This window comes from Larus michahellis, chromosome 15 (genome assembly GCF_964199755.1).
Source record: "Larus michahellis chromosome 15, bLarMic1.1, whole genome shotgun sequence".
NCBI classification, from domain to species: Eukaryota; Metazoa; Chordata; class Aves; order Charadriiformes; family Laridae; genus Larus; species Larus michahellis.
In genome coordinates, this window is record NC_133910.1 from 2,874,058 (window position 1) to 2,995,953 (window position 121,896).

Here is a 121,896-nt window from a genome sequence, read left to right on the forward strand (position 1 = left end):
AATAAAGGCAGACATACCAGGTCAGACAAAGGTCTGTGTAGCTCAGTATCCTGTTTCTGACAGCGGTCAGAAGGTGATGCCTAGGGGAGAACACAAGAATAGAGCAAGCACACGAGACACTTTCCCAAAATAGTTTTCCAGCCCCTAATAATTATCAATTCAAGGACTTTCCACTACAATAGGGTCAACTCGACTTTACTGTACGTTTTGCAGCTATGGAAGGAGTTGGATCCTCTTTGGGTGGTGGCACACCGCTAGTTCAGCCTGAATGCGGCCACTTTACGCCACCACTGTGGGTTAATTTGCATTGTGAATCAATTAGCAGAGCATAGCCTGATTATTTCATATATTGCTTCACAATGATTATGTTCCCTGTAGTCAGAAAAGCGTTACGCTCCCTCCAAGCTGAAAGCACTTACTTTTACAACATTATTAAAGAGCACGAGGGTCATCTGTCCAGGTGAGATAACGTCTAACCCTGCTGCAGAGTTCAGGCCTGGAAAAATAGGTTCTTCTGAACCACAATACAAAGAGAAGCAAGATTCATGCTGAAACAAATGTAAATGAACAGTATGAAAGGCAAATCAGAGGTTACCCTACAGGTTTCCTTTTCAAAGCACTTTCCAAAGTGAATTAACAAAGTTAGCGTTAATTTAATAGTTGGTTCAGGCAGCTGAAAATAGCTCCTTAACTGGTATACATAATTTGCCCAAATATCTTTCTTAGGTCAGATAGCAAAGTCCACTCAATCAGCGGCATTTTAGGCTGGCAATTTTTTGATAGTCAAAACTACTGAATTAGTTTATGGTAAAAAAGGATCCCAGGAAGATATTTTGAGGACAAGACTGGAAGCCTTTGTTAAAGATGATCTAACCTTAGCAGACCGGAGGCTGGAGGAGAAGTGTGCGAGTGTGATCTACACAGTAGCGCGCTCCTCTGGGAACAGGGCTCCTCGTTGCAGTGCCCGTTTCGTCTTCAGGGAAAGGAAAGAGGGAATGATTCCAGACATTAGAGCTAAGTTTGAGGACAGATGCACTTGAAAATTTAGAAAATACAATTACAAAATAAAAGCTTATTTCCTTTTAAAAAGGACGCTGTCAAGTGTTTAAGATGTATTTGTCTTTTATAACCAAAAAAAAAAAAAAAGGCAAGCAGAGGCGCCATAGACAGTCTCCCAGACAAATTTAAACTAGTAAATGCAAGTACCTACATCACCACCCCACACCAACAGAAGCCACTCCAATTTGGGCCATGCCCCTGCTTTCAGCTTTGTGAACATTCGGTCTCTTCCTGTTTTGTTACAAACACTGATAGCTCACAGAGCACACAATGGTGCCTGAAGCTCTTCCCCGTCCCTCTGACTCACCTTCAGCAGTAACTTGCCCTCAATGGCAGCTGAGGGTGGATCCAGTTAGCACTAATGAGGGGAAGAGGTGTGAAGTGACTCACAGGCCAGCGGGGGTTAGGAACTTCCCTAACCATCTGCAAGCTCAAGCCCTCACAGAGCCTTATGTCTGCATTTAACCTCCCCCAGCAGACACAAAGGTTGGTTTTGGTGCCCAGAGTGAAGGTTTTGCAGATCAGAACACCGTCTTGCACCTGTCCCACCTTCTGGCATGCTTCCTCCCCCCTTTTCAGAAGAGGAAGAGGTGAATCTATTGCAGTAACAGCTGTTGTATTACAGGACTCCTATCCCACCTACCATAATACATCTTCAAAAATGATGGAAACAATATAGGTGTTCCACAACGACTACTCTACGCATGAATAACCTGTACTTGTTATTACTATTCCTTTGGCCACGATGATAGTGAAGTATCATTTTCACAGAAGTAAAGTTAAGCGAGATTCAAACCCATCTGTTCTACCCGTGCGTTCTGCACAGCACAAACGCTACTGGGTAAGCTCTGTGTCTGCTGCAGCTGGACCATACATGTAATATTTTTGTGAAATTCTGAGAAAATGTCGTGGTTTAGCCTCAGATGGCAACAAAGAACCACGTGCCGCTCGCACGTGCCTTCCTAACACAGGAAGGATCGTAAGAAAAGGCAAGACTCTTGGGTTGGGACAAAAGCAGTTTAACAGAACAGCAAAGGGAACAGGCAAACAACAACAACACGGACAGGGGAATATACAAACGCGATTACAGAACCGCCGCTCCCCGCCGCTCGCCGACCGGCCGGACCCGGGACGCCCCAGCCCGCTTTTAAGCAGCAAGTTCCTGCCCCCTCCCCCGGCAGCTCAGGGTGGGCGTGGCTCACATGGCATGGAATACCAGGAAAAGTTAACCCTATCCCCACCGGAACCAGGGCATTATCCACCCCTTATTCCATACCATCTATGCCATGCCCAGCAGGTTCCAATGAATTGCCACCACTTTCCCCTGTTATATATATATATATATATACACACATATAATGCCCTTAGTTTATGGGTCATCCCTCCAAAGTGTCCGTTGAGTTCTTTTAATCCACGGCTTTGGGCTCCATTTGTTAAAACAGTCTCTCAGGGCAGGTGAGATGCTGGGTGGTGCTGGTCTGTTGCATGCTGTATTTTTCGGAGCTTGTGACTGGTGCACCCGGTGTGGCTCATGCACGCAGTCCGTGGGCTAAAGATGTAGATCTTGAGGAAACTGCTGGGCGCCAGCTGCTGAGATCAGTTCTTATCCCATCATCCCTGTGCCTTACTTGTAGTACAACTGATATCAATTATAGCAATGAGGACATACAGTGACAGTGTTACTTATCAATTAACAGCACACGATCTGATTCATTGGCTATTCTCGCCCAAAATCAGATCCCCATGAGGTACACATCGGACTTCCCCATCCTGCCGCATCACCCACCAAGTGCACCCAGGTCCTTGGGCAAAAGCAATCCCACGGATGGGTTTGCCTTTGCCTGAGGCAGGACTAACCCAGACTGTCTTCCCTAGCATATTCTTCATATGCACTACGGGGACTTTATCCCCTTCTACAGTACGTGGAAGTTTTGATTGGGCAGGGCCAGCCCGATTGTTAGATCCCCTGGTGTTAACTAGCCAGGTAGCTTTTGCTAAATGTGTATCCCAGTGTTTGAAAGTCCCACCACCCATTGCTCTCAGTGTAGTTTTTAACAGTCCATTGTATCGTTCTATCTTCCCAGAGGCTGGTGCGTGATAGGGGATGTGATACACCCACTCGATACCATGCTCTTTGGCCCAGGTGTCTATGAGGCTGTTTCGGAAATGAGTCCCGTTGTCCGACTCAATTCTCTCTGGGGTACCATGTCGCCACAGGACTTGCTTCTCAAGGCCCAGGATAGTGTTCCGGGCAGTGGCATGGGGCACAGGGTATGTTTCCAGCCATCCAGTGGTTGCTTCCACCATTGTGAGCACATAGCGCTTGCCTTGACGGGTTTGTGGCAGTGTGATATAATCAATCTGCCAGGCCTCCCCATATTTGTATTTCAGCCATCGCCCTCCATACCAAAGAGGCTTCAAACGCTTGGCTTGTTTGATTGCAGCGCATGTCTCACATTCATGGATGACCTGTGCAATAGTGTCCATGGTCAAGTCCACCCCTCGGTCACGAGCCCATCTATATGTCGCATCTCTCCCTTGATGGCCTGAGGAGTCATGGGCCCACCGAGCTATGAATAGTTCACCCTTACGTTGCCAGTCCAGATCCACTTGAGCCACTTCAATCCTAGCGGCCCGATCCACCTGCTGGTTGTTCTGATGTTCCTCCGTGGCCCGATTCTTCGGTACATGGGCATCTACATGGCGTACTTTCACAACCAGATTCTCTATCCGGGCAGCAATATCTTTCCACAGTTCAGCAGCCCAGATGGGTTTGCCTCTGCGCTGCCAGTTGCCCTGCTTCCACTGCTGTAACCACCCCCACAGAGCATTTGCCACCATCCATGAGTCAGTGTAGAGATAAAGTACTGGCCATTTTTCTCGCTCAGCAATGTCCAAAGCCAGCTGAATAGCCTTCACCTCTGCAAACTGGCTCGATTCACCCTGTCCCTCACTGGCTTCTGCAACCCGTCGTGTAGGACTCCACACAGCAGCCTTCCACTTTCGATGCTTTCCCACAATACGGCAGGACCCATCAGTGAACAGGGCATATTTCTTCTCATTTTCTGGCAGTTTATTATATGGTGGGGCCTCTTCTGCACGCGTCACCTCCTCCTCTGGTGACATTCCGAAATCCTTGCCTTCTGGCCAGTCCATGATCACTTCCAGAATTCCTGGGCGACTGGGGTTTCCCATTCGAGTTCGCTGCGTGATCAGTGCAATCCACTTACTCCATGTAGCATCGGTTGCATGATGTGTGGTGGGGACCCTTTCTCTGAACATCCAACCCAGCACCGGCAGTCGAGGTGCTAAGAGGAGCTGTGCTTCTGTACCAACTACTTCCGAAGCAGCTCGAACCCCCTCATATGCTGCCAATATCTCTTTTTCTGTTGGAGTGTAGCGGGCTTCGGATCCTCTGTATCCACGACTCCAAAACCCTAGGGGTCGACCTCGAGTCTCCCCTGGTGCTTTCTGCCAGAGGCTCCAGGTAGGGCCGTTCTCCCCGGCTGCGGTATAGAGCACATTTTTAACATCTTGTCCTGCCCGGACTGGCCCCAGGGCCACTGCATGGACTATTTCCTGTTTGATTTGTTCAAAAGCTTGTCGTTGCTCAGGACCCCATTTAAAATCATTCTTCTTCCGGGTTACTTGATACAGAGGGCTTACAATTTGACTGTAATCTGGGATATGCATTCTCCAAAAACCCACAATACCTAAGAAAGCCTGTGTTTCCTTTTTACTAGTTGGTGGAGACATAGCTGCTATTTTGTTGATCACATCCATTGGAATCTGACGGCGTCCATCTTGCCATTTTATTCCTAAAAACTGGATCTCCTGCGCAGGTCCCTTGACCTTACTTCGCTTTATAGCAAAACCAGCATTCAGAAGGATTTGGACTATTTTACTCCCTTTCTCAAAAACTTCTTCTGCTGTGTTTCCCCATACAATGATGTCATCAATGTACTGCAGATGTTCTGGAGCTTCACCCTGTTCCAGTGCAGTCTGGATCAGTCCATGGCAAATGGTGGGGCTGTGTTTCCACCCCTGGGGCAGTCGATTCCAGGTGTATTGGATGCCCCTCCAAGTGAAAGCAAACTGTGGCCTGCACTCTGCTGCCAAAGGGATTGAGAAGAATGCATTCGCTATATCAATCGTGGCATACCACTTGGCTGCCTTGGACTCCAGTTCGTACTGCAGTTCTAGCATGTCCGGCACGGCAGCACTCAGCGGTGGCGTGACTTCATTCAGACCACGATAGTCTACAGTTAGCCTCCACTCTCCATTAGATTTTCGCACCGGCCATATGGGACTGTTAAAGGGTGAGCGAGTCTTGCTGATCACTCCTTGAACCTCTAGTTGACGAATCAGCTCATGGATGGGAATCAGAGAGTCTCGGTTAGTGCGATACTGCCGCCGATGCACCGTTGTGGTAGCAATCGGCACCTGTTGTTCTTTGACCCTCAACAACCCCACAACAGAAGAATCCTCCGAGAGACCAGGCAAGGCAGACAACTGTTTAACTTCCTCCGTCTCCAAGGCAGCTATGCCAAAGGCCCAACGGTACCCTTTTGGGTCCTTAAAATACCCTCTCCTGAGGTAATCTATACCAAGGATGCATGGAGCCTCTGGGCCAGTCACAATGGGATGCTTTTGCCACTCATTCCCAGTTAGGCTCACTTCTGCCTCCAGTACAGTCAACTCTTGGGATCCCCCTGTCACCCCAGAAATACAAATGGGTTCTGCCCCTCTATAGCTTGATGGTATTAAAGTACACTGCGCACCCGTGTCCACTAGAGCCTTATACTCCTGTGGGTCTGATGTGCCAGGCCATCGAATCCACACCGTCCAATAAACCCGGTTGTCCCTTTCCTCCACCTGGCCGGAGGCAGGGCCCCCCTAATACTCGTCATAGTATCCATTACTCACTTCTTGCATAAATGACTTGGAAGTTCCTTCAAGAGGATCAGAAGCAAGATCAGGCCTTCTGCTTTGTCTGGGGAACGGCCCACTGGAAACTGGGGCGGCACTTTTCCTGGAGGGATCCCCTTTTGTGGTTGTCCTTCCTTGCAACTCCTGTACCCGTGTCCGCAGGATCGAAGTAGGTCGTCCATCCCACTTCCTCATGTCCTCTCCGTGGTCCCGCAGGTAGAACCACAGGGTGCCTCGTGGTGCGTACCCTCTGTACTCTCTCTCTTGAGTGGGGAAATGCCTGCTTCTAATAGCTGAGATGCTGGCCCGTGCAGGTGGGGAGTAGAACATATTCTCTTCAAGTTGCTGGACCTTCCGCGACAGTTTCTCCACAGCTGAGACAAGGGGGGAAGAGAGACTTTCTTCATATCGCCGGAGCCGGCCAGCTACCTCATCCACCGTTGGTCCCTCTTCACCTTTCCATTCCATTACTGCCAGGGAGTTGGCATATGACGATGGTGCGCTCCGTACAAACTTCCGCCACATGGGCCTTGTGCATCGCACCTCATCAGGGTCTGTGGGTAAGTCGGCATTGTCCAAGTCATAATAAATCATCTCCCGCACGGCTAATTCTCTCAGGTACTGGATACCTCTTTCCATGGTAGTCCACTTGCTTGGCTGACATACAACATCCTCACTGAAGGGGTACCTCTCCCTCACGCCTAACAGGAGTCGTTTCCAGAGGCTGAGGGCTTGGGTCTTTTTCCCAATCGCCTTGTCAATGCCGCCTTCCCTAGACAGGGATCCCAGCTGCCTGGCCTCCCTACCCTCTAATTCCAGGCTACTGGCCCCATTATCCCAGCACCGGAGCAGCCAGGTGACAATGTGCTCGCCTGAAAGTCGGCTGAAGTCTTTTCGCATATCCCGCAGCTCACTCAAGGATAGGGATCGAGTAATTATCTCTGGTTCTGCCTCTTCCTCCTGCTCTCGTGATGGCCCTGGTTCATCATCATCTCTTACTAAGCGAACTGATTTCTTTGTGTACTTCTTCTTCTGTATGGGGGCAACTGATACCGGCACGGGTTGGTTCTCTGGTTCAGTGGCAGTGTCTACCACGGGGGTTGCAGTAGCCGCAGTGTCCGCCGCAGGGGTTGCAGTAGCCGCAGTGTCCGCCGCAGGGGCTGCAGCAGCCGCAGGGGCCGCCGCAGGGGCTGCAGCAGCCGCAGGGGCCGCCGCAGGGGCTGCAGCAGCCGCAGGGGCCGCCGCAGCCGCAGGGGCCGCCGGTCTGGTTTCCATCTCTTCCCCTTGAGGGTGCTGCATAATTCTGAGCAGTGCCTGGTAGATACTGGCCAGGGCCCAGCACAGCGCGGTGAGTTGTGCCTCTCTAGAATAGCCACAACATTTTCCCTTCAAATATTCTACCACTTTATCAGGGTCCTGTAATTGTTCAGGGGTGAAGTCCCAGACCATTGGAGGCGAGTAGTTCTCTAGGTACCTGCCCATGCTCTCCCACGTGCCATGCCACCCCTGACTATCCAGCCTCGGAGCAGATCTCCGGGTGGTAGTCTTAAGTAGTCGCTTAACCCTAAACAAGACCTGGAACGTATTCAGGAGACATAGCACTAGGAACACACTAGTTTGAGTATCCCAAGGATATTCAAGATTCTCAAAAGCTGTCATACCTGACCCGAAGGAGAAAAGGGAGGCAAAAGGGCTGGGGAAACTATTAACAAATTCTGAGAGACGGTGTCCAATGTACGGACAGGACAACAAAACCACATAAACACCCCAAAATAACCGTCTGAACAGTGATGTTATCATATCATAAACAGATATCGCACAGGACAGCAGAATGATAATCCTCATCCCTCTTCCAGACATGGTAAACAGCATCGCAGGGAGTACATAAGCCATATAGGAATTTATGTAACACAGCCATGAGAACAAACCAAGCAACATGATGACCAGTGACTACTTACCTAATAAGATAAATGCATACAAGAAAAAAAAACCAAAACCGTTTTTTCCACGTTCTAGTTGGATTCTGTCGTTATCTCAACCCTTCAAGCCCCACGTTGGGCGCCAAAAAGGACTGTCGTGGTTTAGCCTCAGATGGCAACAAAGAACCACGTGCCGCTCGCACGTGCCTTCCTAACACAGGAAGGATCGTAAGAAAAGGCAAGACTCTTGGGTTGGGACAAAAGCAGTTTAACAGAACAGCAAAGGGAACAGGCAAACAACAACAACACGGACAGGGGAATATACAAACGCGATTACAGAACCGCCGCTCCCCGCCGCTCGCCGACCGGCCGGACCCGGGACGCCCCAGCCCGCTTTTAAGCAGCAAGTTCCTGCCCCCTCCCCCGGCAGCTCAGGGTGGGCGTGGCTCACATGGCATGGAATACCAGGAAAAGTTAACCCTATCCCCACCGGAACCAGGGCAGAAAAACAAGCAAGCTTTCCTCGGAGTGCGCACCCTGACTTCAATTTAAAACTCACAGGTAGGCCTTCAGTGTAATTCTCCTGACATCAGTATCTTCTGAGCTGTCTTGAATCGGAGAATGCAGAAGAGAGGGTGAGGCAGAGGTGGAAGGAGGCCTGTGACACTTGGAACATCGAATCTACCTCCTTGAAGAATGGCTGGGGGAGGTGTTTACTATTGTCAGTGTTGGAAGTTCATCTAAGAAAAGTAAAGCAAATGCAAGATGAGCGCTGAGGATCTGATAATTATGAACTGCAGAGTGTGCTGCCACAATGGCTGCATTTAACAACAGCCAGAATTGCTAGCTGAGAAACAAGAATATATCTTATAGCAACTGCAATTTTACCTATATGCAGACCACATCCTCAGGGCCTAAGTGCCAAAAGTGCCTCTCTGGCACCACAGTGATGCTGAGCCACGCATGGGACCTGCCGAGCCTCAGCCCATCCTCCTCAGGGCACGAAGGCTACTGCAGCTCCAACAGCGGCTCCGCTGCTCGCAGTCACCACGGAAGGGCTCTCCGGCACCTGGTCAGACCCCTGTGTGTCTTGAGAAATGCTAGCAAGGCAAGTATAACCATTCTTTCTTCTTAATTACCTGTCCATAGTGATCCAGTTCCTGTTGACAGACAGCAGGAGACCCTTTAGGGACAGGGCTGCAAGATTTGTCTAACGCTGATGAATCACTTGGTTAAAGGGGAGATCACACCTACAGGCGCACACTGGAAAGAAGTGATCAGTGAGTTTATAAAGGAAGCTCCAGACGGCTCATAAACAAACCTCACTTACGAGGACTAAAGCAAGTTGCTGAGGTTCGCAGGTGGAATAAAATCATTAGTGAGCGAGGTGATATGCACAGACACACACGAGGAAAAAATCACGGTGGAAGCTGAGCACCTGAATTTAACAAGCCATTTCCTACCATAGGAAACACTTTCCTGCCAAGGACAGTAACACATGCTCTCTTTCTCCATGCCAGCCGTCCAAGCTGACTTGCCTTACAGTAGAGAGGTTTTATCTGAACAACCTACTGAGATAAATTCTGGTGAAGTCACCCATTTTACAGATCAGACTGGGCAACCTATTGATCACTTCCAGCCTTAAAAATCTCAGTATCTGTGAACGTTCAACCTGAGGAGGTACCTCATGTGAAAACCAAAAACTGCCTTAACTTCACTAGGACTCCAAGTTAGTTATCTCAAGAGTAAGAGTGCTCTTTTCCCTTCTTTAGTGAAAATCAGAATTTAACTGTAACTATACCTTCCCTTTCCAAAAAGGCTCTAAAAATTCAAAGAAATGGATCCAAGGATGTCCCTCCTCAGTTCTCTTTAGTGCATGCCAGCACCGTGAACGCTGACAAGTGACCACACCACAAATAGCTTCACCCCACTAGTTCACAGCTGCAGTTCTCGTCTTTGCAACCACTCCAGCAGGGAGAGCAGGAAGATGGTATCATCTATCTAAATACTCTGCAAAACAGAAAATTTGTGCAAATTAGCTTAGCAGAAAAACAAAAAAAACAAACAAAAAAAACCCAAGAAACCACCGAGGATGTATACAGCGTGAAATAAAGTTAACAGAAGGAAATTGTGGAAGAACCAGACCATAGGTTGTCCTCAGATATGGGTACATCCTTGGTCACAGCAGGCTGACAGCCTGGCCTTATATTCTGTTGCTCCAGACCTGTTATACTAGAACAGCTTTCTAGTCTCTTTTAGCTGTCACATGTAAAACATGAAACATGTGAAACGTGACTTGCAGTAGTCAGGCTTACTCCTGCAAGTCTGCTTTATTGTGTACTACATTTTACACTGGTACAAAAAAAACTGCTATTTGTAGCCCTGGTATAAACACAGCGAGACAAGAGCAGTGGCTCGGCTAAGCCAGCCTGAGCGGAAAGGCAAAAAGCATGAGACAATAACAATTTTGTACCTCATGAAAACACAAGTTGATACTTTAATAGATGTACTTCAACCCTCCAGATATTGTCACTAAAAACAAATATATGCACACACCATCTTACTTGTTATTTCACTAGCGACCAAAGCATCAGGGAGATGCATATGAGTCGACAGCAAGTGCCTGGTCTTTGCTGGTGAGCGGGGAGCTTTGGGCCATACCCCCGGCTCCGGGCCAGTTCCTGCTCCAGCCTCCCCCCCTCAACAGACAATAACGCGACCCTGCCTCGCTTTGTTCTCCGCTCAGGTACAAAACAACCTCACCCTCTGGCAAAACAGCAAAAAAAAAAAAACCGCTGCAGCAGCTTCTGACAGCTCTCCTGATGGCACCGAACCCACAGCCAACATTAGCACCACCTGTTAGGGTTACAGATGGACAGGTTACAATCAGCCATTCCTTCATTAAAAAGTAACACGACACCCGCTGCAGCATCTCACCTCCAAGAGCCATAAAGAGACCATAGACTTAACAACAGAATACATTAAAAGGAGCTAAAAATGAGGCTCGAGAGACATAATTTGTACACGCAGTGATGATTTTTATTAATCCAGTCGCTATGACTGGAAAAGACATCAAGCCCTCACGCACACACGCCTTCCTTCAGGTCTGACCTTTGTGTACTCAAAATGCTGTATGCTATCCCCAGCATACTATTGTGTCTAATACAATTACCTTTACCTATAAACTTGTCTCACAAATGTCTATAAACTATCCCCATTACAATAATCATAGAATCATAGGCTGGTTTGGAGTGGAAGGGACCTTTGAAGACCATCTACTCCAGCCCCCTGACATAGGCAGGGACATCTTCAACTAGACCAGGTTGCTGAAAGCCCCATCCAACCTGGCCTGGAATGTTTCCAGGGATGGGGCATCTGCCACCTCTCTGGGCAACCTAGGACAGTGTCTCACCACCCTCAGCGTAAAAAAAATGTCTTCCTTTTATCTAGTCTAAATCTCCCCTCTTTCAGTTTACTCTTTGTCCTATGGCTCCCCTCCCTGCTCCAGAGTCCCTCCCCAGCTTTCCTGGAGCCCCTTTAGGGACTGGAAGGGGCTCTAAGGTCTCCCCAGAGCCTTCTCTTCTCCAGGCTGAACCCCCCCAGCTCTCTCAGCCTGTCCCCACAGCAGAGGAGCTCCAGCCCTCGGATCATCCTCGTGGCCTCCTCTGGCCCCGCTCCAACAGCTCCGTGTCCTTCTGCTGTTGGTGCACCAGAGCTGGAGGCAGCACTGCAGAGGGTCTCACAGAGCGGAGCAGAGGGGCAGAATTCCCTCCCTTAATAATACTGCCCTTGCTACCGGAAAATATACACTTTCCATGGAAAACAGCTGCATTGTCAATCACTACTCTCAGTTTCAAATATCACCCTGACACAGTACCAGGTTAATACATTCCCTTCTGGCACTCTGAGCTTACTTTAATCACCTTGTCAGGTTATCAATAGGGATAAAGTCTGGTGAGATTAACAGACGTCTGGGCCAGGCACAGGGCCGGGTCTGCGGGGCAGCCATGACTTGGCTGAAGGCACCCACACTGCGTGCCCTCACGCAGCACCGCGGGGAGAGGCCAGAAAGCATTCATAGAATCATGTGTTGGGTTGGAAGGGACCTCTAAAGGTCATCTAGTCCAAGCACCCTGCAGTGAGCAGGGACACTCGGCGGGGCAAAGCGTCTGCCACCACGGACACCGACCCCCCCGCCCTCGGGGCTCCCACCACCTTCCCCAGCACCTCACCCTCCACCCCCAGCCCGACACCCCTCACCCTCCGCTGGCTCCCCGGTCACCCCGGGCCGCCGCCGACCCTCCCCCCGGCAGCCCGGGCCTCCCCCGCCGAACCCGGCCCCGCTCTCCCGCCCCGCCGCCATCCCGTCACCAGGCAACGGCGGCCGCGGGGGCGGCCGGGAAGGGCCGCGGTGCACGCCGGGAGGGGGCAGGGGTCAGAGGGCAGCGGTGAGCGCGCGCTCCGCGGCGGCCGCGCCGGGTGAGGTACGGACGGGCCGGGCCGCGCCCCCCCGGCTGTCCCCGTGTCCCCCCGCCCCCGGTGACGCCCCGTTTGCCTTGCAGGAGGCCCCAGGATGGCGGAGAGACCGGAGGACCTGAACCTGCCCAATGCCGTCATCACCCGCATCATCAAGGAGGCGGTGGGTGCCGGCCCCGCGGGGTTGGGGGGGAACCGACCGGCAGCCGGCCCCGGGCACCCGCTGCCCGAGTGCACCCCCCGGGCAGCCCCCCTTCGCCCGGCAGTCCCCGGGAGCTTCACGGTCCTGCGGTCCCGAAGGCGGCCGGGCCCCCGGAGGCCCCTCCCCGCGGGGGGCGGCGGTGCCGCCGTGCTGTCCCCGAGGAGCTGGGGCCCTCCCGGGGCCCGGAGGGACGGTCCAGGTTGCGAACCCCCGTGAGTGTTCAAAGGACAGGCCAAAGGCGGGGGAGCTCCCGCAGGGGGGCTTCCTGAGCCCGCTGGCCAAATAAATCAGAGCAGAAGGAACGCCTGGCGTATATAAAAATCTAGAGTAATTCCCAGTCATTAATTTAATGATACGTTTGGTCTTGAGCCATGGGGCACCAATGAATGGATCTGGATAGAATCTTGGAATCGTTCAGGTTGGAAGGGACCTTTAAGACCAAGTCCAACCGCTGTCCTGGCACTGGTACAGCGGGGTGACTGGTCTGTGTCAGGGACTCAGTAGTCACCGGATGAATTGTCCTGGAGGTGGTGGCCTGGACCCACCACTGACGCAGAGATTACTTTGCTTCTGTGTAGCTTACAGCGTTTGAGAGAACACGGTGAAATTGCAGTTAGCTTTCAGCTGGCATGAGAGTTTCTGTGACAGCATCTGAGGTCAACATTTAGCTTCCAGTGGTGCCGAGCCCTCTGAAATGCCCTAACGGAACTGACATGTGAATTATGCAAGTTTAAGTCATTTATAGCAGCCGCTGATAAAAGTTGAATTTGTTTTTCAGCTTCCTGATGGAGTCAATATTTCCAAAGAAGCTCGGAGCGCAATATCTCGAGCGGCAAGTGTGTTTGTTCTTTATGCAACATCATGGTAAGAACTCGTTGCATCAGATCATCTGTGCAGTTGATTTATAATTCACCTCTCTGCTGGCTCTCCTGGAGACTTTTTTCCAGTGTTTGTTTTGGCATTGTCTGCTTATATAAATAAAACCATCTTTAGTGCAGCCCGGACTGCAGCAGTTGGGTTTGGACTGTCCTTAACAACGCGTGGGGAAGGCACCTTGGCTCTGGACGCAGAGATGACCCAACCCCACCAGGGACAAGAGGGGTCCTGGACTTCCGTTAGCCTTAGGATATGACTGCGTGGCTTTTCCCAGCAAAGCAAGAGCCCTTTGCTCGCTCTTCAAGCTACTCACCACATGGCTGCGTTAGGGCAAGCAAGAGCCAACCTCGTCAGCCTTGGATCTGGTGGCAGGGGACACAGTAACGTCTCCAGGTGGCTCAGATTATGCTGTGCAAACAGCCGCTTCTCTGGTGCTCAGCGCTCACACGCCTTTGGAGTTCTCACCTTCCAGCCAATGTTCAGCCTTTCTCCTTCCTCCCGGTTGTAGAAAAGGTCCGTGCGAGCAGAAAACTAACGTTGTGGGAGAGCAATGCCGCTAGATGAAAGCACAAACAGCCAATGTAAAAGAGACGGTTTCTTAAGCTACTATTATTAAATGATTAAAAAAACCCCAATGTTTAGGAGATGGCTTTTTTTTTTTGAAGTTGCTTGCGACTTTAATAAACAAGACTAAGTTAATAACAGTACCAATTAACTCTTATTTTCCTTCTTGTTTTTGACTAGTGCGAATAACTTCGCGATGAAGGGGAAGAGGAAAACGCTGAACGCTGGCGATGTTCTCTCTGCCATGGAGGAAATGGAGTTTCAGCGATTTGTAGCCCCCTTGAAAGAATCACTGGAAGGTATCGTCCTCAGTTCATGTCGAGGGGGTCTAAGCAGCACCACGTCCTGTTTTCCTCGAACACTGGACAAGCAACACTTACTTGCCTGTCTTGTTTCTCTTCTCTTTGCCCAGCATCCTACACTGCAGTTTGCCTGGGGAATAATAATGTGCCACCTTAACAGGACTGGGATAACATTATTTCACAACTGATGAGGATTGAGAAAGTCTCATCTGGTATCACTCCCCTATTATGTTTATCTAAGGAAAGCCTTAAGCGCTGCCCGTAAATGTGAACTCCTGCGTCCTTTTCAGCATTTTTCTGCTGAAACTTAACCTGATTTCCTATGGAGCTGCTCAGCACAGCTCAAATAATAGGGTGAGTCGCTGCTATGGGTTCACTGCTCCCCTTGTAAGCCCGGAGAGCAAGTGGACGTTGGGCTTCAGGTGCTGCACTGTTCATGCCGGGGAAACACTGGCCTGCAATTTTTCAGTGTTCTCTCTTTTCCTTTTGTAGTTTACAGGCGTGAACAGAAAGGAAAGAAAGAAGCAAGGAAAGACAAGGACAAGAAGGCAGACTCAGAGGAGCAAGATAAGAGCCGAGAGGAAGAGAATGATGATGATGACGAAAGGATGGAGGAAGAAGAGCAAAATGATGAGGAAGAGGTGGACAACTGAGCTTGCTCACGAGACGCGTGCAGGGGTCGGGGTTTGTTCAGGGGGATATAAATGCTGTCAATCAACTTTGCTGTGTCCCCTCTTGTTTCCAGTAGAGCTTTGTTCTGTTCCGCTGGGGCCTGCCCCTTTTTGGCTTTAACTTGTACATAAAGGACTTTTGCTAAAGCTTTTCTCGAGGAAGGACCGCTCCTCCCCGTGCACTCTCCCCAGGTTCGGAACGGGACTGGATGGGACTGGGCTTTTTACACTGGGTTGGCTCTGAAATAGAGGAAAAAAAAAGAGATGTTGGATGCTCAGTACAGAAGCTGGCCAGGAGAACTTGAGAGACTGCTGAATAAGCTCGTTAAACCAAGTCAGGGGCTGAATCAAATAGGTCATTGACCCTTTGGGGTTTAGAATCGCCAAGATGATGTCAGGAGGCTTGGAAGCTGAACATTTAAGCTCTTTATCCAAGTGGCTTGGTTTTTTTCCTTCATTTTCTTGCATTCTGGCTGTGCCTTCTCTTCCTGCTGTCCCTGTGACAGTTACCACTCGTACGCAGCAATACAGTGTAACCGTGCAAGGACCGGTGTCCGCTTGTCTGACTTTCTCCCCCAAATCAACTGAAATCAAAAAAACTCCACAGCGCTTAAGATGTAAACTAAATACCGAAAGTGCTTGGTTTGTGTCTTTTTAAAGCCCTGGGAGACCAAGAGGAGTTTTATTAAAAATCCGAAGCAAAATTAATGGCTAAAATGTGTATCAGGATAAAAAAAGGTGGCTGTATCAGGCGGTACCTTTGTTGCAGGTCAGCAGCGGGCACCGGTGGATGGGATGCTCTCGCCTCCGTTCCCTCTGCGGAGCTGCAGGTCCTGCAGACAGGGTGGAGACTGCAGCAGGTTTAAGCGTGGTAGAATAGAGTGCTGGATTTTGGTGGCTTTTCGGTGTGGTTTGGGGTTTTTTCCCCCAACTAGAAGGGACAAATCGCATCAAAGGTCCCTCGTGAGCCTTAGATGCTGCCTCCCGCTGTGACAGGCTCCAGGAGAGCAGCGAGGACAGGACATTCCTGCCCAGGAAGGGCAGCCTCGGGCCTCTGGTTTTTAAAATCTCTAAGAAAAATGGGTTGAAATAAGCTGTTGGGATTCCTAGCACTCATATAGGTTTGTTCTTTTATACTTGAATTGTTAGTTTTGATGCCTTTCCTTTCTCTTCTCTGAGAAAATATCTGTTAGAATAAGCTCTTTTTGGGGGAAAAAAGCTCTATTATTTGCCTGATCTTTTTGAAGACTAATACACCCAGTATTTGAACTTAACCAAGGTCTGGTGAGGGAAACTTGAGGAAAGCTTTAGGTATGTTTAAGTAAAACCCACGAGTTTTGCTGATATGCAGAGCTACCCCCAAGAGCTGCCCTGCCTTTGCTTTTATGGCACAATGGCTTTTCACACACACGGGCCCAGCTCTTGAAACGAACTGAATCAACAAAGATTTTCTGAAAAGACTGAGTTAAGGATGCCTTCCCAAGATCTCCAGTTACAAAAACGGCCTGCCATCTAGCTCTTTTTCCTCTTTTTTTTTTTTTCTTTTTTTCCTCTTCTACTACATATCTGGGGTGCATATTCTGGAAGGGAACAATATCTAAATAAAAGCCAGATTTTTTTACAGAATTGGAGTCTCTTGTTTCTGTCAGTAACGAACCGAGCCAGTTGTGGTTGCATGAAGCGCTGTGTGAGCCGATGCAGGCACAAAACCACGGATGAAAGGCAAAGAACAAGTTTAATCTCGATACCTCATGGAGCGGGGAATCGCCAAAGCAGCACCCGGGCAGAGGCACACAAGCAGGGGACGCGGGCGCCACGGAGTGAGAGTCCTTGTTAGCAAGAGTCCTTGGCAGCGAGGGAGTCCTTGTTAGCAAGAACGCACGCGGACTCTGTTCTTGCTGGTACTTCAAGGGTTCGAACAGGCATCGTTTTCCCACCTTCAACAACAGGCCACGATTCTCAAGCGGGTAGATGAGGTGTCCCTGACTCCATGGCAGACTTAACGTTATCTAAGCGCAAGTGTTTTACGCGCAAGCACCCAAGACTGAACAATTAGTGTGACACATGTTTTTCCCAGCACCTCAGGTGCGAGTCACTTGAGCGTATTTATCCTCGCCGATCTTCCATTGCTTTCCCACAAGCGTGCGGCCACTGCAGAAGCAAACCCGCTGCGAAACTGCTGGTGGAGCAGCCGGCGGCAAAGGGAGGGTGAAGGCTACTGCGACGCGGCCTCGAGCGAGGGGAGCGCAGAGACTGGAAATAAGGAGATTTCCAGTTACGGGAGAAGTGGGGTTGGGGTGCTGGTGTCTGTATCCCTGGTGAAGGAGCCGTCTGCTCGCCCTCGCTCCCGGCGGGAGACACGGGGTCGGGGTTTATGCCCTGCAGCGGGTGAAGGAGACGGTATTGCTGCGTGGGAGCTGCAGAACAGCAGAAGGTTATCTATTCGAATAAGCCTCTTTTTTTGGGAAAGATGCTGTATTTGACTGATCTTTACGAAGACTAATGAGCCTGATCCAAGCATCTCTTGCATATTGCAAGTATTCTTACTCTTACAGTTGGACTCAATGATCTTAAAGGCTTTTTTCCAACGTAAATCATTCTACGATCTCCCTTGCTCTGATGAGATGGAGAAAACAGCATGTCCTGTGTGCACGCTGCCAAGCCTGCAGCATGGCTCCAGCCCCCCCTCACCTGGCAGGACCCCGCAGCACCCCACGGACCTGCTCCAGTCCCCCCCAGCACCCCAAGCCCTGTCCCATGCTCCCCCAGCACACTAAAGCCCTGCTTCATGCCTCCCAGCACCCCAAAACCCAGCTCCAGGTATCCCTGCAGCACCCAAAACCGGGTGGCGTGGTCCCTCAGCACCCCACAGCCCTGCTCTATGTGCCCCCCAGCACCCCAAAGCCCTGCTCCAGCACTCCAAAGCCCTGCTCCATGCCCGCCAGCACTGCAAAACCTGGCTCCAGGCCCCCATCCAGCACCCCAAAACCCGCCTGCATGGCCCCCCAGCACCCCAAAACCCTGCTCCAGACACCCCCAGCACCCCAAAACCCAGCTCCAGCCCCCCACCCAGCACCCCAAACCCCTGCTCCAGACCCCCCAGCACCCCAAAACCTGCCTCAAGGTTCCCCTGCAGCACCCCAAAACCTTTCTGCGTGGCCCCCCAGCACCGCAAAACCTGGCTCCATGCCCCCCGAGCACCCCAAAACCCGCCTTCATGGTCCCCCAGCACCCCAAAGCCCTGCTAAAGACCCCTCCAGCACTCTACCACCACTCTGCGTGGCCCCCCAGCACCCCAAAGCCCTGCTCCAGCACCCCTAGCCCTGCTCCATGCCCCCCAGCACCCCGAAACCTGGCTCCAGCCCCCCACCAGCCCCCCAGAGCCCTGCTCCAGACCCCCTAGCACCCCAAAACCCACCCGCATGGCCCCCCCCAGCGCCCCAAAACCTAGCTCCAGCCCCCCACCCAGCACCCCAAAGCCCTGCTCCAGACCCCCCGGCACCCCCATTCCTTCTCCACACACCCCCCCAGCACCCCAAAACCCCGTTCCAGCCCCCTACACCCCCCCCCAAACCCCCGCTCCCCTCCGCAATTCACACCCCCCCAGCCCCTTCCCCGCCGCCTCCAGCCCTTTTCCCGCGCTCCGCCGCGCGAGACTTCCCGCCGGCGGGGGGGGGGGAGAAGAAGAGTGGGCGTGTTTATGTTAATCGGGTGGGCGGGGTTATGCAAATCACACGAGCTGCCGGGGCAGAGTCCCACGGACGGAGCGGGACGCGGCGGTCGGTGAGTCGCCGGGGCCGGGGTCGGGGACCGGGGAACCGGAGCCGGGGCGACCGCCCCGGCTCCGGTCCCCGGTCCCCGACCCCGGCCTCTTGTAGGGTTGCGCGGAGGCCGGGGATCGGGAGGGTTGCAGGGGCAGGGCCCGGCTCTGCAGGCTCGGGGGCGGACAGCAAGGGCAGCCCTCCGTAACGCAGGGTTTTCGCTCGGTAACCGGCGGTTACCGTGGGGAGAGCACCCAGCAGGCTGACACCCCGCTCCCCCTGGGGTGTACAGACACCACCACCGCCCCCCCGGGAGCATCCCCATTTCCAGATCCCGCCTGGAAGATGAAATCGGCTCTGACGTCTTGACCTTTGTTAGCGACTGTTAATTAACCCGCAGCTCCGTTGTCTTCCCCAGGGAGCTGCGCTTTCCTGCTGCGCACCAATCCATCCCCGTTCCCACCTGGGATTTTTGGGAGCTTGCGTGTCTCCAGGACTTCAGGTAAATAATTGTGGACTGTTTCCGCGTCCTAAAATGCTGGAAAGCGGCTTCCCCGTGTCTCAGCAGTCATCGGGCAGTGCCTGGCTCATGGGGCGGTCACCAGCTTTGCCGCTCACCCTCGGCCTGCGCCGGGTCGGGCTTCGGCCCCTCCGCTAAGTTTGGTTCCTTCATGCTGGTGCAAAGGGGAGGGAGGGCAGCGTGTGCCTGGGGTCTCTCCTTTTGCTGCCGCTTCACTCTCCTCGAAGGCAGCGAGGTGCCCGGGGACACCGTGGGCAAAGGCGCGGGTTGGGGTGCCGCGGGTTTGGTCCTGGAGCGGTCCCGGCGTGGAGGAGCGACAGTGGAACCGCTCTGCTGCGGAGCCCTTCACTCGGGAGGGAGCTGCAGGGCTGTTCTTAAACTCCTCCTCACCGATGCTCTGGTGTGTGTGAAGCAAACTGCTTTAGAAATAGGGATTTGGGCCTTTAATGATGGAGGAAGAGGCACGTGTGCTCTGCTGGGAGCTCTAAGGGGGCCTTTGGGGGGAAACAGCCCCATTTTAGGGTATAAAATATGCGGTGCATCATCCCCTTATCGCGGCACTCACTGTCCTTGCTGTGCATCCCTGCCGTCGGGCAGCCGTGGGGCACACGGTGGCTCTGCGGCCGTAAGACCCCGGTGTCCTTGTCCCACCGGGTGCCCTGCACGGGCCGGGGGAGCCTGTGTCCCTGGGCAGGGGACAGCTTCTGCACGTGGGGCTCATAAGGAGGCCCTGGCTGCCCTGGCCTCGCAGACGGGTGCTGCGCCAGGGCCCACCCGTCCTGGCCGTTATCTCCGCTCTGCAATTCCGCCGGGTGCCAGCTCCTCCTTCCCCGGAGAGGGCAGTTTCTGGAGCGGTGCCCTCTATCTGTCCCATACAGCATCAGGTGCCTCTGGTCCCAGCCCGGCCCCCCTCCCCTTCCTCCTGTGGGATTAACTATTGAACACATTTTTTGGATTCTCGAGATGGGTTTTGTTCACTGAGCCTTTTGTTCTCGATCTCTGCCTGCCCGGAGCCCAGCCCGGAGCCCAGTCTGGAGCCCAGCCCGGAGCCCACTGGAGCCCAGCCCGGAGCCCAGCCGCTGTGCTGGGGCTGCCGACTCCAGTTCTCCCGAGGGCTGTCCCCTTCCCCGCGAGTAAGGACTAGTGCGGCAGCTTTCCAGGGCTAAAAATTACTTGCCAAGTGACGCTGTGACACTGCCAGCGTGCCGGTCAGCTGGTCTGCATACCCTGCAAGCACTGTCTGATTTTTTTTATACAGTGTTTTTAAACATATAAGCCTGTAAGAAATTGAGAGGTGCCTTTTTCCCTATTCCCAAGTAGAGGTAATCGCTGGGGATGCAAGACTGCTGGACTGAACGCGATGCCCTTATATTACAAGTGCCCCATGCACAGGGGCGGCCTGTGCCAAGAATGAGAACTTGGCTCAGCACTGGAATATCTGAAAGGTCTTGAGCATATAAAATAGGTGAACACCTCAAATTAAAAGTTTTGCGGTAGAATGGGGCCATGTCCTGCCCGGCTCCGTGGCTGACTGCTGTCGCAAGTGCTGGTGTAGAACTTTCTCCCCTGGCCTGCATCCTGGGATGCTGTGGGAGCCGCGTCTGCGCTCCGGAGAGAGATGGGGAACGGAGGTTCATTGCTGGGGAGTCCCTCCTGGGATGGGACCGGGGACCATGGGGCTGCTCCACTGAGATGGGCCCCATCCTTGTGTCCTCCCTGTCTCCCGTGGGACGCCCTGCCCGGGGGTGCCAGTGGAGGAATTCCACCTGCTCTTTCAGCAGCCCGTCTCCTCCTGCCCGCCTCCCTCTGGAGGGGGCCAGCAGGACTTTGCTGTTTGTTTCGCGGGACACCCCCGGCTCCTCTGCACGGGGCGTTGGTGGGATGCGGCCCCGCGTGCCGCCAGCAGCAGCCCTCGAAGCCTCTCCGTACAAACAGTTCGTTGTTCAGGCTGCGGCTCCCCGGGCGTCCCGGCCGTAACGGCTGCTCTCTTCTGTGCCGCAGCCAAATGCCTGGTCCCCTGTGAGCCGCCTTCCCCCGGCCCCTTCCATCGCACTCTCACCAACCACACGTTGGTGAGAATTTAGTGCAAGTGGAAACTTAAATGTTAATGGTCTAATCGCTGAATTATTACTAGATATAACTGTTACATAAGCAGAAAATATTGCTACAGGAGAAGTTGCAACAATAACATAGCTAACACTTGATTTATGTATTTTGGGTAATTGCTCTTTGTTACCCCTGAAATCTGTTTTGCCCACCCAGGAAGAAATTCTTCACTCTGAAGGTGGTGAGCCCCTGGCCCAGGTTGCCCAGAGAAGCTGTGGCTGCCCCATCCCTGGAGGGGTTCAAGGCCAGGTTGGACGGGGCTTGGAGCAACCTGGGCTGGTGGGAGGTGTCCCTGCCCAGGGCAGGGGGGTTGGAACTAGATGATCTTTAAGGTCCCTTCCAACCCAAACCATTCTGTGATTCTATGAACTCCCAAGTTTTCTTTATCCAGCAGTAAGTGGCCACCGGAGCTGTGTGACCGCAGGGTTCGTAGCCCTGGTAACTTCAGGATGATCCTGCACCTCTCATCCAGTGCCCATAGTCATCCTCCACGGCACCTTTCCACTGTGGCCACAAAGACTTTGTGCTGTGCAGGGCAGCTTTTGACTACTCTGTATAAAAAAGCTGTATCACGCAATTAGACAGCGTTAAGCACAAGTAAAATGCATTAAGCGATCATTAGAAAACTGCTGGTACACTTACATGAGCTAAAACAGACGGAGCCTGAGGAGGGTGGTAGTGTTGATCCGTGTGAAGGTGGCTCTGCTGCAGGAGGACGCTGGTGGCTGTGAATTGGTGGTTTCACACACAGAATTGGGAGGTTTTGTGGGGAGGAATCGGCATCATCCCCATTGACGGGGAGAGCCTTGCTGTGTCTGCTGCTGCGGGGTCCTGCGACACCCGCCCGGCGCGGGGCAGAGTGGGGCTGAACTGGCTGGGTGCAGCTCATGCTCCCCGCGTGTGCCCGGAGCGGGACAGGGACGGTCCTGCGGTGGCTGCCTGGATCTCAGCCCCCTCCTCGCGTGCACCGATAGCCGTGTCTTACCTGGACACCGCCGCTAACCAGCTGCTGGTTTCTTTTGGTGTTTCAGAGCCTCCTTCCACAGCCTCCTAGCAAACACCCAAGATGCAGGCAGACTCCGTTCTTCACAGCGGCTACTTCCACCCGGTGCTGCGCTCCTGGCAGTGTACGGCAACCACCTTTGATGCCTCCAACCTCATCTACCCCATTTTTGTCACGTGAGTGAGCCCTGGCTCTCTGGGTTAGGGATGGACCAAGCTCAGGTTGAGTGGCCTAAGTGCTCCCTGAGCTCTTAGATAGGTTCGGATTTCCCAGAAGATTCCCTGTGGACAAACCTGGGGTAGGGGCTTCCTTCTCATGCCAAGTCCTCACGTCTCTGTCCCATCCACCTCCTGCAGTGACAGCCCTGATGCAGTGGAGCCGATCCCCAGCCTCCCTGGACAAGCCAGGTAAGAAGCCAGCCCCACCAAGCTGCGTGCCAGTGGCTGCCATGCCCCGTGCCCGAGCAGGGTTGATGTACAGCCTGAGATGAGTGTGGGCCAGGGGCAACACTTCCAACCTTTCTGGTCCCTGCCTTGGGGATCCCCCAGCATCAGGCAGGGCGAGAGCATTCATCCACCATGGAAATGGAGGGAATCATACTGGGGATGCTGGGAAAGCACCAGTACTGGCAGGGATGGTGCCAAGGTCTCCTGATGTCCCAGAGCACTCGCACGTTGTGGGCTGGGCACGCAGGGAAGTTGGAAGTGAACAGGGTTTCCAACAGCAGCTAGAAAACCTGTGCAAGGACACGGGCTCTGGTCCTGCATTAGATCTCGCTGGACTGGCAGCTCCCGTCTTCATCTGCTGCCACGTTAGCACACTTGTGGTCAGAGAGGCCCCAGGGGGATGGTCCTGTGGGGAGGTGGGATGGATCTGCAACGGGGAAGCCGAGATAAGGGATCCAAGGGCAGGGCATGCTCATCCTTTCAGAGCAGAGAGTGTCCATGCTGGGTAGATAACGCTCATGTAGCCCCAGATAAGGTCCTGGATTGTTCCTCCCAGTGTTCAGGCAACACCTCCAGCTGCTGCTTGGCGTGGATGCTGGATCGCTCACAGACCAGCAGCCAGGTCACAGACCAGCTTGCCCCAGGGAGCAGGTCTGGGTGCCTGGCAGCCCCCTTTGCTGTGCTCTTCTCAGGTACGGCGTCAACAAGCTGGAGGGGATGCTGCGTCCCCTCATCGAGGACGGTCTGAAGTGTGTGCTCATCTTTGGGGTGCCCAGCAAGGTCCACAAGGTCAGTGTGCGTGGTGGTGGCAGGGTGCTTGGGGTAGCCACAGGGGTGTGGGAGAGCCACATGGGGCCAGGGGGTCTCCTGATCAAACAGCAGCTGTTCAGCGTCTCTGGATGTGCTTGCACCCTGCTCAGGAGAGCAGGACAGGGATGAGAGGCTGTAGTGACACCCAAAAAGCTCCCAGAGCTCTTGCGGGAGGCCCCAAGACCTGCACTCGCTGCTCAGAGGCACTGCTCCATCGCCCTTTTCCATCGTTGGTGGTCACACCACCCTGCGCTACAGGATCTTACAGCTTAGAAAATGTTACCTGGGCAAGTTACTGGTGGGAGGCCCTTGGCCTTGGCCTTGGCCCTTGGCTGAGGCATTTCTCTTCCCACAGGATGAGAGAGGCTCCGCTGCTGATGCGCAGGACACACCTGCCATCCAGGCAATCAAGAAGATCCGCTCCACCTTCCCAGAGCTGCTCATCGCCTGCGATGTCTGCTTGTGCCCTTACACCTCCCATGGGCACTGCGGTGAGTGCACAGCCTGGGGTCCGGGGCTGCTCCTCGGGAAGGTTCCTGGCACCGGAATCTCCGGCAGTTTGCTGGTTCTGGCTGAGGAGCTCTGGGTGCTGGTGGGGCCTGCCCAGCTCCTGCCCCGTGACTTGGCTCCCAGCACTGGTACAGTTTAGCCTGGGAGAGCTGGTTTTGACAGCAGGGTGGGAGGCACGGGTGCTTAAGGCTCTGAGTCCCGGGCCATCTGAATTTGTCTGAGCACCTGTCTGTGTCCCCCATCGCTGTCTGCCCTTCCCCAGAGCACCCAGGTGTTGTGTCCTGTCCTGGAGGGATGCGTCCTTGGTCTCCTGGTTCTGACCCAGCTCTATTAACACATTCCCCGCTGTTGTTCTGAGCATCTGTGTAGCGAGAACCTCCCTAGGGACCGAGGCAACCAGCCGTCCAGCCCCTCGCCTGACCCCGGGTTTGTCTCCTAGGCATCCTGCGTGAAGATGGCACAATCCAGAACGAGCTCAGCTGCCAGCGGCTGGCAGAAGTGGCACTGGCCTACGCCAAAGCAGGTGGGGAGTCTCCTGGCATTGGTACCCGAGCCCAACTTTCGCAGACTTGCCCATTCTTGCTTTCAGCAGGCCCAAAAGCAAACTGGGCCCGGCTCCAGCTGGGACTGCTTTTCCTCTGAGCTGGCCCCAGCACAGCCACAGGCACCCACGGCCCCTCTGGCCCTGGGGTCACCTCCTCCTGCAGGCAGTCACAGCCTCGGGCACTTCCCGGCGTCTCTGGTCTTTCTCCGCAGGCTGCCACATCGTTGCCCCCTCAGATATGATGGATGGGCGCATCGCGGCCATAAAGGCGGCGCTGATCTCCAACGACTTGGGCAACAAGGTGAGCTCGGGATCTGCGTGTGCCAAAGGCAGGAACGACGTCCACGGGGAGGCTGCACCGCAACAGGACCTGGGCAAGTGGTGGGAGAAGCAAACCCCCACGTTGCCCAGGATGTACCACAGGCATTTCCCTGCCCCTGTGCAGACAGGAAGGGAATGTCCTTGGCTGGACACGGGGACAGCAAGGTGCCAGCCCTCTGGCAGGGGAAGGAGGATGTGGGGCAGAGTATAAAACAGTTGTGGGAGGGAATCACTACTGCCCCGGTGCCACGATGCAGCACCGAGCTTCTGTCCCTCATGGCTCCACTCTCCTCTGCAGGTCTCGGTGATGAGCTACAGCGCCAAGTTTGCTTCGTGCTTCTACGGTCCCTTCAGGTGGGTCTGTCCCTCAGCTGGGAGTATCCCCAGCCAGCTCCAGGAGACGCGTCCACGGAGAGTTATTTTGGAAAGGGGCTCAGCCAGAGCCTGGGCCGCAGCTGTGACCACAGTGGTCACTTTGGAGTGCTCTCCACCTACTTCCTGGTGCAAAAGGGAGACAAATGTACCTTGCCCAGGAGAGGCTGGCTGGTGGGAAGATCATCTGGGTGATCTTCCCTCCCACCCCTTCACATGCTTGTCCTGGGTGCTGGTGGCAAGGCAGGCAGGGAGGGAGCTGCCAGGAGCAGTGGAGAGGGGAGCTGTGGGAGCTGGTGTTGCCCCAGGGGTGGCTTTAGGGACAAGGCTCAGCTCGGTCAGCTATTAGACCTCATCCCAAGAACGGCCTGACCCTGACAGGGCATCCCTGAGGGACCTGTCTTGGAAAAGAGCAAAAGGAAAACATCTGACACAATTTTACCCCAGACTCTGGGCATGGGGAGGGCAGCGGGTGTTGAAACACGGCTCCCAGGGCCAGCCTGGGCCTGTCGGACCTCCCAGCGTGATCCTAGGGCACTGAGGCGGGTCAGGAGAGACCCCCTTTTCCTGTCCCCAATGGCTCAGGCGCTTGTCCTAGTCTGCCCTCAAGTTTCTGAAGCTCTATGAGGTAAGAGGCGCAGGGAGCTGTGCTGGTCCTCATCCCTTGCCTTGCCTGTCCCCAGGGATGCTGCACTATCCAAACCCGCCTTTGGAGACAGGCGATGCTACCAGCTGCCCCCGGGCGCCAGGGGCCTGGCGATGCGTGCTGTGGTGAGTGGGCCGGGGCTGGGCTGTCTCGGGCAGCACCAAGGGTTGTGTGTTTACATCTGTGGGGACTGGAAAACCCTCACGGGGTGCCCAGGTGACAAGCCTGCACACCCTGTGCAGCAGGGTTTGGGGAGTGCAAGCCCAGGGGTGTTGGGAGTCCAAAGCGGGTAGGAAGCACGTCCACAAAACGGTCAAGTGTCTTCCCCCTCTCCAAGCAAGGGAAACATGAGGCCCGTCAGCCTGGCAGAGAGCTGGTCCCCAGCGTGGGACCTGGGAGCTGCAGAGGTGGTGACCCCACACCCCGCTGTGGCTTGGGGTGTCGGGTGCAGGGACACGCAGCCACCAGCTTTTCCCAGGCACTGTGCCTCTGGTGAGGGAAGCGTTGACTCTCCCCCATCACAGCCCAGCGGGGGCTCCTGTGGCATTAGGGGCTCACCAAACCCTTCAGTCATCCCTCCTGGGAAAACCAACGCCAGGTCAGAACTTCTGGGGAAAAACAACTGCGGACTTGCTGGAAAATGTTCTTCTACCTGGGGGGGGGTTGCATGTGTGTTCCCGTCACAGGACCGGGACGTGCGCGAGGGAGCGGACATGCTGATGGTGAAGCCGGGGATGCCCTACCTGGACCTCGTGAGGGACGTGAAGGCCCGAGTAAGCTCTTTCTGCGTGGCCCTGAGGGCACGGGGTGTCCCTGGAGGAGGAGGGTGAGGAGAGGCGTGTGTCTGGGATGGCCAGTTTGGACAGCCAAAGTGGAGGGGCTGCGACTGGTGGTTCTGCACCTTGGGGTGGGCGCTGGAGCACCGGGGTGTGGGGGGAGGGGTGTCTGACCTCCCCACCCGCCGCTCCCCGCAGCACCCCACGCACCCGCTGGCCGTGTACCACGTCTCGGGGGAGTTCGCCATGCTGTGGCACGGGGCCCAGGCCGGGGCCTTCAGCCTGGAGGCTGCCGTCAGGGAGGCGGTGACGGCGTTCAGGCGCGCAGGTGAGGCGGGGCGGTCCCGGGACCCGCTCCCGACCCCGACCCCGGCCCGGTTCGTCCCCCCGGGGCGGCTCCAGCCTCTCGTCTCTCCGCAGGGGCCGACGCCATCATCACCTACTTCGCGCCGCAGCTGCTGCGCTGGATGAGGGAGGAGGCGGCGGCGGCGGGACGGGCCTGAGGGCGGAACTTCCGGGGGGTGTGGGGGGAGGCTTCCGGGGCACGGGGCGGGGCTTCCGGGGAGCGGCGCCGGTGAGTGCGGAGCTGGGGGCGCCCGGGGACCGCGCGTACCCCCGGCCTGGCCGCCTCCCCCCGCCGGGAACCCGCCCCGGAGCCCCGGGGACACCCCGCGCCTGCGTGGCCCCCGTGTACCCACGCCGGGCACAGCCGCGGGCGCCCCCCCCTACATCCACCCCGGGTACAGCCCCGGGCGCTCGTTCTCCTATCCCCGGTACTGCGGGTGCCCCAGCCCCCTGCCCCCCTACACCCACTGGAGGCACCCCGGGCACAGCTCCGGGTGCCCCCCGTACCCCACCGCACACACTGTGGGTACAGCCCCGGGTGCCCCCAGCAGCCCCCGCGCAGGGCCCCGCAGCAGCACCCACGGGGGGGAGGGGGGGGTGAAGGGGGTGCAGCTGCGCCGGCCTGGGAGATTTTACCCCCCGGGAATCGGAGCAGGGCCTTCCCTCCCCTCCACCTCTCCGTGCAGACCCCAGAGGGGGCCTGAGCCCCCCGCGGTGGGCCGCTGTCAGCAGTGTGTGTGACATGGTCAGAGGGCCGGCGCCCACACTCTCTGATCCACACTGGGCACCGGCTCCCGCTCAGCAGAGCCCCCGGCTCCCCCCGTTTGCTCCAGGCTCCTGCTGAAGCCATGCTCCGGCTTCGCTTCCTGACGTGGGACGTGAAGGATACGCTGCTGCGGCTGCGGCGGCCAGTGGGGGAGAGCTACGCGGCCGAGGCCTGGGCACACGGGATCCGGGTGCAGCCAGAGGCTCTCACTAGGTCATTCCGGGAGGCGTACGGAGCCCAGAGCCGGCTATTCCCCAACTACGGCCAGGGCCGGGGGCTCAGCTCCCAGCAGTGGTGGGTCGACGTGGTCAAACAGACCTTCAGGCTCTCAGGTGTGCACAAAGAGGGAGTCATAACGCTGATGGCGGAAAACCTCTACCATGACTTCTGCAGCGCTGGTAACTGGGAGGTGCTGCCAGGAGCCGGCGAGACCCTGAGCCAGTGCTGCCAGCGCGGCTTCCGTATGGGGGTCGTCTCCAACTTTGACAACCGGCTGGAAAAAATCCTCTCCCAGTGCAACCTGCGGCACCACTTTGAATTTGTCCTCACCTCTGAGGAGACAGGCTTCGCCAAGCCAGATGGGAGGATCTTCCAGAAAGCCCTGCACCTCGGTGGGGTCCCCCCAGAGCAGGTGGCTCATGTAGGGGATGACTACACCCGGGATTACAGGGCAGCCCGAGCCGTGGGCATGCATGGATTTCTGCTGCGGGCCGCCGGGCAGAGCGCTGAGCCGGAGGTGCCCCCTGAGCATGTCCTGCCCACGCTCAGCCACCTCCTGACCCTTATCGAGAAGGGGTAGCTGCGTTTCACAGGAGGACCTGAGCACTGAACCAGTCCTGGCATGGATTTCGTGCTGCCGGTTGTGCAGGGAACAGAAGCGAACTCTTCTGAGCACAGGGAGCAGCTGCCCGCGGAGCAGGAGGGGTGTCCATACAATAAAATGTATCTGACACACTCAGTGTTGCTGCTGATGTACTTCATCTCTCTAAAAACACTATGGAAGAGGCTCAGCGGTGGGGTCTTCCCCCAGTAGAGCGGGGACTGGGTCAAGCTGTGCTCCAGAAGGTTCATTCTGGGGGAGGGACGGGCAGCGTCCCCCTCTTCCCGACAGCGGTGGCCTGCAAAACAGGCTGGAGTGGGGGAATTTCACTTAATTTAATGTATTGCCAATCAACATAAACTTTGCATTACTGATTTGAGTATTGAGAAATAAAGAGAAATTTTAAAGAGTTAAGAAAACACCTCTCCTGCCCTTCTCCCTGCTTCAGTTGCAGTCCAACACCCCTCCTTCCCCCCCGCCTGCTCCCCATGTCTCTGCCATGTCACACTCCCTTCGGCAGCGAGGAGCAGCTCAGGTTGGGTTCCTCTCTGCTGCTCCTTGTTTCTTACTCCTCTGCTCCTCCATGGGCCCCACAGCCCCACGTGGGTTCCCCAGGGGTGACAGCCCCCCACCGTGTCCCTGCTGTGGCATGGGGTGGCTCCTCCCAAAAGCGTGTCTCCAGCTGTGTCCCAGTGACGTTCCCTTCCATGTAGCTCCTCCAAACACATCTTTTAGTATTTCTCCTGTTTTCTAAAGCCCACCGTCAGGCTGGAAAGCTGCCCTTGGTCAGAGAGGAATTCAGTGATTGACCCAAAAGTGGCCGGCAGAGCCAGGCGTTACCCTGAGCACTCGCCCCAGCACGGCCAACACAGGGGGAGAGGAAAGCTGCCGTAAAACACGTGAAGAACAGACGTAGTTTGAAGGCAGGTCTTGTCTAAACACCACTGTACACAAGCCAGCAGCCCTGTCTGGGCTCCTTTCCCCCATGTATAGCGTATATACAGTCACTGCATATACAATTGTATGTTCACCCCGCAGCAAGTGCAATGCTTGGCTCACTGGACCAGCGAGATGCTCTGGTGCGCCACAGCAAAGACGGGATAGAGGGGCTCCGCGAAGGTCTCCCGGTGGGAGAAGAGGATGGTGCAGGAATCGGGGTCGTAGAAGAGCACCTCTCCTCCCGCAAAGTCAACCAGCACCCCGATCTCGGCCGGAGAGCGGATCAGCTCCACCGCCTGCGGCTGGCCGGCGTGCAGGAACCTGAACTCCTTGTCGTAGCGCGAGAAGACCCAGGAGGCGGCATTGAAGCCCAGGCGAACTTCGGTGCCAGAGCCCCTCCGCGGCAGGGAGCTGTAGCAAACCCCCAGCTTGTAGGCACAGCTCTTCTCCACGCTGACCTTCCACGCACAGACTCCCGAGTGGAAAGCCTCAGTAGCCAAAGCATTGGGCCAGTGGTCAAACCGCTCGGGGCAGTCCAAGTCCACCTTCGCTTTCTTGGGGCTGAATGTGAGGGTCTTCTTGTCTTCTGACAGGCTGAGGTGGGGGCTGATGGTTTTCTCATCAATGTGAATTTCCTGTGAGCCTGCAAGAGAAGCCACACAGTGAGCAGTGGCCGGTGGCCCCTGTCTGAACCGCTCAACAAGGTCACAGCCATCCGAGACACAGTCTGCTCCCCCGGGGTGGCACAGTGTCTGTGGCTCGAGCTCCCCACAGCCTCCCCTCTCAATCCAGGGCCAGAACAAGGCAGAAATTCCTCAAAGCCCAGATTTCACCTCTCCAGCCTTCCACTAGAAGTCCTGCAGAGTCAGAGAAGATCGTTTTACTCCGACCCTGGCCCAAATCCCCACAAAACACAACTCAGCAGGTTCAGTTCATTCCGCTTTTGGGAGAGACCCAAATCTGAGCCCCGTCCCTTCCCACCCCCACTGCGGGTGACTTCTGCTCCCCAGCAAGGACGGCAGGGCCATTGGCAGAAAACCTGCAAAGCCGGTAATACCGGAATGAGGAAGAACAGGAGAGGGCTGGGCAGGGGAAATCCCTTTCCTCCTGTAAAGCCCAAGTCGCTCATCAACCCACCCTGGGCCCTTTTGGAGCAGGTGGAGCTTTTTGGAGGTGGCACCAGGCACTGGAGATGAGCACGGCCATGACTCTGTTTGGTTTTGCCCTGAATTAAGGGGCTGCCCGGGTGCCACAGCACAAACCCAGCGAGCTGCAGCCCAGGGTGAGAGCTGGGCTGGCCAGAGGATGGTTGTGCTGAGGGTCTGCTCCACTTTGGATGGCTGACAGCACCCAGCACAGCGGGTGACAGACCCTCAGCAGGTCCACAGACCGGGTGTGAGTGCTGAACAACCACACAAGTGTTCCCCTCACTCTGTAAATTCACTAATAAAAGAGAAGCTGATGCCCAGCTGACTCCCCTGCTCACGGGGAGAGTGAGTTTCTACCCGCAGGTGCCCCTCCTTGCCCCTCCTTGCCCTGCCTTCCCCCACCCTCACATTTGAGTTCTTAAACCGCCACAGGAACAAGGCTGGGGCAGGTGAGTCATTTGCTCTCCCAGCCCTGCTGCCAGCAAGAGGCTTCTCACCATGTGGCTTCCACCATATCACGTATTTCCCAACCAGCCTCTGCTCGGCATCCAGCACATGGCAGGATGAGGCCCTTAGAGAATCAAACCATTATGGCTTAAGCCTGAACAGGGTCATCCCAGAGCCCGACCTGCTCCAGACACCTACATGGACCCAGGTCAGCATCCCTCCGACCAGCAGTCGAGGGGATTCCTAGTGCTGCACCCCCCCTGCTGCTCCTGGGCAGGAGACACAAACAGGCTGAATTATCAGTTTGTACAAGGTGGAAGCGCCGCGCACGCTCACACGTTAGGTGGAAGCTATTGCGGGCACGAGCGAGCAGAAAGAGGATCTGAAGACAACATCCCCTTCCATCTGAAGCAGACGACCGCATTCATCTGATGATTTATTTTACCGAGCAGCAGCCAAATGCTCTGCAGCGTGCCTGCCCGCCACGCTGTGCCCTCCGTAGGTCTCCGCGGCTGTATTTGCTCACGCTGCCTATTTGTAGGTTGACTTTCCAGGAAGCCAAACACTGCTATGAATTCATAGAAAACGGAGCAGTACGAGACTTTATCTTCTTCTGACAGAAGAAAGGCACTAAACCTCATGTTGTGCAACACACATCTAACCTAGGTACGGGGCTGCATTCTGCTGTTCATGTACAGGGATCATCTGCACGAGGAAATACCACCCCAATGACACCCGTGTAGCTTCGTTGGGGAATTATGGCTACAGGGGAGCATCTGAGGGAGGGGAAGGGCTGCCAGAGTAACAGCAGAGTAATTCAGATCAGCAAATTTTCCCGCACAGACAAGTGTTTCGTCATGATCAAATCTGCCCTCAGATACTCCCATATATTCTGATGAACAACTCCACCAGGAATTCATCTCACCCCAAAAATGTATTTTCTCTGTGTACAGTACCCATTGGAGTGGCCTTGCCACTTTAGAGAGAAGAGGGATGCTGCGTATGTTAACACAGTTAACATCTCTGTCGAGTACGTATGTGTTAACTGCAGCACATTTTACCACTTTTAAAAATCCAAGTTCCCATTTCCAAACTCGCACACCTGAAATTAAAATCCTTGTATCTAGATTTAGGCACCAAGGTGGAATCCAGGCCCGGCCTGGTCTCTGGGGCAGAAGGTCACCGTGGAGCAGCCCAAGGTCTCAGCCAGCTGGGACAGCTTCAGTCCGTGTCACCCCTGCAGAGGGTCCTCCATCAGGTCTCCCGCCAGCATCACCACTTACCTGCCCCTCAGCGGGACTAACACGAGTGGCCATGAACCAAGATCCCTCCCAGAAAGGTGCCAGGAGATTTACATCATCTCTTGGTTTCAGGAAGAAGCTGCCAACCCCAAACATAAGCGATACAGAAGCCTGGATGCCAAGTGCAGACATCAAAGGAATCCCGTTTATTTTTGAGAGTGAAATACACTCCCAGGCTCTTTTACCTGTTGGTTTCCAAGTTTTTTTTAGAGGCTACAGGGCTAGAATTTACTAGAATCCTTTTTTAGAGGCTAGGAATTTACTCTTCTCAAGCAAATAAACAAGACTGGCTTTGGGAGGAGGGACCACCAAGTGAAACATAACATTCCTGTGTCTTAATGGAAGTTAGGACCACTGCAGTTAATATTAAATCACTAAGGCTAGGTCCTGGGTGGACTATGGACTAGTGAGATAAGCGTGGATATGACAGGCATCCTCAGCATGCAATAACGGCACTCAAATGGAACCACAAAAACACCCCAAACCCACAAACCAGAGTCTAATAATAGCACCAACAGACCCACTACTAGGATCGAATGCCGGAGAGTCATTACATTGGACAAGGATGCTATTGGGAAAGGAATCCATAAGAAAACCACGCCACAACAAAGAGAATGAGGGAAAGGCTTCCCGTGTGACTTGACAGCTCTGAACGTCAGCTGAGAACCTGCTCAACTTTGCCAAGGTACAACTGCCGGAGTCTGCATGGCTGCCAGCATGCAAAGACTCAACACAGAGGGAAACGAATCACAAAGGGAGAGCAACACTAGAATTTGCAGTAGAAGAAGCAAATGACGGTGTTGTCCAGTGCGCACAGATTCTCAAGCTAATGCTGGAAAACACAAGAGGAATAAAATCCAGAAGCGCATCCCTTGGGGAGGGACCTGGAAACAGGGAAAAACTGAACTCGCTCATTAGCATCAAGAGTGAGATGAGCAAAAATCAAAGGTTAACCCAAGAGCTTTGGGACGGTGACCCCAGGTATTGTTCACGAGGTGGCACACAGGACAAACGTTTTCAAATTGTGAAGGATGTTGCCACCTTTGAGGAATAAAAAAATGCATTTGAAACGCTCTAATGATGGCCTGGAAGCAAGAGTAAAAGCAAACATTTCACAATCAGCTATTCAAGCGGATCACAGCCGGAAGAACAACATCTCTCCCTGCTCAACAGAGCTGGCACCAACCTGGCAAAACCATACCCACAGCACGTCACTGGCCTGACAAACGCCTCCGATGGAACCTCGCCGTACAGCAAGAGCTGAACCAGATCACAAACGTCTCCACAAACCACCAGCTCGTGCACAGCCACAATTTCAGCTTATGATCAGAAAGCTCCTGCGTTTACTCACTTCTCATTCCACACATCAGAGCATCTCACAGACGCCACGTGGGTGAGTTCACCAAAAAATCACCAGCAGGCCAAAGGTAAACGCAGTAAAGAGGAATTTCCGTGACAGATTCCTATGGCAGCATCTGTCAGGAAAGTGCCAGCGATGTGACCCAGGAAACTAAGTGAGGTTAATCAACAGAGCTGATGAAAGACACAGTCTTTTCAAACCTCTATTCTCCTCTTAGCCACAACCAGCTGCTTCAAGTCTCTGTCCCACTCCCAAACCTCCTACAGCTGCTGCTGCCCCCCGGCTGTGGGCTCTAAGCAAGTAGCAGGGGCTGGGACAGCAGAGGAGGGCAGGATGCCCGTGTCCTGGGCAGGACACAGCATCAGGATGTTTTCACCCAGCACCAGGATGTTTCTTGGGCACAACATGAACGAGCATGCAGGAATTCCCAGAGAGCATGGGACCTGAGCGAGACACCAACCTGTGACACAGCAGAGAACAGCAGAGGCCCACAGTCGATGCAGCAGCGGACTCTGAACGCAGGTCTGATTAAAGTTTAACTTCGAGGACTCCTGTGGCTCTAAGATTCCCTCTGCCACCTCTGTCCTAGCAAAGGAAAACAAGAGTTATTTCAAAAGACAATGACTTATTGACCAGTGCTGGGAAGCATTTAAGATGACTAGGAAGTAGGAAAGAAATATGAGCTGGGGCAGTTGCAAGAGAAACTTGTTGCAGCGAAACTGCACCAGGGGTTTCTGGACAAACTCCCCGCCCTCCTCCCAAGCGATACTTTCGGTTGGCTTAGATTACAGTCCCTTCTGAAATCCCAGCAGCCTGAGTCAACAGGCTTCTCGCTCAGCAAACACAGATTAAAGGCGTCTGAGAGCGGCTGTCGAGGTACAAGAGGAGCACAATGAACAGGGTGCAGTGAGAGAATCAGATTTCCCTCTTTATCGACAAACCCTGGGTGCCAGAGCAAAGGGCGATGCGAGAGCAGAGCAAGCCGGGACTTGGGGTTTCATACAGCACGGCAAGGAGACTAAGGGTCTGCTGGGTTCCTGTGGCCTGCAGTACACGTGAACTCATGGCTGTAAGAAAAGGCACTGGCACTGGCAGCGGGTGATGTGCAGCGGCCAATTTCTTACTCTCTACAGGCAGGGTCCAGGCAAAAATACTCCTGAAAAGTCCCCTGGGCAGCCGAGTCCAGCCAGCACCCCTGCAGCAGCCACGGAAACAAACGCCTGTCAAAACGCAGCCGCCAAGACACCTTCTCAAGGAAGGGCAGCCCAGCGTTACTGATCATGACCGACAGAAACGCTGACACCCGCACTTGGTTCTCCCCTCCCTGCAAGCCGGGAAGGAGGCAGCAAGTGCGGAGCTTGGGCTTGGCATGAGGGCTTGGGCACACTGCTCCTCCAGGTGATGCTGTGCCAGCAGACCCCCGCACAGCCCCCAGGCACAGAGCACACCAGCTTCCAAGGTGGACAATCCTACCTCCTGCCAACAGCCTGGGACAGGCTAGCTCCATCCCCCAGAGAGCCCTGTGGAGTTACTAAGGAGCTGGAGAAGGTCTCCCCCGAGCAAGGACCAGCACATCCCGCAATGCCTCCAGGGAGACATCACACATTTCTACGTGCCGGGATGCTCTGTCTTGAGCTGCAGCGCAGCACGTGAAACAGAGAGGAGACGCCATGTTGGCATCTCTGTGCTCTGTCCTTGTCCTCAACAAAAGCAGTGCGAGGGAGGAGAGAGGGGGTGTCACCTGCCGCCGGAGCAATAGCAAATGGGAGCCACAGGGGGTGCAGGCAAGCACGGAGCGGTGGCGAGGGAAAGGCCCAGGAGCAGCCAGGTACTAACCTCTCGAAGATCTCTTGTTCTGCACTCTGGGGACAAGGAGAAAAAGAGTCATCACAGCTGAAATCCCCACAGATGAAATCCCAAACACAGGCTGGGGCACAGCAAACCCGGCACCCAGGGAGCACTGTCCTCCTTCCCGAGCCAGAGAATCACAGAATGGTTTGGGTTGGAAGGGACCTTAAAGCCCACCCAGTGCCACCCCCTGCCCTGGGCAGGGACACCTCCCACCAGCCCAGGTTGCTCCAAGCCCCGTCCAACCTGGCCTTGAACCCCTCCAGGGATGGGGCAGCCACAGCTTCTCTGGGCAAACCACCCCTCACCCCAGCGCTGGCCCTGGGAAGCAGGGTGAGCATTCAACACCCATTTTCTTCAGCTGCAGCACCTTCCACTCCCTGCCTCAGAAAATGAGTGGGAATGGCTGGGGGCGATACATCTGCCACATCTAGCTAGGGGTAATGCCTGCTGCAGCAGTGGGACTGGGTGGCTGGGTGACAAATAGCTGGAAAAGGCCATGGGAGCATCCAGACCACCACCCTACTGCACGCATAAGTGGGGTGAGAGGAGAAGACCGCAAGTAGAGCTGGATCATCTGGCACAAGGGAAACGTGTGGGAGAGCTGAGGCAGGTGGACAGTCTCAGACCCACAAAAGAACCAGCTCTGACTCCATACCCTCTGACAGGCACCAGCCCGTCTGCATCTGGGAGCTCTCACCGCTGCACCCTGCCTTGCCCAGAGCATGAGAACCCCGGCCCTGAGGTCCCCCCTCTCCCCCAACCCACCGGGACACGCTGCAAGAACACCTTGTGCTGGCAGCAAACCACCCCCAAAGCTTTCAAGAGGGGGTGAAGCTGCAGAGGACTTAACCCAGGAGTCAGATAACCTCCTGATCAGTCCCACTTGATTCTGTACCCCCTGGCAATGGCGCGTTCTCAAGGTACAGCCCAATTAGCAAAGTGGAAGGAAAATACTTGACCCTTGCTCAGCTACGACCTGCAGGGTGCTCCTCGTGCCCTTCACTTTCCTCTGACATGACACCTATCTATTCCTGATAGACACAAATACCAACACCAACAATCCAAGGTGGGGAACGTACAATCCCTATTTTCCTTCCACTATGTGGCGAACGGAGAAGCTGGGGATCTCGCTGTTTCCTGACACTGGTATCTGATGGCCCTTGCTATCCAACCTCCGCTCTCCGTGGCGAGGCCGCAGCCCAGCCAGCTGAGACGCCAGTGCAGGACAGAAGCTGCGTTTCCCACCAAAGGAACAGCCATTCCATACATGGGATCAGTTACATTTCCCAAGCAGAGCTGCTGCCCCCCTCTTCACGAAGTTCATGTGGCAAGCAGAGGCTGAGAGCGAGGAAGCGGAGGTGCAACGCCCACCCGCTCCTGTCTACAATGGGAGGAATCACTTGGGTGAACAGAGACAATTCAATAGCCAGAAAAGGAACCGAGCTTTGCACAGTAAATATCCCAAATAGAGGTATGACAGACAACAGGGCAGACCTTCAAGAAGAACTGCAGGTGCTCCCAAGGGTCACGTTTTGACTAAAAGTAGACAGAACACTAGAAAACTGGTGGCCCAGTTGCCTGCTGTAAGAGCAGGTCTGTCCTGAGCTGGCAGCTTCAAGCCAAGAGGATGGAGACCTGAGCCTGGCTGGTCCTGAACCTCACTGCAAGCAAAAGCGGAATCGGGCAGAGGAGATGCCCAAGGAACCACCGAGAAACCACTGGGGCTTCTCAGGACCGGGTGAAGGAGGTTCCTTCAGCTAGTCCTGCAAACTTAGGTCCTGTCCAACTCTGCCTCCTTGCTGTCAGTGCAGCAAGCTGCTGGACACCATATTGAAGTCCTACCATACCCATGATAAAAAGTCTTGGTGACTTCTGAGGTGACTGACTTGTCCCCAGGTACAAGGAGCAATACTCACCACCAGGCCCTCGTCATCCAGGTTGGTGATCATGTCCACCAGGTAGGTTCGGAGGGCAGCCAGCTTCTGCAAAGCCTCAGTCCAGTGCACCTGCTGGGTGAGGATGCTCTGGTGTGCCCGCTCGTCCTCCGCGTGCACCTCTTCCAGCAACCGCTGCTCTTCATTTTTACAGGCGTTCCCCACGAAGATCAGCCTCTGGATCACCAGCTCCCGCGCCGCATTGGCTGTGTTCTGCCGGAGCAAGGAGAGAGGAGAATCATCAGCCTCGCTGCAACCCCAACACGGGCACCAACCGCTTCCGCCAGCTCTCTGTGGGCTCAGCCGTGAAGATTACTCTCAATGAAGCCCAAGCCACACTAATCACCATGATGCAAGCAGAGGTAAACGGGACAACCGGTCCCAAACCTGCCTCCTGGCCTAACCCTGGTACCGGAGTGACAACCTGCGAGGGAGCAGAGTCCCATCCCTCAGCAGATCTTCCCGTATTCGCTATTAGTGAGAAAGAGCCACCACAAGAACGGTGAAAGCGAAACACAAATAAAATCAAGAGCTGGTAAGACACTGGTCCTAGTGGGACGTTTGATGGCTGTACGCCAACGCCAAGAAGTTTATGGTTTGTGTACGTTTTTTAGGCAGCTGAAGCAGGAATCGCAAGTGCGCCCTGGCATCCACCTGCGCCAGCCGTGGGGTGGGAAGGGGACATGCCCTGCAGCCTGACCAGCTTCCCGGGAGCTCAGCAGCTCCGCCGGGAGCCCATGGGGCTGGCTCCGCTCCACGCCGGGGGACGGGGCAGGGACTCACCAGGACGGCCTGGTCCTTGGCAGGCAGCACTTGGTCCACGTGCCGGGTGATGGCCGCACTCTGCAGCTGGAGCCGCTCGCACCGGTCCACGATCTTGTTCTGGAATGCAGACGGGGCAATGGCGGCCCCCAGCCTCCCCTTGCTCAGGCAGCCCCCACCCAGCCCCACACCTGCCAGGGTCCTCGGGGAAGACACACTCCCCCCCAGGGGATCCCTCATATGGGCCCACACAGCCCCACGCCCTGCCAGGAGCCCCATAGAGAGCCTCCTTCCCCATGGAGAACCACTCACGTGGCCCTACACCCCACCAGGGGCCCCCCAGGATCCCCACAGCCTGCCAGGAGCCCCACAGAGAGCCCCACCTCCCCACGGGGGACCCCACACACAGCTCCACACCCTACCAGAAGCCCCACAGAAAGCCCCCATCCCCACGGGGGACCCCCTCATGTGGCCCCACGGCCTGCCAGGAGCCCCACAGCCTGCCCCCTTCCACACGGCAGCCCCCTTGCGTGGGCTCCACACCCCACCAGCAGCCCCACAGAGAACCCACCTCCCCACGGGGGACCCCTCACACAGTCCCACACCCCACCAGGGCCCCCACGCTCCGCCAGGAGCTCCACAGAGAGCCCCCATCCCCACGGGGGGCCCCTCATGTGGCCCCACAGCCCGCCCCCATCCCCACGGGGGAGCCCTTGTGTGGGCTCCATACCTCACTAGCAGCCCCACAGAGAACCCACCTCCCCACGGGGGACCCCTCACACAGTCCCACACCCCACCAGGGCCCCCACGCTCCGCCAGGAGCTCCACAGAGAGCCCCCATCCCCACGGGGGGCCCCTCATGTGGCCCCACAGCCCGCCCCCATCCCCACGGGGGAGCCCTTGTGTGGGCTCCATACCTCACTAGCAGCCCCACAGAGAACCCACCTCCCCACGGGGGACCCCTCACAGGGCAACGGGGGCCCCCACGCCCCACCGGAACACCCCGGACGAGCCCGGACCCAAGCGCGGCCCCTCTCCCCGCCGGGCCCCCATCGCGGGCAGCCCCGGACCCCCCTCGGCCTCCGGGCCGGACCCCGTCCCGGCTCACCCGCAGCTCGGCCGCCCGCTCGGCCAGCGGCCCCCCGCCCCGCTGGGCCATGCTGCGCCCCGGCACCTGCCGCGGGGGCGGCGGGGCCCCGCCCGGCCGCGCACCGACCGCCCCGCCCCGCCCCGCCCCGGGACAGGCGAGGGGACGGGCGGGACGCGACGGAGGGGACCGGCCGGGTGAGTGTGCGACGGGGCGGCCCCCATGGCGGGTGCCCGGGGCGGGGGCTGCCCCCGAGCCTCGCTGCCTCCGGCCCCACAGCCTTCCTACGGGGCTGCCCCGACTGTTGGGAGCCATATGAGCCCCACAGCCTTCCTATGGGGCTGCCCCGGCTATAGGGACCCGTATGGGCCCCACAGCCTTCCTATGGGGCTGCCCTCACTATAGGGACCCGTATGGGCCCCACAGCCTTCCTATGGGGCCACCCCGGCTATAGGGACCCGTATGGGCCCCACAGCCTTCCTACGGGGCTGCCCCGACTGTTGGGAGCCATATGAGCCCCACAGCCTTCCTATGGGGCTGCCCCGGCTATAGGGACCCGTATGGGCCCCACAGCCTTCCTATGGGGCTGCCCTCACTATAGGGACCCGTATGGGCCCCACAGCCTTCCTATGGGGCCACCCCGGCTATAGGGACCCGTATGGGCCCCACAGCCTTCCTATGGGGCCGCCCCGGCTATAGGGACCCGTATGGGCCCCACAGCCTTCCTATGGGGCCGCCCCGGCTATAGGGACCCGTATGGGCCCCACAGCCTTCCTATGGGGCCGCCCCGGCTATAGGGACCCGTATGGGCCCCACAGCCTTCCTATGGGGCTGCCCCGGCTATAGGGACCGGTATGGGCCCCACAGCCTTCCTATGGGGCTGCCCCAGCTATAGGGACCCGTGTGGGCCCCACAGCCTTCCTATGGGGCCGCCCCGGCTATAGGGACCCGTGTGGGCCCCACAGCCTTCCTATGGGGCTGCCCCGGCTATAGGGCCCTGGGCTGCACCCACAGTGCACCCGCCACATCCTGCTTGTGGGGCTCCCCCCATCTGCAGGGAACCGGGATGCACCCATTTACCACCCCCAGGGCCACCCTCGGCTATAGGGACTCGGGGCTGCCCCTGTCCCCTCTCCTAAGGGACATTTAACACCCCGTGAAAGTGGGGGGAGGGCTCTGCTGTGATTTCTGTGCTCGATGCTGTGGATATTGTTATTTCCTTATTCCACAGTATGGATTTCCCTGCAGTGCCTGATATTTTTAAAAATAATCTAGTCTATTAAAAAAAATGTTTGTGATTTCTGTTCAGCACTGCGTTTTGGGGGAAGGGAGGACGGGAGATCCTCCAGCCTGAAATTCAGGCTTTTGGAGGTGTAGCTTTGTACAGCTCAGTTGCTGCAGGATCCGTGTTTTATTAGAGAGCTTTGTGATGGGCCGGATTCATGATAAACACGTGGAGGGAAGCCTGGCAGATAGCGAAACTTCCGATGAACGTCCTGCCCGAGCAAGTGCTGCTCTTGTTCAGGATTCAGAAAAATCTACTCTTTTTTTTTTTGTTTCAGCGGGCAGGAGAACGCAGTCAGACGCAAGATACGCCTCCCGCTCTCTGGATTGAAAACTGGTTGAAAGACAGAGCTCAGAGGGCCGTGATTAGGGGCACAGAGTCTGGTTGGAGGTCAGTGAGGAGCGGTGTTCCCCAGGGGTCAGTACTGGGCCCCGTCCTGTTCCATATATTCATCAATGAGCTGGATGAGGGGACAGAGAGCACCCTCAGCAGGTTTGCTGATGACACAAAGCTGGGGGGGTGGCTGACACACCAGAAGGCCGTGTCGCCACACAGAGAGACCTGGCCAGGCTGGAGAGTTGGGCGAGAGGAACCTTATGGAATTCAACAAGGGCAAGTGCAGGGTGCTGCACCTGGGGAGGAATAACCCCCTGCACCAGGACAGGTTGGGGCTGACCTGCTGGAGAGCAGCTCTGTGGAAAGAGACCTGGGAGTCCTGGGGGACAACGGGATGACCATGAGCCAGTAATGGGACCTTGTGGACAAGAAGGCCAATGGCATCCTGGGGGGCATCAAGAAGAGCGCGGCCAGCAGGTGGAGGGAGGTCATCCTCCCCCTCTGCTCTGCCCTGGGGAGGCCACAGCTGAAGCACTGGGTCCAGTTCTGGGCTCCCCGGGTCAAGAAGGACAGGGAACTGCTGGAGAGGGGACAGCAAAGGGCTACCAAGGTGCTGAGGGGATGGAACACCTCTCTGATGAAGAAAGGCTGAGGGACTTGGGTCTCTTCAGTCTGGAAAAAAGACGACTGAGGGGGGATCTTATCAACGCTGATAAATACTGAAAGGGGGGGTGTCAGGAGGATGGGGCCAGGCTCTTTTCAGTGGTGTCCGGGGACAGGACAAGGGGTAACGGGCACAAACTTGAGCATGGGAAGTTCCATCTCAACATGAGGAGGAACTTCTTTGCTGTGAGGGTGGCAGAGCCCTGGCACAGGCTGCCCAGAGAGGTGGGGGAGTCTCCGTCTCTGGAGACATTCCAACCCCGCCTGGATGCGTTCCTGTGCCACCTGCTCTGGGTGACCCTGCTCTGGCCGGGGGTGGGACTGGGTGATCTCCAGAGGGCCCTGCCAACCCCGGCCGGTCTGGGATTCTCCTTGCAGCCGCCACCGGCAGCTCTCAGCCTTGGTCCAGCTCGGTTGGAGCTGATGTGCAGATGGGGACGGTCACACGTGCGCGTTAACCACATGACTGGGGGAACTGACTGTGGGCTGGCAAACAGAGTAATCAGCGTAATTAAAAAAAATCAGCATTTACATATTTGCTTTTTCCTAGAATCTTGTTTTGCAGGAGAAACAACTTCCTGAGTTCTCCCATTGTCAAAGAAAAATCAGGTTTGTTCTGAATGTACTGAAACAATCCGGACGCTCGGGCTGATTGAAAGAGGGAAATTGCTGAATTCTTCCTGCCCCTCAACTGCAGGGTTTATTGTTCTTCATGTCTTTCGAACCTGCATATTCACGGATAGAACAGGTGGAGATTAACTGGGTATTACTAATTGCTAATTACAAAGGCTGACAGGGTAAAATTAGAAAGGGAATGTTTTGTAGAAACCCAACCCTTCTTGTTTAGTGCTTCTAGTATTTGCATTTCAAGTTTTTGTGGGCAGAGCCCGAAGCGTGTTTTTTCTTTGCCGGAGCAAGCAGGTGGGTTTTTTTTTCTGGTTTTTATTAACAAAATACTACTGACCCAGAAGACGGGAACACTGGCGTACACCTAGCGCAGACTAAATCCAATTAGTATGTCTTGAGCTAAGAAGAAGCCAATTACTGTAGGTGGGAATTCACTGTCATTGAAACTGGTTTCTGCCCGGTCTGTGACCCAGGAGGAGAAGGGGAGAGACGCTGCCTTGGCCCCAGCCCGGCTCCGCCGGAGCCTCCTCCACCCGGTCGGGTGCTGGTAGTGACAGGACGAGGGGCAATGGTTTAAACTGGAGCAGGGCAGGGTTAGATTAGCCATGAGGAAGAAGTTCTTTACACTGAGGGTGGTGAGACACTGGCCCAGGTTGCCCAGAGAGGGGGTGGAGGCCCCATCCCTGGAGACATTCAAGGCCAGGCTGGATGAGGCTCTGAGCGACCTGGTCTAGTTGAAGATGTCCCTGCTGACTGCAGGGGGGTTGGACTGGATGGCCTTTAGAGGTCCCTTCCAACCCAAGACATTCTGTGATTCTATGGTGCAGGCGCTGGCTGTCATGATGCTCCTTTTGGGGGATGCCCTGGGACCAGGCAGGCTGGTCTCAGCCTGGACAGCAAGTATTTCTTTGCTGAAGGCATCTGGCTTAGCAAGATGGTCTTGTCTAGCCCGGACCTGGGGTTTGGACATAGAAGCTGCTGTTCCCAAAGTGTTCCTCAGCCTGTGGGAAGACCACGTCAAGCTTTACGTTAAGCCAGGCTGGTCCACTGAAGTGCGGGCTGCCTGTGACCGCAGTTTTCTTGGTCTAAAGATCCAGTCCCACCGGTCAGCTTCAGTCTGAAGGTGTTTGCGTTTGCCGGTCTAGAGGTTGGGACCTCTGGGAAATATGGAAGTCAAGAGCAGATACTGGAGTGAGAGGAGCTGTTAGGCGCTAGAGGAATTACAGGCAGCAGCTCCATCTCTGTCATGGCCTCACCATGCTTGGATGTCCTTAGAGCTCAGCTGGAAGGTCCCAGTAAGCTCATCTCTGAAGCTGGCTCTGCTCCAAGCAAAAAGTTTGACTGGGGAGCGCCAGATGTCCCATCTTCTGAGCTTTTTCCTCTGACCCTAAATGAAGTTAAGACATAGATAACGTATTATCAGCAGTTTATCCCCTATGTGTAAGAAGCAGAAACCTCTCTGGCTTCCCAGTAATGCCGTGTCTCTTCGCCCCCAGGTCACGGCCCAGCAGAAGGTGCCTGAGATGCTGATGTGATGTTCAGCGCTGCTGGCCATAGCGGGAGCCGCGCTCCTCAGGGGGGCTATGGGGAAGCTGCAGAGTAAAATCAGCTTCCACCCTGCCAAATACAGGTAACGCAGCCCCAGGTGGTCGTGTCTTGAGTCAATAAACCAGTTATGAGAGGGAATGGAGAACAGCAAATGAACAGAGAATACAGCGAGCACGTGGCTTTGGTTTCGTTATTGAATGTATGAATCCAATTTTCATTTTTGACTCTTGCTTCGAAAGACTGCTCGGCTTTTTTGGGGGACTGAAATCCCAAATCCAGCTTGCAGGAGGGGCCGAGCTGGTGAAGGTGGCGGGTGGTCACGCTCTGTGGTGGCCAAGGCAGAGGTCTGGAGGCTGGCAGCCCCAGGGTCACCTGTTTGCCCCAAATACCCAAAACTGCTTCGTTGTCTCTTCAAAGACTCTCGGCAGCTTTCCTCGGCAGGATGAAATAGCTCGGTATGTGGCAGGAGGGTGGGCGATCTCTGCCCTGAGACCAGCTGCCAGCACAGGGTGGCCACAGGGGGACTCGAGGTGCTTGGCAAGGCTGGTGCTAGAGCGAAGGAGGGCAGCAGAGTCCGAGGGGCGTTGGTTGGAGGGGAGGTCGGTAAGATCGAAAAGCAGCTTTCTTCTGTTCTTTGCACCAGCACAGAGTGAGTAAATGTCTAAGTGTTTGGCAGCGCTAGAGGTGGAATAGGTCTGCTCCATCCCGCCTAGTCCAGGAGATGCGTTTGTCCATTCGCAGCTTCTCTTCGGCTTCCTAAAGGCAGGTGTTGTCCTTCTCCAGCCCAGCCAGTGGTGCCACCTCCCAGACCTCGGTCTCAGAGGGAAACGTCACCCTGACTTTGCCCTAAAACGCCCTGCAGCTCCCGCCGCTGTCTCTCTGCTGCAGGGCCGATGGCTCCGTGGAAGAGACGGGACCCGTCCGAGCCGCTCGGCAGCTCGGCCCCGTGCACACCGACGCCGTCGCTGCTGTGGCTGCTCTCACGCCGGACCTGTGTGTGTCGGGAGGAAGGGATAAGGTGAGGTGCCCCTGCCACAGGGCACAACGCACCCTCACAGGCAGGAAAATGTACTGACAGAGAGAAAAGAAGGTGATGTGGTTGGAATGTGAGCTTTAAACATCTCTGCGAATGGTAACAACTTTGTCAGTTCCTGAATTTAGAAAGAAAAGATGAGCTTAGAGCGAGGGCACACGCTGAAGCACATTGAATCAAATTTTATAACCTTCTCCAGAGCTCAGATCGCATCCAGTGCTCTCATCCAGGCTTGGGATCGCTGGACTGGCCCTTTTCTTATGTTACCTGGCAGTGGGTGGGCTCTAAAGACAGCTGTGTTTGCCACAGCAGCTCAAAACCAGACGAATCTGTTCCCTCTTCAAGCTCGGACTGTGTGTGGGTCTCGGTATAACGTAACCAAGAACGTGCGTGGTCCTCCTTCGCCTGTGGCCGCTGCTGACACCTCTCCCTGCCCCTGCAGAGTGTGGCCGTTTGCCGCTGGAGATCCGGGGCTGCGCTGCAGCGGTTCGTGGGGCACCAGCGGGAGGTCACCAAGGTGAGTGCTGGGGTCTCCTGTCGGGAACCGGGAATGATGGAGCGATGGTTTGTCAGGCACAGAGGGCTCGCCTTGCTCCATCAGAAGGCGAGGGCAGGGCATCAGAACGCATCAGGTTTTTCCCAGGGTCCCAACTGGCATTTTGCTGTCTGGGGAAGCAGCACAGAGGGGTTGCCTCTGGACCAAACAGGGCTCCAGGGGGCTTGGACGTATGCTTATCTTCCCCTCCAAGAGACTGTGTAGCAAAAACTCAGCATGAATTACTAGGTCAAGTTTTCGATTCAGAGATGCCGTTTTCTTCAGGTCTCGTTCCACTAGAGTCATCGTTATTGTAGAAATCAGCCATGCCTGGGAACAGCGGGGCTTTCATTTTCCTTCTGGCATCCTGATTACAAAGCCAAACATGCTACTCGGAGACCAAACACGGGACACATGAGCAAACGCACACGTGTGCGCAGCGTGGCCGGTGCACCTCCGGCTGGGGGCAGTCCCAGTGGGTGCGGGTCCCCTGTGCTGTGGGGTATTGGAGGGATGAAGGGGGCTTCGTTCATCCCACTGCGCAAAGCAACCGTGCGCTGGGCTCATTTGGGTTTTCGAGGAAGTTTTTCCCATAAAATTAATGGTTTCTGAGAATAGGATCCACAAACACCCCCCCACCGTCCAGCTCTCCGGTTGTGCGAGGATGTGGGTGCCGCTGGCGGGTGGCACACCATCGCTGCCCAACGGCCCCCACGGCGTGGCCGCAGTCGGGGCTGCAGCGGTGGCACTGGGGCTGGCGGTTCCCCAGCCCCGCTGTGGGGGGTTTGCCCGTGGCCAGGGTCCGGCAGAGCAGAAGGAAGCGGGAGTCGCAGCACAGGCATCGGGCAATAGCCAGCATAGCCAAACCAGAGTCAGGCTCTCCCCGGTCACGGTTCTGCACGTCTTGGGTTTGGCACGACCGTGGGAGTGCTCTGCCATCCCCGGCTGGTGGGTGAGGACAGTAACCGGCTTCTCCCGTCTTGTCTTGGGCAGGTCACCTCTGCCCGTGACTCAAACAGAGTCTTCAGCGCATCCCGGGACAAGACGGTGATGATGTGGGAGCTTCACAGGACTTCGGGGCCAAGCCAGCGCTTTCCAGGCCATGACCTGGTGGTTACTGGACTGGCCGTGAGCCCGGGTGAGGAGCAGCGCGCCCCCTTCCCCAGGGATTCCTTGGCAACTTTTTTTGACTTCTGTTTTTAACGTTAACTTGTGGTTGCAGATGCCTCGCAGCTGTGCACGGGCTCACGAGACAACACCGTGTGCAAGTGGGACATAGAGACCGGAGAGTGTCTGGGCAGAGCCGCTATCTCCAGGAATCTGGTAGGAGCCGCTGCTTCCCTGCATCCCATGGTGGCACCTCGCTGCCTGCGCGGTCATGTCGCACGTGAAGCCGTGTAGAGTGAATCTGCTCCGAGCCTGGCGCCACAAAAGCTCTTGGGGCGCTGCGCAGGTTACCTCTGCGCCTGGGGAGCCCAAAGCTTGAGGCTGGTTACTCCGTTCTCCAGGTAACAACAAATCCAGGAGCACAAAGATACCAAGAAACATACGGCGATATATTCGTGCTGCAGCTCAGAGCTGTTGGGAAGCACGTTGTGCAGTGGGGGCCGCGTTCCCTTCAGTACCAGCCCAGCAGCGGAGCTGCCGTGGGCACCATCTTCTGGTGCCCGCGGTACCCCTGTTCCCATGGCTCCGTGTCCTGTTGGCACCTCCCTGCCTGCAGACAACCCCCGGTCACCGCCCTGGCATCAAACCCCGTAGGGGAGCAGCTTCGGTGGGAAGCAGAAAAACACTTTATCCAACATTTCCTGCTCATCACCCAGCACGAGGAGGGATCTCGGTGGCTCTGCATCTGTGGGTGGACGCCGGCCTGGGCTGCGTGCCGAGGCGGGTTCCTGCTCATCCTTTCCTCTCCGCAGGTCACACATCTGTGCTGGGTTCCTGGGGGGCCTTACGTCGTCCAGACCTCAGAGGATAAAACGATCAGGTAAATTGTACACGCGGCCGCAGAGAAGGGAGTTACAGCCTGGGGGCACGTGGGGATTATGGCCGATGCCAGTGCACAAGGGGCTGTTTCTTTGGTTGTTTGTCCACCGCCTGGTCTCCTGTACCCTGCTGGGGTGGCTGGAAGCCACCCTCCAGCTCACCGGGGTCTTGGAGCGTGGTCTCTTGCCAGGGGAGGACAGTATGGGGACACCGGTGGCTGTAAGCAGCAGTGGGAGGTGACTGCAGGTAAAAATGAGAATTTATTAAAAAGAAATCTCAGCACAGCTGCTCTGGCTGGAGATTGATCCGGGAGAGGGAAGTGCAGGGATGGGAGCTCGGCTTGCTGGGGGGGAGGGATGGGGGCTGCCCCGGGGGATGGCAGCGGGAGGGCACCAAGGGAAGCCCATCCTGGCACGGCGGCGTTGGGAGTCCTCCTTCGCCACTCCTGCTCCTTGCAGGGTCTGGGACAGCCGGCAGCTGCAGGTGGCACACGCCTTCCCAGCCCAGCAGCACATTCAGACCAGCTGCGACGTGAGCCCGGACGGGCGGCTCTGCCTCAGCACCAGCAGCGGCTGCGCGGGGGAGGGCGGCGAGGCCACCGTGAGTCTGATGGGCACCACGTCCTGCTTTTTCTGGTTTGTTTTCTCAAATGTCCGCAGCGTACAGTGGAAAGCAACAGATCGGTGCTCCAAGGATCTGCTTGCTCCCACTGCGTTGGCCTTATGCTGGTGTCTTCCTGCCTGTCCCTTTGGCGAGTCTTCTGCTCAGAGAATATCTAAGCAGGTGTTCTTCCTGATTAAAGCACTGGGATTTAGTGCCAGTAACGGCATGAGCACGAGGTTCTTGCAGAAAGCCCCGTGCTGGAGGAGTTTCCAAAGCAGGGATTCGGCCCTGCGTGTGAGCAGCAGGCGCATGGGACCATCCCATCCCAGGGGAGCGGGGCTGAGGACGGGAGCTGGAGAGGGGGTTCTCTGCCCGCGCGGCCTGAGCCCATCAGCTCCAATGGGCGCGGAACAGACACTGTCCTGCGCTGAGCAACACAGGGCTAACTTCCCTTCTAATGCTGGGGAAAACTTGCACTTTTGGAAGACTTTAGTGTCTGAATTAATGAAAATATTTACTTTATAGCCAGCTAGGCTATGTGGGATTCAAGGTCTCGGCATTTTCAAGCCATGCCAGGTGCAGGGATGAGGAGGAGCGAGGCCTGGGCACTTGACCCAAGCTGGCCAACAGGATTATTTCATACCATGATGATGTAATTCGATATAAATTAGAAAGTTTTCTGTGTAGTCTGTCTCTCCCTCGATGGCGTTGCTGGGCCCTTGAGTCTTTCCCTTCGTCCCAAAGCCATTGCCAACAGAGTTGTCCCCTGCTGGGAGTACACGGCTTCCTACTGATATAATTGGCTGAGTATAATTCTTGTATGTCTTATATTAGTATTGCGATCAATTCTAGTTCTTTATTATTATTGTTATAGTCTTATCCTATTGGATCTATTTATATTTCAACCCTCGTGTTTCCTTATTTTCCCCGATTCATCGGGTGATAGAATGATTGTCTAAACGACAACAAACTGCTATGGGTTTTCTCAAACCATAACAGACACCAACAGTGAAAATCCTTCAGGGTTCAAAGTCCTCCAGGACTGTGAGCATGAGCAGGGGACAAAGGCAGGAGACGCTATACTCGGAGGGTTGGCGAGGAGCCCTTTATCCAAAACCATCTTCCTTCCTTCATGAAACAGCTCCGTTTTGCAAGTGACGGAAGCAGAGCCTGAGCTCTAAACGCTGCCCGTTGCCTTGCAGCTGTGGGACCTGCGGCAGACGCGGGACCGAGTGCGGGAGTACAAAGGGCATTTCCAGACCACGACCTCCTGCGTCTTCCTTCCCCGGGGCCCAGCGCTCGTCCCCAGCATCGCCACGGCCTCGCGCGACAGCACAGTGAAGGTCTGGGAGCGGGACACTGGAGGTAGGGGAGGGTCCTGCCCACTCCCTGTGCCTCACCCGGGGATAACACAACTGCTTCCTTCGGTTCTGTCTCCCGGTGGTGATGGGCATGACGAATCACAGAACGTGTTGGGTGGGAAGGGACCTCTAAAGGCCATCTAGTCCATCCCCCTGCAGTCAGCAGGGACATCTTCAACTAGATCAGGTCGCTCAGAGCCTCATCCAGCCTGGCCTTGAATGTCTCCAGGGATGGGGCCTCCACCCCCTCTCTGGGCAACCTGGGCCAGTGTCTCACCACCCTCAGTGTAAAGAACTTCTTCCTCATGGCTAATCTAACCCTGCCCTGCTCCAGTTTAAACCATTGCCCCTCGTCCTAGCGCTACACACCCTGACAAAGCCTGAAATCTCTGGGTTTTGCTCTAATCCAGCTGCAGGGCAGGGCGGTGCCCACGTGGCCAAGAAGGCCAGCTGCATCCTGGCCTGTATCAGCCATAGTGTGGCCAGCAGGACTGGGGCAGTGACTGTCCCCCTGTACTGGGCACTGGTGAGGCCCCACCTCGAGTGCTGTGTTCAATTTTGGGCCCCTCACTCCAAGAAAGACACTGAGGGGCTGGAGCAGGCCCAGAGAAGGGCAACGGAGCTGGTGAGGCGTCTGGAGCACAAGCCTTGTGAGGAGCGGCTGAGGGAGCTGGGGGTGTTCAGCCTGGAGAAGAGGAGGCTGAGGGGAGACCTTCTCGCTCTCCACAGCTCCCTGAAAGGAGGGGGCAGCCAGGGGGGGTCGGTCTCTTCTCCCAAGGAACAGGCGATGGGACAAGAGGAAATGGCCTGAAGTTATGCCAGGGGAGGTTTGGGATGGATGTTAGGAAAAATTTCTTCACCGAAAGAGTCGTCAAGCATTGGAACAGGCTGCTCACGGCAGTGGTGGAGTCGCCATCCCTGGAGGGATTTAAAAGCCGGGCAGACGTGGTGCTGAGGGACATGGGTCAGTGGTGGTTTTGGCAGTGTTGGGTTGATGGTTGGACTCGATGATCTCAAAGGTCCCTTCCAACCTAGACGATTCCATGATTTTGTGATTCTCTATGCCCCAGAGCAACCCCAGGGGCTTCTGCTTCCCCTCCAGCGAAGGAGGTTGGTTGGGCGCATAACGTCGGAGATGACGAGTGCCCTTCCCAAACTAAAAGGAAGCAATGACAGGATGGCTTTTAAAGATCCATCCAAGGTCAGCAATGAAAAGACAAATGATAAAAATCGAGAAGAACAGGGGAACTCCAGGGCTTTCCGCAGATACGAGTGGGAAGTTGTAAAGAATAGAAGTTGTGCTGGAGGATGGAGGGCTGGTGGCAGCTGCCCTTGCTCTGGTTGTCCCCTCGAAGGCGAATCACGGGCATTTCGGGGCCAACCCTGCGTGCTGGGGGACTTGGTGAGGGCCAAGTCCTCACCGCAGCTGGACGCAGAGGCTGTTGCCTGCCAGGCCCTGCCATGGCGACAGGCTGGTAGAGACCTCCTGGGAGGTGGTTCAGGTTCACAGCCGGGCACCAAACGCAGGAGGAGTCGTCAGCGTCAGACCCTCCCCGCAGCCCAGCGCTGCTCCAAATGCACCGATTTAACATGGGATGAAAACAGAAACCTGATGATCTCCCACAGAAAAGCTCTCGCCTTCCATTTCACCGACCTCCTCTTCCACGCCGCGGCCTGGGCACGCCGAGGCGGCTGCGGGGTCGGCAGCAGCTTTGTTTTGCTCCTGTTGCCTTCAAGTGGCGACCTCCACAGCCGTCAGCCTTAACTCAGGTGTTCTCTGAGGGGTGTAAGTCACCGCGAGTTGCCTGTACGTCCGTGTCCACCGCGGCTCTATCAGCAGCTCGGGGGTTGGTGTCTCTGCACAAATGCTGCCTCGGGGTATTTTTTAATAATAGACACAAACAGAAGGGCCGATGTGGTGCTGGATGTTGTAATTCTTATTTCTGCTTCTCATTTGGTGGTTTATCAAAACTGCACGGCGAGTGTAGCACAGCCCCTGGGGAGAACTTTTCTGGACCGTAAGCATTGTGGGAAAAAAAGGCAGGTTGGGAATGCCTCCCTGCGAGCCCAGTGGGGTCTGTCCATCCATCCGTCTGTCCGTCCATCCCTCCCTCCCTCCCTGTCTGCTCTCCAGGGAAGGGGCAGGCCCAACCTCAGCCTGGCTCCATGTTAGCTGGGCAATGCACAGATGCCCCGTGGGACTGTCGGGAGTGGCACGTCTCTCTTCCAGAGGGCACATCCCGCTGCCTTTGGACGCAGGGATGGGGTGCAGCTCACCCACCTCGGGCTGAGCCAGAGGGCGGGAGGTTGGTGTGGTCACATCTCACCTCAGCAAACCAAGTGTCGCGGGTGACTTTTCCCTCCCCAGCCTGCCTGGCCACCTTGTGCCTCGAGGGATCGGGACCGCTGGCCTCGCTGGCCGTCTGCGACAGCTCCACGCTGCTCTGCGCCAGTTCTAACTCCGGAATTCACGTGCTCCAGATGAGTGACCACACGGAGCTGGGGCTGGAGGAGGTGGCAGTGTTCTGACCATAGTGAACTTTCCGTGACACGGGGCAGGGAGTGCTCAGCCTCCTTCCCCTTGCTCCAGGTGGATGGAGCTGAACACGGTGCGACAGAAACCCTGCAGGGGGATTTACACCCCAGGAACAGCGCGAGTGTAAACGCAGAACAGTCACTGGCATCTGAGATTCCATCCTAAGCCAGCTGGAAACGTGGGAGCCCAGTAGGCAACTGCTGGGCCAGGATTGTCCCGTGAATGGCCACCTGATGAGAAACGCCTTGTCTTGGCTGTGCAGCTGGGGGTCCCCCGCACAGCTGCCAGGCTCGGGTGGGCCCTTTAGGTGACACTTCAGGAGATGCTTAACCAGCTTGAGCAGGCGTAGCTGTGTATCTAGGCTTCTACAAGAGGAGACTGCAATTAAAAAGTTGACTGTTAGCTGCTGGCCTCCTCCTGTTGTGTCTTCCCTAGGAGTGAGCGAGGGAGCATAGAGAGCTGCTAACTAAAGGCCACCGTGCTGCTGGAAGGGAGCAGAAAGCCCCCAAACACTCTGCTAGGAGAAAAGTAACTCATAAGCGGGTTTGGGTTTTTTATTTCTTAAGACATGATCTCCAACTGCACTGCAAGCACCGAGAGCAAAACTGTGTTCATGTTCCCAAGGAACACGGACAGCTGCTCTCCAGCTGGCAACGGGGAGATGAATCCGTCTTTTCTCCTGCAGGTTTTTACGACAGCGGGCAGAAATCAAACTGTGGCGTGAAGTACCTCTCATTTCTCCATTCCTCAGTCAGACCCAGAGGCCAGGGTGTACATTCAAAACATGCTTTGATTTTCCAGACCACGACACTTGCAAAATGTCAATTTAAAGAATAAACAACAAATAAGAAAGCTCTCCATGGTAGAAGTTCGAACAAGACAATCCTACACGGAAACAGCCGCCTTCCTGTCATCTCAGGTGAGACGCAGCAGAAGCTCAACCAGGAGATGCCTCCGTGGATTGGAAACACCCAGTTCACAGGACAGCTCAAGGAGCTACGGCACGGGACGGTCTGAGGTGGTACGTGGAAATGACAAATTTCCCTGGCCTTTAACATCCACTGTGAGCGAACGCCAAGCGGGTACAGACCTCCGTTCACAGGCTGCCTCTGCAGACAGGGGAAGCAGGGTGCTTCCTACAGATAGTTTTTCTTTCTTTAAACACAAATCATGTTTGAAGCCACAGACTCCTACCAAAGGCTCCTGGAAAATGGAAGGGAAGAAGGGTGTTAACAGGCTTAACGCACCACACCTGAGGTGTTTTGTGGCTACCTACAAATGTTTAAAACAGACTGGAGAAAACCTGAGTGCCTAACGTGGAAGGGAGGCTGGAAGCCGATGGATCATCTCCAAATTACAGCAGAAAGCAGTGTCTGCAGTAGAAAAACAAAGGCCTAAAAGGTGGGAAAACATCACCTGAGATGTGACTCCAACCAAGCCCTGGCAAATACAGGTGCGTCCAAACCACCTCAACCCAAGACCAGCCAGTGACTACAGCTGCCGTAACGCATGCTGCAACACCTGATTCCTGTTCTTTTTTTCTTTAATATAAAAAAAGCAAGTCAGTTCAAAGCCATCAACATCTCCGTTCCAGTTCACCGGTGGCACCTCTGAGCTACTCCGCTGTCCACAACTTGAAGGTTCTGTCGTAGGAGCAGGTCGCTATCAGCTGTCCGTCCAGGGAGATATCCAGTCCCATCACCTTTCCCTCGTGCCCAGCCAGCGTCTTCAACGGGGACCAGCCGGGGTGAGTCCAGATCTTTGCGGTGTTGTCGTAAGCGCCTGTGAGCAGGAAGTTCCCATGATTGGCTGCAGGTAGAGGATGAGAAAAAAGGGAAAAGTGAGATCTGCAAGTCAAAACGTGACAAATCTTCTCCTCTAACCAGTACAGGCCTTCTTGACCTGAAGATGTGGTTTTGAGTTGCCCCGTCCCCTGCCACCTCAGCTCAGGAGAGGCGGGGATAAGGAACATCAGGCAGGAGGCACTTACGTTCAAATTTCACCCCGGTCACCAGGTTCTGATGGGCAGGAATGGTGTAGATGCACTTCCTCTGGCGGAGGTCCCAAACCTTGCAAGTATTGTCTCCACTGCCAGTTGCCACGTGGTATCTGCCAAAGGGCGGAGGGAGAACGTGTCATCAGGAGCTGGGGTTTGTATGAAGAGCTCCCACGTAAACCGTGCATGCCCCTTTCTTACCCATTTGGGGAGAAGTTAACCCCGTAGATCTCCTTCAGGTGGCCTTCTAGAAACATGATACAGCGTCCTGTGCGCAAGTCCCACACCCGGCCAAAAGCATCCAGTCCTCTGGGAAGAGAGAACCTGAGCGTCAACCACCGGACTTCAGCAACTGCCAGAGTGCACTGCTTAGCCTCAGCAGCTGAAATCGCTGGGGCGCCTGGCATCAGGCAGCAATAAAACCTTGACCATATTTCACGTCCAGTCCTGACGCAAACTCACCCAGTGCCAGCAAGAGACCCGTCCGTGTGAAAGGCAATGTCATAGACCCCTTTGCTGTGCCCCTCCTGATGGAGAATCTCTTCCTGAGCTTCCAAGTCCCACAAGCGCCACGAGTGATCGTAGCTGTAAAAACAAAGCATTTGTCCAACTAAATGTATCTCCAAGGAGAATAACGGGATATTTCACTAACTCTGTGGGCATTTTATTTCCAACTGGAGACCAACAGGGTCTCACATGAGGGGCAGAGAAAGGAATCCCAATGACTTGCTGTTATTTACATTGCAACAGTCCAGCTGTTGTCAAGAATGGCCAACCCTTGCCTGTGCTGGGCTCCTCTGCGGACAAGCAGTGACACCCACTGGGCTACCAGCCAGACAGCTAATGGTAATGTCTTAAAGCAAATAACGCCATCTCCATACCAGGTAGTACCCAGGAACCTCCCAGACGGGTGCCACATCACACGTGCCACTCTCATGCTGTGTCCTTCAATATCTGCCACCGGTTCATCACTGAAAAACAGACACAAAAATCATCGGACACTGATCAGAGGTGGCTGGCTCTAGCCAGGCCTTTGCAAACGTTACGATCACAGCAAGGCAGCTGCTAATTAAAGTCGAGCCGGACAGGAAAATCAGAGTTTAAGTAATGACTCTGAATTCTGCCTGTTGTTCACACAGTTAGAGCTCTAACCAAAACCCCTTTATCCACATTCATGTTGGTTATAAAGTTCTCCCAGGATAATTATTTCCTGAAAATTAACAAGGCCCTTGTTAATAGCACTTTGAAAGTACTAACAGCGGAAACAAAACGTGGGCTCCCTGGGCAGCAGGGAGCTTTACTGTAACTACCCCAAACTACAACAAATCCAGCTATTCTGGGGAACCACAGGGCAGGCGGGACAGAGTGAATATTTCTTCTCCCAGAATTACAGGCGTCAGAGCAGTTGCCTTTGGCAGAAGGCCTGAACAGCATTTAGAGTTTCTTTCCAACAGACCAATTAAAGAGACGTGGTCACATGAGACTAATAAACAACCTGTCCCTTCGCACAGGTACGCTTCTGCAATTAGACACGGTGGCTTTCAGCTAAGGATAAACAACTGAGGATCTGAGAGCTGCCTGCCTCCTCCTCAGGTGCGCTGCAGGGCTCCACTGTTCAAACACAGGCAGTGCCAGGGCTCGGTATCTGCACCGTTCTCTTCTTCACAGGCTCGAGACAGATGCTGTGCATCTTCCAAAACTAATGCTGTGCAATGACGGAGCCGCTTGTTTCTATTACTGGATGAAGCTATGGTACGTGGTCACGTATTTATTTGGTTAGTCCTTCCCTGAATACTGGTGCTTCCCAGTAACTCAAAAGTTCAATTCTTAATATCCAAGAGGGGAAATTTTCTCCTAATTAAAAGGTTAGAATGAAACGATCTCCAAATCTTCCATCCAAAACCCAAAGCAGATTACCAATGCCCAGCAGCAATTCTGACTTGATTCTTTTCAGATGATTTCCCCTCACCTTGATTCCCCTAATCAGGGTGATCTCTTTTCCTGCTGAAGAAGGTGGCACATACTGAGGCCAGGAATTGCACTGGTATAGCTACAAGAAAAGGTTATATTTGCAGGAGGATGGTAAATGTTCAGTGTTTAAGAACAGAAAATAAACCCCAAACCAACAATGCTGCAGCTGTGCATGTCTGGTATCGTTCTGACCTTTCGAGGCTCCAGAGTTTGACAGACCCATCAGCCGCACAGGAGGCCAGGTTAACGTCCTTCTTGTCTAGGGAGACAGTGGCTTTGGGATGGAAGACTATTGCTCCTACATTGGTGTTATGTCCTTAAGAGAAAGGAAAATCAAAATTCACAGTCTGCCACATGATCTAGGCCAGTTCTTCAGAAAAACAGCATTTCTTTCTTACTAATTAATCAGGTACCATTGAACACTTTCGCTGTGTCCTCCCACATTGTGTATGTTGCATTGTAACTATCAGACACATCCGTCCTGCAAACAGCTAAACTGCACGTCCTGCAGCAGCCCCCACTGATGCCAAGGTTTATAACCCTCAAAATGTAGTGAAAAATTAACATATAAATCAAGAGATTTGTTCTCACATTTGTATTCAGTCAAAGTTGTGACCACTGTTCAAAGAACCTCACGGCTGTTAAGTGTCCTGGCCAAAAATGCTGATATTTGGCTCAGAATAACTCAAACCCGGTTTTGAAACAAAACAAAACAAGATCATTCAGAAACAACAAACTCAGGTCTTGTCTGTAAGAGAAAGGCCAGGACTTCCTCTTGATTATGAGACACACGCCCGTGCTCTGCAAGCCTGAGTGATGCTCTCATTAGAATAAAATCTGCCCAAAGAACAGTATGTTTTGAGCCACAAAGTAATTCAGATACGGGAACTCAACCCAGAGGGGAACAAAAGAACTAAGCAAAGAGCCTCCGTGAAAGTCATTCTCTACCTCGTAAGGTGTGGACAAGGTTGCAGTCGGGCACAGACCAGAGCTTGCACAACCCGCTCCTGTTGAACACAAGAGATAGATGTCAGTGTAGACAGGAACATCAAAGAGCTCAAACACAGAGCTGCAAAACCACCCGGGGGGGTTCTGCGGCAGCTAAAATACCGATACACTTTGGGCAACCAACCATAGGAACTAACGGACTCAGATTCAAATCTCCGCTAAGCTCTAAAACAGGGTGAAGAGAGTTCAGAGCAGGAAGAAAAATAATTTCTGAACTCTCACAATTCACAGGCCTCCAGTAACATCCTTCTCCTTCACTCCTGCTGTGCTCTGCCAGCCCCCACAGCAAGAGCTGTAAAAGAAAACTTACCAACAGGCCGTAGCAAGGAGTTTGGAATTGGGGCTGAAGTGGCAGTAGGACAGTGGGCGATCGTCTCCAATCTGGCTGCAGAAGTTATTCAAGGACTGTAACCAAAGAAAACAATAAATGAGTGAAATACAAATGAGCTGGGGAAAGCCCTGGCCAAAGACAGGAGGCAGCAGAGGCCTTTCAAAGTCATTTTCACAGGGAGGAGGTACCTCGGAGCCACTCCAGCTCCCAGCAGGAGGGCCACCGAGCCAGCCTGGCCGATGTAAGCTAGCACGGCCCTGGGGCACAGCTTAGGTCTCACTGTGCCACCCATGGTACTTGCCACCAATAACCCCGCAGGCCTGCTTTGAAACTACGGTTTTGACAGAGAAGTTACTGTACTTTTGGCCTCTTCCTGCAACTCATCCAATGAATGCAAGGAGACAGACTAGGGCAGGCAGCGTGGCGCGCTCAGGGGAGAAGCAAATCCCCTGGCAGCGAATGCCTCTGGGTGTAAGCAGGATTAGTGGCAGCACACCGTGCTTGAGCCTCTCTGCTCCGTTAAGCTGGGAATCTGACTTAACATGCTCGAAAGGGGCGTCTCGGTCATCTCAGACATATTTTGCATTACCGTGTTGGTTCTTATTTCCCTTGGTTTTATGCACTACTGACCATTTCCAGGAAGAGGAAAGTGAGCAGTCCCTTCCCAGCCAGCTAAACCTGTGACAAAGCCAGGAACAAATTCCTTCAGTTTCACAGGCAAGGAGCGAGGCAATGCAAGGATGTCTCTTCATCCCTCTGCCGTGCAAGGGGACAACTAAAGTACATCTCTCTGAATCACTGAAGAAAGAGTTAGAACATGCTTTATGCATATCACAGGGAAAGAGAGAAAAAGCAGAGCTTTCCAACAGATGACGATGCAGAAAACTACATGCATCTGGACGCCACCTCCGGGCAGCTGCTCTCTTTCTGATCAATCTCTTTGGAAATCAGCAGTTTTAAACACAGCAGCTGAGCAGCTGCCAAACCTACTCGCAGGGATTTGTGTAGCTCCTGTCTCTGCGATGTCCTGGTTGCCTCTGGAATCTCTTTGAGCAGCCGGGCTTCTTCTAGCCGCTTCGCTGCCCTGTGAAGAGAAAAGATGGAGTAACATGTCCCTGTATTTTCCCTGCCCTGCTGCTGGAAACAGGCCTTTCCCCCTTCTTCCCCCAAACTGGGCTAATGCTGCAGTCAGTCACCGAGAACTCAAGCTCTGAGCTCACTGGACTTGTCTACCAGTGTATGTTCCCCATTCCTTTGATCTCAAGTTTCCTGCACTACCCACGGTGGGATTAGCGGCTAGATTTTACAAAAGGTTGCAGCTCCCTCCTTCATTTGGGCTGTTGTATCTCACCTGGGGAGTGAGTAGTTAGCAAGCCACAGCCGCGCTGTTTTCAGACTGCGTGGTCCTTCGTGGTACCAGGTTTGCTGATACTGTAAAAAAAGGAACAAAACCAAAGATAAAGCTAATGTGATACTGCTCTTCCATTCAGTTACCTTAGATGACTTCCTCTTAGTACATAAGTGCCACCACAGCATCTGCTCTTAAATCTTGCTGTGCTAAGGCCTCTTTTTAAGGGCGTTTTGCATAAATATAAGCCCCAGAAAAAGACATTGAGAGACAAGTCAAACCCTTTGCCCTACAGACCAGATCCTGACATGCTGCCACTTCACTCAAGAATATTCCCATTGAACACCAACTCATTTTACCTAACAATGTACAGCTGATTATACCCCTCCTTCCCTACACATCACCCAGTAAAAAGAAAGCCCAGAGCTGCAGAAATTGTCCTTATTTCTTACAGCAACCCCCAAAAATAAGGAAAAAATGGACTCCGAAAACAGAAAGGAGAAGCAGAAGGAAAGAAGCATCACAGGGAGAAACAGATGCAGTAGCAGGAACTTTTTTTTTTATCCCTGAGTATGAAGACAATCAACAATAAAGGACTCGCTGTACTAAGTAACAGTCAAATCTCCTGTTTTATATGCTGTACGCAGCATGGAATTTGGCCTGCAGTACAAGCCAGACTTAAGGCTCCTGATTTAGATAACACATTGCCACAGTTTTGCTAAAATGGGCAATACAGAAAGAGCACGGAGGGATGACATGAGAATCCACAGACCGACCAAAACTAAGAGTCCTGGACATAGAAGAGATCGTCAAAATAAGGCATCTCAGAGGGCATGATATCTATCTCCCTCAGCACTGAGAGAACAAGACAGACCATTACCTCTTCTTTGGATTTTTTCGACCTGTCATCGTCTTTCCTGGTCTTTTTTAATGCGTCTGTGCCAACCACCGAAAGGATATTTCTCAATCTAAAAAGAAACACAGTAAGTCATATTCACTCAGTGAATTCTCAGCTAATGTGACGAATAATCACTATCTGCCATTCTTTCTTCCTCCATATTCTCACTCACTGTAACAAAGCGTGACTGACTGCCAGCACGCATTGTACCCCAGCTACAAGGAAAATGTCAGGCATTTGATAAACTGAGAGTTCCCCGTTTGCAACACTCGGGGCAGACACAGCACCTCTCCCTCCTTTCTGCAGGACCCTCTCCGAAGAGCGTGATGGGCTCCCCAAGCGCTCGCAAACAGGCTTTCACTTCAGAGTCGTCGGTGGACACGTTGATCTGCCGGGCTCTCTTCCTGCGCTCAAACTCAGCCAGCACTTCCGCCTGCCGCTCGCTCATGTGGTCTTCGAGATCAAAGACCTCACCTGAGCAAAAAACCAAAACCATCAGATTGAAAACATCAACTGCATGAGAGATCCCTCTCCAACGGGAAGATCCAAACAAAGAGTCAACAGTCCAGGCAACAGCATCATGTTTTTTACTTTAAATTACGCTCAGAGTTGGTCAGAGACTTTTGAAAGCATCATGTTCCAGAGCAAGGCAGAAAGAAAAGTGGTTAAACATTCTCACCGCTGCTTATGTTGATGTTGCCAGCCTCGATCGCAGCTTTCATCCCCTCTTTTCCCAGCATCCCCGATTCTCCTTTTGCCAGACGCTCCCTTTCCTTCTCTTCCAAACTGCCATAAAAGATGGGGGCTCTCTTGGGTGGAGGACCATCGCCCTCCTCTGTGGGTTTGCTCTTTGTGGCCTAGAAGGTACAGACAGAATTTTTAGTGAGTTTTGGCTAAAAAGGAGACAACAAACAGCTTGGGGGTGCAAGAAAGCACTGCTCTGCTACAGGAAGTTAGTACATACATCACAGAGAGACCCTTAAATTGTACGTGAAACGTTTATCTTGGACAATACGGCTATGCCCCAGGTGCAAAGATAATAATAATAAATTTGCTTAGATTAGACTGTGTTGTCTTCCATTCCTTTTTTACATGCTTGGACTTCATTTTTAAAGTTATGGGCTTTTTATTTTTTAAAAAAAATTTACAAGATGAAGCTTTTCCTAATCCTGCTGAACAAGCCCCAAAACGGGCAGGAGCAACACCACCCGTCAGCTCTCGGTGCCCCCGCTGGAAAGCCGAGGGAGAAGAGAGGGAGGTGAAAGATGCACGGCTCCTTCCTCCCCGAAGAGGAGCGTTACAACAAACTTTCCAAGAAAAATTACAGGATTCCGTAAAAACGCGCGAAAAGACGTAAGCGCTCCGGTCCCGGCCCTCTGAATGGCTCCGGTATCACCGACGGCACGGGAACGCCTCCCCACACCGGGGCCTCTCCGCCACGGCAAACCCCACAACGCCCCAAAGCAACAGCGAGCCCCCGGCTCGGCCCGCGGCCTCTCCCCGCTCCTCGGGGCCCGCGGGCCGGCACCACCCCGCGCCGGTAACGGGCCCGGGGCCTCCTCCCCCCCGACCCGACACTCACCTCGGCAGGCGCGGGGGCCCGCACAGGGGGCCGGGCGCCGCCGCGCGCCGCCGGTGCCCGCACAGAGGCCATGGCAGCGGCGCGCCAGGAGGGGAGACGGGACGAGCCGCGCCGCGAACAGACCCCGCCGCCTCACAACCACTTCCGGGGGACGCGGGGCACGCCGGGAGGTGTGGCTGGGGGAACGGGCGCAGGGCACGCCGGGAGCTGCAGTGCCCGCTAGGGGCAGGACGCGCGGGGCACGCCGGGAGGTGTGGCTGGGGGAACGGGCGCAAGGCACGCCGGGAGATGCAGTGCCCGCTAGCGGCAGGACGCGCGGGGCACGCCGGGAGGTGTGGCTGGGGGAACGGGCGCAGGGCACGCCGGGAGCTGCAGTGCCCGCTAGCGGCAGGGCGCGCGGGGCACGCCGGGAGGTGTGGCGCGGGGAACCGGGCGTGCCGGGAGGCGCGGCCTGGGGGCGCTCCGTCCCGACCGGCGGCGGCGGCTGAGGCGGGGCGGTGGTGGCGGCGGCGGCGATGCTGCGGCGGAAGCCGACGCGGCTGGAGCTGAAGCTGGACGACATCGAGGAGTTCGAGAGCATCCGGAAGGACCTGGAGGTGCGAGCGGGACTGGCCGCGGCCGCCCCCGGCGGGTCGGCGCGCCCCCGGTCGGCAGCGGCCTGACGCGGCCCCTTTGCCCCGCAGAGCCGCAAGAAGCAGCGGGAGGAGGCGGACGCGGCGGCGGCCGGCGAGGAGGCGGCGGCGGCGGCGGCCATGGCGCTGGGCACTGACCACAAGAGCCGGGAGCAGATGATCAATGACCGCATCGGCTACAAGCCGCAGCCCAAGGCCGGCGGCCGCGCCGCCCACTTCGGCACCTTCGAGTTCTAAGGGCGGGGGCGGCCCGGCCCCACCGGCCGAGCGGGACACGGCACCGGGGGAGCCGCCAGCCCCCCGCCGGCCGGGGGTCCGGGGACGGGCCTCCTCCTACTTTCTGCTGTTTTCCTCTTTTTTTTTTTTTTTTATTTAGTTTATCTGGTTAACACGCCCATGATTCTCCCTTGGCCAAGTGTTTTGTTTTAAATAAATATGTCTTTTTTTTAAAAAAAAAAATAATAATCAGACGAGATGTTTTAAATAGCTATGGAGACCATGCAGGCAGGGATGGAAACACCAAGGCCACCCGTGTTCCCTTCACCCATGCGCGCCCCGATACACTGGGGAGGTAAAACACTGCGGAAGGATCTTCTGGGGATCTTTGATTTAATAATGTTAAAAATGGAGCCAATGGAACATGTTCATTTAAACCTTTAGCCCTACAAGTTGGTGACCCCGCTAAGAAGATGCTGGAGAGCATCTGCTGAGTGTTTTACAAGCCGGTGGGAATAAAGGCAGCGGGTGTCGTGACGCTGGGTGCGACAGGCACCAACTCTGGGTGCCACAGGCCCTGCTGCTTCCAGGCATTGCTCCGCCCTTCCCTGAGGCGCCAGGAACGAGCCCCCACATCGGCTCAACCCAGCCAGGCCCAAACGCTTCACCGAGGCGGCTTCTCAATCCCTGCCGCAGCTGGGATGTCGACTGCGCCCTTAGCGGGGAACGGCTGCAAACCTGGATGTAGTCAAACACGCCAGGCACGCGGATGTGCAATAATATCCCATATTGTCTGATGGAGCAGTTTTTCCTTTACGTTTGCCCGTTTCCCTTCCGTTCAGCGTCACCCCAGCTGCTCTGTTTTGTCACCCCGAGATGGGAGTTTCAGGTAGTTGCCATCGATGTTTGTTGCTTGGATCAAAGGTCACCAAATATTTCCTTATAGACGGTGTCAGGTAAAACGCAGAAAGGCAGATGGATACGTGACAGACGAACCAGCACGTACCCGGCTTTACAGCCACACTTTGTCCCACCATCAGCTGTCGGGGCACGTAGTGAAAGGTGAGATAACGCAGAGCCCTGAAAAGGAGGAGTCTGGCCCGCAGGGCAGTGACCTGAAGGAAGCAAGTTATAAAAACTGAAGCAGGTTGTTGGTGTTTAAGAAACGCCGCTCCTGAGGCAGAGCAGGGGGGAGCAGCCCCAGGGCACGCACCGGGACACCTGCAGGGACGGAACTGGGGGCTCGCTCTGCTCCTGGCTGGGACTGTTTCCTACCAGCTTCCAGCACAACCATCAGTTATGTTTTTTCAGTGTCTCAAGCGATGCTCCAAACCAGATTCGTTAAATTCATGTTTCCTGTGGTTGTAGGTGCATCATATTTCAGGTCGGGTCGGGGACATGTACGTAATTTAAACTTTTCAAACTGGAAAGAGCTTCAGTCCGGCCAAGAGCAGAGCTGCTTTCCCGGTCTCACACCACATACAATTACCAGGGATTGCTCTGCTATTCCGGCATTCCCAGCACAGCCCAGGCCCGACAGGGAAACGTCTCAGCAGGTTCCAGACACCCTTTGGTTGCACAGGGGAAGAAAACCCAACCCAGCCCCTCACTGCTCTCATAGGGATGAATACGATCTAGAGTAAAACTCCGGGAGGGAGACGGGTATTCCTTGCTGTACACAGACACCTTCACGCACGGAGGGGGCTCATTATTACAGCTCCCCAAAACCTGTCATTCCGCTCCTCCCTCTGTAGGGGAAAGCAGATCCGGGAGGCACCAATTGCTCTTTCCATCTCCGCTTTCCCCACACACTGGACCAACACGAACAGTGACTCGTGCATCGGTGACTCCCTGCATTCCCCATCCAGCAGCACCAGGGCTGGGGGCTGAGGTGGGCCCAGGGGACGCTGCTCCTCACTCCCATCCCCAATCACCTGGGGACGGACACTCAGCCCCGGCTGCTTGCTCCCACTGGCACGGCAGGCCCAGAAGAGCCCTGCCGGAGGAAAGGGGCTGGGGAAGGCCAGGCTAATAAAAGCAGACACTCTTGGAGTCACTTTCTCAATGCCGCGGCAAGAGCCGGAGGCCTGCACTTGAGCAGCATTAAGGATTGTCTCCAAAACACACATCCACCACAGTAAAATGCAATCTATTTTATTGGTTAATTATATACAGGAGATTCTTGATATTCACAGTAACATTAAACAAGTTACCTCCACAAAGAGCAAGAGTAAAAACAAAAATGACAGTCCACTGTAAACAAAACTAGAAATCCTGTTGGATTTGGTGGGACTGGCTCCAGACAAACTGAAAAGGCACTCGAAGAAAAACAATAAAACCAGCTGATGAACACAGCCCGGATGCTTTGTGCACTTCTTCCAAGATGACAAATCCAGAGGCACAGCGTGTGGAGACCAAACATCAGGGTACAAAGAGAGGCAGGACATCACATTCCAAGCATGCTACACGTGTGTTGACGTAAGAACTTAATTCACTCAAGTCTCGTAATCGTTAAGAGTCCTCACCTCCCTCCAAGCACTACGTAATGCGAGTTTAGTGTTATCAGGACAAGAAAGGCTGGGACTACACAAAAGCAGCCAGAAGTCACGGCAGGGAGGCCAGGCTTTGCTCAGAGTCTGGCAAAGCGAACAGCGACTGGGGCCCAGAACGCGGCAGCTGGTGACATCTGGTGGACCGTGGGAGGCTGGGACACAGGGAGGTAAGGTGGCTCCTCTGGATTGTCAACACTGAACCAAGAGACGGCTCGGCCAAAGCTGGCAGGGAGACACGACTGGAAACGGCCCTTTCCCAGTTGGGCCTCACTGCATCGGCGAGCTCGGAAGCAGAGAGGAAACCCTCCATCTTCCCTCCTGAACCCCATCCCCTTCACACCTTGCGCCCCTCTCCCCAAAGCCCAGCCTGAGCCCCCATTTCTAACTCAGGTGCTCAAACCATCCTCCTTACAGCCTGCTGGAAGGTACCTGGGGCGCTCCCTGGACACCTGGGAGACTTCTGCACAGGGCCCCGCTCCCCAGGGGACCGCGGCTAGCTCAGCGTCACCTCCCTCTCTGCACAAAGCCGTGCGCCCTCTCCTGTGTGTGGGTGGGCAGGAGACCTTTGAAGACAGAAATACTCATCCTGAGGGGGGCAAACAATTTCAAGGGCACAGATGCTACGCGTAGAATGAGGCAGAAAAGCTAACGAGAACCAAATTTATATTGCAAAAGCCACAGCTGTTGTCTAATCTCCAAGTCATCCGTCTCCGATCACTAGAATCAGAGAATTCAAGTCTGGTCACTTGAATACAAGGACAGGTGGCTAAAAGGTGACAGCAAGATCAGGCCAAGCAGAGGTTCTACTTTAGAGAAAGACACAGCAAGAGGTATATGAAGTAACTACTGTCATCACTCAAAGCCACTTGTGACTATAACCAGCCATCCCTGTCCTGTAGTGGCACCAATTCCAGCTTGTTTGGGAGAAACCGATCGGAGCGGTGTTGGCAACGTCAGCTCTGAACTTCAGGGATCGAGCGCCTTTCAAAACATAAATCACCATCTCCAGCACTTCACTGCTTCAAGTCTCTGACAAGCACTACGGTTTCCTCACAGCTCGTCTCCTCTTCACAAAGATCAGCTCTCCTCACCCAGCCACCGCTGACAGTGCGGCTAGTACCATCTCCGCAGGAAAAACCGCTACTGCGCGTGCCCAGATACTTCCACCTCGGAAGGATTCCCTGTTCTCACGGCATATCCCAGTCTGAACATGGTGGCTGTTTTTCAGCGCCCTTCTGAAAATCCCACCATCTTCCCTTTCTGCCAGTTACTGGCACAAACTGGGCATCCTGGGCAGAACGAAGACTCCAGCTTTGCGCCGTACCCTGCACAGCATTCCCTAGAACAAGAAGCAGTTTAATAACAAAGCGCTAAACCAGAACTGCTCCCTGGAAAACCCAAAGCGCGCTCTGGGCACCAGGCGTGCAGGGAGCTGGTGTTGCCTGGGTCACAGCCTGTCTTGACGGTGAAACGTGTAGAGCTCACAGCACCGCATGGGAAGTTCTTTACTGTACTACAACACTTGTCCACCACCGGCACGGGTAACTCTTGCACCTCCAAGCTAACAAGGTCACAGCATGATTATTAAGACAAAAAGGAGTCATCTGGGTCAGCAATTCTTCTTAATCATCCCAAGCTACTCCAAATTTCACCTGAGGAGAAACCAAGGCCTGCTGTAGTCCTATCTTTTCTTTCTTCTTTTCCCCACATCTCTCCTTTACAGGACCACGGCTGTTTAATTTCCTTCATCTCAATCAAGGAACAGAATCAGACATTTTAGCCCTTAGTGTCGTGAAATCATTATTTAGCTCTTGCCTCATTTACAGAGCTGGTTTAAGTAAACCAAAAGTCTCGCTCTAGATCCATCCAGGTGCAATTCAACATGAAGCAAACGCGGGTTCAATGGTTTCTTTAATATCTTTTTGTCCTGTGAATACACAATTGTTGTCCTGTGCCTACTCCGTATATTTCCATGATTGGGAAGTGAAAGCAGCCAAACCCAAACGCTACCACCTGAAGATGAGTAAAGCTGCTGGATGCCTCAGATTAACAACGCTCATCCTACTCTGATGGGCTTGGAGGGCAGGCTCGGCCAGAGCCCCTGAAGCACAGGGGTCGCAGACTCATGTCAAAGTTCTCCCTTGCCAGCACACACCTGAGCATGCCTGATGTGCAGCACCAAGTCTTCCTCGGAGGCTGAGTCCTTCTGCAACAGAAGGCATCGTTGGCCCCAAAAGCCACAATGCCTGGGAGATCTCCTCCCCTGGCATTGTGTACGTATTGAAAAAAAAGTAAAATTAAAGTAGCTGTTCACACACGTAGGCTCCATTGGCAACTTTGATCTTTACCTACTGTTCGTAAAACCCTCACAGATAAGCATTTACAATTTAAAAATAAAATGGTTTTGTTTTGTTTAAAGAATAATTTCTACATTTCTGTCAGCCAACTAATTTCAATCACGGCATAATCTAAGAATAAAGCAAATCCTAGCCAAGAATGGCTACCACGGGACCCCCAAGAGTCAACCCTGCTGCCAGCCTGCAGCAGGGGGGAGCAGCATACCCCAGCTCCTCACATCTCTACGCCCCAGCTAGGAACTTGTGGTGAACTCCAGTTGATTTTCTTTATATTGTTTCTCTCTCAGCTTAGGAATGATCCAGTCCTCGTGATGGCTGCGCTTGAAGAGAGCAGTGGGGCAGAGAGGCTTCTGGGCGGCATCCAGCGTTAATGGCAGTGCTCCGTGATATCCACAACAACCGCCTTTTTCCAGCTGAAGAAGAAATAGCCCGTCCCTGCCCCTGCCGCCACAGCTATGCAGAGGTACCCGTTGTACGTCATGAAGATCAGCATGAGGAAATAACTGACCACGACTTGAATGATGTGCAGCACAGTCTGCAGGAGGTGAGGGAAGCTCAGCATCTGCTGTCTGAGAAGACAAAAGCCAAAGAACAGTCAGCATCCATGAGACACAGACGGGAAAACGCACATCCCTAAAAAGAAAACTTGGCTCTCAGGCTGACGGGATGCCAAGGTGGGGATGAAACGGCAGAGAAAATAACAAAGCAGGCTGGACACAGATTTCTGCATGCATCTGTCACTTGTAACTGTCTTGTTCCCCACAGAGCTGACTGCTAACAAAGACAGCATGGCACTTCTGGGAGGATAAATCTTTTAGCTGAGAAACAGACTTCTGCAAGCTTATTTTACCCCCACATTCAATAAGCAGAAGGGCATCTTTTCTGAGTAGAGGCTTTGACTGCCTGTTAACAGAAGGATCCTAAGTATTTTCTGTCATGGTTGCTGGCTATGACACCCAGATTCTGTTCCTGGGAACTCCCCAAATGTGTTCGTTACTGCTCTGTGTAAAAAAAACAAAACAAGCTTATCTGACTCCTTGCTGCTTTCCTCCTTTTGCCCCCCATCCTAAAAGGTGGCCAAGTGGCTCAAGCAGAGTGTCCTCCAGTGTCAAGTAGCGTCCCGCTCTGGAGTCAGCATACTTCGCAGAGGTAACACTGGCTGCATTACGTGTTTTCTGTTGCATTTCTCGCCTTTGTCAGCAGCTGAAGAAACTTGTCTTAGAATGAAGTGAAATTCTTACCCAACAGTTTTGTGTGTCTCCATCAAGATAGTGCCATTGGGACCTGGCACTGGCATGGAGTTGTAGCGAATGCTGACTTGGGATTTACGGAGCAGACACTCTCGAGCAATCTTAAGGCCTTCATAAAACATGGCCAGGAAGAAGACAGCCACAAAAGCACCAGCCATTTCTGACAAAAGAGGAAAGAGTATTTTATCTGTGCAACAAAAGACGTTTGCTTCAAAACACGTCAGAAGAGACACTGCGTGACTCAACAACCTGTCACGCTGCACAGGCTCCGCCTGGGCACTGCGCGCACACAGCTACAGAGGGCAAACGTGAATTTCATCCATGCGCTAATTCGAATTTCACCCATGAAGTGAAACCAGCAACCACTTTTGCTGATAAGCCCAGGCAAATTCTCGAACTATACAAACACCTCCCTTTTCTTTCACCACACAGATGCCATTTTAAACACTCAATGCAGTGTGCCTGCATATTTTTGGCATAAATAGCAAGTTAATTCCTGAAACATTAATCAATTGCGAACTTTTTGTTCAGATTGGACAAGACAGTTTTACTAACCTCCAGGAGTATTGATTATAAGTCCAGAAAACAGCAATGGCACATTCTCATAGCTGAACTGGAAAGTCATTGCCTGCCCAAAACACAAAGAACATCAAGATGAGCCTGAATAGCTCAGCCCGAGATGGAGCTCACAACAAGATTTAGCAAAGGTTGTTGCATTATTATGAGAACTTAGATCATTTCAGTTGGCTACCAGACAGACTCGAAGAAACTCTTCAGTAAATGTAGTGTAATGCACGCAAGCGAGACATGGCTAAAGATGCTTCGGGTTCCAGTTCCAGGCGACAGCTCTTAGGCAGTGCCCTGGGCAAAAGGCACTGTCCTTCACAGTACCTGGAACAGAAAAGTGCCTTCTCCTTGCTTTTGGAGCTCCTTTTCTCCTCAGCATCAGCAGCAGTCAGGGACCGGGGATGTCTCTGTGGAGCTCATCCTTGGGTCCGCAGGATTACACGTGGGCTGGGGTCCAGGGCACTTTCTTCTCCCCACCTTGACCTGATATGAGCTCATACAGATAAGGGCTTGTATAGCTCAATCCTCTGGTCCCGTCCTGCACTGTGCCAGCAGACTATTGTCTCCCTACAGAACTTCCTAATATCCTTTGGCAAACAGAGGCCTAAATACAGGCACAACAAGGAGTATTACACATAAAGCAGGACAACAGCTTGTCCCGGGTGAAAATAAGGGCTCCTGAGCCTGCAGAGTGAATGCTGTGGGAAGGGGAGACATCAGTGATCCTCTGGCCAGCTGAAGTTCATAAAATTATAGAATCATAGAATCTTCATGGTTGGAAAGGACCTTTGAGATCATCGAGTCCAACCATACACACACAAAAAAACCCCTACAATCTCTGTCACCAGAGCGTGCCCTCAAGTGCCAAATCTACACGTTTCCTAAATACCTCTAGGGATGGTGACTCAACCCCCTCCCCGGGCAGGCTGTTCCAGTGCCTGACCACTCTTTCAGTAAAGTAATTCTTCCTCATATTTAATCTAATATCTAATCTTCCCGTCCAGGTAAATACATTGAGGTTTAGCATGTCTTGACCGCAGCTGCATACAGGCTTTTCACATGTAAAGTGCTCACTAAGCTAGAGGAACGCCTCTTTGAACTCCCTTCATTGCTTAATTAAGGTTATTTGCTGAAGAGCAAAATTATGATTAATTTCAGCATCCATAAGAATCAGCAAACATTCATTAACCCCAGAGCAGAAATTACTATAAAACATCTTTTAGAGAGTACTTACATTTCTTTAATTAATTTAACATTTTTACATTTCAAACAAAAACCGCACAAACCAAAGAGCGTTGCAGCCTAGTTCCACGAACCACAGCTGAAACTGAGCCTGTTATTTGGTGCAAGTGAGGAATTGGAATACACATACATTAAAATGTGTTCAGTCTATTATCTAAGATGCTGTACCTATTTATTTCCTTCCCTGACAGCTTTATGTGCAATGTTAATTCAAAATCTTGTGCAATGAATCACAGTTTTCAGTTGAAGGGTAAGGCAGGGTCCTGTAACTACCCATCAGAGGTAAGAGCAGTTGACGCTTCTAAAGAAACGGCATGTATATGGAAAGTAACGTATCAGAGAATCCAAAACTTAGCTGTTAGATTACATGAAGAACTTCACAAGGACATCAGTGACAATGCTGGACTGCAAGTTTCACCAGCACTACTGGGCTTTGTACGGGGCCATGCTCACAAAGGGGAAGGCTGTTCTAGTCCTCTCTTCTCATGCTACGATACTGTTTGCAATATAAGTAGATGCAGCGATGCTTAGTTCCTTCTTCGGGGCACAGAGCTGGCAGGCAAACTTTAATTGAAGGTTTGCAAAATATACTCCTGCGTATATTCTCATTTGAAATGGAAATGCATACTCTCTCCCCTCCTTTCAAAGTTTAACCATAGAGAGTCACGTTTTAATAATCTGAAACTCATGCCAAAAGCATTCAGAAAAGGGAGAAAAAGCTGAAAAAATCCTTAGAACTGGCTACACACAAACACAGATCCTACAGTCATCTCCATGGAACCTCTGGCCAGGATTTCTGCAAAGCTTCAGTGATGCCAGCATACACAAGTCTGAACTGGTTTAAATCAAAGTTAGCGAGAGCAGCAAGATTCAGGACCAACACAGCCTTAACACCAACGTGGCAAAGAGCCCTGGTAGCACTTTACTCCCCAAACCAAGTGCGGATTTAAAGTTCAAGAGGAAAAGGGCACAGAGGTTGGTGACCTGCAGGTCAGCACAACCCATCATAATAGTGTTCGATCTTCTCAGTGCCGGTTAAAGCTTTTGCTAACACTAACAGCCCTGGAGAACTCCATCCATCTCCATTTCTTGCAGGTAAATGCTTACTTTGCATTTCTGCGCCTGTAGCTGGCTAGAGAACAGACACCAGGCTGGCTGCTAGAAAAGTTTTTGCGAGAAAAGACCATTTTGCAAAAGGATCTCCAGCTCTGGAATACACGTCCTGTTGTGTATCACCTCATGCCACTCCTTCATCCCAGAAGAGCCACAATGGGGTCTATGTTTTAAATTAATTGATTCATGCCTTCTAAAGCTAACTTTGACTTCTGATTCTCAAGAGCCTAGTCTCTAAGACGATAAGTCACTCTGAGCCACAGACATGGAAATGCTCTCTGTTTAATTATGACTTTTCCACTTACCATCATCATGTCAGATCCGTGACCATGGCCTGGGGCTGCCGTTGAGTGTTGATGTTCAGGAGGATGCGTGGTTGGCAACATGGAGCTGTTCATGTGGTGATCGTGAGACATCTTTACTACAGAGATATTCAAAAAGGCACGTAGAAAAGTGGGACCCTGAAAAACAAAAAAAAAAACATAATAAGAACTTTTCTAAACAGAATCTGGTCTCTCTGCTGTTACTGCAAAAGAAAATACCCTAAGTCACCACGAACTACTGCCTCTGGATAAACTTCTGGAGCATCCTCACGGTCCTGCACTCTGACTACAGACTACGCACAGCAAAGCACACAGGACAATTTAAAGGAGGTGTGTCCATCTGAGCTTTACATCATCCTATTGCCTGCACCATCCCAAACATTCTTGCCAGAAAGGCAGCCTAATCTGATTGAGGGAGCACATGGGAACAAGTGCTCAGCATAAAGGAACACTTCTTATCTGTAAGAGGAAAAGTCTCTCCTCGATTGCAGTCATGCAAGAGGCAAAATTATCTCAATCCCCACTTTAAATTGCATATACTAAAGGATCAGTTTACAATATTTCTCTTAATTGACAGTTATGGATTTTATTGGGAACATGTTTAACAAAGAAATTATGTTAGGTGGTACAAGACCTATTACCAGGCAAAGGTCTGCAATAGCCACAGGCAATCCAATTTCATTTCCATGAGCTTTACATTGTCACATCTTCCCTCTAATCACATTGCGCACAATGAGAGAAAGAGTCAAAAGGCTGCCAGTCCAAACCTCTAATCTGGTTACTGCACATCGGGTATGTCTGGACACGCTACGTTAAAAATAAAAATACACCTCGCGGTTAGATGTGGACAAGGCTTCTGCGCTCTGCACCCCAGCATGACTTGGGATGGAACCTGGGACAGTTTCTGGTGTGAAATGAAAGGTCACCAGGTGGAAAGAGCAACAGGAGAGAAAACAACCAGTCAATCCTGAAACGAGAGTATCTGTCAGCATGACAGAGCCAGGCAAAGGCAACCCTAGCGCAGGCCAGGTGAGATAAGTAAGTAGAGACACTGCTGTACTAGACCCTGTCTGGAATACTGTGCACCCTCCCCGTCTATCCAGCACTCAAGTAAAACCAAGTGAAATAAAAAACAAAGTACAGACAGTTTATCAAATTAAAACTTTAAAAAAAAAAAAAAAAAAAAGAAAAAAGAGAGGAGATGTAAATCCTTCCAGATAAATCATCAGGAGTGTTTAAAACTGGGAAAAAAGAGCTTTTTAAGCTAAAAGACAATACAGTGTTTGAAGGTTTAGGTATGAATATATTTAGACTGGAAAAGGGAAATGAAACTCTGGAAGAAGTTTCTAAACTGAAAGCAGCTCTACCAAACAAAACGCGAAATGGCAACCAGCTGGTGGTGGAGCTGGTTCAGTTTGTGACAGTGACCTTATGACACAGCTGTGCAGGAGTCAGCGGTGGCCCAGGACAGGACTGCCAGTGCATCAGTGACAGGGGGTGACCTCAAAAGCATGTAGAGTTAAATTAAAAAGAGCAATGAGGGAAGTCTGAGATTTGGGGAAGGTAAGGAAACAAGTCAGCAGTGCTGGGAAAGAACTCAAGAGAAAGAATTAATACACCCTGCAAACACCAAAATTAAATAATGCAGGTAAGCACGTGCATACGCCCAAGACAGCTGGTGTAAGCTACACCAGCAATACACAGCTCAGGTATTTTCTGCATCTCCGTGCAAGTTTGTAGCTGATCTCCTATTGCATTAGACAACTTCACAATAACTCCCCTGGAAAGTTGTCTTGTAATATAATCTAATGGCACTGGCTAAAAGCAGAATGTATTCCCGGTCCATATTGCTGCTAATATTTTTTAGCTCACTCCGCCCTCAATTTGTGCTTAAATATTAAGACCAGAAAAACAGCTCAGAAAAATGTCCAGGGGGAAGAAAAAAAGAGAGATGCTAATGCAGGAAGCAGCTCACCTGACACAGAAAAGCTTTCCCAAAAGATATCTGCAGAACAAATGGTGTGATTTTCATACAGCATAGCTTTGATTATACTGTTCCAGAGATTAAATGTTCAAGCGCTACAACTGAAGTCCCAAAATACAAACACTTGGGAAAGGAATCCTCTGCCAAGACACACAAACTTCAAATCATCTTTAGCAGCAGGGAAGGAAGAAGAACAGCCAAAGTGCTTTACACCACGGGATCAAAGCAGGAGGAAAGAAGTAACATCAGAACTTCCCCTCTCCCCCAGCCAAAGTCTTGTCTCCTCCCTCTTCTTCTTTCAGTTGACTGATACATTGCTTTTGCTTTGGATGCAACATTCTCGCTAGTGACTACTGTCCAATTTGAGTATTTCTTCATTTTAGGATTTCATGCTTACGCCAAGCTCTGCAGGTTCCAACACTCTCCACAGAAGCCCCGTCCGTTTACTAGATGAAAAACTCCCTTCGTGGTTGTGTAGTCTCCAACTTTTCACTAATTTACCATCACCAGTCTTCAGAAAGGGAGAAACAGGGGACGTGTTCTCTAGGTATTCACAGTATTAACAAACAGGCTCGGGCATTCACAAGTAGCTGCATGTGGATGGGCAGCGTCTTGGCACAGGTTACAAAGGCCACGCTTGATGCTGACCTGTGCAGCTCCTTCCCGCCCTGCTACACTCATGCTCCAACACCAAATCCACCCCCCTGCTGCGGTTACCCAACACTGAAAGGCATTTTACAAGATCCTGAAAAGGATGGGATATTAAGTAGCACAAGAGGAAATAACGCAGACTGAGCCACGTCAGCTGTCTTTTGTGTTACTGAAGGTAACCAACACGTGGATGAATTTCTGTTTAAAAATAAATCACATCCAGTGGAACACCCCAGTACAATCAGTCTCTGAGTTACAACTTAGGAGGTCTCTCCCTGTGCTTTGGGGTAAAAAACACTATCTAGGGCACCAGCAGCCAAAGGTTAATGGCTGCGTAATATTTCAAGCTGCAAATCTCCGGTTTGCTATCACCAACTCTTAAGAGTCAAACTGACTGCCACAGGGCTGCACGTACCACAAAAAGAAGAGCGCTGTTTATAACAAGTCTGACTCCATACCTGGAGGAAAAAAATCCGCACACACAAGTTTCCATTATCACAATTTCTTTAAATAGGTTTAGTCTTGTACAAACTCAGGACTTCAACAGCAGGTATTTTTGTCTGAATGGGTAACTTGACCTCTCGACTGCTGCCCGCTCTCCATGTTTGCACAGAGAGAAAGAGAGGCATTGGAGTGATTCTTGAGCATACGCTGGAGAGGGGCGCTGGAACAGGCTGGCTGCAGCAGGCTCAGGTATTTTGAAGCATTTCCACACCTGAAGGGCACAGACCTGATAGTGCACCTGCCTGGATGCTGCACTGTTACCAGGGACGCACACACACAAGGGTTTTCCTTTGTACTCCGCAGCAGCCTACCACATAAGAAAGCAAACAGGGTGGGACAGGAGAGAGGAATGAGGAAATTCTCTCCAGGGCCTGTTTCTTTCCCTCTTGGTGCCCGTCATCCCAGGTCAGAGGAAACACCGCCTCCATTTCACAGCCCCTCAAGTTTTTAAGGAAAACAGCAAGACTGAGAGCTACACACAGGATTTCTCTTTTTTTAAGCCATCGTCCTGGAGCAGGACTGACCTCAGCACATAGGCAGGCTCTGTTCACCCAGAGGTTTCCATCCCTGTGCTGCAATGCCAGCTTGGCAGCTCAGCAAACCAAGCAGGTTCAGGGAGATGTGCAGCCAGCAGCAGGATCTGACAACAACAAACTGTTAGCTCAAGTTCAGGATTAGGACTTTCACCCTCTGCCAACATTTAACCAGTGCTGCCTCATCTCACACATACAAGGAAGCCACGTTTGCAATTCCAGGGCACAGAGAAGGGGAGGAAAGGTAGGCGTCTTACACCAGTGCACAACAGAAACAACAGGTGAACGAGACGAACCTGGTGAGATGCCAACACAAAGCCATCTTCTCAAAGAGGTCTAAGCCATAAGACAAATGCCATTATACGTAACCTCCATAACAGTTTCCCAATCTATTGCTTCTGCCCTGGAAACAGTTAATCCACAATCCTGCCACTCCACAGTAAATCACCTAGTTTTTCCTATGGCAAACAGCCTTCCAGACATCCGAGGGAGATACACCTTTTAATGCAGAAACACAGGATATGCAGAAACAGGACAGTTTATGGGAAGGATCTGCCAAGCTCCCAGAAAGTGCTTTACAAATCAGCTTGGTCTGAAACATAGTGTGCAAACAGACCTTCCTTAAAGTCACATTCAAAAGGAATGAAGCCCCTTTCCAAATCAAAAGTCTAACAGGATTAACAACGGAGCTCGAAATCAACGCCCATTACAGCAGTCAACTCTTCCCTTCAAAACAGTCCCTCATCTTTCCCATGCCAGCTCTGAAAAAGCAAGAAATAAACGTAATTCCCCTGGCTCTGCCTAAAGGGATTGAAGCCTTAAAAAACACCTCTTCAGTCTCCTTTACACTAGTTACTTGTTCAGCAGAGGCAGGGCTTGCGGCTGTGGCCCAGCGCACAGCAGCAGCAACGCCAACCATGCCGATGGGGCTGGCTCCTACGCAGGAGTCTGCAGACTCCTGTCTCAGCACAGCTGGGGTGATCCTTACCTAGGGTCTCTCCACCAACGCCTCTGGTAGCACCAACAGTGTCAGGTGTCCCTCTCTTCTCCTGAACAAGAAATGAAAAAGATCTGATAAGATTTACGGAGAATTAAAATGAACACTCGCGAGAGAAATCCAAGGGAAAAAGATCAAAAATAGCAAGTTGGAAAGGCAAAGATCTCTTGCTTTGCACATCACGTACATCTCAGTCCTGCATGACACAAAGGAATGCCACTTATAAAACACATGAGAACAGGCAACCAAAAGTTATCGGTGCTCTACTTACAGCAGTCCAGCTGGCAGACTCTTTGAGCTTCACTGGCTCCGAGCTTGTGGTCTCAAGCCCAATCCTATTTTATTTTTTTTTTTAGAAGTGCTGTAAATGGAGGTGGGAGGGGAAGCAGGGAGTCTGCAGACACTACAGCACTGTTCACTGGCTCTAACTGTGGTCTCCACTGAATGGTCTGAGACTTAAGCACTGCTTCTAGTTTATTCAATTTCCTGGCAAACTTGACAACTTTAACCGCTTCCTTCCCGTATGGGTGGACTTGCTCTGACTCCTCCGGCACGCCAGGCTTAGCTCCAGAGCTGCTTAAGGGCACAGCTGAGGGACAGACTAATTCTACCTGTTCATGCTGTAGGAGTATCCAGCAACAGTGGCCAGAACCCTCCTGTGTCAAGCTACGCAGACACTTTAAAGATACAGGGAAAAAACTCATAATTTTTCAGTAATGTAACAGAATACGTTTTACAAACTGTTGTTCTCCAAGGCCAAAACTCCCCTCAGAGCTCTCCTGAACAGCTTCAGCAACCCCAGGCTGGGACTCAGACACACAAGGAGGGACTGTGCCGTGCCCAGCACCCAGTACACAGCCGTGTTTGACCCAGCACACCTCCTAATTGCACACCTCTGCTTTTGCCTTGCACAGCTCCTGAAGAAGGAGCTCTTAGTGCTATATTAAGAATTGAAGGCATGTTTGCAAGGTCTCAGCAGAACTGTGTGGCTTGGCCTGGTACTGCTTCACCACCTTAAAGTCCCAACCGAAAGCCTGTACCAGAAATTTCAGGCTTCCTAAAAGCTCGACACAGTAGAAGAGGTTCAGATAAAGAGCAAGAAACAGAAGGGAACGGCTCAGGAGAGGAGCTCCTACACATTTTGAGGGTTAGGTTGTCAGGCTACATTAGTCTGTATTTCCTGGGTTTTGTCCATGACCAGAGAAGCTTGCAAATTGACTCAAGCCAGATCAGCCGAGTCAAGCAGAAAAACACACACCGTGTGACAGAGGGCACATTCTCCCTCTCCACCTGTAAGTGGAAGGGCTACAGCTGAGCTATTCATACAGATGGGTTTCAGAAGCTTTTGAAGGAAGAAGACAGGTACTCTGGAGGATGTCCAGCTTGACGTGCCAGAGGGTGAAGTGCAGGAAGTAGGGAATGATGGGCAAAAAATGGGCTGAGCAGGGCTACAGACAACATCTTGTGTTCAGCTTCAAAGGGGGATGATGTCTGGGCAGACCGTGACATGCAGACATGGAAGCAGTCAGCAGGGATGTTCGAAAAGAGATGCAGCCAAGGTGGTAGCATGTAGAGAGCAGCTCTTTGGCAGCCACCATGCACAATACAAGCAGAAGAATGGGCTTTTAAAAATAACCTACAGGGCTGTTAGTTTTTCATCAGGGGAGAAAGCCACGCAGGAGAACGCATCCTCTGTCATCACCTCCATCCAGGATCCCAGGTTGGAACCATTACAGCATGGACGTGGATGGTGAACGTGATGGTAGAGGACATGGCATATCAGAAATGCTCCCTTGTTCATGAGCCATGCCCATGACTAAAGGTATTCATCCAGGCTGAGACAGACCCTTTCTTAAGGCGACCCTGACAAAACCCTAGAGGCAGGATATGAGGAGAAAGTGCAGCAAAGCCTCATGCCACCCGTGCGGGAAGGTTTGGGGGTGAAGGATTACACCAGAGTTCAGTTCAGGTTCTCTGCAGCACAGCCAGATCACACGGCTGGGGCCAACAATCATGCTCTGCGAGTACATGCCCCTTCCTTGGTGCCTGGGGGAACTCACGGGAAGTCTCTGAGTCTCTGCAAAGATCACAGCAGAGCCCTGCCAAGTGGAGTCATTTTACTGTTTTCTCACACTTATTTGAGCTGCAAACCTCTATCCTTCAGGGCTCCTGGCTGCCACCACTTCCTTATTTTATTCTTATCAAATCAGTGTTTCTTTTCCACATTCCATGCTTGTACCAATGCATGCTTGTCCCACTCATTATAGAGCTGCTCTGTCCCCAAGAGACAGGCTGCACCCTCCTCACGTAACTATCGCATCGCACTCATGGACATAGCAAAAAAAAAAAACCAAACCCAAGTGGTCCAATTTCAGACTATGGATTCCAGTTGAGATGCTGGCTCACACAGGCTTCCTGGAGTTGCACAACGTTATTTGGTAGCTCAGCACAGTTATATACATTAATGAACTTTTAATTAAAATGAAGATGAAAAGAAGTTGATAAAGTATAAGCATTGGTTCAACCCTTAAGGTCCTGTCCTTTACTTTGAACCAAGGCAACGCTCAGCTATACAACTAAGGCAAAATTGGTCGCATTCACTCAACACAATCCCCGTTACTAGAGGAGGAGCCAGAGCTTTTCCTCTCAGCATGGCTACAATCACGTCCCTTTGATGGAGTTTATTTTCATAGCAAACTTGTCTGGTCACCTTCTGTTAGAGACCTTGCTTGATCTGCTTCCCTAGAAGGGGACGGTCATTCCTAATCTTCCAGCTTCTGCAGACTCCTCAGGAAATCCCTAAATCTTTGAACAAGAAAAAAAAAATAACTAAGGACAGACTGTTCTTTACAGGACAATGCACTGAACTTCATGAAGTGGAGCATCATGCCAGCCCATGTAATTACTAACGGGCCCAATGAAGTGAAAGGCAGCAGAAAACAATCCTGCAGAGCAAAAACCTTGGGCTATAAAACTGATAACATCAGAGCAAAGGCTAAGAAATGCTGGCGAGAGATGTGTACAGATGGAGAAAATAATGGTAAGTTAGGTAGGCTGAGCAACAGACTCCTCTCCAGACAAGCTTTTTGCTCAGGCATACTGAAACGCCAGGAGATGGAAAAGCAATAAATGAAGGATACTCCTGAGAAGCACGGCAAAACTGAGGAGTTCTTGCCAGCGTTTTCCTGGCTGTCACCTCATTTCTGCTAGAGAATCTGACGCTTACAGCCCAGGTTCAAGCCCCTGGAATGCACACAAAGCTTTGCATTGAGATCCACGAGTGATCCTCTGCTGTCTCACAAAGGGTCCCAAACTCCATCAAGCTACAACCTGGCAGTTGGACTAGATGATTATTGCAGGTCCTTTCTAACTTAACTACCCTATCCCTATTCTGTTCTATCCTGTTCTTTTCTACAATGGCTCCTCCGCTTGTGCTGGCCACCTCTCAATGCTTGCCTCAGTAGAGCAAATAAGATTACTTCCACAATGACCACACTGAGGTGACAGAACCAATGCCATCGCTCCTTCGTTCGTCTCTCTTTCTCACAAATTCTAGGTCAGCAATGCAAGGTGGGGGGACTACATCAGCATAGGAATCAGTAGAAACTCCCCTCATCTACAAGAGAATCCTGGACATGTTCCCACACAGACTAGTGAACCTTAAATTTTCCTTTGAAAGAAGACCTGCAATCTTAGAGACCGATCCATGCCTCCAACTGTTGGGCCAAATCTTAGGGTCACCGCACACACGTGCTCTCCAGGCTGCCCCACTCTTGGCAGGACAGTAACACCATCTCTTCAGCACAGCAGCAACAAGCTGCTTCTTATCATCCCCTATACAGCGCTACAAGAGAAAACGTTTTTGAAGGTGTGCAATAGGCTCAGAATACAGCAGCGGGTACATCCGACTAGATCATTTTCATACCGTTGTAAATACAACACAGTCTTTGCCCTGACAAGTGCAAAACAACAGGAAGGGCGAGATACTGGGAAAGACACTGGAATTGGATCTGGCAGCTCCTGTGAACACCACAGGGTACCAGCTTGCAAAACGCAGCCTCGTGCTCGTCTGTTTTGCAGACATTGCTGAATGCACATCTGTCACAGAAGAGTGGCTCAAGGGAGGTATTTTTGGGGGGCGGACAGATGCTGAAAGCTGTGACGAGGCTGAGGACAGTTGGTGAACTGTGCATGCATGGCTCATCCACATGAAGGACAGCCAGGCAGGATACAGCAAACAAGTCTTAGAGAAACAGATGTCAGAAATAACATGAACTGAAGTATTCTATTACACCAGCAATTACACCTGCTACCATCCTGATAAAACACGAATACTTTCAACCTGAGTGAGCCCAAATTAACCTACAGTCCCCAGTGGGGGATCAAAGGATCTGAGCACATTCCACCCTTGGCCACCTTTGAGAACCCCAGATGGAGGGACTACTATAAGCTGAGCAAATCAAAAGTGCAGTTCAAGGAACAAAGCACAGCTCGCTTGGCCCAGAGCCGCCCACCTACTAACCAGAAGCAGGCAGCCAGGAACAGACATGTCAACTAAGGCGATTAGGATCTCTTCAAAGTTTGCCTGTTCGTCTCGGAGTGTCACAAAACTTTCCCCTTTTTCATGTTACTGCTCCAGCTCCAACAGAACAGCACCCACCTCCAGCCAGCTCTTCTTGCTGGGCACAGAAAACAAGGACATGCAAAGTGTCGTATCGGGTCCCAAAGCCAGAACAGATCAGTTCTGCAGCAGGCCTGTGACTTGTGCACACGGAAGAAGCGACTTTTCATGCTCAAGCCCATCACGAGCACAATTTCTTCCGTTCTGTACACGTGCAGTATTTCCCCCCTCCCTGTTTTCACTTCTCTATTTCTTCCACCACTAGCCTTCATTTGCTCTGCACTGTTTATTCTTCTCCTTTGTGTCTAGCCGGATGAGGCAGTTGTCCCCGCTTTCTGACACCCAAGAGCACAGACATTTCTGGAGAGCAGCAGAATTGAGGCATCTCAGAATATGCAAGACTTCAGTGAATGCCAGTCCCACAGCTCCCAAAGCAGAGAAGATGCCATACAAAAGCTGACTCAAGCACTCGTCTGGAGAGAAAAGAATGGCACTGGAGATTCCAAACTGACAGAGGATGCTACATTACAATTTCTTTATAAAACATCCAGGCTAAAGGACTCCTACAAAAGCACGTCAGGCACCAAAACTCCTTACAGCCAATGCCAGCGTGAATTCAGAGCTAGTACTAACAAGTTTTCATCAAAGGCAATTCCCAGAAGGCATCTACAGAAGAACCTCTTCAGCGCTCCCTGTGCACGTCAAAGACTTCTGAAGCAATTACCCCAGGACCGCAGTCTTGCAGGCCACTGTACCACAGCTTCATCCCTCTTCCTCACATCATCAAGGGTATGAGACAGAAACACAGTAATACGTACCCATGTCACAAAATACCCCGTATTCAGCATCCAGAGTGGAGAAACCTGAAGGCCCGCCCTTCCTCCCAGGGACCATGCTGTGTTTAAGCAGAGATAAGGCAGAATAGCTTAAATCCCAGTGGCTTAACAGGCCTTACTGGGACGCCAGAGGAGCTGAGCGCAGTCTGCTTACCATGCACAACATTCGGTCAGAAATCACGAGAGGACCCTCTCACTAAAAACCACCTAGCGCTCACTTGTCAGCTGAAGAAAGCTGCCTAGCCCTCCTTCTTACCGGTGGAAACAAACGGGACAACAGCAGGGAAGAGGAGACAGAAAAGAAGTGCCATGTGATCCATATTTTCCAAGATTACGTAACTTCTTGAATACATATACTTCCTCATCCTCGGCGGTGGTTTCTGCTGAAACGTTACACAACCAAGCACTGAACGGCGAGCAGGGAGATGCGATCCACACGGCCAGAGAGCAGGAAACATCCTGCTACCTCACCATATGCTGAGGAACAAGTGGGACAGAGTCCTGAGACTTGCAATACACTTCAAAAACTTTTTAATCTAAAAAAAAAAAAAATTAATATTTGGAACTGTATCTTGCAAGACATATTACACAACGTCTGCTTCCTTAGAAAACCAAGGGTTAGGGAAGAATTTCTCTTCCTATTTTACATGCCCTAAGCAAGAACAGCTTCTAGCATGCATTCTTCTACCTACAACAGATTTGGTTTTTAAATGAAAGGGAAGATGAAATCTTAAAATCAATAAAAAAACAACCTTCTGTGCACAAGATTCTCCATCATGCTCACTAATTCAGCAACCGGATCCCTGCAGGTTCACACCACCTGCAGCATTGGTATCTATATAAGAAGCCAGCTTGTCTCACGCAAAAAGGGCGTCTCTGCCCAGGGGGTAAGGAGTTGTATTATTGTTTGTGACCATTCGGTGCCCACATGCAGAAGCATTCGATCTATAAGGAACACCAGATGTAACAGGATGAGAGACAAGGTACTACTTGTGAGTTAATACCTGCTAAACCATTGCTATGTGGTTTGCTGAAGCAGGAAGGACACACACCAGGCTAAACAGCATGAACACCTCTGACCAGATTTATTCAAAATGATGCCTTCTAGCCTTAAGCCCTGTAAGATTCTAAAATAATCTCAGGAGACACAAAATGAAACCAGGAGTCAGCAAGTGCCTTCCCAAGTAGGCAAGCAAAAGTTTCCCCAGCTGCAAAAATGTCAATGTTACTCAATTCACCTAAAAGTGCATTACCTGGCCTTTAATACAGGTGCAAAATTACAGATGCTATCTAGCAACACCATAAATACCTTTGCCTCATGTAGATAAGACTAATGCCGAGGGTAATAAAATGGATGGCACCGGCTTATTACAGGCCTCATAAAAGGGAGCGTAAAGTAAAGTCCATCAACGTAGATGATTCAGAAGACAGACAGAAAATTTCCAGATCTTACCCTACTTGCCCTTGTTCCACAAGTCACAGCAGAAGGGCTTGTGGTTAAGATTTTCGGTCACAAAGCCACACACAGAACCACCAGGAAGTTTACGAGATCTCCTGAGACCATCTAGTCCAGCTTCCCTGCTCAAGCAGGTTGCCCAGTCAGCACCCTATTGCCCCCTGAGCATGACGACTGCTCATGCAGTCTGATAACCTGTACACGTCAAGGACTTATCAGTTCTTGCAGAGAGGGCGAGGAGCTGCTGTGCGCTCTGGACAGCAAGGCCATCATTTATGGACCCAGATACAGATCCTGTAGTTGAACTAAAAAGTTCCTGTTCTAGAACATCCTGAGAAACTTTTTGCAGAGAAATCTCCCCTCCGGTGAACTAGGGCAATGCCTGAGGCACTGCAGAGCAGTGGTAACACAGACAGCTTTAAGTTAATGGGTCAGCTGATAACAACCTAGCCATTGACACAAACCTGCACACACAGAAAAGCAGCTCATTTTTCCCCTCCAGCTGTTTTTCAACATCACAACCAGACTTGGCCTGGAAAAGGCAACATTTGTACAAGTTCTGAATTGGCTTTCAGGTATGTTTTGAGAATCTGGACAAGAAGGAAACCATCCTCCATAACTCCTTATGAAGTTTTAGGAATCCATTCAACACATACGATATGAGATATACTGGTTTAAGCAATTCATATATGTTTTTCTGTCTCCAGTACTGCCACACACTCATCACAGGGAAACACCTTCATTATGTGTTAGCTTCCATCACATGTGAAATCTTCCTTGAGTAACAATCCCAGGAGCACACTTCACTCCTTTCTTTTCATACTTAAGTAGTTGTTTGTCTACAGTTACCCCTTAGACACTGTCCATGTGCAGACGCAGCCCTGTAAGGAGCCACTCAACCACTCACCTCCCCTGGAGCTGTCACGTTCCAGCCTGTGCCAGACACTGCCGCAATAGCCACGCGTTGTTGATGTCAGCTCCTACAGGAATACACTGGGACTTCCAAATCCTGCTCTGGCGTGTCAGGGTCACCTTTTAACAGAGGCTTTTCACTAAAGACCTCATAGTTCACAAGACCAACTTTTAGAAAAATCCTTGTTTTCTCTGCTTGCAGAAGGGAAATGAATGCATGTTCATTTCACTTTGCATCACCAGGACTCTGCCTCAAAACAAAAGCTTGTTCTACCACAGCCAAGAATCCATTTCTTTTGTACTTCAATTGTTCAAAACACCTGTTGTTTTGAGAAGACTGAAGCTGTTTCTGAGCTAAATGCAAGGTGGAGCCTTGGTCATCATCAGCAAAATCCATTACACTGTGGTTTTAATTAAGCCCAGGAAGCCCATTCTGTTTCAGCAGAGGGGTAAGACCAAAATACACATCACCAGAGCCACTCTCCTACTCTTGCTCCATGATCTTGGATAAGAGCAAGAGGATGGAACATACAAATAGCTTCCAGGTAGTAACGCAAATACTTGTAAGAGTTCAGAGAATGAATTCATAGCCCTATTCCACAGAACAGAGCACCTCTACAGTTTCACTTCTGGAAATGCAAAAATACAATCCCACCTTCACTCTTCGTCAACTCAGCAAGGTAGAAGATCCGTGACACCAAGAAGAGGGAAAGGGCAATCAAATCAAGCCATTCTCTGGGAAGGAACTTGCCTTTGGAAGAGCCTTGGCCTCATGACGCTGACAGGACTACCTCTAGGGCATGGAAAGCTAGAACAAATAGCAATCAACAATTTTTTTATTTTAAGTGACGATATACCACTCTGGGAAAACGCTTCGAACACTGCCTTTTTCGTCTTGCTTTCAAACCCTTGGACTGCCACAGAGCTGTCAATCCAAAGCAGAAATGATTCAGAGCTTAAAAAAGCTGAGTACTTACTCCTGCAGAGATGGGGTTTCCACCTGCTGCCTCCAGGAGAGCAGTCTTCTCCAAACAGGCAACAAGTCTGAGACAGATCAAAGTTTCTAAACTTGCAGATAATGCTGACAAGCAGAACGCATATCATTATCTATATCAAAGGCTAATCATTAACTACTGCTTGGATTTATCTATGATCACTTTTACTCTGCTTTAAGCCTATTTACTGCCCGACCTGCAGCCTATTTCAAACCAGACCCATTACTTGCAATATGGTCAGTGGGAAATATTTATATTCAGCTTCTCCAAGCTGTGCAAAATGGGGGCAAGGGCTGAAGCAGCAGATGGATTTCTGCTACATTTTACTCGGGGTGAAACCATCCCTCACAAAATACTCACCATCCCTATTGTTACAGCCAAAGATTTCATATGACCCAAGATAAATATTTGCTGCTCCGTCTGTGCAACCCACTGAAGACATAAGCCAATCATGTTAGGGCCAGACCAAGCACTGGGATGCTCATATGAAGTTCCACGTAATAGTGAAACTAATTCCTGAGTCTTCCTCACGAGATCTTTGCAAAAATGCAAAGAGATTTTAGAACTCCCTGGCCAGATTAAATGTGTTGCAGGGATGACTTTCAAACACATTACACAAAACACATTTCAAACTTTAATTTCTCTGTCAGAGAAATCAGTGTTTTGACTGCTTTTGGATACTGTCACAAAGCAAGCTTAGTTTCCTTTAGTATCTATCCCATAATGAAGAAATGCAATGTTTTCAAAGCTATAGGCCAGTTTTTAGGAGTTCGGGGGAGCAGTAAAAAATAACAACCCAGATATATCACAAATTGTGCAGAAATTCTTCACCAGTGTACAAAACCTGTCGGGGTACCTGGCTCTCTGACCTCTCCGATCAGGAAGCTGGTGTCAGCAATTGCTACAGAAGAAAAAATGTGATAAAGGAGAAAAAGCGCAAGAAGTATAGCTGTCCTGTGCTCTGCAATACAAGTGTCCTTATTGTTGGGGCAGTGGTTTTGAGCGAGATCAAAAGCAAGAGCTGCACAAAAAGGAATCAATTGGCAAGCAGTGCACATGATCCTGCCATCGTGATGTACTGGAGGGTTTTACTTAAGGAGTTCAGCAAATTAAGGGAAGTCATGCTATTGCCAAAAGTTTTTTTTAAACTATTATGACTTAACAAAGAAGTAAAACCGTCATAATGAAGTGCATTAGGCATTACAATCCATATAGCAGGATAACTTATAGACACTACTCTGTGTTTCTGCCTTGTATGGAGAGAGCAGCACAAAAATGGCTTTACAGGTAAAACCAAACCTGTCGCAGGAACATGAGGGCAGCTGTAAAGCTCCCAACAGCCTTTCTTTTAAATTGTTTAGGCTTCAATTTGACAGTACCTGTAACATTTTCCTCCAGCATACTTTAGTCTCACCTGACACCACCCTAAACGTTAAGGCTCAGTACATCCTTGTGAGATGTCTTATCCCAAGTTAATGAAGGGCACCAAAGCCACTGGTAACTTGATTTGTATAATATTCTCCTGGCAGAGAACTCAGAAATCATGACTCACTCTCTTGTCAAATCCATTAGACCAGGAGCTCAGACAAACAAGGGAGCCATAAAAGAGGCAACTGAGAAAACCAGACCAACTCTGTGGGTTGCATTTCACTTCCACAGTATTCCAAGACAGGGTGTGCTCCTCAGGAGCTTGCGATTCTACTTCCCTTATTACTTTGATGTACAAGAGTTCACTTACCGTATCGGAAATGCGCATGGTATCTCACTGCCCTCCCATGGAGCGCTACACTGACAGCAGCCGTTGCGGTCACTTCCCGAGGGCTGGAGGAGAATGAACTGGGATGGCCTGCCTGCTGGGAGCACTGGCTTTGAGTCTGCTCCATGTTTGTTAGTTTTTCTTTCCCAAGTAAAGGATGCAAGCTTGAAAATGCAGTCAAGCTGTGACAATACGTTGTCAAGCCTCTTTAGTACAATGCTCTTCAGAGCAGGAAAAGTTAACTGAGGCAGTAACTGATTAATCGGACCCCTGGCTCACAGTGCAGCCTCCATCCAGACACAACATGGAGGAACCCAGCCAGGAGCCGCGGGGAACTGCTGCGCTGCACAGTGGCCAGGCATGCAGCCCACTCTGGGGTGGCACCGAGCTGCTCCAGTTCTCCCAGACAGACCAAGTACATTCACCATTTGAAAGAAATCAGACAAGGAGCAGGTTGGGTCACAGGGATAAGTATCTCCGTCAGGAGGCTGAAGCCACATACCTTTAAAATAGCGGCTTTTCCAAGCTTACAAAAGAGCAGGCTGGCCAGCTGGCTAACAAGCTTCAGCTTGTAAACTCAGGAAGTCCACTGCATCTTGGAGGTGGCCTGAAAGTACTTTTTAAGCCTACAAATTATCTATAGTGTGAAAAAAGCCTGAAAGTGTATTTACCATACACACTCCTCCCAAGAAGAGACGAATTAAGTGTTTAAAAAAAAAAAAGCCAAGATGGTCAGGATTTCTTAGCCAGTCTAGCCAAAAGCTCAGCTAAATATATCACAAAGCTCATATTCCAAGCTCATGTGCCTTCATCAGAGGAATGAGATTTGAATCCTCGATAACTAATGAGCTGTGTCTCCATCAGAGTAATGAGATTTGAACTCTTGATAACTGATGAGCGTGTGTGGGAAAAGAAGGCTTGGCTAAAGTGAAGCAGCACTCACAAAGTCTCAGGAGAGAACTTGCTGCACTTGCTGGTAGTTTTCTGGAGTTTCCTGCTGTATTCTTTTCCCAGTTTTCTCCCAGCTTCTCAGGCTTGATATCAGGATGTGCTGAACATCCAGTGAGAACAAAAGATACTCAATCACTTACAACATTTTTGCCCATGATCTAGAACTACCATGGTCTGCTATATTAATTTAGATAAACATTAGAGTGAACAGATTCTGTGTACGTACAACTTTTTAAACAGATTATAAATGACATTCACATCTGTGGTACAACAATGACTGTGGGATTTTCTAATATATACGTACAGAGCAAAAGAGCAAAAAGAAAATTTTAAAATACTTTCCACACAAGCAATTGCTCTATCTAGCAATCATGGTTGTTCAAGTGCCACTTGAAATCAACAGGACCCTTGCAGATATGAACTGGTGAGGGAGTGGGAAGAAATGACATGTGAAAGCTACGTTGGGAAGATGGCATTAAAGATCGTAGAAACAGAGAAGGACAAAAAGGAGGTATTTCATCACAGCCTCTTGCTTTTAGATTGGCTTCTAAACCAGAAAAGTCTCACTTCAGGACCAACAAATGAAAGGCTTTAGAAAGTTAATTTGTAATGCAGCAAAATAGGAGTTTAATTTGTTTAAAATAACTAGTCCTATTATTCTCTGCATTAGCAGATTCCAGCTTTCAGCTGAAAAAAAGGTTAATGAAGAAATCATTGGTCTTGAGTCCCCCGGGACTTGATTGGGAACATTTCCAGAAAATTAGATTGAAACAAAAGGCAATGGAGTAGATTAACTAAAATTGGATTTTCCAGAGAAAATCAACACAAACTAGATTGAGTCTTTTTCATCCTTCCCTAAGAAAAAATTGCCAAGACTCCCAGTGTTTCCTGGCAGGCTTTTGGAGAAGCTGACGCTGGCAGTCTGCTTCAGCTCAACTTCACAAAATTCTGATGCAGATTACTGCTAACTTTCAGGGTGACCTTCAGTCCAGTGTGGGGAAGGTAGGTCTGCAGAGGCAGGAAATTTTCCTTTTGAATAGAGGGGTCTTTATAGCAAATACAGAAACCAAAAAGGAAAGGAGAAAATATTACATTTTAGTTCAAATAACAAAAAGTTGTGTCTTCTCTCTGACCTTATGTCTGATTGGTAAACAAGACAGCTGAAAGGAAGCTCCTTAGGGCCCTGACTCAAAACTCACCGTGTGAATACGGTAGATCTTCACATCTATTTGTACTGGAAAACTGTTCAAGAACAGTATTCTCAACACCTTCCCTTCTCAAGCATTAAGCTTTTGTCTGGGGATAGAGTGTCTCACAAATCCAAAACTTGAAGTTACACTGTAAAGGGGTAAGTGGGAGAAGAATCCTCCCAAACCTCTTTTCTAAAAAGGAAAAAAAAAACCAAAAACAAAAACCCCACAAACCTTGGTCTTGCACCACTGCAAGTCAGAGTAAGTAGCAGCAACTATACCTTTAAAACAAAAAAGCAAACATGCAAACGTGACTTGAAAAGCTTACTGAATTCCTCCTCTCCACTGGCAGAAATTATTCCAATTCTCAGCCTAGTTAAAAAGCTGCTCTAGATTAGAAATCTGATATGAAATGAAAATAATTGTCTGTAACTTCCAACAAGCAGCACAATTACAGTAGAAAATTTCTCAGTTCTCAATACAAAGTTGTGTGGAAGCCTGCAACTCCTGCTGGTTTTATTCCTTTCAATCCTTTTTTTCTTTTTTTTTTTTTTTCTTCGGGGTGGGGGGGGGGGAGAGGGGGAGTAGAAGATAAAACCTGCCTACTGCAAATATTTTTGTGTTCATAGCAAAAAGCATCACTTTAAGTTTGTATTGTGCAGCAGGACAGTCACAGGCAGCTTCACCAACGCATCCACAGTTATGAAGCCAACATGCATTTAAACAGCAGTATTTGCAGATCATTTCTAGTACCCCGTTTTTTAATGAAGGATGGGAAAAAGGTAATGCATAATCCAAAGCCCGATGAAAGCCTCAGGAAACATTACATCATAAATTATATAAATTGGGACCATTACATTGAATGCTAATTTACCCAATGAGATTGCATATTGTTAGTCATGAAAAATACTGCAAAAGCTTTATTTACCTCAGGCTCAAGCACAGGCAAGTTAAGATCAAACAGATTAAAAATAAATTTAATAAATACTTGCAAAGAGAGTTTAATCCACCTTTGCACAAAATGCCATGCTACTAAGCGTTCTGACGCTCGGAATTTGAGCACGAACGGGAAAAATTGGCCTACGACTGTGAACTCACGTGGAGCCAAAAGCTCACTGCAAACTCAACTGCAGAAGAGGGCTATGAACAAAGCTTAAATACAAAAAATGAGAAGTGGCTAAGGCAGGGCTTAGACTTGATGCTGGCTGTACTGCTGCAGTACGTACTCCTACCAGCTACCTACCCATTACACCAACATTGAGACTTGCCAGTGCCAGCCAAGAGGCAAGAGGTTGTTCACAGACAGGAATATTTGATTGTACCAGAATTGTTATGTTTCTGCTTCCAACAGTGCAAGTCAAACTTTATATTTAAAAAAAGAAAAAAGTTGGGTACAGACATAACATTACCTGTTCCTAAAAAAAAAACTAAATTCAAGTGCAACATGAGGACTCAGCCCCATAGGTTTTCACTGTTTAAAAACTGTATCTTGAGTGCTAACTTGATAGAAAGACAGAAGGAGGCAAGGCAAAAACTATCTCTTCATCTAAGGAACACAGGAACCACATCTCCCATTTGAAGTTCATGTCCACCTGCTATATCAAGGTAGGAACAGTCTGCTCCCACTAGAAATTCACATCAAATTATAGTGTAACTATTGTGTGTGTGCGTCCTTGTGGGGTTTTTTAAACAGAAACAAGGCTCTTGACCCTTTGCGGGTTTCATTCTAAAATAATCACACATTCTGCAATGAAAAAGCTACTTAGCACTTCCCTATGTCTTTTCCCTTTAGAATCAAAATGCCTGTTATTGCAACCGTGCTGTATTCTCATGGCAATAAACCCCCAAATTACTGCAAATGCAGTGCTACAACTGACCTCGCAACTTCATGCTCAGACTTAACCATCCTAAAGGCAACTATTATTACAAATTTCCAATTGGTGCAAGAAAACATCCAAAGCCAGGAAATTATTCAACCCTTATTGCCATTTTGCTTCCCCCTGCACTGAGTTTTGCTGCATTTCAACATCATCCGTTTCTGAAGTGTTGAATTTAAAGACAAAGCCGTGGGCCTCACCAAGCACCTGGAGATACCAGCTTTTCAAGAGAAAAAAAAAACAACAAATAAGGCATATTTCTCAAGCTACGAGGCAACGGTGGAAAATTGCTTAACGAGGGCCAGCTCAGATGTTTGTAAAGCCAAGGAACTATTCTGGATGCTAAGAAGAAAGTGTTGTCACAGCAGTTGACACAGCAGTTGTCACCCCTCAGTGAGTTACAAGTATGAGAACTAAATCTGGAGGGTAACAGCGCCCGTGTGCCCGCCACCTCCCGCACCCCGGGTCCCAGGGTCGCTGCCCAGCCGCACAGGCCGAGCGATGAAACCACCCTCAGGCTAAGCCCAGCCACTCCCCGGGGACAGGCCGGTCACCGACTGCCGGCACCGACGGCGGGAGGCATTCAGGGCAAGAGCCGCACATGGCGGCGCCCGGCTGTCACCTTGGGCTCGCCAAGCCAGGCCGGCAGCTCCACCGGGACCCGCGACCCGGGGACCCGCAGGGTTCGGACAGGCCCCACCGAGGCGGCGGCCCGCCGCTCCCCTAGGCCGCGGGCCAGCCCGGGGCTGTCCGCCCCCTCAGGCTCCCCCCGCCATGCCCCCACCGCTGACGGGTCGCTGACGAGCCGTCCCCCGCCGCCTCACGCCCGGCCCAGGCCCTGCGTCCCGCCGATGTCGCCCGGGGGCGGCGAGACCCCTGAGGGGACCGGGGGCGGGGGGGGGCGGGGGGCGCGAGATCACCCCGACCCCGGCACGTCACTCACCGCGCGACCGCCACGAGAACGCTCCGCTGCCCCGCCAAGCCCGCGCGGCAAGCCCCGCCCCCAGCAAGCCCCGCCCCCTCCGGCGCGCCCGCTAAGCCCCGCCCCCGCGCGGCGGCCCTTCCTCTTCCCCCTCCCCGCGCCGGTCCTGTCCCACCGCTGCCGCAAAGCGCGTCCGTGCCGGACAGCGCGTTTTACGACATCGCGGGGCGGCGGCGGGTCCGCGATCATGTTCGGGGCGGCGGAGGAGGACGATGCCGACTTCCTGTCCCCCGCCAGCGGGTGAGCGGCCCGGCCACCCTTCCCTTCCCCGCCGCCGTGAGGGGCCGGGCAGGCCGCGGGGCAGCCGTCCCGGTGGAGCCCCTTTGCGGTCACTGGGCCTGCCGCCCTCTGCGCAGCCTGGGGCTGGGCCTCGGTCCGACCCGGCCCGGCCCGGTGAGCGGCGGGCGGGCCCGCGGCCTTCCCCGCTCCCCGGGTCTTCTCCGGTCGGCCAGAACCGCCTGGCGGGTGGGGCCCGGGGCGGGTTCCCTCCCGTGACTGGACCTGGGCCCCCCGCTCCCGCGGGGGCGGAGGGGCAGCCCGGTGCCCCGGGGAAGGGCTCGGGGCCCGGGGCGGGCCCCTCGGTGGGCCCGGCGGGGCGGGAGGGGGCTCCGGGTCTGAGCCCGCTGCCCGGAGACCCGGGCTGGGTTTTCTCCGTGAGCCCCTTGCAGAAGGGGAAGGGGTCGGTGGGCGAAGTGGGGTGTTTTCACTTAAATAAGGGTGTAATAGGAGGCCCTGAAAGTGCCGGGGTGGGGGATTTTCAAACAAGGGTGGCTCCTTCAGGCGTGTTCAGTTCAACTTCTGTTGGTACCATTTTCACGCGCAGCACATGCGGGTTTTCTTTCGTTCTGTAACTTATTGCCGTTTGAAGGTTGCTCGGCTCTTGCAGATCAGCAGTGCTCGCTCCTCACCCTCTTTGAGGAGCTTCTCTTTAACTGATCTTGTAAACCGGTCCTCTCTCTTTTTAGCAAATGGTTATTTTTTTAAAGCATCTCACATAAAATGCTGCAGATCCACTGGTGGTGGTGGTTGTCCTTTGTGGATTTAGCTCCATAGTTTGAATTATTCACTTGTCCCGTGATACCAGGGGTAAGTGAGCTTCAAGCAGTAAAACTGCAAAGGAGATAACCTGTAGGAACAACCTGCTTGTCTGCAGCGTTGAACCTTCTGCCCTTCGACAGAAGAGCATCTGCCCTCGTAAAACTTAATGGGACGCGTTTCAAGAAGAAAAATCCTAGTGCTGAATGGTGGCTTCTCTGTTTCCGTGTAGGTTTTTTTCAGTTATTGTAACAATTGGCTATTTCATATGCAGGCAGTCTGAGCCATTGCTTTAAAGTAACTTCCTTTTCGGTGTAGCTGAGGTCCTTGCTTGTTCCTTACAGTAGCTTTTGAGGAAATGAAACACACTCGTACTACTTAGGCCAGCCTCTTCATCTGAAAGTTCTGCTTATTCAAAATTAAGTGGCTAATTAGTATAGAGCTGTTTAACATGCGTCTCTGCTTATCTCTAAAGTGATGCTAAACACTTTATATTTTATATAGCTTATAATTAATGATGTTCTTTATCTATAAAGCCCATGTTAAATAACGTGAATTAATTAGTTTCGTTTTCTAGTGCCAGGTTGGCCTCTCTCTTTGGTCTGGACCAAACAGTCTCAAGCCATGGGAATGAATTCTTCCAGTACACTGCGCCAAAGCAGCCTAAGAAGGGGCAAACGGCAGCTGGTAAGTAACGGCTTGAGCGTGGGGAAAAAACTGCAGCACGTGTCTTGCTGGGAGAATGAGGGCCTTTGTGAAGAGCAGCGGTGCAAATAACTCGCTTAGCTTTTCTTTAATGATATCTTCTTCTTTTGTACCCACTCTGCACCTGGTTACTCTAGAGGCCTTTAGTGACTTTTTGATATCACTCTTTGGGTTTTAATCCTCTTCTGGAGTTATTTTTCCTTGGGGGAAGGGATGTGTGGTGACATTGTCACTGGCCAGCAGATTTGGCAGTTCTGTGTCACTGAGAGCTCTTCCTGCTTTTTATCCTTCAGCAGGTCAGGCAGCCCCGAAGGCTCCTGCGGCCCCAGCAGCTTCAGGAGCACCATCGGTGTTCGTGGCCACTGCAGTTCATGCTTATCGATAGTAAGTGCAGCAGCAGTTCCCTGCATTACCTGTTAGAGTCGGTGTCCCTGGGACCTTCAGACCTAATTGTAAAGGGAAGATATTTTTGGATGAGTGGGAAGAGACCGTTGCTTATAGACGTGTGTTTGCATGGTACAAATGCTAGAAAGTGATGCAAGTTTTGGTTATTGTGCTGCAGTTTGAGGTTACGCAGTTGTCAAATAAATAGCAAGTTCTGGATTTGGCTGTTACAGGGAACTGCATCCTGGAGTCCTGGTCTGACATTCGCACTTTTTCCAGGTAGCTCTGTCAGATGCTTATGTCTCATGTTGCCTCATGGAGAACTGAGGCATGAGCATAGGGTGACAGCCGTAGAATTCTCTGTCCGTTTGACACTGCCATCATGTAAAAACCCATCTGTGAAAAGAGTAGTTTTCAACTCAAACCCCATAATGTATGCTCCTGTAATCTATCAGCAAGCAAGAAAGTTGGTTTCTTTAAGCTGAGAAAGGCTGCCTAACATTTTAGGCATGAGGAGAGGGACCTGAACTCTAACGAAGAAAAACTCAGCAACAGCAGAGAGAGATATGAGGTAGGGACGGTTCTGCAGCTGAATGTCTCGCTTGTCTTCCAGTACAAATGGGCAGTACTTGAAGCAAGGCAAGTATGGAGCGGCTGTAGTGGGGAACCATGCTACTAAAGAGGTGAGAAACACTTCACTACTGAACCGTTTTCATGCCGAGAATGCGCTGGTATGAGGCAGTGTTTCTCGGAGCTCACCAGAATGCCTCTGCTTGTGATGTTGGAGGTCGTGGTTCCACTGCTGCTTACGCCTTCCTGCTCTCCTGGGTTTGCTTATGGCTTACCTTGGCGGCATCTTTCTTTTCCGCGATCCATGAGTTTGTAAGATCTCTTACGATTTGTGCCTGAAATATTTTGCGTAGTTTCGGGCACCAAACCTTTTCTAATGTTTCTGGAAGTGGTTTTTGATGTTTATTCAGAATGTCTTTGACAACTGGATTACAAATCCGTGCATGCAGAAATCAACATAAAGCAAAATTTTGTCTAATACTACAGATGCTTTGCTTAAGTTTTGTTATTTTGGTATCAAAAATATCTCTCCTCCCCAATCCTTCCTTCCCAAGTACTGAGCTAAGAACACAGCACCCCGGGGTGCTTGGCGTGTTTAAAAGATACTTTGAATACTCTGATCTGTCCTTGATGTTGTTGTTTATGGTGTTTCGTATCCCCCAATTCCTAATTCATGTTGTCTCACTAAGTTGCTTCTGCTTTGGCAAGAGCAAAAAAAAAAAAAAAAAATAATGGTAGTTTAGTAAACTAATTCCAGAGTCACTGATGTGAGAAGTGTTCGGGGGCGGCATTTGTGGGGGATTTGGGAAGGACGGGGCTGGCAGAAGGGAGCTGACACAGTCTTTCTCCGGCTGCCTTTTCATATCGCAACCTGCGCAGCTGGGAACAGTTACCAGATTACTCCCAGTTCAGTACCTAGCTGTGCTGAGCGGAGGAGTCGTCGCTGCAGGAAAGCACTTTTCCTTACCAGATCTTGTCTAATAGAGCCAAATACGTCAATATAATGTTACATCTGCATTGTTTAGTACTTGAAAAGCCCTCTCCAACTTATTATTACTCAGTCTTTTACACTGTTTTATGCCTGTATACCATATATTGTGAGTTTTATGTATTCTAGGGTTAGTGCACCATCTTTTTACACAGTAACTGAGAAAAAATGTAGGATCAGTTAAAGCATCTTGCTTATTGCAAAATAATTAGTTTGAATTGCTTGATTCCTGTAGCTAAATAAAGCTTGCATATTTTTAAGGGTTTTTAATAGGTGTTACAAAGTTGTGTTTAGTATTTTTGCTGTGAAAAATGCTGCTGCAAGGTGTATTTGGCAAATAAATGCTGTTGCCTTAGGCTCAGAATTTGCCAAAGCACATTAGAATTGAAGACGTTTTGAGTTTCTGTTGTTTCTTCTTCTTCCCTGCCCAATTCCTTGTGGAATCCAGTACAGGATCCTCCTTTACATCAGCCAGCAGCAACAGATCGCAGCTGCAAGGATCCATCCAGGCTTCGTACTCACGGTAAGAGTTTGCATTAGAAAAACATCCCATGATTTGTATTGTTCATGGCAGACAGGAGTTGACTGAAATGCTTTCGTAAGTCTTAGATGATAGCCTTTGAGATCAAACATCTGCCTGACACAGCAAGAGGTGTCACAGGGACTGTTTTGCTCCTCCCCGAAATGTGTATTGCACAAGAGACTGTTACAGAATCACAGAATGGTTCGGGTCGGAAGGGACCTTAAAGACCATCTAGTTCCAACCCCCCTGCCCTGGGCAGGGACACCTCCCACCAGCCCAGGCTGCTCGAAGCCCCGTCCAGCCTGGCCTTGAACCCCTCCAGGGATGGGCCATTGACAACTTCCCTGGGCAACCTGTTCCAGTGCCTCACCACCCCCACAGTAAAGAATTTTTTCCTGATATCCCATCTAAATCTCCCCTCTTTCAGTTTGAGGCCGTTACCCCATGTCCTATCATTACACTCCCTGATCCAGAGTCCCTCCCCATCCTTCCTGTAGGCCCCTTTTAGGGACTGGAGGGGGCTCTAAGGTCTCCCCGGAGCCTTCTCTTCTCCAGGCTGAACCCCACCAGCTCTCTCAGCCTGTCCTCACGGCAGAGGGGCTCCAGCCCTCGGATCATCAACCTTTTACATCTTACATCTGCCTTTCGCAGAGCACTTCATCAGTATGTTTCATAATGCAAGTTCATACGCTGTAGGAGGTCTACGACTGCCTCTAGATCACAGAGGAGATGCTTTGAGTTTTACAGTCCTACAATGGATAGAAACAGAACAAAATTACTCTTGCTTATAATTTGTAGTTAAGTGACTGAAAGAATACGACTGAGCAAGCAGAAGGAAATGATAGCAAGGAAGTGTTTTCTCTCTGAAATTTGACACTCAGCATTTTTTTGCTGATAAGAACAATTTGGAGCATTGTAAGTCCTAAAACAGGATCTCTCGGGAAGTTCTGGTTTCTGCCGGTTTTACAGAAAATCAGTGTGTTGATTTATGGTCTTAGTTTGTCATCAGGTGACTTAAAATTTCTTGATTAGATAGATGGAAACTCTACTCTGAAATAGAATTTCAGTCCAAATTTCTGACCAGGATGCTAGTTTGCTCTTTAGTTTTGTAAGTGCATTTTGAAAGATGAATGGGTTATGTACTCAGCTAGCGGTGACATGGATTTTTAGAAGTGAGGAAAGAGTAACTCCTCCAGTCAGTTCTGGGAGTCTAAATATAATGAACGTTTATGAAAAGGGGATTACTTAGACTTAAAAATCTCAGTATATTTTATAGAACTGAGCTTCAAAGATGCTTGTGAAAGCTTTCACCATCTTGTGAAAGCTGCATCATCTATGAAGAAGCTGCATCTCTTTGCTCAAGTATTTGGGTTACAATAATGAGCACATAAATAAAAGCTGATTTGTACATTATGAACCAGGGTAGTAATACAGCAGGATTCTTCCTGTGCTTCATTTCAGCACCTCTTATTTCAAGCTTGTTTTGGATGTGGATTTTTTTTTTTATTTTAGTTGAGCGCATCTTTTCACGTATAACATAGGACTGATTTCCTTTCCCACAGGTTCAACCCAACAATTACAGTACGTTCTATGATGACCAGAGACAAAACTGGTCCATCATGTTTGAGTCAGAAAAGGCAGCAATGGATTTCAGTAAACAGGTAACCACCTTCTCTGTTAGTGCAAGGTGTGACTTGCTGGCCCGTTTGGAACAAGGGGCAAGTCAGGGTGTATCTCTGGGAGCACCTTGTTGCTGAAGGGCTCTAAGTCAGAGTTGTACTTTTTCCATTGAAGTTCAACTTTGAGTATCTGCGTGGCTGTGAGTGAGGCAGATCTGTGATGAGCCTGGCTGAGTTTTGTTCATCAGATTCAGGCCTCTCTGAGGCAGGGAACGTGTTCCTTCTGATGGGATTTGTAATCGAGATTCTCAAGTACTGTAAGACCAATGGTTCTGTAGAGCAGAGGATATTTACTTACATAGCTCAGCAAAATTCAGCACAAGGGAACATGGAATGCCGCTTAAGTGCATCTATAACCTGGGCTTGATCAGAACAGTAAGAAGCGGATCAGATGGGTAATGAGTCACAGTGGAACTTGCCACTCGGTTTTAGTGGCCAGAGACGTTGACAGGCTTTCCTTCTGCAGGTCTGCATTGCCAAATGCAACAGCTCCCCAGTCCTCGACTCAGTCCTCTACCAGGATCTCGTTCTTGGAGAAGGGCAGGGAGTAGAAGGAGGAGACTCTCTGGAGGTTGCCTATACGGGTTGGCTGTTCCAGAACAACGGGCTTGGACAGGTAAAGACATTTCTCCTAATACTGAGCGAGTGTGATGGTCCCTGGAAGGAGCCTGCCCCAGCTAGCATAGTATTGGTGCTGATGTGAAAGGTATTTTTTCAGTCACTTATGGCACCGTAAGTGGCGTCATATGTGTTACCCATAGAATAATAAGGGATTCCATACCATTCAGGAGGAGGTGATTGAGATGTTTTAACATTCATAGTCACTCTCACACATTAATGTTAATGAAAACGGTGAGAAGGAACTATGCTCCTTTGGAAACAGCTTGAGGAGTCATAAGAAGGGCCTTGTCTGACACAAAGTCCATCTCCAAATGTTAACAGAACAAGATTGCTTTTACATCCTCTACAGCTGTGTCCAATCCAGCTTGCTAATAAGCAAAAGAAATGCTTTGGTGTTTCAAGGCGTTACCTTTAAAATATTTCTGGTTTTACTATTAGCGAAATTCATCCATCCAAATAGCATTTGCATCCATCTGCAGTTGAATCTTTTTGTTATAGAAAAGGCTTTCTGTTTTTCATCTTCAGGGGATTTTTTGTTTTTCTTGACCTCCCTGGCCTGTTTATGTACCAATGGTACGTAGCAGAGCTTAATTCTGATCTCCTGAAAGAGTTGTTCAGCTGCGTATGTCTTAGTTTAATGTACAAAACTTCTAGACTTGCTGCTTGATATAAGCCTGTTGTGTAGTGTTTTACTTGCCCAATCCTGTTCTGACCATCACGCTCAAAGCAGTCTTAAAGTCTCCAGCTGTCACTCACTTTAAGAAATCGTACTGTGCAATGGACTAGAAGCTCTAGTTCTGTCTTATGTCTGTGGAGAGTTAATTTTGGAGGTAGCAGAATGGGAAATAGCACAGAAGAGATTGTAAGAGTTTATGGAATATGTAAAGTAGTGTGCAGAATTTTGAAACAGTTGGGAAATGTATGTGTATTGTGTTTTTCTTCTTCAACCCTCTAGGTGTTTGACTCAAATGTTAACAAAGACAAGCTGTTGCGGCTAAAGCTGGGATCTGGAAAGGTCATCAAGGTAGAACTTCTGGCACTTTCATTATAATAATTGAAGTCTCCAAGCTTTGAATTACTGAAGGCCATGTTCAGGATTCCTATACGCTATTTCTGTTAGATGTTTCATTTGATAGGAAACACTCTGTAGCAGTGGCTTACTCAAACTTTATTTTCTTCTTAATTTGCACAGTAAAGCCAAGTCTTCTTCTCAATGGCAGCGTTAGAAAGAAGTTGTCCTGTATGATAAAAAGGAAGCTTCCTGTTTTCAGGAGCTGGTTTTTTTGGGGGGGGGTTGTCTTTGTTTTCCTGAAAGTCACTTAAGGCATTACCTTGTTCTTGGGAAACGCTCTTTCTAAAGGAGGATTTCAATTTGAGAACTTCAGATTCTTCCCCACTCATTGTGCCTGCGAAGCAGAGCAGCAGATAGCTCTGATAACAACAGCTGGGAGAAGGGCATGAGAGGGTGAAGACAACTGACAGGTTTTAGGATGGTCTAGTAAAAGACACTGCCTAGAGTGGTTTTAGCCTCTAAGTCAAATTGTGATGGTTTTGACTGTAATAATTTTTCAGTCCGGGTGGTGTGGTTATGTTATTCCATAAAATCAGGTTGTGAATTGGAGATGCTTTTGTCGGGTCACTTCCATTACCTGTGTAATTCATATATGCCCTGTTAGAAGATGCGCTATTTTTCTACTTTATGGTTTTTTAATGCGTATCTTATTAATGTTGCCTGGGTGTAGTAGTCGTCCTGTTAAATACTGGCGTCCATTTGACAGTTTGCATTGCTCCGATTTCTAAATCTCCTTCGCTACGACCATTTTCTGTGGGTGCTTTGTAAATTCAGAAGTGATCTCGGTGACGTGGAGTCCGTCCTTTCACAGCATGCGGAGAGGGGTCACCACTGTGTGCCCTGCAAACCACACGCAACTGCAGAATTTGTGCACCCAGCACAGCATGCAGTTCTTTTCTTCAGGATGTCACAGCATGAGCTGCGAGAGCTGCTTAAGTTACGATATTTAACACTTGAACCAGGTTTCTGGAACCATATGGAGTCCTGAAAGCCTCCAGCCTTCATGCTGGAGATTGCCGAATCTGTTTGATTTAGTTATGAATGTGTTGGGAGCTGCATCTTTAAATTGCAACATTAGTTTGGAAATATAATTGGCCATTATGACTCTTTGTAGGACAAAGGTTTAGTGCTGCAGACTGAGAATGAATAGGATTTTACAAGAATCTCTCTGTGTTCTGGAATCTTCTGCCTGAAGCAGTCTAAATCAGTGTAATTAAAAGAAACTCTAATGTTACTGGTGAAACCGTTCGCTTTCTCTTCTGTTATGTCTCTGAAAACCAAAGGGCTGGGAAGAAGGAATGATGGGGATGAAGAAAGGAGGACGAAGGTATCTCATTATTCCTCCGGCGTGGGCCTACGGGGCTCAGGGAGTGGCTGGCCGCGTCCCTCCAGACTCTACTCTAGTTTTCGAGGTGGAAGTTAGGCGGGTGAGTGTCTCCTGCCAAGTGTTTATTTTACATCTGCGTTGTGGCTGTTGGGTGGCCGTGTCTGTTTGCAAGGTGAAAACCTGTTGTTGACATGAGAACTACAGCTCAGAAACTGTTATAAACCATACACCTCAGGAAGATACATATCTTTAATTTAAAAAAAAAAAAACCCAAAGCACAAAACCCTAAACCCAAAAAATCCCTCTGGGCTGTTTACTAAGACATGTCTGTTCTGACTGTCTTGGGATCTTTTCATTGTCTTATTTGTGAGTCACTTGGGAAAACAAAATACTCACAGTGAGGAATGATGGGATATAAAGACTCAGCTTCTCCAGTTCTGAATCAGTTCTGTGCTTCTACTTGAAGTGCATGAGCTTGGCCAAGGAGTGGTCATCAAAAGTAACAAGTTGCTGAAAACTTTTTTTGGGAACCCAGAAAAATATCTTTTTTTATTACGTGCTTTTTAAGGTGAAGTTGGTAAAGGAATGCTCTGGTTCGGATGGACAGAGTGTTAGTTCAAGGGATTCTCCTGCACCTTCTCCAGTACCCAATTCAGATGGTTTCTCTGCAGACGCTGGTTTGTTGCCTCCATCTACGATACCTCCGAAGCCCGGGTAAGGGGCAGCATGTTTAAAACAACTTTCTGTATTAAAAGATGGCAATGCTCATAAACACCTGGCACAGTGCTGCCTTAACACGTCACTTGGCAAACGTGGGTCCTCTGTCTGCCAGCTTAGTGCCGTCAGTGTGGCAGAAGAATGCTTGCTAGCAAGAATTGCAGGGAACTTTCGGCTTGAATGCTGACTTTCAGATTTCAAGAAATTGAGATGGGCACAGATGAAAGAAGTCATTCCTCTGCAGACAGGTGTAATTAAGCCGTACGGGTACTGCTACAACAGCTTTCTCATCACAGGTGTAATGGCTGATTTTGTTTAATTGCAAATTTTACGCTGTCATTTATTTCTTAAATTGAGTAAATGAGCCGGTCATCCTTTTTGAGGAGTTCGAGTATAAGTGCTGGTTTTGCTGCCCTAAGTAGTATTTTGTTATTGGACTTGGTTAAAATTGTACCAGAATGTGGTCATTACAGCAATCAACAAAATCATCTTCTGTAGTCAGCTGTCCTACAGCCATGGAGCTTCCCCATAATGATGTTCTGAAATCTACAGATAATGTTGCAAAGAATCTTCCAAAAGTCAGCTAAGAGAAATGCTCACGATATAAGAAGTCGTTTTTCGTTAGAGGGAGGTGTATTTGACAGTATTTAGAAATGCGGAATACTGGATGCTGAATTTCATCTGTGTTAATCTCCAATATCAACGTACACCCGTTTGGCTTTCCAGGGAGCCAGCTGTTCGGGCCAAGTCAAACTCCCTCAGCGAACAGCTAGCAGTAAGTGGTGTTGGGTTTTTTTTCCTAATGAATTTGAAGCCCTGAGTAGGGAAGGTTGGTTTCAGCTCTGCGTTCAGTGTTGCTGAAGGTAAAGCGAACGTCACGCAAGCAAGACGCTCGGAAACGTTCACCTTACTAACAGCAGATCAGGGCCTTGCTTTCAAAGGGATTGGCAGAACGTGAGGAACCTCAGTCCCAGCTCCTGCTGACCACGGGGGTGCTCACACGGCTAGTTGTTTTCCTTGGATAAATGGACAAATTTAAAATGGATAACAAAGAGTAATTGGGACGTTAAGTATAAGTTTATACAGCTACATGAGAAAAAGATGCTGTGCATGTGTCTCAGGATAGAAGAAGCTTCTAAACAGCTTCCTCAACACGTTTTCTTCTTGTTGCTGTGTTTTGTGCAGGGACAGATATTTTTTTTTTCTATGTAAAAATCCACAGTGTTATCTTGTGCGCTTGAAAATAATTTTCTCACGCAGTCATTGAAAAATTGAAAGAACCAGAATAATTAAGTCAGTAACTTAGAAGAGTCTAATCCTGATAAATGTCTCTGTAATGTCTGAAAAGCCTGGGCTGAGAGGCAAAGGAAGAGTAACTGCAAACATTTCTTTTAGAATCCAGACGTAGCAAAGGCAAAGCTCATTTCTCGGATGGCTAAAATGGGACAGCCCATGCTGCCATTCCTTGCCGGCCCAGCGGGAAGTCAGCTTGACTCCAGCGACTCGGAAATAGAGGTATGTCACCAGTCACAGAAGTGTGATGATGCTTTTTCTACAGTGTGAATTCCTTAAAGAGGAGTCCAAGAAATAGTTCTCCCTTTGTACAGGAAAGCGCGCTCTGTTTCTGTGGCAAGAAGGTTTAATGATTCCACTGTTCCGATCTAGTTCCGTCGGGTTAATTGGATAACACCGAGTCTCAAGTGACCTTGGGTTCAAAGCATTTGCTCGTTCTCTAGCATTCCTTGTAATATACAGAAATGTTTTTAGGATCCAAATACGCTGAGAGGGACGGCGCAGCCAGTGGCTTCATCTTCCATGAGACCATCGCAGCCAGCTCACGCGGTACTGCCCACGGTGTCCACACAAGGTAACGTGCTGCTCAGCCTGGGATCGGTATAGAGACATTTCCCCTTTGCAGGCTTCGAGTACAAGGGCTGTGCAACCAGAGGACGCCTTTCGGGAACTGAAATAGGAACTGGTAGATAGCTCCTCATAACGCTTGCTGATCCAAAGGTGGACTAATTCAAAAAGCACAAGACCGAAGTCCTTGGAGCAAGTCTTCATTGTGATTACTGCTTGAGGAGGAGCAGGCACGGTGCGTGAGCTGCTCTGTCATCGTGTGTGCTGGGGTGGCACTGAGACTTCTAGGGCATCTGATTCGTAAATGGAACTGTTACAAATCCTTTCCTGGCAAGCAGAAATTTTTTGTTTGTTTGTTTGAAAATGATGGAAATAATAGCGAAGGCCATCAGAGCGCTGGTAGCTCTGGAGTGGGCTTGACCTGTCTTCCCGTGATGGAATAGCCATGTCAGCTGCTGGTCAGCTGAGCGGTCAGTAGAGTCAGGGTGAGTAACGTCTTGTGTCAGTAAACTTCAGAGCCACCTTTGTTTGAGTGAAAAGAGGTTGTCTAAATGTAGCTAAAAGTGCAATTTCTGTGGAGGATGACGCTTTTCTTGACCTTTTATGACTTGGTTGACTGGGTTTAATTTTCACAAGGCTGCAGGCAGGCTTGTGTTAAATTTTTGTCCGTTTCACATTGGGCGAGTTAAATTATCTCTAGCTACTTAATGGCATGCTGAATTTCTTTCTTCCCTTTCAGTACCTCAAGCAGCTGCTTCTACACCCCCGGTGTCTTCTGCTGCTTTAATACCTGCAACGATCCAGCCCCATTCAGCTCTGCCTGGAGGAGCACAGGGCTTTCAGGTACCAAAATAAAATCAAGAATATTGGCACTTCTGTCCTTTCTCATAAGTCTTACTGTCTTCTGCATTGCTGGCAGCAAGGACTCCATAGCAGCACGTAAGCGTGAGAATACTGGGCTGCTGCTTCTGACTCTTCTTTGGCATTCTCAGGTTTCCATCACATGCCTCTTAGAACTTAATCAAAAAGGGCTACTTTTCTGCCTGCTGATGGCTTCTTAAAGTTGAACTAAGAGTTAACTAGACTTTGTTTAGTATCTGCTTTTGTAGTGGGTAAAATAAAAGCTTCCAAGTACTTGTAGAGCTGGTGAAAACAAAAGCCCTTTAGCTTAAGTTTTTCTTGGTCATGGTCTCTTTTTCTGTGAGAGCTCATTTGCACACAATGTGTTTGCGGGTCATGGTTTTTCAGCCAGCAGAAGAATAATCCTTTTAAAAGGCTTGCAGCGGTGCTGCAAAGTGATGCAGTCTGCTTGCTAACGAGGAAGATGGGGGCTTAACACACAATGTATTTGCCACATCAGGTAGTGGCGATTTAGTACAAGCAGTTCTATGAAGTCTAAAACCAAGTTTATTGCTTTATGGTTTCTGTAGTTACTTTCACTTAACCGATTATCTGGAGGGTTTGGGAAACAGTGGCTTATGCCACATAGAAGCACTGTTTATTTTTAAAGGGTCCAGGCAGAAAAAGAAAATATTTTGTAATAAATACAAACACTGTGTGTATTAAAAAAAAACAAACCCAAACAAACACAACAACAACAAAAAAAACACTCTAGTGCATTGCTTTGGCTTTGCATTTTCCTTGAATTGAGGATGAGGAAGTTGTGGCAAGTAACAAGATAAAAAAAGATGGGCTTTTCTGTTTGACAAAATAGAAACTAGTCATTAAAGTGAAGTTTTATTCTGACAATGATTTGGATATATTGTTTTGAAAGTCTGACTGGGAAATCCCGAATTATTCTAGAAACTCGACCCAAGTCGTGTCGTAATCTTTTTCCCTTGCCTGAGAGAGTAAATTGCTATGAGTGAAGTACTCCTAGCACTTAATGCATTCTTTGGTCTGTTTAGCTGCTGCTGCTGAGCACTGAGCAGCAAAGCTGCAGTCAAGTTGGTTGGGTTGCGTTTTTTTGAGCCTTTCCTAGGAACAGCCTTGGGCTCAAGTTAGCCTAACTTCAGATTACTGCACCCCCGATAAGCTGCAGTGAGCCGTTCACATGCTGATCTTTGCCTCTCGCAAGTGTGGGATAACATGCTTTTGCTTAAACTCCCGTGAAGAAGGTAACTTATTAAGCTGTGGTAACCTGAACACGTCTCTCAGCCTTGAAAGAAGAGCGGCTTTGGTTTTTTCCCTTTACTGTTGTGTAATTTGACTTCCCACTCCCTAATTCTGTTGGATTTTTTTTATTTCCAAATATCATCATTGCTTTGGGGCTTAAAAAACAGGAAAACCGTGTAAGTGTGAGTGGGGGAAAATATCAAAAGATGTTCTAATCTATTGAACTTCTTCCGCAAGGCGTATCCAGGCATGGCATTTGCTTACCCTCAAAATGCTGCGTCTGCTTCTCAGCTCCAGCCTGTGGGACAGATGTATCCCGCACCTTACCAAGGTATCGTTAAAAAAGCATACGCTTTTTTGCAGCATAGGCTGCAATGCCTGCAGTAAACTGTTTATAATGATGATTTAGGCAGCAATGGTAACAATACACATGTTCATCCTGCCTGTAATGTTTCACAAGTTCTTATTTTTTGGTAACAAATGGGGCAAACATTTCCCGATAAATATCCGTCTTTTTCTTACCTTAAGGAACTTCATGCTGTGTGAAAGGGAAGGGAATTTCTAGGTTTATTCCCAAGGCTGTGTTTTACTAAAGGTGTTTTGTAGCTGGTGCTTCCAGTTATAAATAGAACTGTAACAGTAAACTGCTATCCTACCAGCCAGGGAAAGAATTTAAGTATACATATAGGAGCCTTCACTAAGTGGGAGGATGTCACCCAAAAAAAAAAAAGGTGCAACCTAAGGAGGACTAAAGGCATTTGAAGAACCATTTAGGAAATCCCTGTTGGTGAAGACTTGGGTGTAGCTGAACCTTTCTTGGAGTGCAGTTTTGTGATTCAAAATTTCAGAAGCCAACCTTTGTTCCTATTGTTTGAGTCTACTCTTTGTCTACTCTTTGTCTACTCTTTGTCTACTCTTTGTCTACTCTTTGTCTACTCTTTGTCTACTCTTTGTCTACTCTTTGTCTACTCTTTGTCTACTCTTTGTCTACTCTTCTAGTGATCTGGGGGCTTCCCTCTTGTTGACCTAAGTGATGTCATGTGGCTCAAGAATTTCCTGTAATCGTAAACCTGCCTGTTCATGTTATTTGGAAAATACCTACATTATTGGTTTTCTAGATACCATGTCCCTCTTATTTCTGGGAAGAGAGTGGCTGTCCTATCTGGCAGGCTTCAAACTGCTGAGCGTTGCTTTTGACGTGTCTGTATGCAGGCATTTTCCCCTTGTGACTCTAGATCTCTCTCCTTTCCATTCAAGCACCTGGGGATGTTACTTCCTTTTTGATGACAGAAGCTCGGCAGCATAACACTGAAATCCGAATGGCCGTTAGCAAAGTAGTAGATAAAATGGATCATCTGGCTGCCAAGGTAATGTGTGGCGTAGACAGGCTTGTTAACGGCACTACTGCTATTCGCTCTCCAGATGCGGTCTGAGGAGTTGGCCCTACTTAAATGCCAGCATTCAGTTTGTAAGTGAAGTACTAACATAGTGGAAATTCCGATATTATCAGACCTTGAAGTGGTAGCAATTCAGCTATTATGAAAAAGCCGAGACTAGGCTTGGGGGAGGGTGCTGTCTCTTAATCTCATATGGTGCCTTGTGTTTGGAGAGATTCGCTGCCCTTCAGGAGCCGTCACAGTTGATACAGTGGCGTATACCCTACAGCTAATCAGATGGAACAGTGAAATGCATCTCTGCAGATGTCTGACTCTCACCTACATCCATAAATTCGTTTCACCTGGCTTACGAGTGGCTTATGCTTACAGGTGGAGGAGTTGAAGAGACAAAATGCTGCTAACAGCTCACTGCTGCCTGGTATCTCCTCTGTTACTATGGAAGCCTCCATGATCATGAGCAATATCCAACGCATAATCCAGGTGAGCATGGCCACCCTTATTTGACTCTGTCCATAAGGAACTAGAGCCCACTGTGCTATTCCTAATGAGGAGAGCTCTACTGGCTTGGCCCAAGTGTCCATCCACCCTTGTGTTCTGTTTTTGCATGGCCAAAACCAACTGCCAAGTAAGAGCATGAGATATACAATGATGTCCATTCCTCTCTGCCCCCAAAAAAAAGCTCTTCTCAACAGTTTGTGGTTGGGGTACTTTCTGAGCTGGAGTTGATATATTAAGAGGCCTTGGTGGAAAGCTCATGTGAGAGAAATTCTGCCTCTTCTTAAACGGTTATGGGCTTATAGTGCAGAACGGAGTTTCACAGCTGAAATACGGTGTTGCAAGAACCACCTACTTCTGGTTTTCACCATTTAGTCTTATGCTTTGTAGCTTTTCTAGGCAGCAGCCTTACAACCTTGGCTTTTGCGGGTGAAAAAGTCAACCAGACACAACATACTCTAGAATGTGGTTTGGCAACATCTGTCGCGTGCCAGGATTCTTGCTACATGTAGTGTGGCGCCTACCTGTTGGGTTACCACCGAAGGTGATAAGTCTCACCGCTGTACTGCATCTGTACAAACCAAAGGTTAGGTACAAGGAAGTCCGAGTAAGATGACTATTCATGCTGGGCTATGCTTTAGGAGAATGAGAGACTCAAGCAAGAGATATTTGAGAAGAGCAGTCGGATTGAGGAGCAGAATGAGAAGATCAGCGAGTTGATTGAGCGGAATCAGAGGTAAGGAGTGGGAGAGCACAGCCTCTCTGCACCTGCGAAGACTTTTCTAGCTAACGCTTGGTCAGGCATAACTAGGAGAGGTGTTCTTTAGGGTAGAGACATTCTCTGATTTTAAGGTTTTTTTTCCAAGACGTTAAAAGTTTGGTTCCCCACCCTTGCAGGGCATAACTCCAAAAGTGCAGTTTACAGTAAATGTGAATGTGTTGAAGGTGTGGGGGCGGGAAAACCCTCATGCTGTCTTCCTTGAGCACGCTTGCTCTGCTTCTCGGAATTATTTTGGTTTTGCTAGCTTTTTAGTAAGGTGGAAGAAATTGTAGGGGACGTGGTGGCCCTAGTTCCACGGCTAGGTGTGTGTTTCGTTCAGTTTAAGAAGGGGAATAACTTGTTTCAGGAAATGGCAAAGGCCAGTGGATATGAGGTTATCAGAACTCTTCAACTGTGTGATGGGAACATTAGACTTGTTGCAAAGAGGTGTAGCGCTTACCCAAACTGATATAATCTCTGCTGGGCCAGGCACACCCATTCCACCCTCTTGAGACCAAGCTCTTAGTGCAGGATGACATGAAAAACTGTCTGGGACTTGTCATGAAGAAAACTGCTTTGAAATATCACCTCTTCTATCTGCGCCTTTTGCTCCAAGTCATGTATTTCCATAAACGCTCACGCATCTTCCCCTGTTCGCAGGTACGTCGAACAAAGTAACTTGCTAATGGAGCAGAGGAACCACTCGCTGCAAACAACAAATGAAAACACACAGGCAAGAGTGTTGCATGCAGAACAGGAGAAGGTAATGGTGACAATGAGCCGCAGAGCTTTGGCTGCAGCCAGGAAAGGGGCTGCTTGTTGCGCTAAAACACGCCGAAGCCTTGTTCGTCGAGGCTTAAGTCTGTTCTCTTACAAGACAACTGCAGTTCTGAACTTAAGTTTTGAAAGCTATTTGGAGAAACAATTTGGATATTTCATGGCTTTCGTAACAACAGCACAGAAGGTACAAATGTAGATTTTTATGCTGTTATAGCTTGGATATTCTTAGCTTGCAGGAAAGCGTCTGAATTGTTGTTGACTTTGTAGGTATGCAGCCAACATGTGGAGGAATTGTGTGCATCACAGGGTTTTGCCGGGTTGGAAATGTACTTCGTTTATCTAATTCTACTGGCAGTTTCAGAAAGTTTTTTTAATTCTTTCTGTTTAACTGACATAGAGTGAATGTAGCTATAAGAAAAAATATTTCCTATTAGAGTTTCGTAACTGTGCTTTTTTTACACTTTTTTTTATACTAATCAAAAGCTTGTTGTTTCTCCCAGTAATGTATTGTGCTTGTGTGAAAGGGGCTATTGGGAAATAGCTTTCAAACCAGTTAAACGCACTTATGCATGGCCGCGTAGCCTGTAACGTCCACTTGTCCCAGCCTAGGCTGGCTTTGAGGTCGGTAACTGCATGGTGTCGTCTATGCTCGTTCAAGCGCTGGCTTCTTAAATCACACCAAGTTCAGTCCTGCACCGTGCACCGTTTATCTCTCCAATTCAAATGCAAGATGATAAATGCTTGCTCTGCATGAGAACCATGACTCGGTACATCCAAAAATTACAGAAACTGCAGCTTTCTAAAGTATGCTGGCGAGTATGCTAAAGAATAGAGCAATAAATGGCTGCTAATTGTGTGCTGGTGTGAGCAGACCCTGAAGGAGAGCTGCATTTGTCCACCGAGGGCCCAGGTCGCATACCCATAATAAGTAGGGGGTGTGAAAGATTCTAACCAAGAATAAGTCAGATTTGAAAAAAATAAATAAAATTCCCTTTCTGCCAGTGAGCCCAGCGTCCAGCTTGCATGATAAGTGACTTGGGGAAGAAGCGTCTTTTGGAAGTATAAGAGATGATCTTCAGGAATCTTTTGGGCCTCGTCTTCAGTAGGGCTCCACGTGATTCAGCAGTCGCTGCCTGGGTGATAGCGCTGTGACACGAATAGACTTCAGGCTAGACCAGAAAAGCCACGACTTGCACTGGGAGAAGATTTCCCCTAGTTTTGTGAGAGTATTGACTGTAGATATGAAGGCTGGTATTCCTTGCTCTTTCTTTTAGCTAACCCAGCTTGCTCTGTGACTGCAATGCCGAGATCGCTATGGACGGACAGACTCAGGGAAGAGAATTTTAAGCTATTTTATCTATTCTTTACTTAAAAATAGGGAGTTAACATTGATTTTTGTGACACGGGCCAGGCATCTGTCCCCAGGATCACTGGGAAGAGGTGATAGTAGCTTGCTGCTTTTGGGTGCTAGATCTTCGACCCTGGCGGAGCACATCACAGCTTTAGCTGAAGGCTTCGTGTACCACAAGGATAAGTAATGGCCCACGCTCCCCGGTGCAGTGGCACTCACGTGTGGGACCGATCCTGCATCTGGCGTGTGATGTACCTGTGAGGGTACCTTTAGCGTCTTTCTTTTTAAGCCAGGCTTCACTGCCTTTTCCTCTCCAAGCTTTTACAGCTCTCGAAATAATTTTAAAGGCTTCTCTGGCATGCCTTAGGCTCCCCTAATGAAGCATTTTGCTTTTCTGATGATGATTAATGCCTCTGCCTTTCAAGTTGTGTTCTTAACTCTTCCTGTTTCCTGTCGCTGCTTTCTCTTCCTAGCGCATGCTGCCGGTGGATCGGGGCTGGGACCAGGTGAGGCAGTGTCTGCTGACTGTGCAGGTGACAGATAATTGTGCCCTAGATAGTGCCAGCCCGGCTTCCTCTTGAACTAGCTACAAGCTGAGTGGCATTAAAATAATTGCCTCAGATCTCGAATTAGCACAGATCATCAACTTGGGAAAGGGCTTTATAACTGGCAGCGTAGCCGCTGTCCCCCTCTTTCTTGGGGAGCCCTTTCAAAGAACTTCGTCACGTTGCTGCTCGTTTCACCTCCCCCATGGGAGAAACAGGAGGTGATGGTGTAATTGTCGGAGCAGATCCAGAGCACGTAAGACTCTGGGTGCCTGAAAGCTGGAGGCTGGAGCTGAGCTAGGGTAGGTATGAAGCACTCACTGCAGAAACTTCAGTCTAAGTAACAGTTCCCAGCATAAGATTTCTTTTTTATTTTTCTTTATTTGTCATTAAAGACAAAGGCAAGTGTTAAAAAAACCTTTAGATGTGCCCTGGGGTTTTGCTTTGTTTTTAGCATGCTAGGAGTTAGTATCTTGAACTGCAGTGAGACATTTATGGAAATGTAAGAGGAAAGCAGACGCGTTTTTAGCCAGTCTCTGTTAAAATGCTGCCTCCTCTTAAAATTAATGGTGTAGTATCCCAGCCCTCGAGGTCAGCACATAGTCATCCTCAACGTAGTTGGAACAGTTTTGCTCACAGCTCTTCTCTGCCGGAAGGTGGTGGTCCTAGTCTGAAAAGAAACGCTTTAGTTCTCTTTGGGGATAAAGCAGAGGGAAACTCCAGTTCTCCTGAAGTTACCGGTCACAGGACAGTGAGAGCCTGTTGGGAATCTGGATGTAGCTATGGATATAGAAGCTGTTCAGGTGTTCCTGCAGCAAGTGAGGTTTGCTGACGGGTGTAGTTCTGTCTTTGCAGAGCATCCTCTGAATTCTGTGTGTCGTGCAACAAGATTGGGACCATGACTCTGTGTCTTTGTCTTGATGCCTTGAGCCTCTCCTAACATATGGTTTATAAGTCGTCTGACGAGCTGTGTTAATACCTGGTTTAACGTGAGTCACCGACTGAGCAATACTAAACCTAAACAGGTCAACAAATTACTGTGAGAACTCTGCTCCAAAATGAAAGCCTTGCCCGCGTGGGCACTTCAAGGTGACTACGTGGTGTGTGCTCTGAGGGAAGGTGCTTTTTTTGGCTGGAACAAGCCTATGTCTTGTGTGGCTTTGCAGTGATTTGTAAGCCTATTGAAGAAAATTAGATGTTGGAGCCCAGGCTTCTACTTGAATCGATGTTGTCGTAGCCTGAAAACTCCGAGCAAAGCCACCAGGCACTGGTACTAGTCTTAAAAACACATTTAAGCTTCTCAGGAAAACTCACTGAGTGGAATTAACGTGGTGACGAGGCTGTTGGTGGCCTTGTGCAACTTCCTGGTCAGTCTGGACAGGTTTCAGCCAAACCACTCACAGTTACATGGCAAAAAAGTTATCGTTACCTCTTCAATTTGGAGATGTCTGTGAGGCGCTGGGTCCCAGCGCATCCCCATTAAGGTCTCCAGCCCATTATCGATTCTTCCTGTGGGAACAGTTCTGAAGCTCCCTCAACCCTCACGTATCCCTTTTTTGTCCCTTTTCCCTTTGTGATACAGGCCAAAGTTGCTGAGGAGTTGGCAGCTGCCACGGCGCAGGTTTCCCAGCTGCAGCTGGAGCTGACAGCCCACCAGAAGAAGGAAATGGACCTGCGGAAACAGCTGTCTGCTGCCCTGCAGGAGGCAGAGCGACACGAGACGCAGCTCAACAAACTGCAAGCACAGTTAGCAGGTAAGATTTCTTCTGCCGGTTCCATGAAGGCTCTTTTATGTCATTTTTTTTCCTCTTCTGTAAGTCATAGGTTTTTCCTTTCCTCTGGGGTATCTGTTCCTGCTTTCCCCAGGATCAGTCCGAAGGGCATCAAAGAGGGATGTTGATGCACTGAAGTGTGTGAAGGATGTGTGCATCCTTGTTACCACCACAATGGTAATCAATGAACAAAATCATCCCGTCCCAGGGATGCCTTCTGTAGAAGCAATCTCTTGGCATTGCTGTCCAAGATCTTGTAGAGCGACCAGAGACGTTCCTGTGGTTGAAAAGTTAAGTTAAAAGCCGAGGTACAAGCATTGCCATTTCACAGAAGAAACTCTTGATAAATTCTAGTTCCCAGTGTAGGTGCAGGCCGTGTTGTTGATTTCATTGTGCAAGAGACACTGTTCTCTCTCATCAGCCCCAAAATGCGCTAACCTGAACCATAGGTAGCGCTGAAACCCACCGTGAAGTGTATTTTTGCAGAGCTTCAAGAAGCCTCTGAGGACACTCAGAGTAGATTCAAAGCTGAGAAGCAGAGCCGCAAACAGCTGGACATGAAGATTACAGCATTGGAAGAAGAGTTAACGGACCTAAAAGTGGAGAAGGAGACTCTTGAAAGGGTACGTCCAGTGCCAGCGTTACAGAGGGATGCAGGGTTTCACTTGTTCGCTGAAATTTAACCCAACATTCTTGTTTGTAAACACTCGAGTTAGGTAAATCTTGACTCATCTGCAGACAGGGATCCCTGTGCTGGTGGATCCTCTGTGCTTGTGTGATTTATTTTTTTATTTATTTTTTTTTAATATCTTAGACAGTAATACATTACCCTTCCTACCTCTAAAATAATCTCAGCTTGATTTTAAAATGGTAACATTCCCTGCTCAAAGAAGCTCTTTCTGCATGAGGAAGAGAAGCTACTTTGTGCGGTCTGGCCTATTTGTCTCCTGTTCTGGATTGCAGAATCTTGCAGAGAGGAAGAAGAAATCCCTCTCGGAGAGAGCTCAAGCCGAGGAAGAGATGGAAGAAATACGCAGATCGTATCAGCAGGAACTGGACAAGCTTCGGCAGTTGCTGAAAAAGGCACGGACTTCGACTGACCAGGCAGCAGCAGAGCAGGTGAGGAGTCACGGGAGCTTCTCCAACAAGTGTCTGGAAGGTTTGTGGGAACCTACAAGAAATAGTCATGAAAATGCTCAGGTAGCGAAAGAATGAAAACGTTATCTGCTTCATTTTAGGGGTTAACTTTAACCCAGGGTTCGCTTTGTTGCCTTTCTAAACTATCTTTGCTGGTGGTTGTTGGCCCCGTGTCTGACTCTGGGATTTGCACTGATGTCTCTGTAAGGAAGAGCATGATTCAAGGAGGGAGGTCCCAGTCGGTCTCTGACTCCGATAACGGGCCCCTGCCGTGGCTGCGGAGGGTTTGGTGCAGCATCGGTGCAGGCTGGCACGCGGCCTCGGATTCCGACTGTGTTAGAGAGAGTGTCGGACCGAGGAAAGGAGAGGCGCCAAATTGAATTCACAGTAGAGAGAAGAATACAGGCCTGCTGCTGGGTGAAAGACTGCTTAGAAATATGCCAAGGGATCTGAAATCTGCGCCAGACCTTCGGGCCGGCCTGAGGGATCGCGGCCAGAACTGACCTCTGGGAGGTGTGGGCAGGAGCTGGTGCCAGCCGCAGGGCTGCCCTCCGCGTGCAGGTGTTCCAGCCGCGGGCGGGAGATGTCCAGCCCCGAGCTTTTGTTGCGAATGCAGGTTGTGTCTGTGTTCCTAATGATCTCTCTTATGTGATGGGCAGCTATCGCTCGTCCAGGCAGAGCTGGAATCCCAGTGGGAAGCCAGATGTGAACGGGCGCTGGCCTCGGCCAAGGAGCAGCATGTTAGACAGTACCGGGAGGTGTGTGAGCAGAGAGATTCCCTGAAGGAGCAGGTGTCCCAGCTGGAAGAGAAGGTAAAGGGCCGTTCTTTACTGCTGAAATGTAATGCCAGATAACCAGTAGCTGTAAGCAGCAGTCTTCTCCCACCGAATTGTGGGAAATTTTTAATTTCTTGACTGTTGTGGAATTTGGTCTTGTCCGAGCGACGTGTCCGTGTTTGCACCTGTTAGGTTGGGATGGGGGTTAGTGAATTCACTGCTGCAGTCCTGAATGAGGGAGAGCCAAGATGCTGTCGGTCTGGGACTAAAGCGGCAGCCGCAATCTCTTCTGCTTCTCCGCTCTGTTCTGAATGACTGCTTTGGAGCAGAAACTGTTTTGAAGTGGGTGACACCGAAAGGGGCCGTTAACTAACGGGCTCTAGTTCTTGTCTTTCAGATTGCAGCTCTCAAACACTCGAAAAAAGCAGAGGAGCAAAAATTGGCTGAGTTCCAGCAACGTTGGGAGCAACTAGAGCCTGTCAAAGAGAAGGTAAAGGGAGTAACACAGTAGCTGAACGCAAACTGGGGTGCAGTAGTCACTAGCCTCAGGCGACCTATGTCCAGAGTAACGAGAACACGAGTTCCGGAATATGAGAGGGAAGGAATAACTCCGCGTTGCTTCCAGCAAACCAGAACAGGTCCAAGTGGTGAGACCCAGCCCTCATTTCGCTGGGATCTCAGTAATGCTGTGCCCATTCTTGGTGTTATTTGAACTTGAAGAGCTAATGACATGGTTGTGGACCTCCAAGGTTTTGGCTTGGCTGGGTATCTTCGGTTTGGTGCTGTTACTTTCAGCCAGGTCTTCTGCAATTCTATCGAAGCCCTGCTTAAAACTCCACTCGCCGATTTACCCCTCGCTAAAAAGCTGTTTACAGATGCGTTTGCTGCTTACCCACCCAGTGCAAGGTTCCTCCTGGTGGTGGTGTCTGAAGCTGTTCTAACTTGCGGTTTCCCTCTGGCAGTATTCAGCCCTGCAGGCTGACGTTGTGCTGCTGAAGGCTCGCTACGAGGAACGCATCCGAGACCTGGAGAAGGATCGGGACGGAGCTTCACCTGCAGACTTCACAGAAGAAGTGAGCTTCGCTATCCAATATTTCTCCTTACTAAGCAAATCTGTTTACCTTGAATTATTTCTCTTTGAGCAGAGATAAGAAGGAAAACCAGTATTTTCTCCGCAGAAGCGCTGTGTTTCTGGTCGCAGGGTCTGCAGAGGAAGGAAGGATGTGATCTTCCTGCTGCCCACTTTGTTGCTTGATTATTTTATTTTGGGGGGGGGGGTGGTGTTAAAACTTAAGATCTGAGGGTTAGATTTAAAAATTGAAAGAATAATAAGAAATGAGTGTCAGTCTGCCTTGGGTCTGTGCAACCTGCCTGAGTTTTGGAGGGGTGGGTTTGGTGTCTATGCAGTGGTTCTGAATTAAGACGGCGTGATGTATTCTGCTTTGCTATTGGAATTTCCGATTTGAAAAGCGGATACTTTGGAAACCACATGTGTTTTGTTTGGATTTATTGTTCCTTCACCTGGAGAAGTATCTGATGTTGAGTCCAGCGCTCCACATGTTAATGAATCCTATCTTTGTTTCCTGTCTTGCTCTTTTCCAGGTAAAGAAGATAATGAATGGTGTATTTCAATCTCTTCGGGGTGAATTTGAGCTGGAAGAGACGTACAGTGGCAGGACGGTTCTGGGTGTTGTCATGAACACTATTAAGGTACAACAGTGATAAGAAATACGAGGTGATCGATGTGAGAGAACGAGTCTTGTGCTAAAAACACAGACTTACGTTGTGAGTCTGAAATAACTGTGAAGCAGAAATTTGTTGTGGGTGGCAAAGCGGACCAGTAGTAGAAGATACAGGGATCTGTGATGGTTTATATTTAGGGTATAACCTACATGCTCTCTGCTCCATTTTTTAGACTGTAACACTGCAGCTACTCAACAGGCAGCAGGAGAAACCAGAGGATGACAGTAAAAAGGAGGAATCTGGAACAGGAGCGGTGAGACGGGAGGGATCACCTGGAGCAAAGGCTGACCACGAAGAGCCCGTGCAGCGTAGCCCAGCGCAGAGTGTGGCGTTCCCAGCTGATCCTGGGGAAGCGACCACAGGCTCCACGGTGTCTGACCAGGAAGACAAGTCTGCTCCTCTGTCTGCCAGGCCCAGCACTGCTGAGGATGAGCAGGCGACACAGAGCAATGGGGTGTCAGAAGAGGAGAAGGTCCAGGCGGAGCATCTCTCTTCTGCGGCTGAATCCTGCCTGGATCCTGATAAGGGGCCGGCACTTGCAGGACAGCCTGTTCCCGAGGTGGATGGGGATTTTGTCCCAGCCGAGCAAAGGCAGGAGAGCAGTCCCATCAGGAAAGCTGAGGCTGAACGCAGTCCCTCCAGAGTATCTTTGCAGGCAGAAGCTGCAGAACCTTCTGTTCTGGAAGCCAAGCCAGGAGAAGCGGATGTGGCAGATGTGGTTCCAGAAAAGCCAGCTGTGGAGGAGGCAGAGGAGCCTGTGGGGGGTCTAGAGCCCCCTCCCTTAAATGGTGAGGGAGGGAGCTGCAGAGAGCCATCTCTGGATGGAGCGAGCTCTGAGCCGGAGCCGCCTTCAGCATCCAGCACAGCAGAGCCGAGCTCGGCTCTCATCAGAGAAGCTCCAGGACGGCAGCAACCGGGCTCCAGCCCCAGGCAGAAAGATTCCAGGTGAGGTGTGGCGCTGGGGTACCCACACTCCCGTTTTCCTGCTGCTCACCGGGTCTGGTCCGGCAGCACACCCGGAGGCTGGTAGAGCTGTGCCCCTGCTGTGGGGCTGAAGCACCGTCGCGGTGCTGGGCAGCACGAGCCGGGGGCTGGCGGAGACCGGGCTGTCCAGGGCACGCTCTGCTGGGGGGGGCAGAACAGGCTCGTGTCTGGGTGTGGGCAGCGGTGACACTACCCCCGGTGAGCGGGTCCCAGCTGCGCGCAGCGGGGAGCGTGCAGCTTCTCCTGGATTGATATTGCCGGCAGCCAGGCCCCGGTATCATTCCGCACTGGTGAATCGTACGTGCCTTAACAGTTCGGCTCGGCGACAAAACTGCCGCATCATTCTTTCATAGAGCTTGCAGGTGATGGGATCCTGGTTTCACAAGCGAGCTGTTAATTCTCTGTCTTCTTCTAGCCTCTTTGAGGATGACAACTTCTTTGAAACAGCATCTCCTAAACCACTGAAGCCTCGAGTTCCCTCTGAAGAGGAGGATGAGGAGGAAGTGGTATGTGTTTGTATCTTCTCCTACTAAACTGGTTCAGGCGTTAACCTGTAGCTTGTTTATGAAGCCCTTCCCGTGGCAGTGGGGATCTGCCTGGCTCCTGCTGGCTGCGCTCGGAGCCTCCCACGCGCGCCCTGTATAGATCAGGAGTATCTGGGTTTGTTTCTCGTTGAGCTTGGAAGGGTTTGCCTGGGCTGGGCGTGACGCCAAACTCCTGCTGGCATGGAGTTAGTGGGATTTGCCAGGGTAACGTCGTGCCCCTCTCCTGTCCCTTTTAGCCTGGAAGCGTCTCTCCTGGAATATTGAGCCGTTGTATGAAATGGCTCAATATCATGAGGCTTCTTGCCGTCACCTCCCTGAGGCTGATGGAGCCTTCAGAGCCAGAACTGTGCAGCAATCAGTGGAAAGCTGTCAAGACTGACGAGTTTCCCTCTGGTTTTCCTTCCAGAGCATGAAGGGGCGTCCCCCTCCAGCTCCGCTCTTTGGCGATGATGACGATGATGATCTGGACTGGCTGGGATGAAGAGCCGGCTGATGAGCCCGTGAGCCCTCTCCTCTGGGCATGGCCTCTTCCCGAGCACTTGGCACTTAACGAGCTGCGTCCGTGGGACAGTTGTGAACAACCAGGGACTCCCCAGGCTCGTCCTGCAGGCTCAGGGGGCTGGGAGCGGGGGGCTCTTTGCACTGGTGGGCGCTCAGAGCCCTCGCTCTGACCTGCCGAACCTGCGCAGAGGTTGGGGACGAGCTGAAGGAACCAGCCTGTCTCGCTGCACGTTTGTATTGCTGTCCTGCTTCTGTCGACTGTTGATTCATTAATCTGAAACTTTATGCAAATATGAACTTTGTAAAGTGCTTCAGAAGGACGAGTCTGGCAGGACCCTGCAGTAGGTAACTACTTTTTTAAAAAACAGACTGAGCTCTCCCCTCCTTCCCCAGTGAAGATTTTCATCGGAAGATTCCTGTTAGTTCCCGGGGGCTCTGCACCGGCTTATCCCCAGGTATTAGCGATGTGCGGTGGGAGACCCGGCCCAGAGACCCCGGGCGGGTGTTTGCCGTGGGCCAGCGGCTCCGCGCCGGCAGCTTGGGGAGAGCCCCGGGGCTGAGGCGGTTCAGGAGGGGGCTCTTGTGTGTTCAGAGCTCCGGCACGTGCCGGTGCTCGCTGACCCAAGCCGGGGCACCCGGCGGCAGCACCGAAAGTCTGGGCTGTGTTAGACCAGCGCTCCGAGCCCAGATGTAGCATCCCGTCACTGCTGGTGTGAGAAGGCGAATCCCCAGCTGTGTTTTAGGGAGGACCCCGAGGCTCTCGGAGGCCTCACAGAAATGATTCCCTGCGCAGCCAGCTCCTCTCCTCTCTCTCTTTGTGGCCAGAGGCGAGAGATTTATTCTTCTTTTTCTTGCTGGCTTGTGTTTCACGGGCAGCTGAAGCAGCAGTACAGGTGTGTGATGTGCTCCTTCTCTAGAGAGAGTTACTGCCGCCAGCCCCGCGCCTCTGCTGGGCCTTTCTCCCCGCCGCCGTTCACAGCGTGAGGATCACAGCACCAGTTAAAACTCGGTGCTGGCGGGACGTAAGCCATCACGGAGCCCCAGCCTCAGGGGGGCTCTGCCGGGCAGCCGGGGCTGCGGCTGTAACTCCTCAGTCTTGGACCACGAGGGGAAAGGGGTGAGGGCCGAGGGCTGGGGAAACACCACGGGTTTCTCGTGGCAATTTTACCTTTGCTCTTACTGGCACTAACGCAACTTAACGCTGGGAGCAGGTGTTAGTGTCTTTAAAACTCATAAACCCCCCTTCACTTAATAAAATGGAAGTGCTTAAAAAAAATGCCACTGCAGTTTAGTTTCTCCAGCTGCCTCTTTCCTCGGAGATCTGCATTTGATCCGTGTCCTCCTAAACGCGATTTCTTGGCTGGGGGGGGGGGGGGGTGGTGGAAGAAAAGAGCGCTGGGAATTCCTGTTCCTGGGGCGGGTCCCTGTCCCTGCGCCCCACGCGTTCCCAAACGCAGCTAAAATTGTGGGTGAGACCAAAGCCTGGGAAGGAGCTGCCCGGCTGCCAGGCGAGCGCGCGTCTGCCCCCGGGGGCTCCGCTGGCCCTTCCCGGGGAGCCGCTCCCCAGGTCCGAGCACCCACCACTCACTCGGTGCTGGACGCGACGGGGGGTGAGAGCCGGGTTTTCTGGGGCTCCCCAACACCCCCACCCGGCCCTGGGGGAGGCTGTTGCTAATACTAACAAATTCCACTTCCAGTTTCCCGTTAGAGCCGGATAACCCGAGGGATTTGCCTTTCACTTCTGGAAAAATAAAGTGCAATTAAACCTGTGTGGTTTTTTGCTTGCATGGGTTTTACTTCAGTCTGGCTTGGTCTGTTTCTAGGCGCTTAAAAACTGACTTAGCCCTGACTCGAGGCTAATTTGATGTAGAAAATCTTCTGAGGGTGTTCTTGCTGTTAAACCCTCTCCTGGGAAAGGAGGGAAGGTCCCTTTGTGCCACGGCTCCTCGGGGGGCTGTGTTGCGCTTTCGGGGTGTAAGAAGCTGCAGGACAGGAGATGAGCACGGGGAGCACGCGCCTGGTTCTCCATCAGCCCCGGGGGAGAGGGGCCTCGGCATCTCCCGGAGCTTTGCAGCAGCCTGGGCTCGGCTGAGCTGGCTCCGTGGGCGCGGGAGGGTCCCTGCGAGCGGGGAGTGGGGCGCAGGAGTGGGGGTTTGACGCTTGTCCTTCTTAGAAAGTAGCCGCAGGAGGTACCACAACCTCTTCCAAGTGTTTCCAACCCTCTACCTCAGCCTGTAGCTCCTGGTTTTTTGTGGCTCAATCTCAGGACCTAACGTAAACCGTGTTTGTCCTCGGCGCCCGTGTGCGCGCGTTCCCTGGGTGCAGGAAGGGCGAATGGGAGAAAGCTCTGGGCTCCCGGGGGGACCAGCAGGGTCTGGGGCTTAGGGGCCCTGGGGGCGATGGAGGGGCCGGGTGCTGAGGAGGGGACGGATGCCACCTTGGGGGGCTGCGAAGGGGCTGGTCCTGCTTCTGGGCGCTGTTTGGGGCCAGGAGGTGGATGTACCGCACCAGGGAGGGAGGGATGGCGCTGTGGGGCGGAGATGGGGCTCGACACCCACTTCCCCCCGGGGCTGGGGGAAGGAGAGGGGACCCCCTTCTCCATGCCCAGGCCCTGGTTGTCACACCCAGCCCTGCTGAGAGCGAAGGCGGCGCGTTTTTCTTGCTGCAAAACTCTCCCAGCCTCGGTTACAGAGAAAAACGACCGGAGACGGCGCTGGGACGACGTCTGTCTTTAATGTCTGGTGTCTCTGCAGGGCAGCGTCCTTCCCCGGCCGCCGCGTCCCTCTGCGTGCTCCCCGCCGGGCGCTCGTCTCAGGGGAAAGCCCACGGGGACCCTGCCCGTCCCCTTTCGCCCCGTCCTTGCTGCCTGGGGACACGGACCGAAGCGCAGCTGGGGGGAATTTTCCAGCCTCGGGGATTGCGACACGGGGAAGCACGTGTGGCCCCACGCTGCGACTCCCGCCGAGCTGCCGCCGTGGGCTCCGGAGGTGCTGGGAGCGTTACAAACACGACGCCAGCGCAGCCAGACCCCGGGGGGTGAGGGAAAGCGCTGCAATAAGTTAATTTTTAAAGAGTCTGACGCCCCGGGGCTCGCGCGTGGGGCAGCTGAGCGTCCTGCAGCCCCAGTGCACCCGGGCTGGATCCTGGGGGGTGCTGAGCCCCCAGCCCTGTCCTGGGCCCTCTCCCTGCCCGCCTCGCCGTGGCCGAGCTGGCCGGGGCCCGAGAAGCCCCTGACCCACCGCCGGGTTCATCCTGGCCTCCCCGGGGCGGGCGGCGGGGGGCTGCGGTGCGGGACGGGAGCCCCTCTCCCCCATCGGACCTACTTGAGGAAGACGAGCAGGAAGAAGGTGGAGACGATGAGGACGAGGATGCCGGCAGCGAAGCCGAGGCGCAGGTTCTCCATGGAGGCGAGGGGGGGCTGCGTGTCCAGCAGCAGCCCCCGCCCCGGCAGCCCCAGCACGAAGGCGCCGGGTGCCTCGGAGCCGCGGCGGAGGCCGCAGGGGGACACCATGCCGCTCACCGCGAAGACGGAGGCGTGAGTCGTGCAGGCCATCTCCATGGGGCGCGCAGGGCTTTGGCGGGTGGCTGGGGGGGCACCGCTGCCTTCCTCCCCCTCCTCCTCCTCCTCTGCACGTGGGGTCCCCAAGGCCGGCATCTCCCCGGGACCACCCAGAGCCAGCTCGGGCACCAGCGTCACCATCCTGCAGAAGGGGCAGCTGACGAAGGCGACGGCGGCGGCGCGACACACCAGCTTGCGCAGGCAGCTCAGGCAGAGGGAATGGCGGCAGGGCAGCTGC

The 121,896-nt window shown here is 51.3% G+C and overlaps 9 protein-coding genes across 20 annotated transcripts; 6 read left to right on the forward strand and 3 right to left on the reverse strand.

Moving 5' to 3' along the window:
• Window positions 1–12,307: 12,307 nt before the first annotated feature.
• POLE3 (DNA polymerase epsilon 3, accessory subunit) lies at window positions 12,308–15,045 on the forward strand. 2 transcript variants are annotated; one of them, XM_074608573.1, is made up of 5 exons: window positions 12,308–12,355; window positions 12,470–12,546; window positions 13,364–13,449; window positions 14,206–14,324; window positions 14,820–15,045. In XM_074608573.1, the coding sequence occupies exons 2-5, from the start codon at window positions 12,481–12,483 to the stop codon at window positions 14,978–14,980; spliced, it is 432 nt and encodes a 143-aa protein (XP_074464674.1). In that variant the 5' UTR covers window positions 12,308–12,355; window positions 12,470–12,480; the 3' UTR covers window positions 14,981–15,045. The 2 variants fall into 2 exon arrangements, with proteins under 2 accessions (XP_074464674.1, XP_074464673.1); XM_074608572.1 differs by having other exon boundaries at window positions 12,309–12,391.
• Window positions 15,046–18,713: 3,668 nt separating this feature from the next.
• Window positions 18,714–28,882, forward strand: ALAD (aminolevulinate dehydratase). Its single transcript, XM_074608575.1, has 13 exons — window positions 18,714–18,781; window positions 19,178–19,261; window positions 22,417–22,564; window positions 22,745–22,795; window positions 23,527–23,623; window positions 24,000–24,135; window positions 24,594–24,677; window positions 24,911–24,999; window positions 25,318–25,373; window positions 26,075–26,162; window positions 26,724–26,810; window positions 27,012–27,141; window positions 27,234–28,882. The coding sequence occupies exons 3-13, from the start codon at window positions 22,452–22,454 to the stop codon at window positions 27,314–27,316; spliced, it is 1,014 nt and encodes a 337-aa protein (XP_074464676.1). The 5' UTR covers window positions 18,714–18,781; window positions 19,178–19,261; window positions 22,417–22,451; the 3' UTR covers window positions 27,317–28,882.
• Window positions 28,007–28,882, forward strand: HDHD3 (haloacid dehalogenase like hydrolase domain containing 3). Its single transcript, XM_074608576.1, has one exon. The coding sequence runs from the start codon at window positions 28,007–28,009 to the stop codon at window positions 28,721–28,723; it is 717 nt and encodes a 238-aa protein (XP_074464677.1). The 3' UTR covers window positions 28,724–28,882.
• A 775-nt stretch (window positions 28,883–29,657) lies between these two features.
• On the reverse strand, window positions 29,658–39,696 carry BSPRY (B-box and SPRY domain containing). Its single transcript, XM_074608574.1, has 6 exons — window positions 39,595–39,696; window positions 38,508–38,606; window positions 37,707–37,937; window positions 35,776–35,801; window positions 34,400–34,524; window positions 29,658–30,326 (listed from the first exon to the last, which is right to left on the reverse strand). Exons 1-6 carry the CDS (start codon window positions 39,643–39,645, stop codon window positions 29,800–29,802), a joined length of 1,059 nt encoding a protein of 352 aa, XP_074464675.1. The 5' UTR covers window positions 39,646–39,696; the 3' UTR covers window positions 29,658–29,799.
• A 4,277-nt stretch (window positions 39,697–43,973) lies between these two features.
• WDR31 (WD repeat domain 31) lies at window positions 43,974–52,079 on the forward strand. Its single transcript, XM_074608829.1, has 9 exons — window positions 43,974–44,114; window positions 44,921–45,050; window positions 45,508–45,582; window positions 46,594–46,738; window positions 46,823–46,923; window positions 47,520–47,587; window positions 48,045–48,186; window positions 49,392–49,554; window positions 51,919–52,079. The coding sequence occupies exons 1-9, from the start codon at window positions 44,068–44,070 to the stop codon at window positions 52,077–52,079; spliced, it is 1,032 nt and encodes a 343-aa protein (XP_074464930.1). The 5' UTR covers window positions 43,974–44,067.
• An 83-nt stretch (window positions 52,080–52,162) lies between these two features.
• PRPF4 (pre-mRNA splicing tri-snRNP complex factor PRPF4) lies at window positions 52,163–61,394 on the reverse strand. Of its 2 annotated transcripts, XM_074608828.1 has the most exons (15): window positions 61,221–61,394; window positions 60,318–60,495; window positions 59,926–60,112; window positions 59,621–59,708; window positions 58,744–58,823; window positions 58,383–58,476; window positions 57,372–57,466; window positions 57,002–57,060; window positions 56,246–56,369; window positions 54,964–55,053; window positions 54,545–54,667; window positions 54,284–54,391; window positions 54,077–54,195; window positions 53,695–53,895; window positions 52,163–53,289 (listed from the first exon to the last, which is right to left on the reverse strand). In XM_074608828.1, the coding sequence occupies exons 1-14, from the start codon at window positions 61,290–61,292 to the stop codon at window positions 53,702–53,704; spliced, it is 1,611 nt and encodes a 536-aa protein (XP_074464929.1). In that variant the 5' UTR covers window positions 61,293–61,394; the 3' UTR covers window positions 52,163–53,289; window positions 53,695–53,701. The 2 variants fall into 2 exon arrangements, with proteins under 2 accessions (XP_074464929.1, XP_074464928.1); XM_074608827.1 differs by having other exon boundaries at window positions 52,163–53,895; window positions 61,221–61,393.
• Window positions 61,395–61,630: 236 nt separating this feature from the next.
• Window positions 61,631–62,267, forward strand: CDC26 (cell division cycle 26). The gene is made up of 2 exons (XM_074608836.1): window positions 61,631–61,816; window positions 61,904–62,267. Exons 1-2 carry the CDS (start codon window positions 61,736–61,738, stop codon window positions 62,087–62,089), a joined length of 267 nt encoding a protein of 88 aa, XP_074464937.1. The 5' UTR covers window positions 61,631–61,735; the 3' UTR covers window positions 62,090–62,267.
• Window positions 62,268–64,206: 1,939 nt separating this feature from the next.
• On the reverse strand, window positions 64,207–91,778 carry SLC31A1 (solute carrier family 31 member 1). 5 transcript variants are annotated; one of them, XM_074608830.1, is made up of 6 exons: window positions 91,679–91,778; window positions 76,133–76,193; window positions 71,455–71,610; window positions 68,783–68,855; window positions 68,219–68,387; window positions 64,207–67,546 (listed from the first exon to the last, which is right to left on the reverse strand). In XM_074608830.1, exons 3-6 carry the CDS (start codon window positions 71,563–71,565, stop codon window positions 67,345–67,347), a joined length of 555 nt encoding a protein of 184 aa, XP_074464931.1. In that variant the 5' UTR covers window positions 71,566–71,610; window positions 76,133–76,193; window positions 91,679–91,778; the 3' UTR covers window positions 64,207–67,344. The 5 variants fall into 5 exon arrangements, with proteins under 5 accessions (XP_074464931.1, XP_074464934.1, XP_074464932.1 ...); XM_074608833.1 differs by lacking the exon at window positions 91,679–91,778 and adding an exon at window positions 87,661–91,661; XM_074608831.1 differs by lacking the exon at window positions 91,679–91,778 and adding an exon at window positions 78,852–83,931.
• Window positions 91,779–91,794: 16 nt separating this feature from the next.
• Window positions 91,795–119,868, forward strand: FKBP15 (FKBP prolyl isomerase family member 15). 6 transcript variants are annotated; one of them, XM_074608837.1, is made up of 30 exons: window positions 91,795–91,957; window positions 93,330–93,439; window positions 93,751–93,841; window positions 94,455–94,524; window positions 95,848–95,922; window positions 97,485–97,583; window positions 98,068–98,217; window positions 99,178–99,246; window positions 100,578–100,721; window positions 101,190–101,335; window positions 102,065–102,113; window positions 102,734–102,853; window positions 103,106–103,205; window positions 103,938–104,041; window positions 105,551–105,644; window positions 106,571–106,680; window positions 107,080–107,190; window positions 107,847–107,941; window positions 108,626–108,728; window positions 110,570–110,602; window positions 112,224–112,395; window positions 112,900–113,036; window positions 113,377–113,532; window positions 114,210–114,362; window positions 114,724–114,816; window positions 115,289–115,399; window positions 115,929–116,036; window positions 116,242–117,014; window positions 117,469–117,559; window positions 118,005–119,868. In XM_074608837.1, the coding sequence occupies exons 1-30, from the start codon at window positions 91,905–91,907 to the stop codon at window positions 118,077–118,079; spliced, it is 3,795 nt and encodes a 1,264-aa protein (XP_074464938.1). In that variant the 5' UTR covers window positions 91,795–91,904; the 3' UTR covers window positions 118,080–119,868. The 6 variants fall into 6 exon arrangements, with proteins under 6 accessions (XP_074464938.1, XP_074464942.1, XP_074464941.1 ...); XM_074608838.1 differs by having other exon boundaries at window positions 91,823–91,957; window positions 93,754–93,841; XM_074608842.1 differs by having other exon boundaries at window positions 91,858–91,957; window positions 95,853–95,922.
• Window positions 119,869–121,896: the final 2,028 nt, after the last annotated feature.

Coding starts and splice junctions, on each gene's coding strand:
- POLE3 (XM_074608573.1), top strand. CDS start 12,481: ATGGCGGAGAGACCGGAGGACCTGAACCTGCCCAATGCCGTCATCACC. Junction 13,450..14,205: donor GTTCTTTATGCAACATCATG/GTAAGAACTCGT, acceptor GTTTTTGACTAG/TGCGAATAACTTCGCGATGA. Junction 14,325..14,819: donor CTTGAAAGAATCACTGGAAG/GTATCGTCCTCA, acceptor TTCCTTTTGTAG/TTTACAGGCGTGAACAGAAA.
- ALAD (XM_074608575.1), top strand. CDS start 22,452: ATGCAGGCAGACTCCGTTCTTCACAGCGGCTACTTCCACCCGGTGCTG. Junction 24,136..24,593: donor CACCTCCCATGGGCACTGCG/GTGAGTGCACAG, acceptor TTTGTCTCCTAG/GCATCCTGCGTGAAGATGGC. Junction 24,678..24,910: donor ACTGGCCTACGCCAAAGCAG/GTGGGGAGTCTC, acceptor CTTTCTCCGCAG/GCTGCCACATCGTTGCCCCC.
- HDHD3 (XM_074608576.1), top strand. CDS start 28,007: ATGCTCCGGCTTCGCTTCCTGACGTGGGACGTGAAGGATACGCTGCTG.
- BSPRY (XM_074608574.1), bottom strand. CDS start 39,645: ATGGCCCAGCGGGGCGGGGGGCCGCTGGCCGAGCGGGCGGCCGAGCTG. Junction 37,938..38,507: donor CCAAGGACCAGGCCGTCCTG/GTGAGTCCCTGC, acceptor TTGCTCCGGCAG/AACACAGCCAATGCGGCGCG. Junction 30,327..34,399: donor TGTTCTCTGCTGTGTCACAG/GTTGGTGTCTCG, acceptor CTTCTCTTGCAG/GCTCACAGGAAATTCACATT.
- WDR31 (XM_074608829.1), top strand. CDS start 44,068: ATGGGGAAGCTGCAGAGTAAAATCAGCTTCCACCCTGCCAAATACAG. Junction 45,583..46,593: donor ACCAGCGGGAGGTCACCAAG/GTGAGTGCTGGG, acceptor TGTCTTGGGCAG/GTCACCTCTGCCCGTGACTC. Junction 46,924..47,519: donor CCGCTATCTCCAGGAATCTG/GTAGGAGCCGCT, acceptor TCCTCTCCGCAG/GTCACACATCTGTGCTGGGT.
- PRPF4 (XM_074608828.1), bottom strand. CDS start 61,292: ATGGCCTCTGTGCGGGCACCGGCGGCGCGCGGCGGCGCCCGGCCCCCT. Junction 60,113..60,317: donor CAACATCAACATAAGCAGCG/GTGAGAATGTTT, acceptor TTTTTTGCTCAG/GTGAGGTCTTTGATCTCGAA. Junction 55,054..56,245: donor AAACTCTGGAGCCTCGAAAG/GTCAGAACGATA, acceptor TCTGTTTTTCAG/TGATGAACCGGTGGCAGATA.
- CDC26 (XM_074608836.1), top strand. CDS start 61,736: ATGCTGCGGCGGAAGCCGACGCGGCTGGAGCTGAAGCTGGACGACATC. Junction 61,817..61,903: donor GCATCCGGAAGGACCTGGAG/GTGCGAGCGGGA, acceptor TTTGCCCCGCAG/AGCCGCAAGAAGCAGCGGGA.
- SLC31A1 (XM_074608830.1), bottom strand. CDS start 71,565: ATGTCTCACGATCACCACATGAACAGCTCCATGTTGCCAACCACGCAT. Junction 68,856..71,454: donor ACGGATCTGACATGATGATG/GTAAGTGGAAAA, acceptor TGTTTTGGGCAG/GCAATGACTTTCCAGTTCAG. Junction 68,388..68,782: donor TATAATCAATACTCCTGGAG/GTTAGTAAAACT, acceptor CTCTTTTGTCAG/AAATGGCTGGTGCTTTTGTG.
- FKBP15 (XM_074608837.1), top strand. CDS start 91,905: ATGTTCGGGGCGGCGGAGGAGGACGATGCCGACTTCCTGTCCCCCGCC. Junction 110,603..112,223: donor TGGATCGGGGCTGGGACCAG/GTGAGGCAGTGT, acceptor TTTGTGATACAG/GCCAAAGTTGCTGAGGAGTT. Junction 114,817..115,288: donor TAGAGCCTGTCAAAGAGAAG/GTAAAGGGAGTA, acceptor TCCCTCTGGCAG/TATTCAGCCCTGCAGGCTGA.